Source organism: Neomonachus schauinslandi, chromosome 5, assembly GCF_002201575.2.
Source record: "Neomonachus schauinslandi chromosome 5, ASM220157v2, whole genome shotgun sequence".
In the NCBI taxonomy this organism is placed as follows: Eukaryota; Metazoa; Chordata; class Mammalia; order Carnivora; family Phocidae; genus Neomonachus; species Neomonachus schauinslandi.
The window spans coordinates 116893009-117002444 of NC_058407.1; the positions used below are offsets into that span (position 1 = coordinate 116893009).

A 109436-nucleotide genomic window follows, 5' to 3' on the forward strand; every position below is an offset into this window, starting at 1 on the left:
CTAGTCTAGGCACACAAACTCATCCTCTGGACCCCCCGCCTTCCTCCCCTCTAGCAACCTTTGCCTCCTTCTCTGTTTTTATTTTATTTTGACACATTGTGACCATTTCCACCTTTTGTCATGCTGATCCCTCTCATATGATGCTCTCATCTCTCCCCTCTCTGACTGGCCAACTTCTACTTATCCTTTAAGGCCAGCTCAGGGGCCACTGCCCCTCGTCCTTATGGAGGCTTCCACTGTGTCCAGGCTGGAAGAACTGCTCCCATCTCAGTGCTCACGCAGCACATGCATAGATCCTGTTCCTCTGTATTTTGACCATCTGCTTAGAACCTCCATTTCTGTTCCATTTGCCTCTTTCCGTATAGGGACCGTGTTCATTCACCTGTTAGTCACCATGCCTAGTCTAGGCACACAAAGATATTCAGTAAACATTTGCTATGTGACTAATTGAAAGTATTAACTAGAAAGGTGTGGCCTGCATCCTTTGCCTCACTCTATCTTTTTTTCTCCCAGTTATCAGAGGGTATTACAGAGAGTGATCTAGAAATAATGTCCTGACTTTACTATTGTGGCATAAGGTTTAAAAGTAAGGCCCAATCTTATTCATGTCTTGACATCTAGGGAAAACTGGGAAATTGTGAATGGCCTAAATGCAAGTTCCCTTCCCTACTCTGCTCCAGAGGATAAGGTCCTTTGGCCAAACAACCCTCCCTATCAAACAGATCAGGTGCCACTCCTGTTTATTCCTGAGTAGTGGGTTTCAGTTCCCTCCCAGCCCTCGAAATTCAGACAAGCCAAAAACCTCCTCCCATGGGAACCAGGGGCATCCCACCCTCTTGATACTACAAATAACTTTGCCCCCAGCAGCTCCTGGTTGTTAATTCTGTTCCCCAGCGCAGACTGGCCCTGTATGTGATGCCCTCCTCCCCGCTGGCTGTCAGTATAGATCATGAATAAATTGCTGTCAGTCTCACCTCTCCAATGTCAGATGTGTGTTTGGCGTTCCCCAAAACTCTAGGGTGGTAATCCCTCCCTCACCAATGGTATGAATAGGAGGCAATTAAAACAACCATCAATTCCAGAAGGACAGCAGTGGTGGTGGGAAGTGAGAGTCAGGTTGGCAGGGATGTAGACCTAAAAGTCCTGGTTCATCCTTCTTGTGAGTTCCATGTCATGTTGGGTTTCTGAGTTCCTGAGGTAGTACCGGAAGTCTGTTCGGGCTTCCCAACACTACTGATAAAAACTTAAGAAAATGGGTGCCACATATCTGAGTAAAGGCTACAAAGGTTATGAATGATAAATACTACATGTTGTGTAGTCCAGATATTTCAAAACATGGCAGCCATGGAATGGAAATGTAACTTTTTTTTTTAAGACTTTATTTATTTATTTGAGCAAGAGACAGAGAGAGCACAAGCAGGGGAGAGGGGCAGAGGGAGAGAGAGAAGCAGGTTCCCTGCAGCAGGGAGCCCAACGCAGGCCTGGATCACAGGATCACGGGATCATGACCTGAGCGGAAGGCAGACATTTAACCAACTAAGCCACCCTGGCGCCCCTGGAAATGTAACTTTTAAAAAGGTTTTTGGTTAAGAATATCTGGCTTAGGTCAAGGTAAGTTTCATAGGATTGCTGAAGGTTAAACTCTAAGAGACCCTGGGCTAATTTCCTTATATCCCATTGCTTTGCCCTCTTTAACCCAACTTAATCCAAGGGGAATCAATTCAGAACCAAAGCACTGCCCAGCTGAGGTAATCCAAACAAGAGTAGATTTCTTTGGTTTGAATTGTTTGCATAAATGCCTCTCTTTCCACCTGGCATTAGTGTTGGGCCAGGAGAGTTATTCTGAAACTGCATTTCAAGTTTGTGAAAGAACAGGCTCCTTCCAATCAGCAGCTTTGAGACAGAAACCGCAATTTCAAGACACAAAGCAGTGTCCCTTTATTTAATAAAATGCTTACTATATAGTAATTTTTAAGACATAGGTATTAAAAAACATTGATGAAAGAAATTGAAGAAGACACAAAGAAATGGAAAGGCATTCCATGCTCATGGAATGTGTGTGTGTGTGTGTGTGTGTGTGTGTATGTATATATATGATGGAATATTATTCAGTCATAAAAAAAGAATGAAATCTTGCCATTTGCAACAACATGGATGGAGCTAGAGATGGATGGAGCTAGAGAATATAATGCTAAGCAAAATACACCAGTCAGAGAAAGACAAATACCATATGATTTCACTCATATGTGGAATTTAAGAAACAAAACAGAGGACAAAGGTGGGAAAAAAGGGAGACAAACGAAAAAACAGATTCTTAACTATAAAGAACAAACAGATGGTTACCAGAGGGGAGGTGGGTGGGGGGATGGGTGAAATAGGTGAAGGGGATTAAAAGTAAACTTATCTTGATGAGCACGGGGTGATGTATGATGATGAATCACTATATTGTACACTTGAAACTAATATAACACTGTATGCAAACTACACTGGAATTAAAATAAAATAAAAAAATAAAACACCTAAAAAAAGATACAGGTATTAGAAAATTGGGGAAATAACAACCATCCAAAACTAAAATGAAGAAAAACCCAAGCTTCAGAAATCTATCAGAGTGATGTTTTGAAAAAAACTTTTGTTGTTGAATCATTCATTTTTTTAGTATTTTGGTAACTAATTTCAAAAGTGACTTTATGTTAGCGAAAAGTCCAGACCCCATCCATAGTTGAAGTCCATAGTTCTCTGCGTAATTGCCCGAAATCAGCAGGTTATTACTTAATAATGTAGGGCATTATCAGATGAACACATCTGATAAATGTCTGGGACACTTTGGACAAGGTTCAAATTCATTTTTTTCTCGGTAAAGACAGTATACTAAAGATAGAGAATGGACTATATTCACTTTTCAAATTTTCTAAATATATTTTGATGTTTGCATATTACTATAGGTTGCAATACTATGTATTATTATTTCAACTCTATCTTCCTCTATGGAGCACTTTATGAAAGCTAGCAATAATTATTACTTCAGCCTGAAAGGTGAGCTTGTTAATTTAGAAAAACCTAAGTAAATAATAATGTTTCAATAGTTCCATAGCTCTCCTTGTCCTTTCCCACCAATATCCTCTTAGATAACCCAAAGACAGCACCGCAGACAACAGGTGCCGTGACATAGTCTCCCCCCCTCCACCCCACAGTGTTCAGTTCTATTTATAAATGTTGCTCCATCCACCTTTATTTTATTTTTTTTAACACATTTTTTTTTAAGATTTTATTTATTTATTTGAGAGAGAGAGAGAGAGAGCACATGAGAGGGGGGAGGGTCAGAGGGAGAAGCAGACTCCCTGCCAAGCAGGGAGCCCGATGTGGGACTCGATCCCAGGACTCCAGGATCATGACCTGAGCCGAAGGCAGTCGCTTAACCAACTGAGCCACCCAGGCGCCCCATCCACCTTTATTTTAGACAGTGACTTATGGAATAGCTACAGGAACTAGTCTCTCAGAACTAGAAACAGAGCCCAGAACCCTTGCTCTGGACGTTTCACGGTGACTACTGGACCCTAGAAACTTCTAGAGCACTAAGGGATACTGACAGCTCTCGTGGTCCAGCCCTCATTTCCAGATATACCCACATGTAAGTGAATCTCAGGAAAACACAGGCCCAAGGCATCCTTTTCCCCAACCTTCTAAGAGGCTGTGGGGGAGGTGACAGGAAGCCTGTGGTCAGAGTCTGGGTTCCAATCCTGGCTTTGTCACTAACTAGGAGTTAGAGTATCCTTCGGCAAGTTCCTCTTTCTGGGCCTCACTTTCCTTTATCTGTAAAATGAAGACACTGGACCAGATGATCTTCAAAGGTTCTTTCAGATCTAAGTTTTTGTGTACAGTAGGTTATTTCTGAGGATAATCACAACAGTCCCTTCTACTTCCTATTTTCTGCCCTTTAAAAAAATAATTTACCTAATAATTATAATAAAATGCACACGTTTTGACAAATGTATACACCTATGTGTACACCACCACAATCAAGTTACGGAACAGATCTATCACCCCAACAGGTTCCCTCATGCCCTTTTGCTGTCAATCTCCACCCTCCAGCCCCAGGCAACCAGTGATGTGCTGTTTTCTGTCACTCCAGATTACCTTTTCTAGAATTTTATATAAAAAGAATCACACAGGATGTACTCTTTTGTGTCAGCCTTCTTTAACTCAGCATAACCACATCTATTTTGCGATATGCCTGTACCATTCTCCCTCAAGAATGGGATCTCTTTCTCAATCTCTTGAATTCATGCTGGTCCTCTGACTTGCTTTGACCAACAGAATATAGGGAGAGTAATGTTTGTATGATCCCTTTCAGCCCCTTGGAAGACAGCCACCATGTAAAAATGCTTGAGTTAGGCTACTGAATTATGTGAGACCACAAGGAGGGGGAGAGAGAGAAAGAGAAAGAGGCATGTGGAGGGGAACCAGACATGAGATTGAGGCCACTTTGGATCTCCAGCACCAGTTGAGGTACCCCAGTCAAGAATGGAGCAGAGAAGAGCCATCCTCACTGAGCCCAGACTGAATTCCCAACCCAAAGAACTGTGAGCAAATAAAATGGTCATTGTTTAAGCCACTAAATTTGGGGGTGGCTTGTAACTTCAGTAACTTAGTTAACTGAAACAATGAGTCTTCTGCCCTATCTTCTTTAAAGGTCCATCAGATTTCTTTCAGACCCCAGGACTATTTGCTAACTATACAAATGTTTTACCTTAAATTGCTTCTACTTCTCCTACTCCCTTTTCGTCTTATTTTAAATTGAGATATAATTGACATACATTACATTAGTTTCAGGTGTAGAACATAATGATTCAATATTGATATACTGTAAAATAAAATGATCGCCATAATAAGTCTAGTTAACATCCATCACCACACACAGTCACAGATTTGTGTGTGTGATGAAAACTTCTAAGATTTACTCTCTTAGCAAGTTTCAAATATGCAATATAGTATGATTAACTATAGTTGTCATGCTGTATATTACATCCCCAGGACTTATCTATTTTATAGCTGGAAGTTTATACTCTCTGACCCCCTTCATCTATTTTGGCCCCTAACCCCAACCTCTGGCAACTACCACTTTGTTCTCTATTTATGAGCTTGGTTATTTGTTTCTCTTTTTGTTTTTAGATTCCATATGTAGGTGAGATCTCACAATATTTGTCTTTCTCTGCATGAACTATTTCACTAAGCATAATGCCCTTGAGGTCTGTCCATGTTGTCTTGCTATCTTTTGATATTATTCTTCCCTCAAGTTTCATAAATTGCACTAAATGCTAACTACATGATAACCCTGTTACTTACACAGGCTTGAAAATTGTAAGGTGTTTTGGTTTTGTCGTTGTTGTTTTGGGTTTTTTTTAGATTTCACTTCTGCAGGGTTAAAAAAAAAAACCTCAAATTCCTTCCCTCTTCCCTTCAGATCCACTGTCTGGCATTTGATTTACAGCATGTTCTAGAGAAAAGAATGCCGAGTTTGGGAGCCAAGAGCACTCACTTCACACCTAATGAGCTGTATGGTTCGGGGCTAGTTTGAAAGCTTCCTGCACCTGACTTTCTCCATGTACGCTATCTTATGGGCTGGTAGAGGGAAGATAAACTGCCAGAACAGATGGGAAAGTTATTTGAAAGCAAAAGTATTTTTCATTTCCATAACTCTGACTGTCCCTCTGCAATGATATTTGTATGCCCTCCATGTGTCAAGTTCTCTGTCATAGGATTAAACATGCAAGATACATTCACCTACCACCTGGAAAACAAGATAAACACTATTTCTGCCTTACAGCTTGTTGTTGGGAGAAATGAGAGATGTGCATGTGTATGTATGGGTGTGTGTGTGTTTTACGTTACTTTTCTCTATATAATGTTTTGTTGTGGGCCATTATGACATGTGATGATCGGGCAAAATCTGGTAAAGGAAATGTTCTCATGGAAGGATGAAAGCTGAGGTTTACAAGAAGAGATGCATTGGTTTGTGGGGGACTTAACTATAAGGCTTAAGATTTTTAGAAGCTACCCCTAGCAATGAAAAAACAATGGGAGTCCCATCTCTCTCCCCAAATACAATTCTAAATAAAAAATCTTATAAATCATAAAATAAAGGTAAAGAAGCCCAAGAGTTTCTGATTTACACCATGCTAGTTAACTTTGAAGCTTTGTTTGAAATAAAAAATACAATCTTTCTGATTTTTTTTCTCTCTTTTTTTTATGGTGCCCTTGTTTTGGGGGCTATATCATGATAGCAGCAGTAGCATCATCTGTGAACTTGTTAGAAGTGTTAATTCTTGGGCCCTAATCTACTGAATCAAAAACTCAGGATATAGGACCTAGCAATCTGGTTTTTTGTTTTTTTAAGATTTTATTTATTTATTGAGAGAGAGAGAATGAGAGACAGAGAGCATGAGAGGGAGGAGGGTCAGAGGGAGAAGCAGACTCCCTGCCGAGCAGGGAGCCCGTTGCGGGACTAGATGCGGGACTCGATCCTGGGACTCCAGGATCATGACCTGAGCCGAAGGCAGTCGCTTAACCAACTGAGCCACCCAGGCGCCCCAGCAATCTGTGTTTTAACAAGCCCTTTCATGTGATTCAGAAGTACTGAAGTTTGAGAAACACTGACTTAGATATTTGAGCTGCCCGCTGCACTGTTTCTCAGACTGGCTTTCAATCAAGTTTCCTGAGAGCTTTATAAAAATGCAAGTGTTGGGACTCTACCTCCACTGATTATAATTCATTGATCAGGGGCAGGCCCAAGAAGCCAGTATTTTTTAAAGTCTTCCAGGTGATCTAACATGCTAACCAGGGTTGAGAAAAACGAGCATGTTGGGGAATACAACTCTACCTCCTAGGCTTGAGCAACTGGTGGGGAGGAATATGAGGAAAGATGGGGAGGACAGAGAGGAGGTCTGCTTCCTCGGTTTAGGCTGAAGAGAATGAGCAGGAATATAAGATAGTTCAGAAGAGGGACACCTGGGTGGCTCAGGCGTTAGGTGTCTGCCTTCAGCTCAGGTCATGATCCCCAGGGTGCTGGGATCGAGCCCCACATCGGGCTCCCTGCTCCACGGGAAGCCTGCTTCTCCCTCTCTCACTCCCCCTTTCTCTCTGTCAAATAAATAAATAAATAAAATCTTAAAAAAAAAAGGTAGTTCAGAAGAACATTTAAGCAAATTTGAACTAGAACATATTTAAACGTGAAATGGGGAAGGCCATAGTTAGTAGTTAAGCCATAGTTTTATGTGAGCATTTTAGACTGAATGAAAGGAAGAAATTTTAGAGAAAATTGGTGAAAAAGAGCAGAGTTAGTACAACTATGATAACATAGGCTTGAAATTCCTCCTGGTACTATGTTTGCACTAGAACCTAGTTCTTCATTTATTTTCTGAGTCTCTACAACAGCATTTAGTTTACTCCTTAAAAAAATAAAAATTTGAGAAAGGAACACCTCTGTTTTTAAAATTTTGCTTAATATTGCTATTCTCCAGATTACATTTTATTGCATGCTACTATAAGATTGGTATGGTCAAGTAAAGTCTAAACGAAGGAAACATTCTCATGGAAGGGTGAAAGCTGATTGGATAGTAATTATCTTCACTTATATCATAGCCAACTGAAGGAATCCAGGAAAGTCATTTTTAAACTTTTAAAAATTACAGCCATAAAAAGAAAATTTGAAAGATAGATTTTTTTTTTGGCCAAAAGTTAGGTTTTTAAAAGGACTTGATTTTTAAAAGATGTAGTGAAAGGATGAAAGGAAGGGGTCTGGAAGTAGAACAATATAAAACAAGGGAGACATTTTCATTGGGTTTTTTGTTTTGTTTTGTTTTTCTGCTATCTCTACAGCATCTGGAAAAATGCCTGACACATAATATTCAATAAATATGGTATATTTGTTGAATGAATGAATGATCTCCCAGGATACCTCCAGTTTTGCATGCCAGGATGCCATGATTCCTGGATGATTGAAGCATTAATATAAGATCTTAAACTTATAGTTTATAAAGAACTTTCCAACCTGTCAGGTATACTCTGACAGGTATTCTAAACTATCCTAGCCAAGGTGAGGTTATGGTCCTTTCTTAACCAAAGTTCCAAAGAAAAGGAGGTTGAGACAGGGATAATTCCTCAAGGGAGCTGGCTGATTCTCTTCACTCTCAAACACTCCATTTTCACTTCCTTCAAAACTAATCCAGGGCGCCTGGATGGCTCAGTCGGTTAAATGTGGGACTCTTGGTTTTGGCTCAGGTCATGATCTCAGGGTGGTGAGATCCAGCCTTGCACTGGCTCCCCATCAGCACTGAGTCTGTCCCTCTCACTGTTCCCCTACCCTCCCCCGTCACGTGAGCGCATGCACGCTCTCACTCTCAAAATCTAAAATAAATAAAATCTTTTTTAAAAAAGCTAATCCATCATTTATTAATCATCATCCTTTGGGGCCATTTTTGAAAGGGTATTCAGGTAGTAAAAAGGATTTAGCCAGCTAACTTTCCTGTGAAACACACTCCCCAGATGTGTACTGTACCTGACAAAGAGACTGCAGAACAGAAAAATATTTATGGAACATTGACAAAAGTCTTGTATTCTGAATGTCTGGAAGTGCCATGTCTTGCTCATCAGACAGACCACCTAAACTCCCAGAGGTGAACATGTGCCGAGAGTTACATAGGAATAGTAAGAAAGGACCTCATTTTCCTCATGGATTTTTGGTAGGCTCACCTCAGAAAATCAATCCCTAGAACGAAGGGAAAGCAACCTAGAAGTGTGAGCTCATTTATTTTCTTATTCTTCTTTGGAAAATGGAATGGTGGTATGACTATCTTTTGTCTATTCCTTATCAATTATTGCTCCACAATGAAAAGAGCAGGTTTGAAAAGATCAGTTTTCCTTGTGTCATGTGGCTTTTGGTTTTGTGTTTCTCTCACAATGCCTTTAAATCACATGCCATGTCTGTTTGGTAATCACTTATTTCAGTAAATATTTACAAAGCCCCAAGTACTTTGCCAGGTACTGTACTAGGCTCCAGGGAACAACAGTAAACAAACAACTCCCAGCTCTCAATAGGTTTATATCAAGTGGGGAGAAATGCATAAAATACACATTATCAGGTGGTTATAAATGCTATGAAGAGAAATAAAAGAGGAGTATGGGAGATAAGCAGGAACGAGTTGTAAATCCAAACTTTACTTTGGTGCTATCAAAAAATATTCTGCTTCCCTCTTTTGTCATTGCAGGTTGTTGTGTGATCACACAATAGATGGCTTCTCAGCTGACTGCAAGCCCCTTTCTTAGCTCCAGTTGCCTCTCACCTTCTCCCACCAGGCACTTTCATTGGATATTCATAAAAGTCACACAATTATGGGATTCCCCAAATAACTTTAACCTCCAACAGCCCTGTCGTCGACCGCCCCCCCCGCCCCCGCCCCTCCCGCGTCCCCTCTGTCCTCACCCTCACCCCCAGCCCAGCTGTTTCTGTCAGGGCCTGCGTCTGAGGCACCAGGGTAGATTTAAAAACAACAACAACAACAAATGCAGGCTATCCCTGTGTGTGAGCATCGTCCACCCCCACAGTTTTCTAATTATTTCTGAGAGAGCAAAGGATGTGTTAAGGGTCCAAAAAGCACTCGGCTACGTGAAAAAAATTAGAGTAGCTGAAGACTAAAATATTAAAGGAGATGAAGTAAGTCAAGGCGGATGGTAGCTCTTTACGGCGGCAGACACTAGGGCTCAAATCTGAATGAAAACGTGGCGAAGAAAATGCAGATTTTTCCTTTCTTTAATTGATATGGAAAAAATTGCCAGGGTCCCCCGCGCGGCCCCCGCTGAAGGCGGCCCGGCGGCCATTCAGGAGAGGCCGTTTCGCAACAGCTCTTTTACTGCAGACAAAGCCTCCTTGTAAGTCCCTCTGCTGCCCCCAAATCACCACGTTCGGAGTAAGAAAAATAGCGCTGCTGCTCCCGTCAGGCAGCCAGACAATAGGGGCGGGCAGGCCCCTCCACGCCACAGGGCAAAACACCATCATCTGTTTCCACTGCATCCCTAAAATGAAGTCTCCAGATACTATCGTAGCGAGGAGGACGTGGAGGAGCCGAAAACGACTCCGGACCACCGTCCTCATTCGCTCCTTTCTGGGAACAGGGACGTGGCGGCCAGCCCTGGAAGTGGCGGACGCTGCGTGCCGCCCGCGAGCTTCGCCGGCTCCCCCCGGGCGCAGGAGGCAGCGCGGCGGCGACGGTTGACGCCGCGCCCACGCCGACGACTCGGCGCCCCTGCGCCCCGCCATCCCCCGAGCCCCGTGGCCGTGGCGGGAAGTAGCGCCGTCCGCGCGCGGAGGGAAACGCCCGGGCGGCGCGGGGTGAAACGCCCAGGCACGCGGCATGATCGGGAGCCCGTGCCGTGACGCGTCCGCAGAAACGCGGCGGTGCCGGCCCTCGGCTCACGGAGTCCAGGCCGCCGTGGCTCCGGAACTCCGCGGCCGCCCCGCCTCCGCTCCTGGAAGTGGCCGCTCCGCGGGAGCAGGCAGCCGGGGAGGCCGGCGGCTGGGCCCGGGGCGGCCGAGGGGGCGGTGGCTCCGACACCGGGAGTCTCCGCGGGGCCTACGTCCCGAGCTGTCTGGCGTGAGCCTGGGCAAGGTCAGGCCCCATCTGCTCCGTCGAACTGGACAGCAGGTGCCACAGGTCGGGCTGCGGAGCACGGTGTGCGGAGCCGCCAGGCTGCCTGACTGGCGGGAGTCGGCCTGGGGCCCCTCCCCAAACTCCACTGCTGGGCCCCCTGAGCCTTGGGTCCTTCCACTGTGAAGTAGGATGGTTGTGAGGATTGCAGGTGAGATAATGCAGGTAAAGATGCCCCACGTTTAGCATACATAGTAAGTTCTCCAAAATAGGAATAAAAAGGGACACACTCTTCATACGTGGATGGACCTGAAAAACTTTGTGCTATGGGGGAAAAGGTAAACACAAAAGGCCTTAGTCTGTATGATTCCATGTATATGAAATTCTAGAAGAGGCAAAACTATGGTGACGGAAAGCACTTGGCCTGGGATGGGATGCAAAGGAGCAGGAGAGAACTTTTTGAGGGTGATGGAACAATTCCATATCTTGATAAGAATGGTGGCTATAAGACATGTAGTTGACAAAACTTATCTCACCGTCGTCTCCACATGGGTGAATTGTAGTATATCCAGATTACACCTCAAAAAAGGGGGGGAGAAAAGAGTTAAAGTAGTTGCTAGGGATAGTTGAGGAATAAGGGACGTGATGGTTTACAACATCTGAGACCTAAATGTGTGCTCTGAATTGAGGGGCTCCTCCTCCCCTAAGAATCAGTGAACACCACCACTAGGAATAGCTCAAGTCCTAGAGGGATACACTCTACCAGACCCAGTTTATGTGCCTCCCCAGATTTGCTCAGTCCCACCCCCAGGCCCCCTCTTAACTTCGTGCTCAGGGCAGAGGCCTGGCCCCTGCTTCCATGGCTTCCTCTTGGGACAGCCTACCCGCCCTGTTGAGGGTCAGGCTTCAGCACTGCCTCTCATACCATGGTTCTGAGGTAGAAGCCTCTGGCTCCTTCCATCAGTCCCAGACTCGGGTGAAAAACCTTGAGGTTCAACATGCTCTTGCTTCCCAGGCAATAGCGTGGACAGGTCATGTGGCAAACCCAGAAGAGCGGAGCATTAGAGTCCCAAGATGCATATTTGCACCAAAAAGGACAGGAAGTAAGAAGTAGCCAGCATATAAATTCCTCTCCTTTTTCTCCATAGACAGGTCTCAAGACAAGATGGTTTTGTATGGTTTGTCTGGAAGCGTTCCTTTGGGACTGAGCAATCAGCTCTACTTTCTAGTGAAGTTGTTTTCAGCTCAGTGATGTATTGCTTTGTATTTGCTTCCTTTGCATTTCCCTTTACCCTGCCCTGGGATTTTACCTCCTAATAAAGTTTTAGCACTTAAACTTGGCCTCAGGCTCTGCTTTCTAAGGTAATCCTTTAGCAGCATTTGGACTTTAGGTCTGTGCTTTACTGAAAATTTCACAGCCACGATAACAAACAATTAAGGTTATTTTTGGCTCTGGCTTACTGTCTTGTTAACCCTAAACTACTTTAAAAGGCAACCAGTTAAGATCAATACTGAATACATAAATTTATATATACATGCCTCTGTTTAAAGCTGGTAGAGATAAAAGTTTGCTTTTCTGTTTATTGGTTCCTAATGTCTCAAAGAAAATTCCTAGAGCACAGAAACTTATATGTTTTAAACATTTGGAAGCTTAAAAAACTTGAAATGCATGTAGGTGCAAAAGAAATATATGTATATTTCAAATATATTCACAAAATGTTTTCCATCATGATCATGAAGTTACTAGTTGGGGGTGTCTAGTTATGTTTTTGGTTTATTCATAAAGCCATGTTCTGTCTTCCCTAAAATTTTATGTAAAAGCCTTTTGAAACAACTTTTTCTGGAATGCTTTGCAAAACAATTTTTCTTTGCATTATTTTAATTATTGAAGATTTAAGTAAGTTTGTATTTTTAATGATAACAGCCACTTGCTTTGTGGCCTGTGTTTTGCAACTTTGTCAGATGTTTCTCTTCCCTCCCACCTGGCTTGCCAGCCATCTGTAACTTGATCAACAGTTACTTGAGATGGGACTGGTCAGGGTCATATGTTAAAAAGGACATTTCCACTTTCTTGACCACAAAATCCTTCCTTTCCTGGCCACTTAAATACTGTTACATAGTCTACAAACACGTGGATTTGATGATCTTCTGCTACATTAGTTGGCAAAGGTCACACTTGCAAATCTGCCTTTCTCTTGGCACAGTATTTATTCTTTTTATTGCTTATAATGTGGCCTATCAGAGTGTTAAAAATCATTTATTTTTTTAAGAAAGATTTTATTTATTTGACACAGAGTGAGAGAGGGAACACAAGCAGGGGGAGTGGGAGAGGGAGAAGCAGGCTGCCCGCTGAGCAGGGATCCCGATGTGGGGCTCGATCCCAGAACCCTGAGATCATGGCCTGAGCCGAAGGCAGACGTTTCGCTGACTGAGCCACCCAGGTGCCCTAAAATATTATTTTAGAAAAAATGTTCTGCCTTCATCTACATCATCATAGTGAATTGATTTTTGCAGAGAAAACTTTGTCATCCTATCATATGAACAATTTTTAATCTTTGCCTTTGAAAAATCTGCATTTCTATTTGGGATTAATTTCAATTACAAGCAAATATGAAGCCAGGCTGTACACAGAAGTTATGTAAACACATTTTCACAAAACAAAAAATTATTTAAACATATCTTCACGTTACAGTATTCAGTATCAGAGGACATCCCATTAAGCAAATGTGAGCTACTCTTTAAGTCCTAGCACTTGATTCTTTTCAAATATGTAAAGGCAGATGATGTTCTAGCAAATGCACAGATTTGATATATACAAATGGATGTTGCCCCCTTCAGAATAGGTCATAAGCTTGCTGCAATTGTATTTCCATTACTCAAACATTTAAAAATTTCTTTAGAAATTTGCCACAAGAGACGAGTAACATTTCTTTAAATGACATCATCCCATCAGTGATAGAAAATCTTCCTCCTCTGAGATTAGATTTAATTTTTAGAAATACCCAAAAGTCATTTGAAACCAGACCAACCTTAGTAACATTGTTTAGCAGGAGAAAATTCAACAAGAAAGAATAAAAATAAGTGAACTGAGTAATGCTTAAATTAACTTTGAGAAAAGAAGAATTAAAGATTGAAGCAGAAATCAGTGAATTAGAAAACAAACCAAAAACACAATTATTGATCAATTCCAGAAGTAATTTTTTTTGGAAAAAATAGGAAGAAAGTAGAGAAATATCTGGCAAACCTATTTAATAAAAAAGAGAAAGTATAAATTAAAAAGGAAAAAGACATAATAGCTATGGAAAAGTTTTGGGTTTTTTTTTTTATTATTATATGAGAATACTATGTGTAGTTAACTACATGCTGTTAGATTTTTTTTTTTTCCTGGGAAAACATAAATCACCCACATTGAATCAAGAAATAGAAAAAAATAAGTAAATCAAAACCAGAGAAGAAATCAAAAAAGGCTCAGCCCTGTAGGCAAATCTTTGCAAATTTTTAAGGACATATAATTCTCTTTCTAAATACATAAAGATATAACAATTTAACCCATTTTAGGAAGCAAATAAATTATTATAAAGCCTGTCAAAAATATTACAAAAGTACACTCAGAAAATACAAACTCATAAGAAATTCAATGTCAAAATTCCCCTTGAAAATATGACAAAATCAGGGGCATCTGACTGGCTCCATTGATGGAGCGTGTGACTCTTGATCTCGGGGTTGGGAGCTCGAGCCCCACATTGAGTGCAGAGATTAGTTAAAAAAATAAAATCTTGGGGGCGCCTGGGTGGCTCAGTTGGTTAAGTGTCCAACTCTTGGTTTCAGCTCAGGTCATGATCTCAAGGTCATGGAATCGAGCCTGTGTCGGGCTCCACACTCAGCAGAGTGTCTGCTTGAAGATTCTCTCTTCCTCTCCGTCTGCCCCTCCCCACCATGCTCTCTCTGTCTAGAATCTTTAAAAATAAATAAATAAAATCTTTTTTAAAAAAAGAAAATAGCAAATTATTTTCAATGAAGCTAAGTAATTTTTAACATGATCAGGTAGATTTTGTCCTAGAAATGCCAGGAATTTTAATAATACAATAATTGAAGTAACAAATCATACACTTAGGTCACATATGAAAACCCCTATCATGTTAATAGGTGATAAAAATCTAACATTCCTGATGAAAACAACAAAATTTTTGAAAACTTCTTGGTAAATACTAAACCAATAGCTAACATCTTATCCTTTAAGAAAGTTTTGTAAAAATAATAATGCTGAGGGTTTGGAAGAATCATTTATCCCATTTTTAGAATGCTAGGTTTTTGTTGTTTTTATGTTTTGTTTGTTTCCACGTCATTTCATGTGATGATAGTTGGATTACAAATGCTTTTTGCCCACTTTCTTTTTCAAAAGCACCCCTAGAATATTGTGCTTCCTATCTCCTCTGAAGGAGGTTCACTTGATTTATCTCATTACAAACCCAGGAGCAGATACTTATTCTCCCCATTTTCCAGATTAGGAAGGGTTTATCTTTGTGACTGTATGTTCAAATAGGCAGCAAACTAAAATATCAAGATAAACATCATTCAAAACAAAGTCACTGGAGAAGAAGCCAAGGCAAGTGGACAAGACTTAAGAAAGAGGCAGGTGTTAAAGGTACCTGCCAGTTTATACGTGTGCTCAGCCAGGATTCTTAGATCCTGCTCCAACGTTAGCTGTCACAGACCATGCCCAAGGGATATAGCCTAGCATTCCATAGTTACTAAATGAGGACAGGTCCCCGAAGGCCCAGACCTGGGGGGAGATGAAGTTGTGGACGTGAACTGATGCCTACACTTGTGCTAACACTCACTGGGGCTTAAAACGGGGACTGTTCCAGGCATGTTCTGACCTCGTAATATGCATGAATTGTCTCATGTAACCACCACCAAACAACCCCATGATTTAGGTACTTTTATAATGTCCATTTTCCACATTAGGAAACTGGAGTCCAGAAAAGTTAAGTAGCTTGCTCAAGTTGTCACAGCTAGAAAACAATATTTGAACCGGGCAGTCGGAGCTGGAGCCCAAGCTCTGTGGCCACATGTAACCATGTATAAAGTCCTTTCATCCACAGGAGCTCATTTGACCCTCACAATTTTGTGACGTCAGGAAAAATTCTCCCCAGTTTACACTAAGGCAGTGGGAAGCCAGAAATACATGGGTTATTGGAATTAGTGATCTTTTTTTTAATGATCTGAAAGAAGCTGACAGAGCATGGATGAGCATGTGATAAGAAATGACTGCAGGGAAAACAAGCCTTCGAAGGCTTGGATCAGAGAAAGAAGTGCCCTAAACTTCAAGTAGATTAAGCATAAGCTGCATGGACGGGAAAGGAGCTGGGAACAGCTCTCCTTTTTATCAAGGGGAGGTTATCCTGAGCACAGCTAGCTCCAGACCCATCAGCTTTATAAAGATATAGATATAACGATGCTAGATGAGAAACAGCGAAAGAAATCCCATCCATCATGTTGAACTCGTCTACTTTCCTGAAATACTAGCTGCTACTCCATGTCACTGTTGGTCTAAGAAGCCTGTTGTTAATTTATGTCTCTGTTTATGTACCTGGCCTTTGCTAGTTCAGATAACAAGGCTAGCAGTTGTGTAAACCACCAAAACAAAGCTCCCATTGCACAATAGGATTTTCACCTAGTTTTTAAATACAATCATGATAATAAAGTTTAGACGAATACTTTTAGAATTTCCTTACCTATAACCAAAATAGTATTAGTTAACTTCTGAACTCGTTGCTTGCTTTTTGATTACATTATTTTTTATTCTGCAATGTTGCAAATACAAAGGAACTTCACAAGAAGCATACATGTTCTGAGAAACTTTTTTTTTTAAAGATTTATTTATTTATTTGAGAGAGCGAGAATGAGAGAGAGTACATGAGAGGGGGGAGGGTCAGAGGGAGAAGCAGGCTCCTCGCTGAGCAGGGAGCCCGATGCGGGACTCGATCCCGGGACTCCAGGATCATGACCTGAGCCAAAGGCAGTTGCTTAACCAAACCAACTGAGCCACCCAGGCGCCCCCTGAGAAACTTTTATAAAATAATCCATGTTAAATGCACTGCAACTGTATTTAAAAGTAGAAAAATAAAGAATTCTTTTGCTATATGACTCTCACCTTATCTGATTTTGTTCAAGTTTAAATTGATAGGTATCAAAAAAGATCAATATATCCTAAACTCATTTCCAAATATTCTTAAAGTCAATATGCGCCATCAATTACAAGGGAAATTTTTTACCTACTATAAATTACAGTATTAACCTCAAGTTTTATGTAATGTTATATCAGTATCATAAGATTTGTCTTAACATTATCTCTTTATATGTTTTCATAAATAAATTTCCATCTAAATCATCTCTCAAAAGTGAGTAAATTCAGGGGTGCCTGGGTGGTTCAGTCGTTTAAGCATCTGCCTTCAGCTCAGGTCATGATCCCAGGGTCTTGGGATCGAGCCCCGCGTCGGGCTCCCTGCTCTGTGGGAAGTCTGCTTCTCCCTCTCCCTCTCCCCTTGCTTGTGTTCCCTCTCTTGTTGTCTCTCTCTGTCAAAAAATAAATAAAAAATCTTTTTTAAAAAAAGTGAGTAAATTCCATGTAATAAGTCCTTCCTAACTTCCCTTTCCTGCTCCAAACACACATTCTTCTATAATTTTGGGCCATCAAAATCTTTCAGTGACCTGTAGCAACCAAACAGGTTTCCAGTATTTGATCTCAAATAGTTAAAAAAAAAAAATGGGGGGATTGTTCAGACTAAAATATTTGGCTATGCCTCAGGGGGAAAAAATAAAAGGCACCCTTAATCCATGGTTCTAACAACATTGTTCTGATTTTTTTTCTTTTTTTTATTGCTGGTGCTGGCATGAATGAAATGTAGGATGATTCATCTCATGAGAATTTGAACGCTGGTGGAAAACTGTACAGAAAATCCAGGTGAGCTGAAGGAGAAAGAGATCAGGGATTTGTGAGAAAATTCAGTCAGAACTGAAGAGAGGCTCTGTGAATGCAGGAAAACAAACATAGCCGGCTGGAACTCTAATATTTGAAGCCTGCTAAAGGCCAGTGACATAGGACACCAGGATGGCAGAAAAGCCGAGGGTGAAAAGTTTCTGAGCTGGCTATTAAATAGATGTAACTCACGGACGAGTGTGCCCATGTGGGATTTTAATTACTCAGACATCTGTTTAGCGAAGTGCACTACTAAATAGGGATCAAATTCAGAGATCAAATTACGTGGGGAGGAGAGTGGAGATGACATTCATGACTCAGAAAGGAGAGCTATCGGCCAGGGGAAAATCAATCCCGGCTTTACATCTCACCAACAGAGAAGCAATTATTTTAGATGTGGGGCTGGTTAGCATCCTAGGTCATGAATTTAATTAAATAACCCTCGAGTGGCAGAAAACAGAACAAACCACTGTATTTAACTGTCAGTAAGACATGCTGCAAATAAATGGTCCAAATTCCTCCTCTCTTCCTTCCCTCCTCCCACACAGATTTGGTGTAGTTTTCTCTTAAATTCACAGCTCTCTTCCCTTTCCTAATTTAGCCCGCCCTTCCAGCGGAGCCAGTAAACTCATCTAAGTAGATGGCTTGAGCCAGAGGCAGGATTTGACTTCCACATTTTCACAATGAGATGCTTGGGAAGATGGAGAGAAGGGGCAGGGATTCGGTCACTGTCCGAGTTCCCTCCTCTGGCTCAGTGAACATGGCTGATAATTCAGAGAAACAGTCCTGGAATCAAAAGAACTCTGTGGCCCTCTTGTTAGCAGTTAGCCCCTTGGAAAGAAAAGGAGCTGAGGGAGGGAGACTCAAAACAAGTAGTTGGAGCAAGAACTGTCGGAGAGATTCTTAAGCAGACAGGAGAGGAAGAGAAGACATTCAGCTTTTGAGATGAATATTTAAAACCCACCCTTCCTGGCAGGCCTCTGCTGAGCTCCAGTCAGCCGTCCACGTGCAGCCCCTTGCCTGTAGCTGAAGAAAGGTGATTCTTTTTTTTTTTTCAAATATTTTATTTATTTATTTGAGAGAGCGAGAATGAGAGAGAGCACATGAGAGGGGTTAGGGTCAGAGGACGAAGCAGACTCCTCGCCGAGCAGGGAGCCCGATGCGGGACTCGATCCCGGGACTCCAGGATCATGACCGGAGCCGAAGGCAGTCGCTTAACCAACTGAGCCACCCAGGCGCCCCAAGAAAGGTGATCCTTAGAGCCTTCACCCCAACTCCACTCACTTTCCTTCCTGCATCCCACCTCTTCCTTCGGTGACACCATCATTCTGGACACTGGTTTCCTCTACAGTGCTTTGCTTCCATTTGCAAGTGACAGAAACCAACTGGAGAGAACCTAAGTAAAAGTGCAAATTTCCTGGGAGGATACTCAGGACCTCGTGGAATGCAGGGAAGAGGGGAACAGCCAAGCCTTCCTCTGGGAGACTTGGCCCAGGAAGTCCACTGGTTCCTCCAAAGCCCAGCACCAGCGACTCAGCCACCAGCCCCTGCTCAGTGTTTCTCTGTGTCAAACCCGAAAATCCCCGTAGAGTGTGATTCACACGCATGGAGTACGCATTCAAGCTCACACAGTTTACTAAACTCAGAATTATTCTACGTGGGGGTTCATTCCTTTGAAACTGGGCCTTTTTGCTATCATCTTAAAGTCCTAAGAAGAACTACGTGAGGCAGCACTAACTTGAGTTGAGGGGCTGTGGCTGACAATACAGCCAGATTCCGATGCCCAGTATAAACAGAATGGCAGCAGTCTGGACAGAGTGCAGCTTGGAAAGAGCCTCTTCTTGCTCGGGCAGGCTACTTTCCCAGTGTCCTGGCCAAGGTCCCTGCTGCCAACAACCAGCATGGCTCAAGGAACTCTGCAGTGACTCTGTTGATCTACTGAGTGCCAGGCAGCCATGCTAAGTGATATGTTGGATACAGAGATGAATGGTTCCTGACCTTGTGTTGCTGAAACCCAGACCTGTATCTCTCGTGTGAGCAGCAATCTAAAGACTTCTAAGAATAATTTTCCACATGAATACTGTTTACTCCCTCCCTACTCCCACCCCCACCCCTGCCCCTGCCCTTGGATGAGAAGCCCAAAGATTTTGCCTGAGCTGTGAGGCAACCTCATCGTAAATGAGGTTAAGTTTTCACCCTTTATATTCAGAGCCTTCGTTAGGCTAAATCAAGGAGAACCGAGATGACTTTACAATTAACCAGCCAGGTGTCACTTGCTTGTATGATGTGACTTGGGGGGTATGATGTTGCGTGGGTGTGGAATTACTTTTGGAAATACGACTGATGTTTTCTTCCCCATCTGAGTAAGTTAGAAGCTTCTGATTAGCAAGAGCTACTAAGGCCAAAAAGAGGCTAGCCAGGGTTAAATGTGCAAAGTGTCTGAAACTGTGGTTTGGGTTTAGATCTGAGAAAATGTGATGTTCTGGTTTGGTTTGGTTCCAATTTAAACTAGTTGCCTAAGTGTTCTTAAGCTTTGGGGGGAGGGTTCAACTTAAGGTGTTAATTTTAAGAGTTAGCAAATTATTAAGGCTCATTCAGGTTGTGGGTTGAGTATTTAATTCAGTTTATATTTGTGGTAAGGATAGAAAAGCTTTGCCTAGGAAAGAGCTGCAGCTGGAGAATGGATGGGTGCATTGGCCCTTGGCTTTGAAGAGGAGCGTCCATTACAGTTCATCCCTGCTCAGACCCATCTGCTGCTTCTTTCCTTGTTTTACTGAAGTGTAGTTGACACTCAGTGTTACATTAGTTTCAGGTGTACAATATAGTGATTCGACACCTCTATACATTACGCTGTGCTCGCCGCAGGTGTAGCTGCCGTCTGTCCCCATACCACACAATTACAATACCATTGGCTATATTCCCTATGCTGTATCTTTTATTCCTGTGACTTATTCATTCCATAACTGGAAGCCTGGACCTCCCACTCCCCTTCCCCCATTTTGCCCAGCCCCTCGCCCTTCTCCCTTCTGGCAACCGTCAGTTTGTTCTCTGTATTTGTGGGTCTGTTTCTGCTTTTTATGTGTTTCTTCGTTCATTTGTTTTGTTTTTTAGATTCTCTGTATAAGAGAAATCATATGGTATTTGTCTTTCTCTGTCTTATTTCACTTAGCATGATACTTTCTAGATCCATCCATGTTGTCACAATTGGCAAGATTTCATTCTTTTTTATAGCTGAGTAATATTCCAGTGGGTGTATATATGTGTATGTATGTGTATATATATATGTACACACATTCCACAACTTTTTTATCCATTCATATATTGATGGACACTTGGGTTACTTCCATATCTTGGCTGTTATAAACAATGTTGCAGTAAACATAGGGGTACATATATCTTTTCAAATTAGTGTTTTCATTTTCTTTGGGTAAATACCCAGTAGTGGAATTACTGGATCATATGGTATTTCTATTTTTAATTTTTTGAAAACCTCCATACTGTTTTCCACAGTAGCTGCACCAGTTTACATTCCCACCAACAGTGCACAAGAGTTACTTTTTCTCCACATCCTCACCAACACCTGTTATTTCTTGTCCTTTTGTTTCTAGTCATTCTGACAGGTGTAAGGTGATAGCTCATTGTGGTTTTGATTTGCATTTCCCTAATGATGAGTGATATTGAGCATCTTTTCACGTGCCACCAACTGTTTCTTATAATAAATTCATCCACCTAATAACCAGCAACTCTAGGATTCTGGTTGGCCTTTATTGCTGGGGAAACTTACAAGACGGTTTGTGGGAAAACTATAGTTGCTACAGATGCAATGGATCTCAAGCCTTCAGTAACTGGTACTTTATTTCCTTCTCCACCACCCATTCTAGATTTGCCTCAGCTAGCACCCATGTTGGTTGAAGCATATTGCCTGGTAGGTGACCCAGACCCTCATCTCCAAGAGTCTTAAGACCTGGTCATCATTCCCATCTTAGATCATGGCTTCTGTTCTTATCTGTTTACTGTTAAAACTGGGCATGGGAGCATCAGGAGACTCCATTGGATCATTTGTGTGCCAAACATTGTTCCCTCTCTGCATTCTGTAACAGAGCTCTACCTTTTGATGATCAGGATCAATGATCTTTGCTAGTTTAGTCACTCCTTTCCTTCCTCCTGGTCTCTTGGCATAAGGAGACTGAAGTGACTAGAGCTGCAGCCATCATATAAAGTACAGTGGGACTTTGTGTCCACTGATGAAGCTTTACCCCTCTGAGAACAAGACCTTCTGACCCACAGAGTCTAAAGTTTTGTGGACAGGAAGCACAAACTTTCCAAGTGTACCACTGGGAACTCTCCAAGTATACCACTGGGAATGCCACCTACTTTCCCCCATAGTTCCAGGACCCATATATTCTACCTGTTGGGGACACAGTACCATCTAACGGTTAAAGGTTTAGGGTGGCATCTCAACCTCAAGGCGTATCATCTCCTAGCTGGAGCCTCAACTGTGTCTTTAAGAGGCCATTCTACCCTTCTGTCATGCCAGTGATTTAAGATGCAGTATGGGATTGGACCAGTGTACTAGTGTACTCTTTGGTCCAAAGCAGTGTTGTATGGGATCTTGTGTCAGTAGATCAAACATTCTTACTTCTCAGATGGTGATGTTGGCTGGGTCCTGTAGATAGAAAAGGAAAACTTATTCTTAGACTATATAACAACCCTAGTCAAGATGAATACAGAGGTCCACTGTAGTCAGTTTACCTCCAGATGGTTGGTTGGTTGCCTTGAGGGATGGTGCTGTAACTGGGGGGTCAGCATTCATTTCTCTGATTGACAGATTGGATATTTGGCGGCAGCAGTGGCTGGATCAGCCTTGATGAGTCGAAGCCCTATTCATAGCCACCATCCCCATCACCATGACTACTCCACTTAAGTACCCATTAGTGCCAGCACTACAGTAGCTGATGAGAGCCTGGCTGATGTCCCTGGCTGGGTCATGAACGTTATTTAGTGCCTATCTGATAGTGGCACTTTGATATGCATGAACCTGGGACACAACATTCTTCACACTTTGTGTCCACACCTTATCCATGATATACTAATATTTCTCCTTCCAAGCCTCTGGCCAAATTGCCACTGCATTTACCACTGTCCATGAGCCTGTGTATATTCTTACCTTGAACTATTCTTGTTTCCACACAAAGCAGACAACCAGGTGCATCGCCAGAAACTTTCCCTCACCACTGTTTTCAGGGCCCCCCTAAGTAGGCCTGCAGTGCAGCACCCCTCTTTTTGGCTTACACTCTTGTGCTGGGCCAACCCATCTGTAAATGAAGGTTGGCCTTTCTCCTCTTCTGTCAGCTGGCCATAAGAGACTCCCCCATGTAGCCACGGTCGTGAGCTAGTTATGAACCCATAGTTGTGAATGCCAGCACAGTAGTGGTAGAAGACATGGAGCTGGAACCACTGACTTGTGCCCTCTGGCCCTCCTGCCCATGCCCAATCCTGGATCTTACATTCCCATTTTATGATGGATTGCTGCTGGGCCCACCCAAATTATGACCTGATGGGTCTGATAGAACCTAGTTCATGATTATCTCTGGTTGCAGAGTTAGTTACTTGATGTCCCATGGTCCGTTGCTCTGTCTCAATCAGGGCATCAGTCTATAAGAACTTCTTCTCAAATGGTGTAAAGTTCTTTACTATAGATGGTATGACCTTGCTCCCAAATCCCAGGAGCCTATGCTCTGGTTCCCCTATTGGGATTAGCAGTAACTCTGCACAGCATCCTTTCCCACCACAGATCCCTCTAATACCACAGGGCCTGCTGAGTGATCTGGCAGGGCCCCTTGTCCTGGGGCGTACCCCTGCTGCAGTGCTCTGTCACCCACTAAAAGGATGGGGGCAGTATTTTGAAGTGCATGGGAAATAGCCCCTGAATACACTGGATGAGGCATTTCAGGCTCCATCCTCATTGCAGCCAGTCTGTCCTTCAGTCAGTTGGTTCCAGATCTGAGAATTGACTCAGGTCTGGAAACTGGGCAAGTGACTGTGACTAAGCTGCCCTTAGCCTACTGACCATCCATTTTTCATTTTATTTTTATTTTATAAATGGATACCCTTAATGACTACCTCTAGAAACGCTGAGTCTTCATGGCTGTCTACGGATTGGATCCTTGGTTGCCACTCCAGTTTTGCAACTCATTGCAATAATTGCACACACCTTGCTTCTTCTGACAGTTAAGTATTCACCTGGCCTCTATTATTTTGGGACCCCATCATCCCTACTAAGGAGCTCAGTTTTCTAACACTGTCTCCACCAGTCAACCCTGGCATAGGAAGAGCATTATTACTGAGATTCTCAATGGTTGTTACCCTCTTAACAGTTCATTTCTTACCATCTTGATAAATGGGGTGTTCTCTGGGCTTCTCTTAGAACAGAGTCTGCCAATGGGTTTTCCAGTCCTATCTAGGGTCTGTGCAGCAGCATGCGCAGCCCTCAAGTCACATGATACCTTCTTCCCGTCTGCCATGGCAGATGCAGCATTTCCACTTCATTTCCTATGGGAAGTCACTTCCTCCAAGCTTCCAAGAGCCATCCCAGCTCCTAGGGTCCTTGCCAAGGAGATGAATCCTATATCCTGAGAGAGAGTTCCCATTATCAATAAACTCTCCCTTACCCAACTGTAGTCAACCTTCTTCATGATCGGACTGCTAGGTATGAAAATGAGCCAGATTTTTGCCTTTTGTGTACAAAAAGGTCCTAAAATGACCCCTTCAATGAAGGCTATCTGGCTAGAAGAGTCACCCGTCATATCCCAGCCCAGGTTCTGGGATGAAGAAAGGGTAGCAGAGCCCCAGCAGAGTTGCTTTCCAGAGATCCGCCATCTTGCATTAACGATGGAATATTCTGAAACCAATTTTAAAATCAAGATTAAAATGCTATATAATGCTATATAGATTATTCCAGAACGTACTTTGATTTTGCATATATATGTCCCCTATTTGGTCTTTCGGTTTTTATAAATGCCAGAATAATGGCTTAGTTCGTATCTCTGCTAACTTAAATTGCAGGTTTTACTGTAAAACGTACCTTTCTGTGTGGCAAGTGGGAAGTGAAAGTAGTAAGCTCAAATGTTTCCAGGCTTTGTAACAAAATAGAGATAAACTATTTATAGAGATTAACTTTGACTCCTTGACTTTTTTAAATGAATTGCTTCATACAATAGCATTGTTTATCTGGAATTTTCTTCCAAACCCCATTTACAAAAGTGAAAAGAAGAGTAGCAAATATGATCTACTGAGCACGTATGTGCACAGTTGTGCAGGTTGTATACTGCACAAGGGCACCTGCACATCTAAGGGGATGTGGTTCACATCATAGAAATCATGGATTTGCATATTTACTAAGAGAATTTTCCAGTAGATGGCAGTAAAGTGTCTTAATCTAAAAATCAGAATATTACAACAATTTCTGCTAGATGAAAGTAAAGTGTCTTGAGGAGAGTGCATCTTTTTCTGATACGCAAAGATACCATATAGTTAGTGCTGTCACTGCATACTACATGCCAGGCCCTGTGCTCATTCACCCTGTTTAATCCTCAGGATCCTATAAAATGGGTACTATTGGTAATTTGCTGAAGGCCACTGAGTCAGGGTATAGCAGTTTTGAGATTCTAAAATGGGTCTCTAACTCTAGAACCTGTGCTCTTCTACATTAAATGATGGTCTTTCAAGGGTGCCTGGGTGGCTCAGATGGTTAAGCATCTGCTTTGGCTCAGGTCATGATCCCAGGTCCTGGGATCGAGTCCCACGCCAGGTTCCCTGCTCAGCAGAGAGCCTGCTTCTCCTTCTCTCTCTCCCTCTGCCTGCCACTCCCCCTGCTTTTGCGCGCTCTCTCTCTGTCAAAGAAAGAGAGAGAGAAAGAAAGAAGAAAGAGAAAAAAGAAAAAAGAAAAAAAAAGAAAAGAAAAATCTTTCAGAAAAAGTAAGGTGTAGGGACTTGAAGAGACGTGACCACAGAGGGCTGCGCTGCCCCGATGCTCAGCCCAGCCAGCTACTGGTGCTCCTGCATGCTTACAACAGTGCTAAGTGCCACTGGGGACAGAAAAGCACAGGGTGCTTCATCCAAGAAAAAGGTCATACTTAAGTTTGTGAAGAAAAAAAAAAATGGGAGAATGATGACATTCTCTTTGGAATTTTAATTACACTTGTGTGATTTAAACTATATGTGCTACAGAAATTCAAAAAGCAGAGAAGTCAATAACAGGTTACAGTAGTTCTCAAAGGATTGGACTTCTTTATATCCAAAAATACTTTGAGTAAATACTTACCATCAGTAATGTATACATTCTATATTTTAGTATAAATTTTAGCCAGAATGTATTACCACCAATTCTGTATACATGGGAAAAATTATAAGCTTTATTTTAATATATAAATATCTACACCAACCCACCTTGCAAAATGTTATATTTTTAGTGTAGTATTGATCCAGTGTTGTAAAACTGGTAAGCCATAAGTAGCACTCAATTTAAAATCTCTGTAACATTTAGGGGTGCCTGGGTGGCTCAGTTGGTTAAACATCCACCTCTTGATTTCAGCTGAGGTCATGATCTTAGGGTCGTGAGATCCAGCCTCGTGTTGAGCTCTGCGCTGGGCGTGGAGCCTGCTTAAGATTGTCTCTCTTCCTCTCCTTTTGCCCCCCACCCCCCGCCACATGCACTCTCTCTAAAAAAAAAATAAATAAAAATAAGAATAAAATCTTTGTAGCATTCACAAAGTCATAACTTCAGGTATGAAGAGAAAAGAAAAAGACCTTAAACTTCATGGTCTGTTTTAATAAAATCACTTATGAAATTATGAAATAAAATGTCTGCTAAAAAAAACCAAAAAATATAAAAGATAAAATCTGTATAGCAAATACTAGTCAATCATTAATAAAAGGAGCCCATTTATAAGTATTTTATATTGATCCTTAATTTACCACTGAGACCACCTTTCCCCTATTAGACCCACTGAAATAAAAAAATGAAAAAGCTCCATCTTCTGTGAAACAAGCTATTACAACTTTTGCTTTTTATTTTAAAACAGCACGGATAACATGAATACACTTCTCTAAAAAATTTATCTGTACAAAGGCTCAGGGAGGTATCTAGGATTATGTCAGCTTGTTAATGACAATTATTTTCTGGGTTGTGAGATTTGGAGTGATGTTTTTGCTTTTTTCTTTATCCTCTCCTATATTTCCTAATTTTTTAAAAGATTAATTACAACAAAACTTACCATTCTTTAAAGCAATATCACTGAATATTTAATTTTATGCCCTGTGAAGTCCTCTTAAAAACAAAAGTGGGGCACCTGGGTGGCACATTTGGTTAAGCATCAGACTCTTTGTTTTGGCTCAGGTTGTTATCCTGGGGTGGTGAGATTGAGCCCTGTGTGGGGCTCTGCGCTCAGTGCAGAGTCAGTCTGCTTAAAAAATTCTCTCTCCCTCTTCCTCTGCCTCTCCCCTCCCACTCTTGCTCTTTCTTTCTCTCTAATGGTTCTTTTTTAAAAAAAACCCATAAGGGGACACCTGGGTGGCTCTGTCAGTTAAGCGTCTACCTTCGGCTCACGTCATGATCCCAGGGTCCTGGGATTGAGCCCCGCATCAGGCTCCCTGCTCAGCGGGGAGCCTGCTTCTCCCTCTCCCTCTGCCTGCTGCTCCCCCTGCTTGTGCTCTCTCTTGCACATGTGCTCTCTCGCTGACAAAGAAATAAAACTTTAAAAAAAACCATAAGTATTCATATTACTAGAAAAATAATTGCATAGCCAAATCATATTTTAAAAGTCCAAAGTCCCTTAATGGACTAGTAAATGTAATAGTTACAGTTATGACTGTCATTTAATCCTTTTAATCTCTGAAACAGAATAGCTACAAATCAGTATTCTTTAGATAGTAAATTTTGTGGCAAAATAAGCTACAGTATACACCAGCCTCAACATTCACTAGCACCTAACTTAAAGAGTTGGTGATTTGAAAACAGACAAATCACTCTTTCAAGGTTAGTTTCTGAACTTGACACATTGGAATGGGGATGACCTCACCCAGGAGTTTAAGGTCAGGGTTTATGTTATGCAGGACCTCAAATCAAGATTAGAAATGAGCAAATCTAATCCTTTAAGGGGGTAGTTTGAGAGGAAAAGATTAGAAAAACAGGTCAAAAGCAACTAGAATTAAAAACTTGAAAAGAGAAAGAAAAACAGGACAACCTCCTGTAAATATGAGACTGTCATTTGCTTTTACATGAAATATGCCCGTTTGTGTTCAGTATCTTGTGCCTATTTTATTCCCTGGGTCTGGGCAAATGTGTTTCTATTAGAAAACTCCATGAGGGTAGGCAATGTAGCTTTTCTTTATCATAATCATTTGGTATCAACTCCACTTACCTAAAAGGATGTGCCCAATTGCCGGTCAAAATGTGTGATCTGTTATTGACTGTCAAGATTCCCCTTAGTTCATATGTCAGTTTGCACAGAATGGAACAGTTTACAAAACTGTTACCTGTATCACTGGAGGTTAATTCATAAGCATCTTAAGAGTAAGCTGAACGAATATTATCACTCCTTACTCTGTAACAGATATGTTTAGAACCTAGATTTTCAACATCTCTCTTCAGCACCACTGATATGCACCTGTTTTCATAACAAATGAACTGTATGAATAAGTTTCAACCAATAAGAGTCAAGTATCCTATTCCTGAAGTTGTAAAAATAAAGTGCTGTTTATATAAGCTAAATGAGATATCCAGGGAAGATCATGGTAAGGAATGTCCTTCTAGATCAAAACACAGACAAACACACACACACACACACACACACCAACTAACCAAGACTTAAACCTAATCACGTAATCCCCAAGGTCAGAAGTACACCACAAGAGAAAAAGGCAAAGGAGATTCTAATGTTGTTTTTATTTAAAAATTTTTTTTGAAACTCCCTCTCACCTCCTTTCAGCTGTCTAAGTGAAAATGCATGCAAAGTCTAAGTCTGGTGGTATTTTTTTTAATTTATTTCTTAAATCCCTGAAAATGTGGCTTTTAAAACTTGGGGACGTGAAGTGAGGACAGGGTATACTGAGGACCCATTTTATGTGTCTGCTTCCTTGTTTATTCATGAGCAGGGCTAGACTCAGAAACTTTTCAATGAAATGGGAAGCATGTCTGTAGTGGAGTAATGCTTAATACTGACTTCCTCCCTCTCCAGCCCCATGAAAGGTAAGGAAGAGTCTCAGGGAGGTGAGAAAAGAGCTTAGAAAACTTGGCATGAAGAGGAGAGCTTCCTAAGTTATTAGGAGAACCTGACAGGTTATCAATCGATTCCCTGTGTTTGGATGATGCACTGATGCAAACAGCATCAGCATCTCTTCCGGTGCCCCATACGTCTGTCATTAGTTTCCTCTTCTGGCTGTTTCCCATCCATGTCCTGCTGAGGAATTTGCAAGGCCAGTTTTCTTTGCCTGTGTCTAGGAGGAATTGGCCAAAGTAACTAAAAGTTTTCAACACCATCTTTCATCTATATGTAGTTGGGGGTGTGAGTGTTTGGGGGCTGTGGAGAGGGGTTCAAAAGGACAGTAACAAATGCCTTAAGACCTTTTAGTGTCTTCCAAAAATTTACCCTTAGAACAAATCCTATGCAAATGACCAGTAGTTCCTCATCTATTCAGACCACTAATTTTTCAAAGTATTACATAAATTTAGAAAATATTATCCAAAGGTATTTCCCACTGAATAAATCTAGAATGTACTTAGTTCAAATATTTAGAAAGAGCTTTAACAACTGTCATTCATAAATACTCCATTGTGAATTAGAGTATAAAAACAGAACTTTGCTTAGTGAGTAAGTGGTTGATAGCTGTCCACTCTCTGCAGAAGTGTATCTGAATATCCAGGGGAATAATACCTGAAAAAGAAAATTTTCTGTTAGATACTTATGAAAAGGTTCAGCACAGCAGGCACAAAAGATGCAATCAATATAAGGTATTTATCTAAATTAATTCTATCAGTGAAACCTCAAATATACTCGAAATACTTATGCTCCAGTAATGCTTTGTGCATAGAGTTAGAGACTATCAAGGAAGAGAACACCAACTCACAAGACTGTGCTAGATAAATAGCAAAACATTGAAGGGCTATTAATGCAGTGGCACAGAAGGGGTATTTTCAAAGCAAGATACTTGGATCCAGGGCTAGTATTTTATTACAGAGACTGTTTTTATTATGTTAAATGACTGGTGTTTCTTTAGTGATCATAGCTAATTGGTTTTTTCATAAAGTAGACATTACTAATCAATGACTGCATTCTGATTGCCTTACAGATTATTCTCACTGTATGTCTTAATCAGATCTGGTCACCAATAAAAACAAAAATTTCTGGGAGTATAATTCACATTAAAGAACTATTTAATAAATGGTTTACAAATATCCCATCATACAAACTTAGGAAATTAGTCATTTTCATTGATTTGGGGCATCTGTAGTACGAAAAATTTATATTTATAAACTGAATGTCTTATAAAATAGTATAAAAGTATTAAATATATTGATTAATGCATTATGGAATGCTTCATATCTATGAAAAGAATTTATATGCACATAAAAGTATGTCAAATAAAATTTGGCATGCATCCTAGAATATAATAAACAGATAAAAAGTCAATGTAATTTAAAATTTTCCAAAACACTCAAAATAATTAAACTTCCTAAGGTATTCTCTCCAGATAAAATCTAATGTTTGAGATTTGCTTTGTCCTTGTTAGTTATCTTTACCTATTCTCAGATGCTTGACTTAAAAACTCACAACTTATATTATACTAATTTCTCCCACAATCTGTCAAGTGGAGGTGAACAAAACAGAACAGTATTTTCTGTTAGAGTAGAGTAAATAGAGTATTTATAAATGGAGTATTTATAGGCGGTCATAGTTAAACAGAGACATACAAAATTTACCCTAAAGAATGTTTCTCGTCTAAAGGCATCCTACCCTTCAAAAAACTGTCCTTCAACAGTGGGTCTCTCTGAAGTACTCTTACACTGAGGAAGTCACAACTGTTTCTCTCTGTGAGTTTGCCACAAATTTTAAAACAGGCCTCACATTCCTAGGCCTGATAAATGGGTCAGATACAAGATAGGTACCTTTTATATAAATGGTAAGAAGTAGATTTAGAAAAACCAAAACTTAAAAAATTGTGCTGTTACATGTGACTATTGAGCATTAGAAATATGGCTAGTGTGACTAAAGAACTGAATTTTTTTATTTAATTGTAATAAAAATGTAAAAACTGATATTCAGTTCAGATATTTTAGGTGAAACTTTTTTCAAGAGATTGAGAGCACGTGCGTGAGTGGGGGGAGGGGCAGAGGAAGAAGGAGAGAGAGAATTTTAAGCAGGCCCATGCCCACCCCATGTGGGGCTCGATCTGACGACCTTGAGATTATGACTTGAGCCAAAATCAAGAGTCAGGAGCTTAACCCACTGAGCCACCCAGGTGCCCCTAGGTGAAACTTTTAGGTGTCTTTGAAACAACTTGTGAATCTATCTTTTCAACTGTAAACTTCATATACTCCAAATACAGATAAGTATTTCTAATAAAATTCAGCATCTGAATTGAGATGAACTAGAGGTGATAAAATACCTACCAGATTTCAAAAACTTAGCATAAAAAATGAAATAACTCATTAATAATTTTTATATTGATTACAATGTAGTCTAGTCTAGGCAGAGATCCAGAAGACAGAGGAGTTCCAGAAATATTCCTGGCTGTGGAATGGGTCAAGATTAGAACTCAGGCCTTCTAACATCTAGGCCTAAGCCCCTTTCTGCTCAGCACACCAGCCACCTTTATTAGAGATCTTTAAAGATTACTAAAACTGCAAGGCAATATGAAATAAATGTTTAGGCTAATAACAGCTGAAAGAATGTATCCACTGATAATCTGTCTTATAAAGAATAATTAGTTCTAAAAGTCACCAAGTGATTCTTGAGAATTATATGATTACAAAAATAAAACCATTTTGAGCTTATATTTGTCCATTTTCATAGACAATGTTTCAAAGATTTCTACAAAACACCTCTAAGTTCTATAGAACCTAATGCTTTTAAAAACATAAGAACCATGAAAAGTCAGCTAATCAGAATTCTTCAAGATAATTAGCCAATTTTTAAAATGAAGTCAAACTCTCACTCTTTGCAGATGATATGATACTTTATATGGAAAACCCAAAAGACTCCACCCCAAAACTGCTAGAACTCATACAGGAATTCAGTAAAGTGGCAGGATATAAAATCAATGCACAGAAATCAGTGGCATTCCTATACACCAACAACAAGACAGAAGAAAGAAATTAAAGAGTCGATCCCATTTACAACTGCACCCAAAACCATAAGATACCTAGGAATAAATCTAACCAAAGAGGCAAAGAATCTGTACTCAGAAAACTACAAAATACTCATGAAAGAAATTTTTTTTAAAAGATTTTTTATTTATTTATTTGACAGAGAGAGACATAGCAAGAGCAGGAACACAAGCAGGGGGAGTGGGAGAGGGAGAAGCAGGCTTCCCGCTGAGCAGGGAGCCCGATGTGGGACTCGATCCCAGGACCCTGGGATCATGACCTGAGCCGAAGGCAGACGCTTAACAACTGAGCCACCCAGGCGCCCACTCATGAAAGAAATTGAGGAAGACACAAAGAAATGGAAAAACGTTCCATGCTCATGGATTGGAAGAACAAATATTGTGAAGATGTCAATGCTACCTAGAGCAATCTACACATTTAATGCAATCCCTATCAAAATACCATCCACTTTTTTCAAAGAAATGGAACAAATAATCCTAAAATTTGTATGGAACCAGAAAAGACCCTGAATAGTCAGAGGAATGCTGAAAAAGAAAAGCAAAGCTGGCGGCATCACAATTCCGGACTACAAGCTCTATTACAAAGCTGTCATCATCAAGACAGTATGGTACTGGCACAAAAACAGACACAGCGATCAAAGGAACAGAATAGAGAGCCCAGAAATGGACCCTCAACTCTATGGTCAACTCATCTTTGACAAAGCAGGAAAGAATGTCCAATGGAAAAAAGACAGTCTCTTCAACAAATGGTGTTGGGAAAATTGGACAGCCACATGCAGAAGAATGAAACTGGACCATTTCCTCATACCACACACAAAAATAGACTCAAAATGGTTGAAAGACCTAAATGTGAGACAGGAGTCCATCAACATCCTAAAGGAGAACACAGGCAGCAACCTCTTCGACCTCAGCTGCAGCAACTTCTTCCTAGAAACATCGCCAAAGGCAAGGGAAGCAAGGGCAAAAATGAACTATTGGGACTTCATCAAGATAAAAAGCTTTTGCATAGCAAAAGAAACAGTCAACAAAACCAAAAGACAACGGACAGAATGGGAGAAGATATTTGCAAATGACATATCAGATAAAGGGCTAGTATCCAAAATCTATAAAGAACTTATCAAACTCGACACCCAAAGAACAAAGAATCCAATCAAGAAATGGGCAGAAGACATGAACAGACATTTTTCCAAAGAAGACATCCAAATGGCCAACAGACACATGAAAAAGTGCTCAACATCTCTCGGCATCAGGGAAATCCAAATCAAAACCTCAATGAGATATCACCTCACACCAGTCAGAATGGCTAAAATTAACAAGTCGAGAAATGACAGATGTTGGTGGGGATGCAGAGAAAGGGGAACCCTCCTACACTGTTGGTGGGAATGCAAGCTGGTGCAGCCACTCTGGAAAACAGTATGGAGGTTCCTCAAAAAGTTGAAAATAGAGCTACCATACGATCCAGCAATTGCACTACTGGGTATTTACCCCAAAGATACAAATGTAGGGATCCGAAGGGGTATGTGCACCCCAGTGTTTATAGCAGCAATGTCCATAATAGCCAAACTATGGAAAGAGCCAAGATGTCCGTCGACAGATGAATGGGTAAAGAAGATGTGGTGTATATATATACAATGGAATATTATGCAGCCATCAAAAGGAATGAGATCTTGCCATTTGCAACGACATGGTTGGAACTGGAGGATATTATGCTGAGCGAAATAAGTCAATCAGAGAAAGACATGTATCATATGATCTCACTGATATGAGGAATTCTTAATCTCAGGAAACAAACTGAGGGTTGCTGGAGTGGTGGGGGGTGGGAGGGATGGGGTGGCTGGGTGATAGACACTGGGGAGGGTATGTGCTATGGTGAGCGCTGTGAATTGTGTAAGCCTGTTGAATCACAGACCTGTACCTCTGAAATAAATAATACATTATATGTTAAAAAAACAGAAGAAGATAGTAGGAAGGGAAAAATGAAGGGGGGGGAAATCAGAGGGGGAGACGAACCATGAGAGACTATGGACTCTGAGAAACAAACTGAGGGTTCTAGAGGGGCGGGGGGTGGGGGGATGGGTTAGCCTGGTGATGGGTATTAAAGACGGCACATATTGAATGGACCATTGGGTATTATATGCAAACAATGAATTATGGAAAACTACATCAAAAACTAATGATGTAATGTATGGTGACTAACATAACATAATAAAATAAAAAAAAATGTAATCCCAGATCACAGAATGTGAGGTTAAAATTATACAACAGTATTTTGACAAAGCACCAGATTAAATTATAATATGACAGAGTTTCCATTTTCCCCTAGTACTCTGTAAAATAATTCTAGAAAGGAGTAGAAAGAAGACTTCTGTTCAAGAAAGTACATTATTGCTGGTTAATTCTAATAGGTCATTCCATTTTGAGCCCTTCCGCTTTTTTAGTTTTTTTCCTGTAATTTTGTTTATGTTAGAAAATTACATTGAAAGCTATTTTAAACTTACATAAAAGAGCATTCTCCCTGAAGGGATGAATATATGCAAATTAACTTTATTTTCTTTTCCTGATAAAAGATTTTCATATTTTTTTTCATTTAGTGGTTTCACACCTATTTTACATAAGCTTTTTTGTATATTATTTTTTCTGTATATTATATATAGTAGATATACATTTATGATATACTACCCCTTAGATATATTTTTATATATTAATATTTTTAAAACTAACTTATTGGAACTCTTTTGGTCAAGCAGTACTCATGAACCTCACAAAAGTATATGAACTCTACCTCTAGAAAGAATTTGCTGGAAGAATATATATGAACAGAAAATTAGTTTTGTGCTTTTACAATGAGTGTTACCATATACATTAAAAACCACTGATATTAAATAGGAAGAAGCATTTATATAACATATGTAAATTATAACATAAGGTTTAAACATTGTAATATATATTCTCTAACATTAACTAGGGAAAATAAGAAATGAATGTAGAATTAGACAAATACGGATAAATACGGCCTTTAATTCTGAATGTTTTACTGGTGTTTTTCAAGATTCAGTTGTTTAAATCATTCTATCTTTTCTTGGTAACTTTCCTTTTATTTATTTTGGGTTTAGTGGTGTAGTTCTTCTTTAGCCTTACAAGGACTGAGGCTTAAGCTTAATGCTCTGTAAATCAACCTTATTAAAAAAATTAATCTTGAAAAGAACTTCCTACTACATTACTGAGGCACCTGCATATCACAAACATTTCTTTCAAATATAGATAGTAACTTTCTTTTTGCCTCTCAACATCTCTTTTCTATTTGTAATACTCCTCTTGATATAAATGTGAGCTTAAGGCAGAAAAATAATATGCAGGGAACTATGAAAATCAGAATCTACAGGCCCCTTCTAAATCAGGGTCACATTAAAGATTGCTAATTTAACTTGCACTCTGTATTCAGGTACTCTTTGGTAAAGCATGTGTTGGATTAGTATAGATATGTCTCAGATGACATTCCAGTTTGCGATTTGGAGAGGTGTGTGTCAATCAGAATATTATTAAATTTGAGGGGAAAAAGAGATCCATGAGAGAAGTAAATGTGTACATTGGTCTTATGTAGTATTTCAAGACCACATTTTGACACAATGAATATAAAATCTAGATCTGAAAACAGAAAAACTACATTATTAATTTTGAGCTATTCAAAGTCCATTTTTCCCACCTTACTATTTCCTCTGGGTAACAGTTGTTAATACTGTTGATGTATTCTTGAAGGAGAGAGCCAGGCTCTGCTTTTATCTCTTGAACCTTTTTAAGTCCACCACTTGTTACAAAAAGTCGTCGAGCTTTGCTGTCATGCGGCAGTACCTTGAAAAGTCAAGCACATAAAAATGTCAGCTTTGTTTTTCCAAGTGGGATTATTATTAGTGAAAAGAAATAATCTATCTGAGAAACTGTAAAGGAGAATTTATGTGCAATATATCTGTAGTAGAATGAGCCTAAACTTGCTAATGATTAGAAGTAAAATGTAGTGTTTGTAGATATGTATTAGCTTTTTATGTTGTGGGGATGGAGTAAAGGGCCTTGAACATGAGCAAAGGTAATGGGGATCCACTTGTATATGTAAAATAAAGCAGTGTCCCTCCTTTGCTTACACCCATTCAGGGTCTCTCCACTACCCACAAAATTAAAGGCAAGATCCTTCAGCAGGCACAGAGGGCCTTTTGTGACTCAGGTCCTAAATACCTCTCCAGCTTCCTTCCCTACCAATATCTACCCTTAATTTCATTTCAGTAAGCTCGACAGGTGCATGTTGGGCCATTTCTTGCCTTTGCCGATGCTGTTTCCTCTTCCCAGAATGCCCTTCCACCCTCCACGCTTCTCCCCACATTTGTTCGGCTCTTGCTCATCTCTTAAGATTCAGCTCAGGCATCCCCTCCTTTAAGAAACTTTCTCTGGGACATTCCTATCTACCCTCTTATCCCGGGATGAGGTAGATAACTTTTCTTCTCTCGTAGCATTCTGTTGAACAACTGTCAGTGTACTTGCCACATAATATTTTAACTATCTGCTTCTATGTCTGTCACACATAAATGTCATTGAAGACAGAAATTATATATTCATTCATTCATTTTTTTCATTCATTTCTCTAGTACCCGATGCCTAACAGATGCTCAATAAATGTTTAACAAATGAATGGACATACTAAGGAGTAAGCAGAGAAAGGAAATTGAGGAGATGTTAAAAAGGCAAGACAAATCAGAAAAGTAAGGAATCAACAAATCTAAGAGAAGATTTTAAGAAGCAACCAATGAGAACTTTTAAAAAGTCACTGGATTTGACAGTGGATGTTTGTGTGTTGAGGGGAAAGAGCCAGTGAAGATGAAGAAATAAATTAGGCAAGACAACAATGACTGACCAGACAAGAAAGGTCCTGGAGAGGGGGCGGGTTTGCATTATGGGAATCCCTGCTCCCTTCTTTGGTCATTGCTACTATACTCTCTGACAGAAACACCCTTTCTTTCCCCCTCCATTCCTTCTCTTTCTTCAAAGACCAGCTTTATTCCCTTGTACTTTCTGCATTGAAGGCCTCTCTGAATACCTCAGACTGCATTCACTTATTCCTTCTTAAGTTAAAAAAAAAAAAGTTTATCATGAAATCTAGCACATTGAAGTGTTTTTGAATTGTTTTGTCTGGTCTCTCAGCTAGATTATAAAGTTCCTTGAAGAACTTTGTCTCGTTTTGTTTTTTTTTTATCTATCCCCCAATGTTTAACAGAGTATTGGGTACGTGTAGGCACTTAGCAAATACTTAAACTTTCAAAAGGATCTTGCTACTAGAATGATTATACACATCCACTGGACAATAAAAGATGACACTAGTGGGGCGCCTGGGTGGCTCAGTCAGTTAAGTGTCCCACTCTTGATTTCAGCTCAGGTCATGATCTCAGGGTTGTGAGATCGAGCCCTCCGTAGGGCTCCATTCTCAGCGTGGAGCCTGGTTAAGATTCTCTCTCTCCCTCTGCCCCTCCTTGCCCCCCTAAGCTCACACACACACTTGTGTTCTCGCTCTAAAAAAAAAAAAAAAAAAGATGACCCTAGTATGTATTTCTAAAAAGTGAAATAAGCCTATAGCTATATCTGTTCTAAATATATAAATACATTGTTTGGCCTGGAGAGTTTTCATTACCTCCTATCTCTGACCCCAGCCACACTAAACTAATGTCTTTTTACCTTCTGCCTTGCTTTCTGGTATCCTTAGATTAAGAAAACACAAAATTCTGCCTGAAGCAAATATTCACAAAGGCACATTTGTAAGAGTATATCATATGTGGTACTGTATTTTATCTTGGCTGCCTAACGTCCACAAATCCCACTGGTTTCCTCTCATGACTTATTTTGAACTCAGTTCAGGTTAGTGTTCATTTTCACAGTAAGTTCAATAAACTAGAATACCTCACTCAGTAGCCTAAAAGATTAGACCATAAATTAAAACTTTCAGAAATAATGTCAGCTACTCATTTTCAAGAGCTGATGACACTTAGATGAGCCACTCATCAACTTACTCCCTCGCGCTTTTAGTTGATCAAATTGACTGCTCAGTTTCTTACCTAGTACCCGAAGGGGGGAAAAAAAAGGTTTGATTATTTTCCTAGAAGGCGAAGACAGAATCTAAGTGTTTGATACCTAGAACTATATCCTGAGGCAGCCTCAGCAATGTAAAACCTTCTGCTATCCAGTGACTATGGTGCTTGAGGGTCAGCCTATTGGAGATCATGGAAGACAGAGAACAGAAGGCTGTTAGTAGATAGTATTATCTTTCAGATGAGTACCTGAAACTAGACCTATTAGCTGTGGGGCCTCGTTTAAAAGTTGTAACAATATGTAGTTTTTGTTCATTGTTTATAGAAATATAGTATACAAATGGTAATACCTCCTTTATATAGCATTATACCTAACTATTCACATGAATTTGCCCTCCCCATTTTTATTAATTTTTAAAAATTAACCTTACCTCTTCTATGTTTTATTTCTTAAAAACAACATTTTGGGTTTTTCAGTGGGGAGGGGGGTTTGAATGCTTAATATGTGCCTGGGATTAAGCTAAACCCTTTACATATAATATCTCATTTAATCTTTACAGTGACCTTATAAAATGGGAACTCTTATTACCCCTATTTTATGGGTAATCATACTAAGGTTTAGAGACATCAAGACTTTGCTAAAGATATTACAGCTGGTAAATAGGAGATCCAGGCATGCTAATTCCAGAGCCTGAGCTCACACTATGGGATGCTACTTCCAAAGACCCCATTTTCTTAAATCAAATCTCCTGAGCACAATGTAACCAGTTCTTTATATTTAGGGTTGCCCCCCTGGCCATCAATGGCTATGGGGATACAGTTGTTCTTTCTCAGCCTTTGCTATCAATAGTGGGTCCCGCTGGCTAAGTGCACATCCAGCAGCTTGACCTTTCTACCTTACTACTTTTAATCTGCAATGATCTAAGAAATATGATGGCTATATTTGTTAAAACTGTTCATAAAATAAGTCAATAAACTCCAAATGAGTGTCTGAAAGCATCTCCAAAAGTACATGGACTGTGTCATAAATGGCTCAGAGACCTTTTTATTTTTCTTTATCAGATCTTTGCAGTGTTCCCAGGTGAGTGAGACTAACAGACACCAGGATAATTACTAAATTACTTATCAATATAAATTATCTGTATTATGAGGTGTTTATATGTTGGCATACTATTTACTCCCCAAGAACACTGAAAAAGACAGTACAGAGGCTGTAAAGAAAATGTGAAGAAGAAGGAAGTGTGAATCATTTATATGTGAATTTTATTAATTTATGTTAATTTTATTAACCTATGTTACCCTTCCTGTCACTATAGGCAGTGAGAGCTAAGAAGTAAATGCCTGCACCCATCTTTCAGAAGACATTGACCCAACAGAAAAAAGTTAACAAATCATTTAAATTTTCTTCCCCTACTTCCAGAAAAGAGAGCATTTCTTACCTTACTGAACTGTCCAACAACATGCTTCAGAATATTGGGAGGTGCATCATACAGAAATGGCTCAAGGGCTGGTAAATAGGTGCATTTTTGTAGGATATTCTTTATAGCTTTTTTACTCTATTGAAAGAGAAAGCAAAATATAGACCAAAGTAGTAATCAAAGCTTGACCAAAATTCATGCCTCATGTTCCTAGGATTTGAAAATGAAATGAATGTCCAGGTCTAACCTGCAGTTATTTCATTGTTGGAGATAGTTGTCAGAAAAACTTCTTATCTGGCATTGGTTTTATCATAGAATACCCTGCCAGTTGTCTTCATGTTAAATTTTAGAACATACAGTGTATTACTGACGTCTTAAAATCACCCATGAGGAAAGTAAAATTAAAAAGCATAAAGCTATAGACTGTAAATTAATATGTATTATATTTTATTAGTATAAATTTTATAAACTGTGAGATAACCAACATGTCCTACTCCTTCCAGTCAACAAACAGAAAATAGTTTGTAGTACAAAGTCATTATCAAACATTCTGTGTTCTCTAAAAAGTTTTGTGGCTTATAGTATATAGTCAGGAAGATTCTACTGTGTGCATTATTCAGTGAACATTTGCAGATACACTCCTGTAGCTCGTGGGGAGAAACTGCCCCATTCACAGGTAAAGCAAAACAGAGAGGATCTACTTGACTGTATAGGAAAGCTCCCCTCAGCAACAGGGAGCCTATCACCCACAAGCAAAACGACAGACACCTTCCCCATTCTCCCCAGCACTCTGTACTTCACAGTGACACCGGGTGTGACCAAAGAAGGGTCCTGATGTGACTGTAGCGCATCACTGCAGCCAGCTCTCAGGACACAGCTCGTTGTGACTCTGTTTCCTTGTCTTCAAGCCTGCCCTCTTCACTTTGGAAGGCTCCGCAGTTGGGTTTGTCTACAGCTGTTTTCCACTGGAATTCCACACTTGCTTGTATGTAGTTTTATGCGTCGGTGCATCCTTTCCTCTGATCTCTCAGATTCTTTGATTCTCTCTCAGGCCTTAGCCAACCTGGTCTAGTGCTTTTAAAATGTCAAGGAGCATTTTGATGTTTTGTTTTGTTTTTCCCAAGGAGCATTTTGATTTTCACATCATGAATTTTACAATTGCCAAATGGATTCAGGAAAAACTTTCATCACATTTATGCTATTAGTAAAGGCTCTGTTAATTTCATGGTTTTCCAGAGGCCCAGACTAAGCAGTCCTGTATGACCTGTCATCTCTTGACACATTTGTCCTCAAACATTGTTTCATAAACTAAATGAAACAAAATAAGGAATGTAAGAAATGCAGCCCAACTTTCTTCCACAATAGTATAACCTAAATTAGAATTAAACTCTCAAACCCCAACATACCTAGTTATATCTTTGTGAGCCATCTTAGGATCATGGTGACCTTAGCAGGTCAGCAAATTTAACTTAACTGCTATTGGTGATAAGGTCTACTAATTATATAGCACAGATCACATCCACTGTGCCATGGTGATGTACTGTCAAGTTATTAATTAAGAACTCTAAAAAGGGTCTAATGATCCTACAAATTCACTGAGTTTTACTATCCTTTGTCAAGAAATACACTTGATTTATGACTACATGTACTGCTAGATAGGAATGTATGTCATGATTAATAATCAGCTATATTTCCCAACATGAAAGAAATATTAGTATATTAGTTAAGATTTTATTTACTTGTCAATTTCTGGGCTTAAGATTTTTTAACAGCCTTATTGAGATATAATTTACATACCATAAAGTCACACATTTTAAGTGCACAATTCAATGGATTTTTAGTAAATTTACAGAGTTATGCAACCATCACCACAACCTAATTCTAGAACATCTTCATCATTCCAGCAAGGAACCTCATTCCATTTGTAGTCACTCCCCCACCAGCACTGGGCAACTGCCAACCTATTTTCTGTCTCTATAAATTTTACTTTTCTGGACAATTCATGTAGGTGGAATCATATAATATGTGAACTTTTGAGTCTGGCTTCTTTCACTAAGTATAATGTTTTGGGGGTTCATCCATATTATAGCATGTATCAGTGCTTCATACCTTTCATTGTCAAATAGTATTATACAGATTTATCACATATTGTTTATCCATTCACCAGTTGATAGACATTTGGGTTGTTTCCACTTTGGGTAATTATGAATAATGCTGCTATGGAGATTCATATACAAGTCTTTATATAGACAAATGGTTTCATTTTTTTTTTTAAGATTTTATTTATTTATTTGACAGAGAGAGACACAGAGAGAGAGGGAACACAAGCACGGGGAGTGGGAGAGGGAGAAGCAGACTCCCCACTGAGCAGGGAGCCTGATGCGGGGCTCTATCCCAGGACCCTGGGATCATGACCTGAGCTGAAGGCAGCCGCTTAACGACTGAGCCACCCAGGCGCCTCTATTTTCATTTCTCTTGGGAAGATATCTCAGAGTGAAGCTGTTGGGTGATGATGGTAAATTTATGTTTACTATTTTGAGAAACTGCCAAACTGTTTTTCAACATGACTGCAACATTTTACATATCGACCAGTAATGTAAGAAGGTTCATGATTCTCCATATGATAATCAACACTTGTTATTATCTGTCTTATTAATTGTAGCCATTCTTGTGGTGTGATGTAGTAGTATCTCATTATGGTTTTGATTTGCATTTCTCTAGTGACTAATGATGTTGAACATTTTTTCATGTACTGATGGATCATTTGTTGGTGAAATGCTTATTCAAATCTTTTACCCATTGTTTAATTGGGTTATTTGTCTTCATATTATTGAGTTGTAGGAGCTCTTTATATATTTTGAATATAAACCTTTTTTTTTTAAAGATTTTATTTATTTATTCATGACAGAGAGAGAGAGAGAGAGGCAGAGGGAGAAGCAGGCTCCCAAGGAGCAGGGAGCCCGATGCGGGACTCGATCCCAGGACCCTGAGATCATGACCTGAGCCGAAGGCAGATGCTTAACCATCTGAGCCACCCAGGCGCCCGAATATAAGCCTTTCTTGAATATATTATTTGCAAATAATTTTTTCAAATCTGTGGCTTGTCTTTTGGTTTTCTTAATGGTATCTTTTAAAGCATACCAGGTTTTAAATTTGATGAAACCCAACTTATGAATGTTTTCATTTATCACTTGAGCTTTAGGTGTCATTTCTAAGAAATTAATGCCTAATCCAAAGTTTCAAAGAGTTCTCTATTTTCTTCTAGGAGTTTTATAGTCTTAACCCTTATATTTAGATCTATGATCCACTTTTAGCTACTACTTCTGGTACATTGTATAAGACAAGGGTCCAAATTAATATTTTTGTTTGAGAATATAGTAATTGTCTCAGTGCCATTTGCTGAAAAGACTATCCTTTTCACATTAAGTTGCCTTGGAACCTTTGTGAAAAATCAGAAAAGGGTCTATTTCAGATTTTCAAAATTCAATTACATTGATATATATGTCTTTATGTAAGCAAGTACCACACTATCTTGATAGCTGTAGCTTTGTAGTAAGTTTTAAAATTGGGCAGCATAAGTCCTTTTACAAGATTGTTTTGGCTAGTCTGGGTCCTTGGCATTTCTATATGAATTTTAGGATCAGCTTCTCAAGTTTGGGGTGGGAGAGGGAAGCCAGTTGGGATTATGATAGAGATTGTATTGAATATATAGATCAATTTGGGAAGAAGCATTGCCATCTTAATAATATTGAATCTTCCAGTCCATGAACATGGAGTGTCCCTCCAATTATTCAGACCTTCTTTAACTTTTTTCAGGAATGTTTTGTAGTTTTCAGTGTACAAATCTATACTTCTCTTATTAAATTTATTCCTAAGTATTCTTTTTGATGCTATTGTGAACGAAACTCTTGTCTTAATTTCATATTTGTTTTTTTAAAGTTTACTTATTTATGGGGTGCCTGGGTGGCTCAGTCGTTAAGCGTCTGCCTTCAGCTCAGGTCATGATCCCAGGGTTCTGGGATTGAGCCCCGCATCGGGCTCCCTGCTCGGCAGGAAGCCTGCTTCTCCCTCTCCCACTCCCTCTGCTTGTGTTCCCTCTCTCACTGTCTCTCTCTCTGTCAAATAAATAAAATCTTTAAAATAAATAAATAAATAAATAAATAAAGTTTACTTATTTATAACCTCTACACCCAACATGGGGCTGGAACTCACAACCCTGAGATCAAGAGTCGCATGCTCCACCAACTAAGCCAGCCAGGTGCCCCACATGTTTGAATTGTTCATTACCAGCCTATGAAAATATGATAGATTTTTATATATTGGTCATATATCTAGTGACCTTGAACTCTTAGTAGTTCTAGTATTTTTGTATGTGTATGTGTCTGTATTCCTTAGGATTTTCACAAACAAGATCATGTCGTATGTTGGGTTTAAAATTTATTAGCCTTTAGAAAATGTGCCTTGTGTTTGGTTATTTATGGCACTGAGCAAAATAAAATCATTCTTACAACTTCATACTGTGAATTATACAGAATTTATATGGAGTAAACACACCCTCTTATTCTCCTATTTCAGTAAATCAAGTAATATTTTCCTTCGAAATAATAACAGATTATGAATTTTTCTAATTGTCACAGCATTTAGTAGTTTGTGTTCATCCTTAGACATGTATAATAGATGATGATGTTGGAGAAGGAGTCATGAGCTATTTTTTTTTTTAAGATTTTATTTATTTATTGAGAGAGAAAGAATGAGAGACAGAGAGCACGAGAGGGAGGAGGGTCAGAGGGAGAAGCAGACTCCCTGCCGAGCAGGGAGCCCGATGCGGGACTCGATCCAGGGACTCCAGGATCACGACCTGAGCCGAAGGCAGTCGCTTAACCAACTGAGCCACCCAGGCGCCCCAGGAGTCATGAGCTATTGAGGGCAACTTGGGTTTGAACCTGGTTTTCCTATAAAGTAGCATAGCATGTACAGTTCTACATTCATTCATTTTTCTGTCATTTCTAAAAACTGACTGTCCACAATGATAAAATCTATTGTAAAAACCACAGTAACTAGCAACGCTACTTTTTAATTTCTTAACAACACACATAAGAATAGTAATTAACAAACTAAAATTGTCAATACTATGCAAATATTTGATACCATTTCAATTGTTTTTCACAGAAAATGAAAGAAATAACAAAAATTATTCATTGTTGCTTTCCTTAATGGATGATCTTTAATGAAAATTGCCTAAAATAAATAATGTTTCTTATTCAAAAGTTAATTTTGTTCTGAAAGCATTCTGGCCCAAAGAGTTATACTTATTAAAAGGAAGGGGGGCAGCGCCTGGGTAGCTCAATCGGTTAAGTGTCTGACTATTGATTTTGGCTCAAGTCATGATCTCAGGGTTGTGAGATTGAGCCCTGCCTGGGGCTCTGTGATGGGCATGGAGCCTGCTTAAGATTATCTCTCTCTTCCTCTCCCTCTGCCCCTCCCCCCAAAAAATTAAAATAAAAAATAAATAAAAGGAAGGGGGAACATAAGAATAAATCTTCATGACCTTGGGTTAGGCAAAGTCTTTTTAGATAAGGCTCCAAAAGTATAAGCAACAAAAGAAAAAATAAATAAATTGAACCTTCAAAATTTTAAAGACTTTTGCTGCAAATAATACCATTAATAAAGTGATGATAACCCATAGAATGGAAGAAAATACTTGTAAATCATACATCTGATGAGGATTTGTATTCAAAATATATAAAGAACACTTACAACTCAATGATAAAAATATAATAGCCCAAATTAAAAATGGGCAAAGGGTCTGATTAGACATTTCTCCAAAGAAGATATACAAATGGCCAATAAGCACATGAAAAGATTTTTCAACATCATTAACCATCAGGGAAATGCAAATCAAAACCACATTGAGATGCCAATTCACACCTACTAGAATGGCTACAATAAAAAAAAAATAAAGGTAGTAACAAATGTCGACAAGAATGTGGAAAAATTGGAACCCTCATACATTGCTAATGGGAATATAAAATGGTATAGCCACACTGGAAAACAGTTTGGTGGTTCCTCAAAATACTAAAAAGAGTTATTGTTTGATCTAGCAATTCTCCTAGATTTGTACCCAAGAGAAATGAAAACATACATCCACACAAAAACCTGTACAAATATGTTCATAGCAGCATTATTTATCATAATAAAAAGAGTAGAAACAGCCCAAATGTCCATCAACTGGCGAATGAGGAAACAAAATGTAGTATAGTGATGCAATGGAATATTATTTGGCAATAAAAAGGAACAAAATATTGATACATGCTACAACATGGATGAACCTTGAAACTTACGCTAAATGAAAAGAAGCCAGGCACAAAAGACCACTTATAATGTACGATTCCATTTAAATAAAATGTCCAGAGGAGGCAAATCTCCAAAGACAGAAAGTAAATTAATGGCTGCCTGGGGCTAGGCAGGGAGGGTATGGAGTGACTGCTCACAGGGGAATGAAAAGGTTCTAAAATTAGATTGTGGTGATGGTTGCATCTGTGAATATACTAAAACCATTGAATTATACACTTTAAATGGGCGAGCTGTATGGCATATGAACTATATTTCAATAAAGCTGTTAAAAAATGAAGGGAAACAACCATGATGACAAGAACACAATAATTAAATAACCTCAGAAATACTTTCATAACTAAGGTAATAGAATGAACTTACTCAAATGCCAAACTAAGATGGACCATTTCAATATGATGCCTCTAACTCAAAACATATGAAAATGCAATTGTGCGAATATTTTCAAAATATATGTAGGTGAGCTTATTAGATAAAAGATGGATTTTTTTTCCATTTTTAATAAGGTGCAGCAGATATAAAGCTATGTGAAAACATGTGAGCAATTCCAAGGGACTGCTCATTGGTTCTCCTGGATCAGAACCAATTAGAGAGTGCTTACAGAAGCTGACATGCCTTTGGGACAAAATGAACTTCAACATGGCCTTTAATTTGAAAGCTGCCACAGAGTAACAAATGAGAAATACCATTAGACAGTTCCTAAAGCTCTTGGATACATTTTTCCCTACTGAGATAATGTCAAATCAAACAGACTTGGACTTTCATTCTAAAGCCTTTAAAACAACCAATGTTAGAATCCAAGAAAGCTTGCAGAAGCAAAAATAATAAGTCGCTACAATATGAAAATATTTGGATGGACTTAGAGCCTTGGAAGGATTGCTGACAGGATAATGATTAATAAGGATCCCACTTTTTAATTTAATACCCATTGTATTTCCTGAAAGTAAATATTCTATCAAATACAGGCAGAAGGAACCTTAACTTCTATTAGTAAACCTGAGTGTTTTAATAAAACTACTTTTGTTAAACTTACACACAATAAAAATGATCTTACTTCAAAAGGTGAAGTTTTCAAACTTATTTTACTCTAATGATATTTATACGACAAAACGGCATAATAATTCATTAAAAACCAAGTTACGTAAACTTAGTAGTATATAAAAAGTATTTAGTGCTACCTAAGACACTATTTGCAAGGGTTTCTCAAACTACGATTACTATTGGTTCCACTATTAATTATTCATGCTGTAGCTGATATATTCCTTTATTTCCAAAACTTAAAGGAAAATAAAAGTTGTTACATGCAGGAATCTGAAAGTGATAAAGACTATTAATAATTTACCTCATGATAACCTAGAAGTTGAACATGATTACTATTATATTTTGGGCACAGCTTATACCTGCAGAGACCCTGCAGAGGAGACCATAGTCATTGGACCACTAGAAAGAGGAGGGAGGAGGAGTGAGGAGGAGGAGGTCGGGGGTGGGAATGAGAGGGAAGAGGGAGGACAAAAAGGCAAGCATGATAATGGGTTAAAGAAATATGAGGCAAAAAGTGAACTGCATGTACAAGCTAAAATTATACACATGTAAATCAGCTGTACTTGGACAACTCAAAACCAGAAATGTAATTGTGGTTTCTCACCAGAAAGCCAAAGAATCACAGAATTGTTAAACAGGGAAAGGCCTTAGCATATTGTCAATCGTACTCTCTACCAAGCATTGCAAAGGAATATACTCAACACTGTGGAGAAATGTAAGGAAGCCCCAAATCTACTAAGTCATTTCTTTGATCCAGAAAGTCTTATAAAAATTGAAAAAATGTTAATGTTAGAAATTCCCTCAATGAATGTGTGGAAAAATAACACATAAACATAACCAAATAAACATAAATTCACCTTTATAAGATTTATAAATCCAATAAATGACTCACTATATACTTTCAGAGTCCCTCAGCTATATAGTTCGAGTAAACTTCCTGCCTTACTATACCATCTAAAGTCGCTTCAGGAAATGTGCTTTCCTATTTGTTAATTTATTGTTTTAACTAAATTTAAATGTCATTTAACTTACTCTTGTTAATTTTATTTTGAATTACTATTATCTTTTCTGTGTACTTTCCTCAGTCTAAGTCAATTCTGAAAACTGCTTTCAAAAAAGGTACATGTTTTCTTAAGGGAGTTATGCTGGGAAACATTTTTTTCTTTCTTTGAAATTCTAAAATTATTAAACAACCCATCCTAATTAAATGTATGTTTTGTGAATCATTCTAGTAGTTAATATTTTTTTAAGAAACCTTGCTTTTTAAAAAACACATGATTTAAAAATGTTTAACTTAGTGAATTTATGGACATTTTTCTTTTAAGGAACAAACACAAAACATATAATTAAAAGATCGAGCAGAGTTAGGAGAGGTAAATCATAGCTTCAGGAATACCCTCTGACCAGTTGCATCATGTCTTTCGAAAGCACCTTAAATTCTTTTGGACTCAATTTTTTAATATTAACTGGACTAAAGTTCTAATTCCACCTTCAAAATCCTATTATTCAATTCCTATTCCATAAGAAAAGTCAACATGAATGTAGAATGCAAAAACCAGACGTTCATTTTACAACCCACTTTGCACCTATAGAGAACTTCCTTTAAACTATAGATAGCACTGTTAGAGATAAGGGTAACCTATTTTCAAAGAAAAGCCACCTCAGTTCTTCTGATAAATTTCTATTTCTCAAATAATAAAATCAATATTATCCATAATGATAATTAAAACATTTAAAATTACATATTTTTAAGAATGAGTCAAATCTAACAAATCTTCATACAACTGTTAAAGAGTAAGCACTTACTTTTACTTGAAGATCCTCGGAACTTTCTGTTGACATGTACAATGAAAGCAGAACCGGCAAGGTGTTTGTGACTGCAACAGCCCGGGCGTGCTCTGGAGTGTGTCTCCCAATCTGTCCTAAGGCCCAAGCAGCGGCAGCCTTAATATGATCTTCTGGTTCTTCTGACAAGCAGACTGACAACTGGGGCACACCCTGCAGCATTGATCAAAAGCGCAAGTGTTATGAATCTAGAGCAGGATTAAAGAGTCTTCCATGTCTCTCAAACATTAGAAGAAATCATTTTGGCCTTGATCCTTTTTTTCCTAAACAGTTCAATAAATGAGCACATCACAGGGGCTGTCATTTTTCAAGTCAATAAAATGACTAGAACTAATTTACCTTAATTATCTGTAACAATCCAACTAAACTAAGAATATCTCTGCTAGCATTTACTCCCCAAATAGAGAGGCATTTAACCAAACAACAGATGCCCCAGACTAGTATATTATAGGCAAAACCAGATTCCAATGTGACAAAATAAAAGTGTTCAGGATTTTAAAACCTTTTATTGTCCTTTATTTTTTAATTTTTTTTTTAAAGATTTTATTTATCTATTCATGAGAGACAGAGAGAGAGAGAGGCAGAGGGAGAAGCAGGCTCCCCAGGAGCAGGAAGCCCGATGCAGGACTCGATCCCAGGACCCTGAGATCCTGACCTGAGCCGAAGGCAGACGCTTAACCATCTGAGCCACCCAGGCGCCCTTTTATTGTCCTTTATTTAAAAAGTTAGAATCCTTTAAAAAAAAATGCCTTTCACCAAGTATAATAGATCTGAGAACAAAATAACCACTATAGATCCAAAATCAAATGAATGAGCAAGAATCCTATTTAAGTAACTTTTAGATGAAATAGATTCACTAAAAACTTTCCTGAAATAGTAAATAATTTTCATGTATTTTGGCCAAGTTTTAAATGATAGTTTTGCCCATTTTAACATGATTAAATGTCAAAATAGAATGATTACTTTTGTTACATAGATATCATGTACTTATATTTTACACAGGGGCTTCAATTTTATCTCAGTAATCAAAACAGAATTAACTATAGGGTTATATTCCCAAGGAAGACTCAAATAACCAAATCAAATTATAATTCCAGATTCTATATAGGCATAATTTTCTAATGAATTTGAGACTATAATAATTATCACCTTAAATTTAGTATCACAAAAGCCATTACCACAAGGTCAGGCTCCATAGCAAAGGCCAAGTGATGATGTATATTTTCTTTTTGTCCACCTTAAAATTCAGTTATTAGTAAGACCGATTTCCTGAAGAAACCTGCCATATCTCTTCATTGGCTTCTTTCTTACAACTAAAAATGTGTGTCTGCCAATACAAAAAAGGTCAGATCTGTCTTCAGAATGAGGCAACTTCCAGAAACCCCATACTTCTGGGATATATCACGAATGAAGCAGAGGAAGAGAAGACACCTTTATCCCCATCCCCCAAATTCTGACTTATGGGCCTCCAATGTTATGACTATCAAATGATATAAGGAACATGAATATGCTTTGAGAATTATAAAGTGTGATGTAAATGGGAGTTCTGGTCCTTACAGTGCCCCATAGGACAAGGAAAGAGTCATGCAGCCCATTCGCATGCCTCGGACTGCTGCCGCCACCACCCCAATCTTCACTAACTGAAAGGCAAACTAGGTGGGAGAGGCCAGCGGCAACCCTAGGACCAAAGGAGGGGAGCGCCTCCTGGTTAGTTGGGGGAAGAAATACAGGAAGCAAAAGTAATTGCTTCTTTCATCCTTCTTCCTATGTGTAAGCTTTCTGACTATGCACAAAAGAACTGCAAATCAAAAATCCCAATAATATCCCCATGGCGACCCTTCAGAAAGCCCTACTGCTCTGGTCACTGTCATAGTCTTTGGTAATAGAAGAACAAAAGGAAAAGCGCAGGATAAATGGGAGTGAAGCACAGAATTATCAAGGAATTGGTAGAAAATAAAGATCTGAGGTTCCTCTTTATTCTGAGGATTAGCAAGAGATAAAAAAAAGAAAAAAACAACACCCCCCCTCCACTTCTGTTTAGCACACAGCAGCAGGTTTTCCATGCTGATAAGAAACCCACACCCGAAAGGGTTGCCAGAGACACTGTAAGCATACAGCCTTTGAAGTATTCTTCGGGAGATCAATATTTATTCATTCAACAAATATTTTTTGAGCACCTACTACATGCCAAGGCTACACTCCATGCTGGGTTAATACCTACTTGAGATAAGGCCAAATCCCTAGAGCAAGGAAACAAAAACATTACTATCTGATGTGTGCTCTGAATTGCCTCCATCTAAGAAGAGAAATCAGTTCATGAAAGCTGACAGAGAGAAGGTAGATAAAGAAGGGATGTCCTAGCCTTGTCATCTCTTACCCAAATGACAGGAAAGGGGGTAATGTATAGACCTCAGAGAATAATGAAAACGAATATCAGGCATGTCATTTATAACAGCTGTATTTTTTTAAATTATTTATTTATTTATTTTAGAGAGAGCTTGTGCAAGCAGGGGTTGGGGGGTGGGTAGTGGCAGAGGGCGAGGGAGAGCATCCCCAAGCAGACTGACTACCCACTGAGCATAGAGCCCGACGTGGGGCTCGATCCCAGGACCCCGAGATCATGACCTAAGCCAAAACCAAGAGACAGACGCTCAACGAACTAAGCCACCCAGGCGCCCCTAAAACAGTTGTTTTTAATCAAAGTTTGCTTTATATGTCTGTAAATATGTTGTCAATCCTTTGAGATAGATACTTAATATTTAAGTACAGATAATACTAAAACTCGGAAGTGTTGATAGTTTGTCGATACTGAACACTGGCTAAAACTTTAAACTTCTGCAAAGTAAACCTTACTTCAAGCATTGCTTTGGGAAACTTACTAATAAGCCTTGGAAAAAAGCTGAAGATTTTCTGAGGTAATTCTTTGACCCCGGTCAGTTCTATTTTATACTCTGTGGGAGGGCATTCACGTGTGGTTCTGTGTTAGCACATCTCACTGCAATAACTAGAGGAAACGAAACAAACACAGACCTTGGAAATGATCACTGCCATTGCCAGGTTCTCAGAATGAGCCGCTACATAACCAAGCATCATGATGCCAGGCAGTCTTATGTTTCCTTTGCAGGACCCGATACAATCAATCACGGCAGCCACTCCTCCGGCGTTAACGATCAACTGCGAAAGCTAGGAGGAGAGGAGAGTCAGAGCATCGTGACCATGAAGCATGAGATTATCTTTAAATCTTAACTTTAGCCTTGCCCAATTTTTTTTATTTAGGACCTAAAAACCAGCTGGTGAAATCTGAAATACCATTTAGTGAGATTGTTGTATTCATTAAGGAATATATAAGTAGAATAATCCTGCTATTTCAAATGTGCAGACATACTCATCGTGAGGAGCCAATCTGTGGTTCAGTTTTTCATGCATCAATAGCACAACTTTTATCCTTATTGCAATAGATGTCAAAATGCCTCACCTAGACACTAAGCCTAGGGCTAGTTCATAACTAGCTAACTACTGAAACCCCCAATCACAACGTGTGAGCATGAAGCACATTAATCACTGAATGCTAAAAGACAGTGTCAGACTTGAACTATTCTAGCCTAATTATCCCCCCTTTGCTAGCAGTGACTACTAGCTGATTGCACTTCAATCTTGAAAAATCTCAACCAAATGAAGATGTTAGATGACATAAAGAATGAGGACTTTAAAGTTTCGTGAAATGAAATTGATTAGTCAAAATATACACAGAAAAAGATACAACTTCAGAATCCACCCAGATTTGCTTCATCTCTACTCCTTCAGCATCTGAGAACTCAAGTAGTACAGAAGTTATACTAGGCTGTGGGCCTGGTGGTCTCCTCAGACCTGGAGGCATGCTGTCTCTCACTACTCCCAGCTGACCTAGAATGACAAGGATGACAAAAGTCCACGCCCCCCACCATCTAGAAATGGAAAGCAGGACATTGTTAAAAACTGAGATTTTAGACTCAAATTCCATTGATATAATCCAGTGGTTCTCAGCTAGGGGCACTTGTACCCCCTGGGAAACCTCTGGCCATATATGGAGACATTTTTATCAGGATGGGGTTGGGGTGCTACTGGGATCTAGTGGGCAGAGGCCAGGGATGCTGCTGAACATCCACCCTACCATGTACAGGACAGCCCCCCACGACAAACAATTACCTATTCCAAAATGTCCATAGTGCTGAGGATGAGAAGCCCTGAGCTAATCAGATCATGTGGCACAGCATTTGCGCCCTGTAAACAAGTTGATGTTTTGTTTAAATCCTAAAACTAACTATATATTACTGTATTTTAAAACCTTAATTTTTTTTTTTTTTTTACCTCAGGCGTATGTTTTGCAATCTCTCTAATTAAAGTAGAAGCATTTTTCTTCACGTATTCGTCTTTGTCCTTCAAGCAGGTAAGTACGACTGGAAAAATCTCTGCTTCCACCACCATTTCTGCCAGATCCACAGAATGTTTTGCAATCTGACTAAGAGCTGAAAGAACCTGATTCTGTTAAGCAAAAACCAAAATAAAACCAAACATGACATAGAGCTTGCTGCAGAGTTCTGATTTAAACAGCTTTATACACACTCAAATTCCTTTATAAAAAGGAAAAAACAATTACTTTTCTAACAGAACCTTAGATTTAGGACTCTTGAGACTGTCAATTCCTAGTCTTATACCTAGACACTCAATTTCTTAAATTCCCTAATTCCCAAATTAAATGCCTTCATTCTTCTGTGGACTCTTTAAATCTCTTATCTATGCAGATGATCGAAGAATATGACCTTTGGATGAATAGTATTTCTTAATTAATACTTACATTGTTAATTTATAATACATGTAGTACAAAAATGATCAAGCGGAAGTAACATCTTATTTTTGGCATCATGCTGATAACATTTCAAAGAACTTTCCATTCTTAGTTAACATTAACAATTTTAGAATCTTATAAAATGTAACTACTAGAATGGGAAAGTATAACTATTAACTGAAAATCAAATTTTAGAAAGCTATAAAAAGACTAAGATAAATATGGCAATTTTCATAAGAAACTTACATAAAATAGTGGTGGGCTAGAAGACCTTTAGATCCTTTCCAACCCTGAGATTCAGTATTATGTAATTCCTTATTTTGATGAGTAATGTTAATACCGATGCTACTCCTAGTTTTCAGCATTGGACATCTTTTAACCAGATAGGTCCATCCACTGTCTGATCTTTATAGCATAAGATTCACATATGAAAAGACCAAATACATAACATACCCTATCTGTTTTCAACGATAAATTTTCTAATTATTTTTAAATGTGTAATATTAATCTACCCACATTTCTATTTTCTTAGGTAATCAGAAGCCTGATTTGTTTGTTTTTTTAACTTTATTTTTAAATACCTTTAATTTAGAATCAGGGTTCAGGATCATCTGGGCTAAGTGAGCAATAGCTCCTGCGTCCACTACCGTCTGTGCTAACTCCGGAGAATGCTTTGAAATATCACTGAGGGCCGAAGCAGCAATCCTTTTCAAAGCAATTTCTGGCTCCTGGATACAGAGTACTAAAAGAGGAACAGCTCCCGCATCCACCACAGCTTGTGACAGTTCTGTGGGTCCAAGAAAAGTAATTAAGTGAGTATGGGTGACTGACCCTTGTGCAAGCCATTTTTCACCCTGACAGATACAGCAAAGAAAAAAGGGGAGGGTGTACTTCACTGTCTCGACATCTGCATTTCAAATCAGCCTTTCTGGTTTCATAAACCATGTGGACCAATCCTGAGCTGAAAAGAATACAGGTCAATAGATGGACCTCCATTTACATGAACACATTTGAGGTAGATTAGGCTGAAATGGCTTGTTATTCTTTTTTTTTTTTTAAGAGAGTAAGCAGATGTCAGCTGTTTAAGCTCTGACAATTCTGCACTTCTCAATAGGCAAGCATTTTATGCATGGTTTACAATAGCAGAGAAAATTAAAGTACCAAAAATTTACCAACCACACTAATTAGGCAGTATTTTGTGCTATTTACATGAGTAAACATTAACATGAATCTTGTGCCAATAATGTCAATTTTTAAATTCCTTTCATCTTATAGTACTTTTAAAAGATTTTTTTAACTTATTCAGAAATTAAAAGGTGCATTTTCATTGTACATATAAAATGAGATCTACAACAGATCAACATATTTTATATGTAAATGTTAATGTTTAGATAAAGGAATAAATTTATCATAACCATTTCACATCAGAAATAAAATATTTTGAATATACATGTTGATTTGCTTGTGTGTCCAAGACAAACAGCTATAAAAATAACACATTTTAAATTATAGAGAATGGGAAACGAGCAGGCAGACCCATAAAAATATATGTAAAAAATGTCTTTTGAGAAGCATAAAACACCATACATAGTTATGGATTCTCCCCTCATTGTATTCATGGCCTCTCTTACTAAATCACATATACTCATTTCTAGAACCTCTTCCTTTCAAATTATGTTCTCATTTTCCCAGATTTGTAGTGCCTTGGCAATTTATGTCTTAATAGTCAAGCTAAGATATCTATTTAGCATATCACTTAAAGTCTTTAATTAAAAAAAATACAGTGTTAATTTTTCAAAAGATTGGTGATATCACATTTTCTAGAAGGAAATAATGTTAGAAAATACAGGTTATAGTGTCCAATATTTGTTTTCCTTCAATTATTATAATTATCTTAGAAGTTCTAGTATTATATAAATGGTTCACTCATCCTTTCATTAAACATGTATCAATCAAAGGTTATTATGTGCCAGACTCACTCAACTCTGGTACAGATGACACACTTCTACAAATTAACACTACGTTGATTAGCAAATATATTGCAATTAAAAAAATCTAACGTGAAATACGAACTACAAAGGGAAGTTAACATGTAATCTCAAGAACAAGAGGCAGGTAAGAGGATGAGCTCCTGCGTCTTTTTTTTTTTAACCTTTTTTTTAAAAAAAAAAAAAGACAACAGCCATAGACTGGAATATCAACGTCACAATATAACAGATTCCTCAGATGCTTCTCTGGGATTCTGCTGCAATTGCCTTAAGACCAATAAGCCAGCAGGTGAAACAGGTTATTACTGTATCTCTCCTACCACCCCCACCCAAGGGAAATGGAAAGAAAGCATAAAGTGTGATATTATATGTAATTTATAGATATAATTTTCATATTTTATGTTAATTAACATAATATAGTAACATAATATAATAGTAACTTAATTCAGTTCAGTCCAAATTATACAGGTGTTGTATTATTAATATCAACTTTATGTGTACATATTTAAGGGCACCGGGAATATATACATAGACAGTCCCCAACTTAGGATGGTTTGGCTTAAGATTTTTCAACTTTATGATCGTGCAAAAGCAATATACATTCAGCAGAAACTGCAATTTGAATTTTGAATTTGGATCCTTTCCCAGGCTAGTGATACATACACAGTACAATACTCTTGTGATGCTGGGCAGTGGTGAGCCTCAGCTCTGCCAGCCACAGGATCACAAGGCTAAACAACCAATACGCTTACAACCATGCTGCACCCACACAGCCATTCCATTTTTCACTTTCAGTGCAGTATTCAATAAATTCCATGACACATTCAGCACTTTATTATAAAATGGGCTCTGTGTTAGATGGCTTTGCCCAACTGTAGGCTAATGTGTTTTGAGCATGTTTCAGGTAGGCTAGGCTAAGCTGTGATGTGCGGTAGGTTAGGTGTAGCAAATGCCTTTTCAACTTGGGATATTTTCAGTTTACAAAGGATTTACCAGGATATAACCCTATTGTAAGTTGAGTGAGATCTGAAACAGGCTGCATTTACTTTGGGAGAGGATAAAGAGTAGTTTATTTATGTTTGCTCACTTTTATTTCTATTTACTAGGAGTAAGAATGTGCAGTAAACTACAACTGTTTAAAAGTACTATTAATAGGGGAGCCTGGGTGGTTCAGGTCATGATCCTAGGGTCCTGGGATTGAGCCCAGCATCAGGCTCCCTGCTCAACAGGGAGCCTACTTCTCCATCTCCCTCTGCTGCTCCCCTTGCTTGTGCTCTCTTTCTCCATCATATAAAATATTTTAAAAAAATAAAAAATAAAAGTACTATTAATAAAAACTAAGGTTCTTTAAAAAAATCAACTATCTTTGTAATTCCCATGCATTTTATCCTTTCCTTGAATAACTGTTAGAGTGCCATATCCTCCTTTTCCTGAAATCTATAATGTTAATAAGAAAGCAAACTCTGTTCTTCTGACTTGTTGCCTAGTCCCATCCTCAGCTGTTTTCTATTCTCTCCAGAGTAGTGATGGTAAATGTGGGGAAGGCTGGGGATGGCACTGGAGAAATATTTACTGTGAAGGTAATGAAGCTTCCAAGAACATGGGTTGGGCCTACCAATTCTGTACTTGAGATTTCATATACATCACATCTCCAGATTTATATGGTCCTATAAAAACTGGGATCAGAAACACACTGCTATTTATAAATGATGGTATTCTATTACCTTCATACACATATAAGGCATAAAGCAGTGTATATACAGGTAAAAATACAGTAGGCCTAAAGAATGCACACCATACTATATTACACCTACTACAGACTTTCATCCTGCCTCCGTTGCTACTCTTTTTCCTATGGTATATCTTTCTCCTCTTCCCTATGGTTGCTTCCTCTGGCATTTCTGTGCCAGTCACTGTTGGTGTCTACCCAGTAGCCCTTGTCAGTCAAGGCATGAGTAGAAGTCAACTAGAAGCATCTGTGAAAGGGTTTTTTCTCTGTCATCAATAGATACACACAGAAGGAAACTCTGACTCTTTGCTGGACATGGTCAAGTGTATGAATGACATCTACAACTCCTACATCCATCTTGCAATGATAACGGAAGAAATCACCAATATTCTGAGGATGATTTGAGTATAAAAATGAAAAACATCTGGGTCCTCCATGACACTGTTCAGCTGCATAACCAACCTTGGAACTGCCCTGACTCTGAACTTGTGTGTCATGTAAAATAAAAAATGTCCTTATTTTTAAGCCATTTGTACTTGATATTCTGTAACTTACAGCCCAAAACATCCTGGTGTAATCCTGTCCTCTCTCATGCTCGGTATGTTTACATATTTTCCTCTCTTCCTCCGGTCATTGGGTGTTCATTAAGGGCTTACCACGTGCTAGAAACCCGGCTAGATCTTGGGGAAGCAGAATAGAGTAAAACATTGTTCTGTTCTAGCAGAGTTGGCTCAGGGTGAAGGTACAAAGAGACCACACCAAGTAAGAGCAAGGAGTCAAGTCTGTGGAGTGGGCGGGAAAACCGCATATGTAGGGGTGTCACAGGCAGTGTTTCCCGTATTACCTCCTTCTCCCCTTTCCTGTGTCCTACGCTTCTCTATGCAGAGAAAAGCAATGGTAACCAAAGCACATGCCAGTTCTGGTACATCTAAAAATTACTTCCCATAACAGAAATCTCATGGAGTTCATTTCTAGCTCTAATTTGAAAATGAGTTTTGGTTGTTAATTACTTATCATACTTACAAAATCAAAGATCGATTCAGACTCAGATGCTGATTACAGGTTTGACCAAAGCAAAGCAGTGAATCAAGAAATTTATCTTAGGGCCTGAAAATAGCTTCATTTTCAATTTTAAATAAATCTTCAAAAATTAGTTTTTAAAAAATAAATCTCTTATGCAATAACATTCAACATAATCATTACTGTTAGATAACAAGCAAGATTAGTAGTAGCTATACAAAGAAAAATGCACAGAAAGAAGGTTATATATTATACCAACATACTAAGAAGTTATAGTGGATTGATGGTACCATTGCTGATATGTTTTTCTTCTCAATTTGCCAAATTTTCTTTTATGTGATTATAAATTTTTTAAAAATAAAAGAAATGTGAACATGTCTTTTGTCCATACATACAGCTACTGCTGCACTAACTATACCAGTATTACTATTATAAAGGAAAAATAAATATAAACATTTTAGCTTATTTCTCAAGATGGCAGGAATTTTCTTATTTTAAAAAATGGTGGGAATCTATGTCTCCTTTAAGCATTCTGAAAATTAAAAATCTTTTGAAAATGTCTAATACATAGTAGAAATATTATCCATTTACTTTTTCACACTTGCCCTCTTGCCTTAATTTACGCCCTTATTACATTTAAGTTAAAATTACATTCTTAAAATGTGAAGCATTATTCATTTGTAACAATTTTTTAGACTTTAAATTGTCAGAGGGAATAAACCTATCCAATAGCACTTCCTTTTTCATAAATAGTAATGAAGGCCATTTGTTGCAGACATGTAGACAACTGAATATACAGTCCTCAGACTTAATGGTCAGCTGTTTTCAGTAAAGGAACAACTGGTTCTATTGGGCCTCATGAACAGCTCACTGTTGAGTGAAGGAAGGAAGGCAGCCTCCTCTAGGGGACTGTGACATGGGTGGTCATCCGTCACACTTCTCTCTGCCGCTCTCAATTTTTCCATGATCCTTTCTACTAGCATTTGTAAAGGCTTATGTGCATACAATTCTTTGAATACCCTTAATGTGAAATTTTTGGGTGAGAACTCCTTGCTTCTCACACAGTTGCTTTTTCTTAAGAATTTTCGTCTGTGCTGTTCTTGGGACCTGGGTTTGTGTTTGTGTTTTTGTTTTTGTTTTCCTAACAAAATAAAGGCTGAACTTGTAGTACTCTCTCACTAAGAGGTGTGAAGGATTACAACTTCAATGGATCAAAGTCTTTAATACAGAAAAATAAAAAATGCTCAGGACACTTTAATTTTAAAACAAAAAGACACAGCATAAAGGGAAGACTTTTAAGAACAACAACACTCATAAAATTAGTACTATCTAGATAGAGCTGGATGAATGGAATGTTAGAAATGACTTCATGTTGACTAGAAGAGGATAGGAATGCCCAGCAGTGTATAACAGCCATGGCTATAACAGGAAAAACAGGGATTTTGCTTTAATGGTGCTCACAGTGGCTTCGACCCCTCCTCTTAATTGCTGTGGCTGGTTGTTTGTTTAGATCTGGAGGGGTGAACTCAAATGTCCACAGGGCCCAGGCAAGGAACTCAAATAAGTGAAGCCAGAGGGTATAAGAAAAATACCGAGAGGGGGAGCAGTCGAAACCTGGAAAAGTACACACACCAGCTACAAGCAGCAGAATTACTTAGCTTGAGCCGGGTATTGCCACATAGGAACATAGGCCTACTGTCGTCAGATCCTATGATGTTTCAAGAGAAGCCAGAAATCTGGTTTTTAATGTGAAATCACCTGGTTTTTTAAGTGTGGGCAACTTTGTTTTTTTTTTTTTTAAGAACACTCTGTGAGACAATATAGTGTAGGCCAAATAAAACACATCCATCTGTGGGCCAGCTACAGCCTGCAACCATCATTTCACAACCCTGGGCTTAAACTTTATACCTTCTAAAATGACCTGTGGGAGTCTCTGGATGTGGAAAGGTAATGTGCTTTCTACCTTTGATTCTTTAAGTCATGTTTTGGAGTCATAAAAGAATCACTATAAATAAAATAAAAATAAAAATTTCAGCGTCAAATTTCAAGAAACGGATGAAAACCTAAAAGTTGGCCTGCAAAAAAAAATTAACCTAAATATATATTATGATACTTAACTAATTTTTCTGCTCATGGCGGAGATGTAGAAGACTATGCAAAATTAAGTGATCTAGCAGGAGAATTCATAAAAAGGACTCAAAACGAAGATTCTCCAATAAGAAAAAAAGGAAGAAAAAAATATTATGAATTTCGCACACTAATTCAGAAATAATTAGGCAAATCGAACACCTCAGGAACTATAATTTCTTTTAACTTTATTGCTTTTTAGATTATTTTTTCAAACACCATTTTTAATCACTGTCTCTAAGCCCTACAAGTTATATTAAAAACTAAAAGAAAGTCATGAATCACCATTTCTCTGTTTATCCTTTTAAAGATAGGATGGTTTTGGCATCTGGCTATAAAAGATATCACTATCATTTCAGAAATAAAGCAGGTAAAAGATACATTTAAAATTTGGCTACACACTTATGATGTTAATCTTATGTTATAAAAGTCACCCCATTCAACCAAACTTCTCATGATTTGGTAAAATTATAGTAAAAGCCAAATATGGTGTTGCAATTGCCAAAGCTGGTTATATACTGACCATACTCCAGTGTGAGTATAGGAATGTCACTTCCAAAGTGGAAGAAATTTGTCCTATTTTTGGTCTAACCCAGCGAATCTACTGCTTAGTTATCTACTGCTATGTAACAAATCACACCAACTTAGCTGCTTCAAACAGGAAATACTTACTATGTCGTGGTTTCTGTAGGTCAGGAATGTGGGAGCGGCTTAGCTGGGTGGTTCAGGCTGGGGCCTTTTACTAGGCTGCCGTCAGGATGTCCGCTAGGGCTGCATTATCCGGGGCTCCACTGGGTCTAGTGGATCTGCTTCTAAGCACACTCACAGGAATGTGGGAAGAAGCCTTCATCAGGTCCTCCCCATTTCTGGGGCCTTTCCATAGGCTCCTTATGATGAGACCTCTCCCAGAGTGAGTGATCCAAAAGAGAGAACCCAAGACAATGCCTGCAGTCTTTCATAATCTAACCTCAGAAGTCACATAACATCACTTCTGCTATATTTCACTGGTTAAATGTGAGAGGAGGCTACACGAGGATGTGACTAGGAAGAGGTGGGCATCATTGGGGGTTGGGAGGCCATCACAGAGGCTGGCTTTATTCTTCACCAACACATCTGCGAGAGGCAACATCCCTCTGTAGGTAACAAATCTTCTATAATTCTGAGCTGAGACACAGACCTCTCCAGTTGCAGGGTGAGAAAAAGGTGGAGAGAGAACTTGCATATTATTGTGAAAAAATCTAATATATGATTTTTATTTATTTCCCCCACCCCTCAGATGTCATTTTTCCTACTCTCATTATTTCCACACCACGTCTCTCCAGTCCTCAGAGCCATTGGTCTAACTCGTACACATGGGTTGAGTGTTTGAGAGATTAAGGGTTAACATACACACATATGCTTTGAAGGTTAAATAATTCTGGCTCCTTTAAAAAGTCAAGTGAGTCAAGTAAGCCATTGATCTGGAGTTAATGGTGCCGTAGTAAGAAATTACAATCAGCTGGGATGGACGGTGCACTTACAGGGCTCAAATATAAAAAGCAGCTTCAAAATATGCTAAGGAAAAGAAGTGGAGACAAGAGAAAGAGAATGTGGGAAATGAGAAAGACTTGGGCATGGCCTGGAAGTTAATAGGTAACATAAGATTCAGAGCAATTTTTAAACTCCCCAAATTTGGCAATTTTTTTGTTTTTGACTTATAATGACTTCACAGCTAAGACTAAGCTGAAGAGAAGGAGGCAAAAGCTAATTGTGGTGCTCTATCCATGAAGAAACCGATGATAAATTACCGGGAATCAGATCCTTTACAAAATGCAGTTTTTGTATCTAGAAATGTTTTCATTTTGTTTTCCAATTGCTAGATGAGTAGATAATATTGCAGCCATGGCTGTAGCTTTCCCCTGCCTGCAATTTTGCATGCTGCTTCAAACAAAGTAAACTGAAGTGGAAAGGGTGCATTTTATGATTGCGACATCCCTGGCACACTTTCTTTGCTCCAGCCCAGTTTTAAGTCCCTGCCTTCAAGTTGCTCAGGCAAGGGCGGCTGGAGGAGGCTGGACAGTCAAGGGCGGCTGGGGCTCTGCTGGACTCTCTACAAGAGTACACAAAGAGAGGAAACAGAAAAGGGAAACAAATGAAACACTGGATTTTTTTGCCAGGTGCTTTTATAAAAATGGCCCCTGGTCCAAGGTTCTTGGTGTGACTCCCTCTGAGTGGTTCCTAGGAGCTGCCCATGGGCTTCCACTGCCCACATTTATTCCTGAGGATGGATTCAGCTCAACATTTTAATAATTGCATAATAACCCACTGAGTAAGTATATGCCATAATTTACTTAACTGTCCCCCCGCTTTAGAACATTTAATTGTTTTGCTTGATTGTGGTTTGGGTTTGGGCCATTATAAAGTACAGTGCAGTGAACCTCTTTGTGCATTAAGATTATGTATTAGTTATCTATTGCTGGGTAAGAAACAACCCAAACTCAGGAGCTTCAAACATCATCTATTATCTCACATTTTCTGTGGGTCAGGAATCCTGAAGCAGCCTAGCTGGGTGGTTGTGGCTCTGAGTTATTCATGAAGTTGCTATCACACAAATGGTTGTATTCATTCGAGGGCACAACTTGGGGAGGATCCGTTTCCAAGCTCACTCAGCTGAGTGGAGTTGTTGGGAAGCTTCAGTTTCTTGCTGGTTGTTGAAGACCTCAGCTCCTCACCATGTGGGCCTTTCCCTAGGTTGTCTGACTGTCCTTGTGTCAAAGCAGCCCACTCTCCCCAAAACAAGTAAAGGGAGACAAGTAAAGGGAGAACAACGCCAGGACAGAAGCCTCAGTCTTTTGTAACTGGTCACCTCTGCTCAGAAGTAACCTGCCATCCCCACTGCCATATTCTAGTGGCCACACAGACCAGTCCCGGTATGACGGGGGAGGGGCCTATACAAGGGTGTGAATACAAGGACACCGGAGTTCTGTGGGGTATCATGGAGGCTGGTTTCCACTGGTCATACATACATACATCTAGAACTCCACAGGTTACACAAACACACGTGCATGTGTGTATTTACTTATGATTAGCAGCTCAGAGCTACAATTACTAAGGGGGACAGTGTTGACACTTTTTGAGGTTCTTGATATTTTTAGATTAAATCACATTAAACTGCTATTTTTGTTAAATCAAAACCAATTGAATATAGGTAATTTCATGTAGGTCAACCTAATATACATCAACCTAATACGGACTGTAGAATTGTTTATTTTATATGTCTCCACCATCATGTGTCACCATGTGTGAGTTTGGCAGTCTAGGCATTTCACATATAAAGTACATTTTAGTCCTTACATTGAGTAAGAGATTGCTCAAAGTTGAATCATCATTTACTTCTACCCAAATGGTATTTTCAGTTCCAAATTCCTTAACTTACTGCATACTGCAGTTTAGTTACACTGATTAATAAACGTGAATATTAAGTATGACTTAAGACCATAGCATTACCACTATATTGCCTTTTAACAAATAAACACAAAACATAGGCATGCTAATTCTAAGTCAGTACTGTCCAATAAGAATGTGAGCCATACATATAATTTAAAATTTTCTAGTAGCTACATTTAAAAAGCAAAAAGAAATAGGTGAAATTAATTTTAATAAAATACATTATTTAACACAATACACCCAAATTATAATTTCAACATGTAATCAATATTCAAAAAATTTTAATGAGATATTTCACATTCTGTTTATCGTATTAAGTGTTGGAAATCTGGTGCGTATTTTGCACTTACGGTACATCTCAGTTTGGCTGCTAAATTTTCATTGGAAATAATCTGTATTTAGATTTCAAAAAGTTTACAGCTGAAAAAGCAGATTCACATACCCATGTTGTTTCGATCATACCTAAAAAATCTCCAGTAACTGAACTGGTTTATCAATTTTTAAAATTTATATTAGGCGTAGATAACAATTTAGTTCCTCAGATGCTCTAGCCACCATTCAAGTATGTGACAGTAACATGTGACTAGTGCATGACCATATTGGTAAAGCTGTAGTTTAAAATCAAAGGAGATACAGAGAAATGGCTAGTAATAGAATTATCACACAAATAGCTACATAACTGCAGTCAATACCTTTTCAAGGCCAGAGGTCCTATCTTGAGCAAAATGCTTTGATGCAATTAACTTAACACTACATTTTTATAGCAAGCTGGTTCATTCATCTACAGCCACAGATGAGAGCAAAGTAGGCCAAAAAGTTAACTGCAAAATCAGCCAGATAACATGGTAATTATACAATAATTATTTTCCCTGTAGACAATGGATTTTAATATTTATGGTAAGATAAGGATGAACATGACTTATTTCAAAATACAATCCTTTTTTTTTTTTTTTTTTTAGGTGGAGGGGAGAGGCAGAGAGAGAGTCTCAAGCCGACTCCCTGCTGAGCGCAGAGCCTGAGGTGGGGCTCCATCTCACCACCCCTCACAACCTGAGCGGAAACCAAGAAACCAAGCGTTGGAGGCTCAACCAACTGGCCACCCAGGCACCCTCAAAGCACAATTCTTATGCTAACAAAGTCCTAAGCTTTTAAGAAGTAAATTCTCTTGTAGATGTTTGTGAATGAAGTACTTTCAAATTTCAGTCAAATACACTATGACTAATGTACTTCTAGAAATTCAAACGTAAATAAAAAAGTTTTCTTCCCTCAATATCTAAAAGGTGTTGGAAGGTTTTATACACTAGTGATTGGAAAATAAACCAAGTCTGAAAAACACTTTTGTTCAAACCCCAAAAATATGTTATGATGCACTGTTCAAACTTGATTTATTTCTAGACTAGTAGGATACAAATACCCTTCTCTTTATCTACTCAGTACACAATTTCGTGACATTTCTCGTGCAGATATTTGCACCCAACAGAAAACAAAGCCTCAGACTAAAAGAATATTAGGTGGCATCAGGTAGAGGAAGTATTTTGGTGGGTAGAGGGCTTTCCTTTCTCCTATAACTGCACGATCAATGTCACTTCTTTTTATTTCTATGCCCAAAGTCTGTCCAGCGGATATCTGGAGGTAACAGGTTCTTAAGAATAATAAAAAGATTGCCCTTTCTGCAATGGTACAAAAAGCATAACTCTTAATTCATTTTTCACTTGATCCAATTTAGAATCACCCAGTGTATTATATATGTACTCTTAAGACAGTATAGTACATTTCTGTCTAATGTGCCCAGCTGTCTAGATGACTTTTATGCTCATCTCTATCAATTTTTCTATCTTAGATTGTAAAGTCCTAGAGAGAAGATACTAGCCAACTTATTTTACTTTGAAGACATGGTAACATACACATAAGGCACATAGTGCCTCAGATACTTTTTGATGATTACAATGATGACAATGGCGATAAAGAAATTGTCAGCTGGCCTCATATATAAAGTTAAAGCTCTCAGTGACTTAGGAATCTGAGATTACAGAATGATATGGTATTGTTCTATATTCTGAATCATAAAAAAAATGCACAAAAATACCTCAGATTTTATCAACCAAGAGTTTATAACTTTAAAAATCACAATAAATAAAATACAGAAGAATTCACAACATATCTTTTTTTCTACTAGCACACAAACTGCCCTAAAAATGACTAACAAATGAGGTTAACTACTGAGTAGTTATAATTAGTTACTTTGTTTAACACATTTGGTCTCCATGCCAAAAGAACATAGACGAGACATTTATTTTCACTTCATCTTTTTTTTCACCAACACTTAAATAAGTAGAAAACTTATTTGTGGAAATCAGTGTTAGGATCAAAATAGGTGTAACATGTAATACATATAATCCCATATGCATCATTTGCCTCTATGTTTATGTGTTCCTCAACCCCTCCAAGATAAAAGAAGTTGTAAAAACAAAAAGGTAGTACAGAAATCAACATTATTATCTACAAGCATCAGTAAAGACAGTTATCTGTAGGGCTTTTAAACTAATTTTTAATTACCAGGCTGTAGTCCCCTTCACCCCTTCATCCCTACCACACAAAGTCCCTTGTTATCCTGAGATAACACGAATTGTCATGAATATGTGGATTTTTCAAAAGTTAATTACTGCTTCCTAAGCCTGTTCTACATGATTTGGCCTATTGGTATTTATAGATGGGTGACATGAGAAGAATATTTGCAAAAATTCTGAATTTTAAAATTCTTTCTTTTTATCACATCATCATTCTATACAAGATAGAAAAGAATCAGGCTGGCCAGCTTGGTCTGGATTCCTCGTTTATATTATCTGTTTAGCAAATAGAATATAATCTACTTAGTGTTTCTGTAGTGTCCAAACTGGCCAATTCCTGTCAGCACTGCTCATCTTGGCCATCTCTTCTCCTAACTGCCACTGAGCTGGGATGGAAATCTCTCATTTGATTTAGTCCTGTAGACATCAATCAAGTCTATAGGAGAAAGGATAGTTACACATGTGGAAACCAGCCATCAGGGATTAAAAACAGAGGTATCTGGCAAGACTTTCAGATACAACAAGGAGTTTAAAATGAAGAATGATGAGCTCTCATACACTTTACTTTCTCACACTATAAAGAAGAAAATCTCTGAAAGATTTTGAGTAATTGCCAAGCAGTTCCACCATAAATTGCTGTCTGGTCAGAATAAATCCTTCCCCTCTCTACATCAGTTTCCTCATCTATATAATATGACAATTATATTAATGATTAAAATGTTTTAGAACACCTAACCAAATGTACTGTATTCCTCTTTGCCAGATTTGAGAACAAAGTTTATTCTGAGACAGCAAAAGTTTATAAGAGACGGCGTATTTAGCTAAAGCTCCCAAAAGAAACACTTAAAACTTATTTTTGAGCCCGAATGTGGAAAATCATTCCTACAAAACCCTTGTATGGCTCCTCCTTCCTCACCCCTCCAGCCAGGCTATTGCTCTCACCTTAGTCCCAAGTGCCGCCCTCACTGCGGCCACACCCTTGCTACAAGGTCATTGGAAGCTCTCCTCGGTGAAGCTACTGTGCTCCACACAGTAAGGAAGCCAGAGAGAGGCTGCCAGTGGGGAGCAGGGAAGCAGGGCCTGGAGAGGGCGAAGCGCTCCTCTGGGCCCCTCCGGGTGGAAGCCCCGCACCTGCAGAGTTTCTTCAGGTTCCTTCAGGTTCCTTTCTCACCCGTCACACTTCCGGTCCACACAGGCCCCTCGCCTCATCCCTTGTATCTCCAAAAGCAAGACTAATCCTCGGAAACAATGAGAGGGTGACACTGATGAAGTAAATATGTTAATAGAATAATGTCACTAGAATAATGCTGCAGAGTGGGAGAATCCAGCAAGAAGGAGGAAGAACCAGCCTGAGAAGACTTTACCTCAACTTTTATTTTAAACGCCAGAGAAAATATAAAGAAATAGCTTATTTATCTTCAAATTAAGAGGTACATACATCAAGAATATTCAATAACTGGTGATTCAACCACAGAAATTTAAGGACACGATTTATACAGAGTTAAAAAGAAAAGAAACCCCACACCATTTTGGGCTGTTAGTTCCCAGTTCCCTTTGATTATCTAAAATACTTTAAAATCTACACATAGAAGTAACTTTCAGAAATTGTATTTTTCAAATAAGAACAAGTCAGATGGTGCCTATTGATTTTTCTCTTCTACCAATTGCACACTTAACTTAATTTTTGTTTCCTAGACACAAAATGTTTTCCTTCCTTAGTCCGTAAAGGTACACTTTATTTCTTTTGCATCTCCATTTAAGGCTTCTATTTCTTGAACTGTCTAATAAAACATTCTTCTAATACTAAGAAGAAAACACTGAATGAATGTCCTCCCATTAATCTAACATATTCTATTTTTAGGAAATCATTGAAAAAGAAATCAGGTTATTTAGAGGTAAACCCTCTATTTTCACTGATTCAGGATGTGAATGATGACTTCCTTTATTGCCTACTGGGTAACAATTCCCTTTCCTTCTGAGAAATCTATGCAGTAATCTCTTCAGGGAGCTTCTGGGTCCCAGACCCCTAACTACTGTGAAATATTGAAATTACAGTGGGAATTCCATTTGGGAGCCAGATTATAGCAAGAAATTGGAATGGAATCCCTAAGACAGATCCTATTTATGAACTATAATCATTTAGCCTCAGACTCAACAAAAGGGAGATATAGAAAGGTTATCTATAGGCACCTGCCTGAGAGTATATCTGTATGGCAGTCCCTCAAAGCTCCTTTGCTGCACCTTTTGAAATACTCATGTTACAATCTGTTTGCCATAAAGTTCTCTGACCAAAAGCAACAATAACAACCACCACAAAAACGCAAAACTAAATATGATAACGAGCTTCCCATGATAACCAGCTTCTGATTTAAAACACTGCCTTAGGGGCGCCTGGGTGGATCAGTTCGTTAAGCATCCAACTCTTGATTTGGGCTCAAGTCACAATCTCGGGGTCGTGGGAGCAAGCCGCCTGTCAGCTCCGTGCTCATCGGGGAGTCTGCTCGAGATTCTCTCTCTCCCTCTGTCCCTTCCCCCCACCCACTCTCTCTTTCAAACAAATAAATAAATCTTAAAAATAAAAAAAACTGCCTCAGTTTCTTCTATCAACATATATTTTTTTTTTTTAAATATTTTTGTTTTTATTTATTTGACAGAGAGAGACACAGCGAGAGAGGGAACACAAGCAGGGGGAGTGGGAGAGGGAGAAGCAGGCTGCCCGCCGAGCAGGGAGCCCGATGCGGGGCTCGATCCCAGGACCCCGGGATCATGACCTGAGCCGAAGGCAGGCGCCCAACGACTGAGCCACCCAGGCGCCCCTCTTCTATCAACATATATTAAACAATAGTCCTAAGGTGACCCTATTTGGAAACCCAAAATCCAGATATTAAGGAAATCATTTTAATATACTAACTCAGAATCATTCTAGGCATGACAATAGTTTTCTTTCTCCATTTATTTTTCTATCATTTTCTTTCCTTTTTGTCTCTAATAGTGTCGCCATTTTAAGAACCAAATTAAACATAACCATGGGAGAGCCTCTTCCTATTTCCATTTTGAATTTCTTCTTCAGTGCTCTTTTAAGAAATATTTAGTGACGCTGTTATGGTCAGTGGTGAACATGGGCTTTGAAGTCAGATTTAGACTCAAATTCTGGTTCCACCATTAACATAACTTTGGGTATCCTCTCTAAGTTACATTTTCTTCCTCTGTTTAACAGGGAAAGTAATACCTACCCTATGGGTAGCTGTAATCAAAATGAGATAATGTATCTGAAGCATACTGCACCAAGCCAGGCACACAGTAAGTACTCAGTAAGTGGTAGCTATTGTTTTATACATACACACACATTGAAAAATCTGGAAAGCAAAGAAAATATATCCTTAATTCTATCACCCTAGTAACACAAACATGTATTTCTTTGTAATTTATGTCCACATAAAAACTTATTTTATATTATTATAATTGCAATATATAATTTTATCTCTTTTTACATTACAATCATGTTTCCATATTACCATGTAAGAGTCATAATTACCTTTTTAATTTGCCAAGTGAAATTCCATTAAGTAAAAACTACCATAATTTAACCACTACATTCCTGCCAAATATTTGAGGGTTTTTGATATTACTAATATTACTACAATAACATTTGCATGAATATAACTTTTTCATTCTGTGGAATTCTTCCCTTAGGATGAATTCCCAAAGCAGGTTTTTTAGAGTAACCATGAATTCTTTCATGACTTAGATTAGTTTTGCCAAACTGCTTACCACAAGTTTAAACAATTTGTAGTGCCCCCACCAACGGCCAAAAACATCATGTCCTCTCCAACCTTCAGTATTAATACTAATATCTTGTATTTATTGAATATTCACCATATGCCAAGTACTTGTCTACGTGCTTTGCATATATTATCTCATTGTGCTCACAATAAATCTCTGAAACACCTACTTTTAGGTACCATCTTTTGCAGATGAGGAAGTTAAGGTTCAGGAAGTTTAAAAGCCATGTCCAAGGTTATACAGAAACTAAATGGTAGAACTTGGACTCAAACTCAGATCCTGTCTAATGTCACAGTGCTCTTAACCATTTGGCTATATTTCCGCTTTACTCTTTTTTCCCCCTAAATAATAATAAGTGGGGAAAGACATTTTCACTGATGTTTTAATATGCAGTTCTTTGATTACTAGCAAAGTTGATCATTTTTACATAGTTTGTTTTAAAACTGTATTTTCTTGTTGTATTATTTGTTCGGATTATTTAGCAACTTCTGTAAAGTGGTGGGGGCAATTTTGTTCCCTCTATATTCTTTACCAATCAGGTGTGTCAGCACAAACTTCACACAAGAGGTCCATGTCCTTCTTGATGAATTCATTGAGCTGTCAGTTTATAAGAGGAGGTGCTACTCTTTCCCCTCCCTCTTGCCCAATATGGGCTCAATACAAATATATTCTAGAAAGTTATCATGTCCATATCTCTTCAACATTATTCATTCATGCGTTATGTCTCCTGCTTGGTTTAGAATACCCCTATCATGAGAGAAAGTAAAGATCCAATATCCCCTGAAGCGTGAAAAACTAAAATTTTTTCACTGAACCAATTTACCAACATCTTTGAGAATCCATCAGTATCTCACTTTCCTCATTCCCCACTACCATCTCTTTCTATCTTCAAATTTCTCTTCTACTAACTAGAAAAAGGACTGAAATGTACAGGTTTTTTTTTTTTCTTTTCAAATTTTTATTTAAATTTTAGTTAACGTATAGTGTAATACTGGTTTCAGGAGTAGAATTTAGTGATTCATCATTTACATGTAACACCCAGTGCTAATCACAAAGAGTACCCTCCTTAATACCCATCATCCATTTAGTCCATCCCCCGTCCACCTCCCCTCCAGCAACCCTCTGTTCTCTATAGTTAAGAGTCTCTTATAGTTTGCTTCCTTCCCTCTTTTTTTTTCCCCTTCCTCTATATTTATGTTTTGTTCCTTAAATTCTACATATAAGTGAAATCATATGGTATTTGTTTTTCTCTGAATGACTTATTTTGCTTAGCATAATACTCTCTAGCTCCATCCACATCATTACAAATGGCAAAATTTCTTCATTCTTTTTGATGGCTGAGTAATATTCCATTATATATGTATGTATTATATATGTATATAATATATATTAATAGATTTGTATTTTATTTTATTTATTTATAGATTTTATTTAAATTCAAGTTAGTTAACATATAGTGTATTATTAGTTTCAGGGGTAAAATTTAGTGATTCATCAGTTGTATATAATACCTAGTGCTCATTACATTAAGTGCCCTCCTTAATGCCCATTGCCCAGTTACCCCTTGCCCCCACCCACCTCTCCTCCAGCAATATACCAAATCTTCTTTATCCATTCATCAGTTGATGGATATTTGGGCTCTTTCCATAATTTGGCTATTGTTAATAATGCTGCTATAAACACTGGGGTACATGTGCCCCTTCAAATCAGTATTTTTGTATCCTTTGGGTAAATACTTAGTAGTGAAATTGCTGGGTTATAGGGTAGCTCTATTTTTAACTTCTTGAGGACCCTCCATACTGTTTTCCACAGTGGCTGCACCAGCTTGCATTCCCACCAACACTGTAAGAGGGTTCCCCTTTCTCCACATCCTCACCAACATCTGTTGTTTCCTGTGTTGTTAATTTTAGCCATTCTGATATTAAGATATCTGAGATATCTGATCTCTCATCGTGGTTTTGATTTGTATTTCCCTGATGATGAGTGATGTTGAGTATCTTTTCATGTGTCTGTTAGTCATCTGGATATCTTCTTTGGAAAAATGTCTATTCATGTCTTCTGCCCATTTCTTAACTGGATTGTTTTTTGGGGTGGTAAGTTTGATAAGTTCCTTATAGATTTGGGATACTAACCCTTTATTAGATATGTCATTTGCAAATATCTTCTCCCAAGACTGAAATGTGTAGGTTTTTGTGAATTTGTGATCCAAATAACTTGGCCATCATTCAAAACCTATCTCCCATAATGTATGGAAACATCATTAAAACTGCATCTATAGTTCACTAAGCAAAACCAGATTTACCTAATAAATCTAAATTTTAATAATCCTGTTTTCAGATATGCTCCATTACCTGCATTATGTCTTGCAATATACCCAAGTGCCCAAGCTGCAGCCTCCTTGACTCCAGGGTCAAAATCTTCCAAGCATATCACCAGTGTATCCAGTGCTCCACAGTCAACTATTGCCTGAGCTAGTTGAGGAGAATGTTTACCAACTGCTCGTAACACAAAGGCAGCTGCTTTCTTGTAAAAACGCTACAATGATAAAATAGATAAAACTCAAAGTGAATTAAGCACTTATAAAACCAAAAGTTAAAACAGACCAAAACCAACATAAAAATGACGTTAATATAAAGCTCAACAGCTTTCAAATCCAAAGATGAAAAACATCCTGCAAAATCATTTTTTGATGTTCCCCTATTGCTTTTGTTCAGTAACCAAACTGAAATAATGTAAGTCTTAATTACATTTCAAATGTTTTATTCTGAAATATTCATTTGGAAACTCTATAAAAAATATAAACATTGTATTTCCTACCAATTCATAAAATAATGAGATTTTCTGTATCTGCATCACACTGAAAAGTATTTGTTTCACCCATGGGAACTCTTAGATTGTTAGCATGTGCAACAACACTGTCCACTGACAAATTCATTTCCTTTACTTGCCCTCAGTTTCTAAGCATGGTAGGCTTTTCATGACCTCAACTAATCTTTTGGTGTCCCAAGTTATCCTGAAATAACAACCATGTTTCAAGATGCACTACCAATTGTTGGATAAGCATAAAGGCGAAACACTCATGATACATTTTAAAACCTTTCCTGGTAAATAAACTAACCAAACAAGGAGATGTATTATTTATCCCCTCTTAGAAATGCTTTTTAAAACAATAAATACAAATGACTTACTGTTAGGTGAATTTTAAGTAATGCTTCATATTTATAAAAATTTCTATATAAAATTTTATCAGATTGAGAAATAATAAAACTGAAACACAAGACTAACATGTTTTTCTTCATATACCTAAAAAAAATTAAATGTATAGAAAGTATTTGGCTATAACATTCACTGTTGTTTCAAGGTTAGTATAATGACACCAGTAATGGTCTCTGTCTTTTATTAATAGAATCCAATTAACCCCCTATTGTAGATTCCAAGTTTTTATTTCTTTACACTGATGACTAAAAGTGACTAGGTGACTACAGCACCTGTTTTGAAAGCATGTTATTTACTTTGGCCAAAAGATAAAGATACAACAAAAATTATAGGAGAGGGGAAAAATACATCAAGTATATTTTAACATATTATATCTCAAAAATTGGTATATGTTGATGATATAAGAAATATGCTGTGTTAATAATGATGTTTTGATTTGATGTATTTCTTTAGTTTCTTAAATGTTAACATATATAGATATTAAAATATTTGTTATAAAGGTTAATTTTATGTCAGTAACCAAATATCTACTAACTTACTATAAAATTTAGAGTTTTAAAGTAGCTTTCCATTATTTTCTTATAATCATGGAAAAATAATGGTGATACATTTCCTGTTATCACCTTAAGCTAAGGTAACTTTTTATATGGCAGAATTTTCAAATTCACAATTTACTGGCCATTGATAGTCACTGCTAACTACAGTGCCTATAATTCACACCTTCTGATCTCATTTCCCTTTTCTCCTAATTTCCGCTTTTCCAAATTCCTCTCTCTTCTCTCCCATTCTTCACCAAAAGAATTGCCTTAAAAAAAAAAAAAAAAAGTCCATGCCAGGGACTTTGTACCTCATAAAGAAGACATTAAATCCTGTGAGAAATGAGTTAAAGGACTGTTGGTGAAGGACACAGAAGCCTGGGAATCCTGCCTCACATTCTCACTTTCTCCTCACTTCTGCCCTAGCACTTTTTTGTCTCTTTACAACTAATGGACACTCATTCACATTTAGATCTATTGAGAACCTTCTTTGTGGGATACCAGAACACAGACCCTGCCCTTGAAAAAAGGAGTTAAGAGTCCAGGAAGAACAAAGTCTAACAGTATTTGACTATAGAAGGAACACCTGCAAGAAAAATAAAATTTCTGAGATTCCTCATAGAGATAAGACAGTCAGTAAATGACTCTCCAATCTATAAAAATAAAGCAAAATTTTAAACAATTAGGATTTATTTTTTTTATTCTGGTAAAATACACATATTTACTATTTTACCCATTTTAAAGTATACAACTCAGTGGCATTTAGCACATTCATGGTGTTGTACAAACATCACCATCCAGTTCCAGAATATTCTCAGCAGCCCAACAAGAAACCTCATACATGTTAAGGAGTCACTCTTCGTTCCCCTCTGCCTCCAGCCCCTGGCAACCACTAATCTGCTTCTGTCTCTATGGATTTGCATATTCTGGACATTTCCTGTAAGTGGAATCATATAACATGTTGCCTTTTGTATCTGGCTTCTTTTTTTAGCGTAACGTTTTCAAGGTTTATCCATGTTGTAGCATGTGTCAGCACTTCATCCCTTTTTATGACTGATAATATTCCATTATATGGATGTCCAACATATTGTTTATCCAGTCATTATTTTGTTATAGTGAATAATGCTGCTATAAACATTTGTGTACAAGTTTTGTTTGAACACTTGTTTTCAATTTTTTTTGGAAATCTAACTAGGAGTAGAATTGCTGGGTCATGTGGTAATTATATTTAACTTGACTGCCAGACTGTTTTCTATAGCAGCTGCACCATTTTACACTCCTATCAGCAATGTATGAGGGCTCCAATTTCTCCAAATCTTCACTAACACTTGTTATTTTTTTCTTTTCCTTTCTTTTTTTTTTTTTTTATCATGGCATCCTAGTAGGTTAAGTGATATCTTGCTGTGGTTCTGATTTGCATTTCCTAATGGCTTATGCTGTTGAACATCTTTTCATCTTCATTGGCCATGTGTATATCTTCTTAGTATGTGTATAGATGTCTATTCAAGTCTTTTGCCCATTTTTAAATTGGATCGTTTGTCATTTGGTTACACAAGTAGGAATTTAATCTTAAAAATATGTCAAGAAACATATATCCTTAGGTTATGATAAACTAACAGAATGGAATAAACAGACCAAGACCCTATCTACAGGGAGGTCCTTAACTATTGTTAGGTGATACTGTACAGAAACAGAGAGTAGAACCAGACAGGAGGGGGAAACAATTGGGGCACTCTTAGATGACCCTTAAAAGGACTGACATGTTTACATACTTGGTATAAAATGCTTTATCAAACCTTCTATTACATGTATTCTCCTTCCTTTTGTATGCTTCTCTCCCACTTGCTTCCAAGCTGTCTCTTACAGTTTCCACTAACCAGATTTCACCTGCATATAAGGATTGCGGAAAACAACTTTTTATTTGCCTAAGTCTCCATACAGCTCTCAAAGACTGATCCCACAGGTTTAAGACTCTCATATACAGAAATACTGCTTTATATATAATCCCATTAAAAATTGTGTCATCTTTTTTCTTATATTAACAGTAATGGAAAAAAGCTGCCTATCACTCCCAAAGTAAAATATCCTAAAGGTATTATTATGTGAAGTTTAAAGAATTAAAGGTTGTATTAACATCCTAAAATTCTAAAGCCTATAAGCTTACAACTGTACCCAAACTAAGCAGATTTTTAAAAATCTAAAACAAGACAAAAAAAACATAACTAATTTTTTAAAAATCTTACATTCTGTTCTGCCAATGAATAAACAAGCTGTGGAAGAATGTCACCCTTCACCACTGCTTCTGCTAGTTCATCATTATAATTAGCCAGTCTCCCAAGAGCCAATGCAGCAGTCTGTTGAATTGTTGGGACCACATCCAGAAGAAGAGGCCTCAGCAAAGACATTACACCTGAGTTTAGTTATGAAAGAACAGAAGTCAGCAAAATTTAAATGAAAAAGCAAATATACAATTCAGCATATATGTAGATAAGAAAATTGTAGGAAAAAATCGGTAAAAACAAAAAAAAATTATCCACTAAAAACTAGTGGTATATTTAGAAGCATCTAACTGGCCAAGACAAAGAATGATACAACCTGTAATTATCAAAGCAGGAGCAAAGCATGACAAGAAAGGCTTTGGACTTAGGTTAAGAGTTTAAATCCCTGATTTGGCAAATAGTAGTTATGTGACCTGATAGGGCTGTCATGAGGAATGCAGAGAAAGATTGTGGAGCATGTAGTTTAATGCCTACCTAGCACATGGTAAGGGGTAGAGGGGGGCTGTGGGGAATAGGTTTCCCCCAGCCTTTGCAACTCCTATCTTTCAGGGCTCAGTTCAGGTCCTTTCATCTCTATGGATCTTCCATTTGTTTTGTTTGGGTTTTTTTTTTTTTTTTCCCTCTGATTCCAACTGTTGGATCTTTACTGTGATTTCAACTGGCTAGGGCCTCACATTCATGAAGGGATGCAAATTCAGATTTCTGATAGTATTCCAAAGAAACAAATTCTTTGAGATAAGTATTTTGTATTACTAGCTCTCATAATATTCACTCTAGGGTTGAATACATAGTAGGGGTATATCATCATCACAGCAACAATAGTAAAAGTTAGCTTATATTTATCCAGCACTTATTATATGCACATGTTTTTTTAAGGACTTGTTTTCCATATTAATTCACTGAGCTGTCATAACAAACCTATGAAGTTGGCCCTATTATTACGTATATTTTACAGATGAGGAAATGGAGGCTGAGAAAGGTTAAGAAATCATCACAAAACTAATAAATGATGGAGCATGGTTAGAAATTCAGACTTTCCTCATTAAAATTGCTAAATAAATAATACATATTGAAAGTTGAGGAGGTGGGGAAAGGGAGATAAAAAATAATTACATTTTAGTCATTTGGCTATTCCAACTCTTTATAGTACCTTTGCCTTATTATAAAATACCCAAAATAGTCAACTGCTATTTGGGCTTTAATGATGCTGTTTTAGTCTAAGGTTACAAGAAAGGTAATGACAGAGTTCAAACTGGAACAAAACGCCCCTTGACTTTCTAAACTTTACTTAATTTGCAGCAGGCTATTCAACTAGATGTTATTACATCTCTTCTTTAAAAACATACCACAGTGATCTAGAAAAGCAAATATTATCAATATTCTTTTATAATGTTATATCCAGAAACATTTGATATAGAATAAAAGGAAAATATTTATAATAATACTTAGGATTAGAACAAATTAAGATAAACAGTACTACCAATAACATAAGCAGAGAATAATGATGCTTATCACAGATACATGTAATGATGTGACCCGTGGCTTTTCACCGTTTCCAGTTTTATTTAGTGATCATTTTTATGGCTAGGGTGGTTTGATGAGATCATCTTACATAAGACCACAGTTGCAAGTTTGAATCCCACTCAGGCTGGTTAAATTTGCAGGCACACGGCACTTCTACTCACACCTAGGTCATAGCTCACATTCAGCAAATCAACATCTCTATACTCATAAGTGTTGCTAATATTACTATCTATACTTTTTATAGTGTGATAATTTCTGAAATACCTCACAACAAAAAGTTTAAAGTGCAGAATAAGGTATTAGAATGACTACCAAATGTTAACATGGGTTCTTCCTAGAAAGTTGGATTTAGAACAATTTGTTGATCTCTTCTTTGTAGTTGCTTTATTACCTGATTTCTTTTTTTAGTTTTTCAATTGTGGTAAAATACACGTAACATAAAAATTACCATTTTAACCATTTTTTAGTGTACAATTTAGTGTAATTATCACCACTATCTAGGAACTGCGGAATTGTTTTCCACAAAAGCTGCGCCATTTTACATTCCTACCAGCAAAGTACAAGGATTCAAATTTCTCCACATCCTAACCAACACTTGTTATTTTTTGTTTTTTGTTTTTTAATTTTAATAATGGCCACCCTAATAGGTGTGAAGTAGTATCTCATTGTGGTTTTGATTTTCATTTCCCTAGCGCTTATGTCAGTGAATGTCTTTTTATGTGCCTATATTGGCCATTTGTACATGTTCTTTGTTGAAATGTCTATTCAAGTCCTCCGCCTACTTTTAAATTGGGTTGGTTTTGGCTATTGTTGAATATAACTTGATTTTTTATAACAAATATGCATGATTTTAAGTAAAATAAGTCAATACTCTAAAAAACAAGAGCTAAATTTGTTAACATATATTTGAAGTTTCATAATAAATACATTAACAAGGTCAAAAAATATAAAGTATAATAAGTATGCTTCAAATAGTTTTAAAAGAATTACAATTATGTTTCATGTTACTTTTTCCTGATGATTCTGGTATTTCCTTTTTTTCCCCTCATTTGATATATTTATATATGTGTGTGTGAAGGCAGTGGCTTATTGTCTTTTGAAATATAATTGGAAAATCAATCTATTCTGGGTTATTCATCCTGGTATTTTGAATTCAATCTCAAAAACTTTGAACTTCTGTGTTAAGAAGTTGAAGAATGAATTCATCTATCTGAGTCTATAATGTTTAATTTAGTTATAAGTGTTTATTATTAGTTACAGTATTTAGCTAATATACCATAAGTCTCCCAATTTTGGAAAATTTCAATTTGCAGTTTTAGCAGTAAAATATTTTACCCCCCTACAGGTATTTCACCTGTCCATATATTCAAAGGAATTTTTTGCTTTATATATTTTCTCCTCCATTTTTCTACACATCTGGCCTAGGAAAAATAAGATCAATGACACACCATTCCTTTCCCTCTATCCCTGTATTTAATATCAAAGTTAGGCCTCTATGCAGATGCCCCTCCTCTATCATTCTTTTCCTACATTCGTTAGTTCAGACAGTAGCACAATAAGACTTTTGAAAAATTTAACACCTCTGAACCTATAAAAGTAAAAGCTAAAGTTTCAGTTCAATATATCTTTGTTTGGGGGCACCTGGGTGGCTCACTCAGTTAAGCCTCTGACTCTGATGTGTCAGGCTCCATGCTCAGCAGGGAGTCGGCTTCTTCCCCCACCCCTCTGACCCTCCCCCTGCTCAAGCTCTCTCTCTCTCTCTCTCAAATAAATAAATCTTTTAAAAAATATATCTTTGTTTGAATAAGGTCATCTTTATTAGAGAAAATATTGCCCAAATGTCTAGTCCTTGAATTGCCTCTAAGTGCTTCATAATTATCAGTCCCCAGGGACATGTTTTTTTATCTCTTACACAGATTAAGCATGGAGACCTTGTTATTCTAATTACAAGTCTGTCCTAAAAATACAGATAACGATACAAGAGGAATGAAGGAAGGAAGGAAGGAAGATAACACACAAGGGAGCAAGGGTGGGAGAAAGGAGAAAAGAAGCATATATAACATAAAAAGAAATTTTTCCTTACCTGCCTGTCCATTAGGTATCCATGGTGTCTGATCCTTGGTGAATGAATGCATGAAAATTTAGAGTCCATAAATTACAGCACTTTAAATAGTGGCTACTACAATAGCGGATAAGCAAGGTCTCTAGTGACAGCTAATGACCTCAGTAAGGTCTCTACTGAAGGAGCCCACAGGTACTAATATTTAAAATAATAATTCACATATTATACTCTAATATCTATAACACAATTGTTTCCTCTATAAAAACTGATCAAATGGTGTGAAAGTCTTTCTGAAACTTCTAGATAAATCTTTACAATCTCTCCCCTCCCAACTTTATAGCTCTGAGTTTCTTTTCTGTTTTTCTTGTTCTAGTTCCATAGTAATACCACAGTAGGTATTTCTTGGCTGATCTTACACTTACATAGCATTTATCATGTGCCAGGGACTCCCTTAAGAAATTTACAAATATTAACCCATCAATCCTCATTACAATCCTATGAGGTAGAAAGAATTTTATAACTCTAGCATCTATGCTCTCCTGTTTCTCCCTCCCCAATATCAATCATAGCCCATTTGCCAATGAAAACTAGCCTATATGTGCCAGGTTTCAAATGCATAATAAAGGGTATAATCTGTTGAATTCACTTAATTCTACCATTAACATTACTGTAGCTCTCTTCCATGATTACTGCATTAAACTGAAATTTCATTCATTCTTCCAGTGCAACTGTCTGACTCTTGGCTTAGGTCATAGCCACCACCGTCTATATGTGAGATTTGAATTAAGTACACAGATCACAAAAGTTATGGCAAGTTCAGTTTACATGATATTTTAGATAAAATGATTGGAACTTACGTGTTTATAATTACATGAAGAAATATAAGATGGGCCTTTAATACAGTTTTCAAATGAACATGTTAATTCCACACATCCAAACCTCTCTTTCCAAGCCAATATCACTCTCGTGAGCTCCAGAGCCCTACATATCCAAACTGTTCACTTTAGTCACTGGCACATAGATATCCCAGACACTACAACTTCAACACTATTAGTGAATGAAGTCACCATTTTCCTCTGCTGGCAACCAGAAGACTGTGAGTCACCCTGAACTCCCCTCTCTCCTCACCTGCCCCTCCCCTTCTACTAAGTCACAAATCCTACAGATCTGTTATGCAGCATGACAGCTATAACAAAAATGGCCACATGGTCTTCCTGATCCTGTTTTAGTTCCCTCCAATCAGTTCTCCACACTGCTGTGAAAATCATCTCTCAAAAACACAAAATGGATCCCTTCATTTCTCTGATGAAAGCTTTTCAGTGGCTTTCCATCAATTCCAGGATAAATCCAAACTTCAGATGAGGTCCTTCAGAGGTAGGCCTGTTTTCCTCTCCAGCCACTGCCTTGCCTCTCTGTAGCTCTATTACCTCAAGAGGCTCCTGCCATATCTAAACATTCGCCTTTTCTATCAAGCACTACCTTTCCTCTTGCTTCTGTGCCTTTGCACATAATATTCACATTATTACAGTTTTCCTCTCCCCCTTCTTCATTTGGCTAACTCCTAAGAAATTCAGCCAGATAATACCTCCTTCTAGAAGTCTTCCATGAAAGTACCCCTCCAAAGCTTGAGTTAGGTACCCTTCATGTGTGCTCCATATGTCTATGTAATGGACACGTATCAAACAATATTCATATATCTCTCCTTTAGCAAATAAGCTCCTTAAGGGCATCGTCTATGCCTTCTATTTTTGCATGATCAGCATCTAAGCATGAATCTGGCCCTTGGACACTCAATAAATTTTGAATGATGAATGAACAAACTGTGAAATTTAATGTGCAATTTTCTCTTTTTAGGCAAATTTTAGTTAAAAAAAACAAAATGAGCTTCTGTTTGGGGTGACTTTTAAAAAGTTTTGGAAATAGTGGTGATGGTTGCATAACATTAGGAATGTCATTAATACCACTGAATTACACACTTACAAATGGCTAAAATGGCAAATTTTGTTATATTTTACCACAATTTTATGAAATTAACAATGTATTGGGGTGCCTGGTGGGCTCAACCAAAAGAGCCTGCGACTCTTAATCTCAGGGTCATGAGTTCAAGCCCCATGGTGGGTGTAGAAATTACTTAAATCAAAAAATTTTCAATGTACCAAAAACCACTGAATTTTACACTTAAATGAGTGAAAGATATGGTATGTGAGTTATATCTCAATAAAGTGATTTTTAGAAACTTTTTAAAAATAAAAAATAACAAAATGGGTATGTTCATAGTTTTTTTAGGTATATGAGTCATTTAAACTGACTTAAACACATTTAAAAATGTGTTTTCTCTTTTACGATTTGTACCTATAATACTCACCTGCCTGCAGAAAATTGGAATGTTCATGAATGGGGTAAGTAGAGAATAAATAGGACAATTATAAAAGGATTGTCTGCTCCAAGAGGTTTCATGGGTAATATTTGAAGAGGTCACTTTTGGAAGGTAATCAGTTCAAATTCTTTCTTCAAATAAAATGTTTTATTTTATTTATACTCTACTTACTCTAAAATTTTTGAGAAAGTCTTCTCTAAAAGATATATATACAAAGATAACCATGTAGTAGGAGCGCCTGGGTGGCTCAGTCTGTTAAGTGTCTGCCTTTGGCTTGGGTCAGGTCATGATCCCAGGGTCCTGGGATTGAGCCCCGCATCAGGCTCCCTGCTTCTCCCTCTCCCACTCCCCCTGCTTGTGTTCCTGCTCTCGCTATCTGCTATCTCTCTCTCTCTGTCAAATAAATAAATAAAATCTTAAAAAAAAAAAAGAGCCATGTAGTAGAGAGATGAGAACTGATAATTTTATAAAAATATAGGTTAAGAATAGCTGCTGCAACTCTGAACTCTAAACATATCACTGAGTGTCCTGGAACCAAAGTAAAAAGGGAACCACTTTGTGAAATAAAGCAGGAACAAATTTTTTTCCTGAAATTTCATATGTAGGCCTAGCTTGACACATAATAATAAAAATTGGTTGAATAAAAGAGTGTATCTTTACATGAAAAATATTTAACATCAAAATGGACAATGTCTTCAATGATAGATTTAAAGAAACTATGAGGAAATTTATTTTTTAATAAGCCCTCAAAAAAAGGCATATTATTAGACTAATTCCACAAAGATATTTCAATGGAAAACTAATGTAAGCTAGTCTATGTATTTAACTTAATAGTGATTCTAATGACACAGAAATAGAATATACAGAAAAAGTGGATAGAAATCATTTCCTCTGAAGACACATGCACACATACACACAGCACAAGTATCACTTGTTTTCACCTGGATTTATAATAGAACTTGAATAAAAAATAAATTTAAAATTGAGCCACCCTATGACAAAAAGCATGGGGCATGTGGCAAAACCATTATGTCACTTTGAAATTAGGGAAGTCTGACATGTTCAGAGGGGCCATCCCACCCACTACAAGGCAAGACCAAATTTTTTTCTCAAGGGTGGCCCTGGATTTCCCCTAGGGCCAGTACATCTACTCAATAGAAATCCCAAAGTTCTGACCCCAATGAATGTGGAGTAAAAATCCTTCACACAAAGCATGATTAAGTAAAAAACAAAGGGAAGTATTAAATATAATCAACCAACAAATATCAAGTGCCTGCCTCTTCATTGTGCTCTACCCCCCATGTTCTCAAAAAGAGAGCGGACACAGGGTAGCTGACTACCTTGGGCTCTGACGAAGTCTCCGAAATCTCCACTGCACTCTCCCTGATCCCAGCAGGGACTCAGTCCAACAACTCTGAAGTATTATCTCGGTTTGCAACTTCCAGTGGATTACACACTTTTCCCGGGGTGCTTTTAAAGAGTTCCTGGCTTGATAAGGCTTTCCTTAGAAGTCAGAGGAAGCTGAAGGTCCTCTAGAGTTCTAAGTCCAGTGTAAGCCCTAAATACAACTCCCACTCCCTCAAACCTCTAGATACTTATCAATTAAAGTTTGTTCTCTGCATCTGGCCTCCACTCAAGCTCCCATAATGGTCCTCAAGGAGATCTCAAAAGCTAATTACACACAATTACTGGATAGCCTTTGGTACCCAAAGGCCTAAACAGATGACTTGTTTTAATAGTTAACATTAAGGTTTATTAGGAATTCCTAGAACCATCTAGAAATAGCTTACTAATACCTACAAGGTAACACAGAAAGAGTGCAATGTCAGGCAGCAATTAAACATCTTCTAGTCCCAGTTTGTCCGGGACTAACTCTGTGATAAGGGCATTTATCCAACCTTTTTGGGGCTTAATTAAGAAGATACCTATTCCACCTATCTGAGCTGTTATAATAACCTAATTTTTTAAGAGATGATGTGAAAACACTTAGAAAAACAATTACTCCTGGGGCACCTGGCTGGCTCATTCAGTTGAGCATGTGACTTTTGATCTCAGGGTTGTGAGTTTGAGCCCCATGTTGGGGACAGAGATTACTTTTAAAAATTAAATCTTAAAAATAATAATAATAATTACTCCTTTCATTCTATTTAAATACGTTGAACATCTGCTCTATACTAAGCATTATGCTAGGCATGGAATTTACAGTTTGTGGAGAAAACAGAAACTAAATCATTGCAATTGTAATGAGTATCATGAAAGAGAAATATCAGGAGCAAGGAAAGCATAAATCAAGAGACTTAACTTACTGACAGGGTTCAAGGAAGGTTTCCCTGAGGAATCAACATCTAAACAGAACCATAAAGAATGAGTAGAAATTAATTAGACAAAGAAGTACAAGAAAAGGTTCTAGTCAGAGGAGCAAAAGCCATGAGAAAACATTGAAATGTGAAGAGGAGTTATGAAATACTTAAATAACTTTTCAAAAACATTAAATTGTCACATTTTCTCCCTCTCTCACTCCCCTTGCTTGTGTTCCTTCTCTTGCTGTGTCTCTTTCTGTCAAATAAATAAATAAAATCTTAAAAAAAAATAACCCACACAAACTTGCCATTTCTAAGCCCCACTCTTACAGGGTCATCCGTAGCTTAGATTTTTCTTTTTTAATCATCCAGTTTTTCCTAAGAAAACAAGGACATCCTAGCCCTGGCCATATTATTTTCTACTTATGTACCAATGCTTAGGTAACAAAACAGATAAATGTCCATGTAGGAACAAGGGTTTGGAACACAGAATAAAATTTTGAATGATCTTGTTTTTAGGACATATTATTAGGTGCATACAAGTTCAGAATTTTTATAGTTCCCTCAAATGTTTTCCACTTAAGCATATGTAAAACAAGCAAAACACAAAAACTACTATCCCTATCTTTTAAGAAAAGATCAGTGCTTTAATTATCAGGCATTCAAAAGTCCAAGACTCCTTTTATATTCATGAAATTTAAATAGCATGATTGGTTAAGTTTTTTTGAAGTTGCTCTACTAATTATCTTTTCAGTTTCAATATCCTTTGGAACAGTGGGTTTTGTAAGAAAATCATGGTACTTGTACCTACCAGGCTATGTTTTAAACATAAATGCTTATCACAGACTTTTCCTTCTCAGCAAACTGAGGTGCTAAATCATTAATCTGAACACTTTCACCCTGCCCCAAACATGTGTAACTTAAGATCATTATTATTTTCTTGAAATGTAAACTCATTAAATTGCCTAAATTTGCAAATTAGCTTCACAGAGATGCATATTTAAAGTGTTAGCAATTTTCTCTATTCTTACTCTTCTGAAAATGTGTATAACTAGTGATTAGCCATGTTTATTGTTTTGCTATAGGTTATATGTTAAATATTATAAAGTATTAATTTAAACTCTATCCCAATTTTTCTCACATAGCTGTTTCAGAAAGTTCATTTTATGAAACTGAGCAATTTAAAAATAAGTTTTTATATTAGCTTAGTATAAAAGACTTTCTAAACAACCCAAGTAAGAGAGCCTGATAGTCCAATATGCCACAAAACATATTACTTACATTTTATAACTAAACAATCACCGCCATTTGCTGAAATTCTACAACTGGTAGAAGTAATAATGTATTATCTCTACTATTTACAATGTGTTACATGTGTTACTGATTATTCAAAGAGGGGAAGTATCAAAATTCATTTTTAAATAGCTGCAAGATGTAATGGTTCAAACGTACAGGGTTGGAAGGTGCATAAAGAGATTTTATAACAAACATCAAACTTTTTAATGTTTTCCTGTATGTATTTGATTTAGAAGGAATAAAATCTCAGTAAGAAAAAAACAACTCTAGGTTATAGACACATTGTACACCGTTCTTTCTAGTAAGAGTTTTGGCTAGAAATCAAACTTATTTTTGTCCAAATACTCTGAAGAAGATATCTTGCAACACTTTGTTTGCTTTAGTAATTACTTTGGGCATATGTAACAAAGAAAATATTCTTATTAGCACATCAAAAATACAATGAAAAAGATCAGAGATATAAAATGAAATAAAACTCCATTGATAATTTTCACCTTTAAGGTTCCTTTCACAGTGAATGACTTAAAAAAATTCTTAACAAGTGAATTACTGATTTATCATGATGCCTATATAGAAAATGTTTTTACCTTATCTTGGATCCATGATACATATTTATTTAAGCAGTTCATTAGGGGAGAAAAGTGAGAAAACAAAACAAAACCTTCCCAGGTATGCAGAGGTATGCAGGAATAAAATGCAGTGGTATTTTATGCTATCAAAATGAAGTCACCTGGCTGAAAAAAAAACTTGATCATAATACATAAGTGATGCATACGTATTGTGGCTCATTCAAAAGTATTTTTAAATCCATGTTGATTTTTTTTAAAAGAACAAACCATTTCAATAGTTTATAGGCTATTAAGGTTTCATAACAAAGCTTACAGATTATTTTAATTAAAAGAATAAATATACTGGAATATTCATTAGCTGTATCTATTTAAAATTATTAAAGGAGTGCTTAAACTGAATCTAGATAACATGAATTATGTTAAAATAAGTTCCTCAAGAAAAGAAAAATTTAGCATTCCATCAACATTGGTCAAGTGCAGACAACTTCAAAACATTGTTATATTCCTTTTGTGTTCCATTCCTTCATAAGCCAGACCGTAAGTGGAAATAGGTGGCTATTTAAGATGTCATATGTAGGTCCCTTATATTTTGGTGATCACTTAGCCTAATGGTTTGGATTGATTAAATTCCATAGTACATTCTATATTGTACACTTATAGGAAGAGATAAACTGCCACTACTATATTAAAATGTGATATTCTGTATCTTGTTACTAATACCCCTATATTACAGTATCAAATTTTTTAAATAATTTCATTTTCCCTTTTAAAAAAATGTTTGTTTAGCTGTTTACCTATAGTTCAGAAATTAGATATTTGTAAATAGTAAGTGTCCATTCACAAAAGCCATTGACAAGTAGGACTGAGAGTGGGGAAGAACTAAAAATTAAGTGCATTTTTAAAATGTACTATGCTCTAATAAATTTATATTTGTCAGTATATATGAAACACTGTGTCCAACACTGTTCTGGGTACTTTGGGGAGTATACATCCATGCACATAAGCACACACACACATGCAGAAGAAAGAAAATTAATCCATATGAAACAACTACAGAACAAAAGATGATCAACTTGAGATTTCCAAAAGGAGAATATATTAGTTGTTGTCCAGGGCTAGGGACAAGAGGAAGGTAGGTGTAGTTATAAAAGGACAATAAAAGTGATCCCTGCAGTAATGAAAGTGTTGTGTATCTTGACTATAGTGATGATGGATACACACAGGATAAAACTGTATAGAACTAAACACACACACACACACACACACACAAGTAAGTACAAGCAAAACTGGGAAATCCTGAATAAAATGGATGGATTTTTATCAGTTTCAATATCCTGGTTGTGATATCATGCCACAGTTTTGAGGTACAGGGGATCTCTGTATTATTTCTTACAACTCATGTAAATTTACAATTATCTCAAAATAAAAAGTTTTAAAACATGATTATCAAATACACTTTCTATAAATACACCCCCTCCAAAGAAATATACAAGGAATAAACACCAAAATCTCTCTCAGTGGCAGAAAAAAATTGTCATTTAGGTGCAATAGTAATTCTCCTCAAAGAAACCAGAGTAAACATTATTTCTAAACATTCTTGCCCTGTCAACATGTCCTTAAATTTCTTTTAATTCTGTGTTAATTTGAATGAGTTTTAAAGATTACAAACTATAAATTGAACATTTCTTATGACACAGTAGTGATAAAATGCTACGTTACTTTGAGTTCAGATGGCAGTGGAATCATCCTTAATCCACCATTATCTTCTCCATCTGTTTATGTTAATTGATAAGCAAATCACACACTCTCTCTTCCTCTTTCTAGAGTATGCATGATTTCGGACTGAGGAGGGGGTGGAATGACAGCGCCGTAAGGACTTCTCAAAGCTAGCACTTTACCTACTTTGAATGTCTTAGAAATTATTCAAGCAAATCTTTGCCCTTTCACTAATGCAAGGCAAGAAATAATGTGTCAACCGCTCTGGAATTCCTTTGGTGTGAGGAAGTCGAAGGTGATCAAAGGCAGGGTGACAAGCAACGGCACCCGGATAAAATGGGTCTGATTAAGGTAGATTCCCATTCACGTAAAATGACTTCCAGGCAATTCTTCTGGCCTTCACTTTCAACTTAACACTTGGCCTGGTTGCGATAAAGATGGAAATAGGGACGTAGGGCCCCTCTCACACCAATCTGGAAGCTTCACGCTCTTGGCCTCACACCCAAAAAGACCAGCTAAAGAGAACGAATGCTTCTACTGTCTCCGCAGTGGATTGGAAGAACTTAGGGACGCCGTCCTGTCTCCACCCTGCCCTTCTCCAAAAGCTCAGCTGGCAGGGGAGCGGGGAGACAGGGAGCCGGGGTAAGGCCGAGGCTGAGGCAGGGGACCGGGGACGTGGGACTAGGCAAGGCCAGGGACCCTGGCCGACGAGGGGCCAGGGATCACGGGGTGAGGGGGAAGGAGGTAAGGGGCGACAGAGGGCTGAGCACCGGGGTGACTAGAAACTCGAGGTGCAAGACGAGGCAGGGGCCCCAAGTGACACAGGGCCGGGGGTGCGGAGCGACCCGCCAAGCGGGGTGAGAGGCGCTGAGCGACGCGGGGTCTGTGCGGGCTCACCTGCGTTCTGCAGCGTCTCGATGTTTTGGGGTCTGGTCGCCAGCTCCGCCACCATCTGCACGAACTGGGTCCGGGCTTTCTGGTACTGCTCGAACACTGCGGAGGAGAAACACGGTGGAGCAGGCCGCCCCGGTGCCCCCGCGGCTCCCGTCGCCAGCCCGTCGGGGCGCCGCCGGCCCCGGGCCTTACCTTGCAACACCTGCCTCTGACTCATGGCGCCGGCAGCTCTCGGCCCGCGACCAGCTCGGCGCCTACGCGGCCCGGCCGCTCCCGGCCTGCGAGAACGCCGAGGGGGCGACCGCGGCGACGACTCGGCCACCGACGGGAGCCGTTTCTCTCTGTGTACCCGCGTCTCCCGGGCAACCGACCGGAACCGGAACGCGACCGTCTCGCGGCAACGGCCAGTCCCGGGCGTGACGTCACGGCCGCGGCACCGGGCGCGGGGCGAAGGCAGCCAGCCCCGGGGGAGCTCCGCCTGCAGGGGCTCCCGAGACGTGCCACACTCGCCAAGCCGCCGCGGGAATCGTGCGCCGTCGATGTCACGATCCTGCCGCGCGTACAGGGCGTCCGCCCAGGAGCCTAGGGTTCTTTGCAAACCGAACCGCACCTGCGAAGTTTCCTGACTGCGCCGCGGACTCGGTCCCGACGAGGGGGAGCCAGTTAAAGCGCGGCGAGGCTAGTGAACTACGTCAGTGGCGCCGTCTTTGGCTTAGACGGTCAAGAGACATCTCACATATGACATTGTGTAATCTGATACATACGTTGTCAATGCAACCTTAACGCCGAATGGTTTTCCCCTTTAATCCAGCTTTCATGTGCCTGACATTTCTGGTTTCAGGATTCCTGGAGGGTCAAGACAACGATGTTCATAACTTAAGCATACTGCTTTAAAAGTATTTAATAAACACTCCTAGAGATTCAATGAGAAAAGTGGACGGGGAACAATATGATAAATGTCCTGTCTTCCGTGACTTTCTCCTACCTAACTACCAACTTTGCTGTTTCCTCACTTTTGTGATTTTTAAACAGTTGTCTTTGTCTTTTAAACTTAAGCTTCATTTTGTTGCTAAATGACATTTCCAAAAGAAAGGGAGAGAGAATCTTTACCTGGAAAGTTTTGATTCACATTATCTTAACCAGACTTCCCTAGCTTGTATAAGTTTAAATTTTTACCCAGAGTCTTTTAACAGAAATTAAGTACTTAGTCTATCACTGGTTTCTAGCTTGCCTGAAAACTGTATACGAAATGTTTCAATGACAGGTGTCAACTTTAAATGTTTCTCCATCAGAAACTACAATTTCACCAGGTGTCAAGTGAATAGATAGCCACAGCCGCTGCTGAGTAGTGCCAAGACAGGAAAGAAACCTCTTGATAGCTCTTCAATAGAAGGGAGTATGCAAACTTAGCTGGTTCTCATATTTGGGGTGAGTCCTATATAATAATCTTTTAGCTCTCCCTCTGACTTGAGCCCTCTGATGAAGTCCTGATATTTTGTGGAGCCCCAGATAGTTGGGGAATGGACCAGCAATAAAAGAGAGGAGTAAGTGTGTTCAGTCAGGTTCCCTGTTACCCCCGGAACAGGTGCATGTCTTTTGCTCTGCAGTTCAGAAGCCAGTAATACTCACAATTCCTTTACCTAACTCCAAAGTCATAAGTTTCACAATGATCTCCACATTTCTCTAAGGAAACAGGTCTTTTAAAATTGAAGTTTTTTATGTTCCCATTTAGAGGCACCGGGGAAAACAGATTGGGCAAATAATTAAAGTGGCAAATAAAACCTTCATTGTAATTTTGTTTTCAGTTCCTTGTTGCATTATGAAAAAAAATCCCCTTAAAACTAAGAGGTTCCATATTTGGTTTCAGTCCTTAAACAATTCAAACTCCTAAGCTACCAGAGCTGTCATTTTTAGTAATTGCTTTACTATGATTTTCTACTTTAAAAGTGTTGAGATAGGAGCTTGATAGTGAAAAAGATGTCTAAACCTATAAACATACTACTTATACAAGTCTACTTATGGAATGCTACAAAGTTTAAAAACTTAAGTTCAAATGGTATAGAAACTATTTTAAACTATAGACTCTGAATATGTATCATTAACAAGGTCTGAGGGTTAAATTGTATTTGTTCCTTATAAAACATAATATAGGAGTCCTTTATATCTGAAATTGGACACATTAAAGAAGCTAGATCTTTGCTCTTTATTCTAGCTTTTTTGGGAAAAAAAAGTCTTTAAAATTAAATAGAGAAATGCAACAGAATGATTATAATATACATATAAGTGAATTATCTTATCAGCAATTCAAATATAAAATATGGCAGATTACTTTTACTGACAAGAAAGCCAATCTATATTTTCTGACCCACTTTTCAACTTACTAACTTCAAAATAAAATTCCATTCTGTTTTACAAAGCTAATTGAATGCCCCATGATCACATATACAACTGTAACAGTTAAGTAGTGAGAAAGAAAACTGTTCAAAGGGATATTTCAGGGTTTTTTTTAAAAGTGCCATTTAAGATTACTGTTCTTAAAGTACCAGCTAACTTTAAATACAGATATGCAATGTACTTGACCTATTAAACTATACATTTGATTGAGGATAAAACATTATCTGAACAAATTGCAAATGTGTTTCTATGAAAGATTTGTTTGGAAGGCTTTGGCTCTTTTTGTAAAAAGGTAATCATGTGTAACTTCAAAATCACTTTTGCATTTGATTTTTTACTTATGAAAATTAGACTTTTAAAAGACACCATTATAAAGCCAGTTTAAATATCCTGTTCTACTTCTCTAAAAATCTGGTTTGGGAATTCAGAAAAATCTTATTATCATGGGAATATATTTTACATATGCCAAAAAGAAATTTTGCTAATTTTACCATACATGTATTTTTTTTCTTCAGCTCCTAGCTGAATTTTAGAAGTTAAGGCTTTATATGTGCTGATTAGATATTAACATCCACATTTTAAAAATTGTTGAGGTGAATCAAGTGTATATATATTCCTCTATCAAGCCAAACACATATTAAGTATCAAAGTATGCCAGACACTTTGCTAATAACAGAATGTGCCTGTCTTCTAGCACATGAAATCTAGTGGGAGAAAGACATGTAAACAAAGTACTAATTCATTCAACAAGTATACACTGCAGCCTGCCCGTGTTTTAAGAGCTATCATTGCTCTAAGCCATATAAGTGCTTTGGAAGCAAAGACAAGGGACTTAGGGTAACCAAGGTGAAGAAAATGAGAATATCTACATCACTTAAATAATAAAAGGCTTCTTGTTTTTGAGAGAAATTAGCTGGGTTTTATCTAGATATGAAATCTCCTTCCTTCCTCCCCCAAAGAATTAAAACATAGTATTAGCATTTAAATAGGCATTCATTTGGCAATTGCATGTAATTATTATTTAAGTTATAGAATACAATAATCACTTTGCCAAAAACAAATCTAAAATTATTGAAACAACTCCATATTTGCATGCTTTAATTTAAAAAAAAAACACTACACACTCCATAACCAAATTAGTGGACTCAAAATATTATCTATAATGATGAAAGCAAACATATGACTCTTAAATGTTGCTTTGGCACTCTTTTGGGGAGAAGCATCAGGATTTTGCATTTAGGTCTCAGCAGACCATCCATTTGTGCCACCAGGTTTGTCAGCTGCAGAAGAGACTCGGACACTCCTATCCAGGAGAGGAAGATTAACATTTCTATGCTTGGGTTGTATTTGTCTTATGTCCTATTCTTTGCTTTTCAAGCCTTTTAAAGTCAATTCTTTACATTTTAAACTTTAAAGTGTTTACGTTTTAGTGTTAAGGTCAGTAAAATGTTAAGATGACAGTGATTGAACTGGCCCAAAGTTCTAAGGATACACCTGTACATGTCTTTCTTTTCCAGTAATTCAATGGATGCAGAGATTGAACTCATCTTTTCCACTCTCAAAGTAAACCATGATTAGGAGGATTCCATACACGAATAATTTCGCTTCCAAAAGCACCGTATAGCACAAAGTGATTGATACTAAAAATGGATGCTTTTAACGTAGAAGTCTGAAATAGGCACTGGGACATGCATAAAAAACCAAATTATTGCTGCTTGGTGTGTGTGAGTGTGTGTGTGTGCGTGCGCGCGCGTGTGTGATGTGAATATCTTTTTAAGGAAGTGAGTTTTCCTTAAAAATTGTACCCAAACCCCGCATCACCAGATAGAAAACTCCAACCGCCCTGACATAGATGTCTGTCAGCCACTCCCTCTCAACACTACCCATTCCCCCCACCTCTTTAAAATCTTGGTGTTGCTGGACTTGTCTCAGGGAAGGCAGATACTGTCCTATCCCCACCTTTTTATTAGTGCAGGATACAGGAGACAAAAATGGAAAGTGTCACATAGGAAACGAAGCCCACCTGGAGCCCACCCCGCCTGCATCAGGTCCGAGACCTGGGAGGTCGGCCCCTGCACCCCTCAGGTGCGGGTCCAGCCACAGCTACGCCGCGGCTCCGACAGTCAGGAGCTGAAGGTTCTTGGCCCGCAACGCAAAACTGGACACAGGCGGGTCTCCGCGCGGTGTGGACGCGGGGTTCCCCGCTCGACGGCGCTGGCCCCGAAAGGCAACTGTGTTCAGTGTTGATGGGGGTGTTTGGGGCCCCAGGGGAAGAGAAGAATGCAGTACTCCGGGACGTTCTCGGCTTTTCCTTTAGTCTAAAATTTCTCTAACTCCAAAGAGCACCTCTGTTCGGTTTCTAACGAGGGAGGGGGCGCCGGGAATCGGTTGGGGCTGGGGTCAGGCTGTGGTTTGGATCAGAAGCCCTCGAGTGCCCCGCCGTCAATCTCTGAGCTAGGCAGAAAAGGGGGCGCAGGGAAATCAGGGTCGGGGGTGCAAGCAGGAGGAAGAGGCGGGGGCGCCCCTTCCGAGGGCGCGAGTGCGGAAGCGCAGAGCAGGCTCGGCCCGGCTGCTTCCCTCCCGCGGGGCCTCCCGGGACCCGCTACGCTCTCGGCCGCTGCGATGCCCAGGGGTGCGAGCGAGATGGGGAGGGGCGGTCCCACTCTGCGTGCATCCTCACAGCTCCGCGGGCCGCGGGCCTGGGTATCTTGAGGGAAGGGGCCGCGGGTCCCGCAGAGCCAGCGTCTGCTCGGGGGCGGGTTGCAGGAAAAAGAAGGCCTCTATCCTTTCGTTTTGCTTCCCCGGGCCAGGCTTCCAGCAAAAACCGCACCGCCACGCGGGCTCTCACGGAGAGGGCCCGGCCGACCTCCCGGCGGCGCGGCTGACCCGTGGGCCCAGGAATGGTGTGGCCAACTCTCAGGGGCCAGCCCGGAGCGGGCGGAGACCGGAACCCCAGGGCCGAGGCCCCGCAGCGCTGGCGCAGCCGGAGAAACTCGCCGCGGCCGCTCCAGTCGGCCCTGCTTCTCCCTGACTTTCTCCTACCAGGAGTTCTAAAGAGAGCCCCCACCCGCTTCGCCCTCGTTGGTGGGGGGAGCGAGGAGGTTCCGACTCTTTTTGCCAGGGGTGGGGTGTGGGAAACCTGCACCACCTTACTTCAGCCAGCTCCCTAGACCCGGTGGCGCAGGCCAGATCCCAGAGGCGGGTTGAAGAGCCAAAAGCTTATTTGAAAAAAAAAAAAAAAAGCCATACCTCACTGCGCATGTGCGAGCCTCAATTTTTTTTTTTAATTTTTGACATCATGTTGTTATATCAAATCCTACACCAAAACTTCTTGCTCATTGATTACTCTGAAGAATAACTGACTGTATGCTCTGACCTTTCGAAAATACTGCAAAAGTAATGAGAGAAAAATTTCAAGGTTTCTGCTTTTACAAAAAACGGCATAGGCTGTTTATCCACTCTGCATGTCGGTTTCCCCCATAGAGATTATCAGGGCTCCGCTAAAACGTAGACTAGGTTGTAAAACGCGGTGGCACAGCATCTCATTCTTTAAGAGGAGATACCTGCACTACAATTTGCATTCTCGTTAGCCCGAGTAAGCCATAAAACACAACTGCTGTCATCTTATTTTTTGATATTCCAGAGGAGACATCTGAATATTGCTAAACCTGGGTTATTTTAATTTGCCTCCTACTCCAACGTTACCCCATATTTATTTTTTTAAGTGAAGAATAAAGATTTTCATATGGATAACATAAAAGATTAATGACTACCTATATGAAGAAAATACTAATACCTTTCCCATTAGCAAGACAGGAGATGAATTATAAAGAAATGCTTTTTATTCTAGGAGTGAATAGACCCTCTGGTGAAAGAATATGCAGTTGATTATCATTTTAATTATAAGTCAAGAGTAAAGTTCTTGAAAGTTTACAAATAAACTTAGAAGTATACAAATAATGCCAGAATGTTTATAGCCAAATCCCAAATAGAAACAAACTTACTAACAAACTCTTGGCTTAAAGAGTGCCTTGCAATACTATGAACACCAAATGGGGACAGTGAAGATAGAGACTTCTTATAGCACAATTAGATTAAAAAACATTGATTTTTTTAAAAAATGTGATGCTTATGCATAATGCTTTAAATGTATGGCAAGAATTTAAGAGTGATACCAAGAAACTGGTATCAGTTATCTTTGTGGGAAAGGATATTCCCAGAACCCATTGCAGACCATGGTAATATAATAGACTTGCATTGCACTAGAGTCTCTTTTTCAGTTTAGAGAGCCTATATGAATTGAGTATATTAAAGTTCATGAAATGCATTTTCTTAAGTCTATTTTAAAGAATGTTTATATTATTCTGTTGTAAACTTACTTTATTGTAATGAATTTCCTTAGGGGTATTCTCCAAAGTGATAAGAATTTTAACAGGTGAATAATTTGAGTAGAATGAGCATTTGGTAAAAGTGAGTGGAGTCCTTAGCATCTTATAACCTTTTTCTCCTTAGAAAATGATGGGATAGTCTGAAAAGAACCCAAGTGAAAATATTTTAAGAAAATTGTCACGAGGCATATTTAGAAAGAAACAGCTGGTAAACACATTTTCCCAAGCTTACTCTGACCAAGTTCTACAGTTACATTAGAAAACAAACTGTAATGAATCATTTTCAAAGAAAAACACTGTCCTGAGTTAATTACTGATAACATTAATTTTCTGATTCATGAACAACTAAATGCTTTCTAAACATCATTTTATCTTCCCAGTAAGATTTACACTTAAGTATTTTGGTAGTGTGTTTATTAAACTTAGGGTTTTGTGTTTTTTTTTTCCCCCATAAGGTTTGAAGGGAGTCAAAATTGTGTGGTAAGATTCTATAGAAATGTAACTGATTCCAATAAATAGTCCTCTGTACGGAAGTACATTATGGAAATGACGTGGTTGTCAGACCTAATTGCTTGGCTTTTGAGTCCTCATAGAAGAAATTCTACAGCCTTAGGGGTATAGACTCAAAAGCAGCATTTCTGGTTTCAGTTTAAATAAAACAATGAAATCCATCATTATTCAAGTCAATAGCGATAATTCACATGAATATGAATGCACTTTGATCTTATCCTTCAATTCATTGAAAGACACAGTCGTAATGAAAAAGGGAGATAATCTCTTTAACTTGGTCCAAAGCAAGTTGTTGGAGCTTTTCTTTCTTGAAAGACCATAGAAGGGAACTTTTCACTAAAGCCTTGCTTTCCTATTTTTAAAGTGGTGGTGGGGTGTTTGGGCAAGCTACAGGTCATTATGTTGCCTCCAGGAACCAAGTAGTGCTAACTTTCTTCTTTGAAGTAAACTGTCTTATTTAATGAACTTGACATTTTGTGAAGCTTAAAAGTGAACCCCTTTTAAAACATCATACCTAAGAGTCATTTTAGGATGCATGTTGATTTAAGTTTACCATCAGATATGATTAAGACATATTAACTACTTTCAGTATGTTTTAAAGCTGATTTAAATTAAAAAGGATATTTCAAGATGCATTGCCTTGGTAGATGTGCAACATCCAACACTAGCCTCTTAAGTGTTCCTGTTGAACTGTGAAGAAAATTAATGTCATGCTTGTGCCATATGAAAGTATGAAAGTCACTTTAAAATCTCATCTTACATATGGCTATTTAACCAATTTTCAGACCCTTTAGTGGGAAAATAGCAAAGTTACTAGTTCTTATATACAATTTATCATTGTCCTTAGAATTCTGGAAACATTTGTCAGATAATTTCAGTACAATCTACCACATTTGAAATATAGGCAAAAATGTGCATGAATGAGAATATCTGATTAATGGCACTAGCTTGGAAAATGTTTAGCTTTTCACCGAGTTCATTAAAGGTACCCAAGCTTTATAGTATTTATTAGTAAATTGTTTTTTAAAATAAGGTTTGTTGAACTTCTGGAATCCTCTAGAAATTCAAATATGTGTTGAGTTATGTTAAAAGGACTCTGGAGCACACAAAGATTTATAAGACAGGTGCTTGTCCTCTAGGCGCTTTAAACTTAGAAATTTCAGCACATCTGTGATTTACATGAAATTTTAATCCTTGAAGAACACTTAGCTAAGTTAATGGCTATTTAAAGAAGGGCCAGTTATCAAGAGTGAAGAAATTTGGAAATGCACATATTTCCCAAGTTATCCTACTAGCTAAATAAAATACTGTGCTGGATACCTGGATACTTTGAAGATTTTTCTTCAATAAAAACCTGTTTAAAACACTAACAAGTTTCTGTTAAAAAAATTAAATCAGTGTCCTAAAACCACAGATATTAGGAAAGGCAGAAAGATTCCTGAGGGTTAAGGTCAATCATTTTTTTAATGCATCACACCACTCAGTCTACACTGCCAAGAGCTGATGTGGTTCATCAGATGAAATGAAGGGGGGGAAATGCTCCATCCACTTATGCATAACAAGAGCAAGTATCTGGACGTGATGTTGCAGCAAACGCAAAATACTCGCGATAGACAAAATAGAAGATTGTAGCGTTTTCCTGTGGTTCTAACCCAGAGGAAAGCCACTGTTACCAAGAGCAGATACAGCCATAAGCTCTTCTTTGTGTCCATGTTAGTAGAAAGGGAGTGGGCGTCTTGTCTCGACTTCTTTCTTTACCACCATCCTTATTTCTGATATCAAGAAAAGCTTTCTACTGGACTGGCCATTGACGAAGCATTTCAGCTCAAGTTGGAGACCAGGGCACCTGGGGCTGGGACTAAGCAAAGAGCCCCTTTCAGGCTCAGGTGCCTGTTCAGCGAGGCGCACGCTGCAGCGTGCTCTCCAAGCCGCCCCTATTGTCTGCGGTGGGGGCAGGGCCAAGCCAGGGGAGCTGGCTTTTGAGCCGAGCTGAAGGTACCGAAGGATGAGGACCCGGGGCGGGGGCGAGAGATGTCAACGAAGGCAACCCCCAGAGTTTCAAATGCTCGACCCCGAGGTGTACGAGGATGCAGCGGTACCAGCGGCTGCGGCGGCGGCCCTGGCTGCAAATCGCCGTCGTGTGGTTGCTACTGGCAACCGAGCCTCTGCCTAGCGCGCAGCCCCGCAGCCCCGCAGCCCCTGGAAGGAAGGTGGCGAGGGGAAGCCGCCGCGGCGCCGCCGCCACGCCGGCTCGGCAGCCCACAAGGCTCTCGCTCCCGCCCGCGCCCTGCGGGCCCTTCGGGCTTTGACCGCAGCTGTGAAGCACGAAGGGCTGAAGGGCTCATCGGTTGGGGTTGTCGCTGCCTCGGAAGCGTCAAATTACTGGCGCCCTCTGTGAATGCAACATGGCAGCTCAGGCTCGAAAAATGGGTTCATTCAGTTCGCCGGGGGTGACGGGGGGGGGGGAGCGCCCACCCGCTCCTTTCCAGGTCCGGAGTCAGTCCTGCCCGCAACCCCGATTCCGAGCCCAGCCGAGCAAAGGGCTGCGGCACGCGAGGACTCGCCTCGCGTTCACCCCCTCGGCCCTTTGTTCTCCTCTCGGTAGGCACCTCACGCTTCGGGGGCTTTTAATGGAAACCCTCGAAAACCCGGCAACCCTGGGTGGGACACCAGGCCTCCTGGCACTCTACGGATTTGTCTAGCTTTCCTGGCCCCCGAAGGGCTCCGGGCAGAGCTGGAAGCGCGAGTGCGGGATCCTAACCCGACATTCCCAGAGGAGCCGCCTCTCGACGGGTGCGTTCCTTCCCGCTAGGCCGGGGCTCGTCACGCCCGAGAGGTGTGAGGCGGGAGACCAGGGCAGGGATACCGGCCAGCGAGAAGACAATGCCCGTCACGACCTCAGGAAAAGGAGATTCTCCGCACTGGGGAGAGGAAAGCTGCGGGCTCGCGATCGCCCCCGTCTCTGAAAAACCGGGAGGAAAACACCCCTTTAGGTGTGCGCTGGGCTCCGTCACGCTTCACTCCAGCCTTTGGGCACGGGTGGAGGCCGCCGTCGCCCCTAGGAAATGTCCCCCGCCCCGGGTCGAGGGGCGAGCGGAGCGGTCCAGCGGGAGTGGGGGAGGGGGTTCAATGCCCCCGACGGGGAAGGTTAGGGGAAATTTTGAATTTTTAAAAACCGCGGTTTAAAAATGACCCTGCCACGTATAGAAGCCAGTTGTGACGTTCAGCACAACGTGCTACTGAAATACCAAAATCCGCCACCAAATGGCGGCTCCTGCAGTCTGCTGCACTGATAAAGAGGACTCGCCCGGCGTCGCCCATTTTAGGCCGCTTTCACTTCTCTGCCGTTAGCCAGACTCCCCTTCGCAAGTCGTTCCTTTCCCTCCCGGCTTTCGGGTGCCAGTGGGAGGCCCAGGTCAGATAAGCGTTTATACCCTGGGGATCCGGCAGGCGCACGCTCTGTAGGAAACCGGCTGCATCCCCGCGTCTTTCGGAGGCGACATCCCAGCCTCGGACCGCCAGCCACTCTGCCCGGCCGGGGGCGCGAGGGTGCCAAACCTCCCAGGTTCGCCTGGCCCCGAGACCTGTTTAGGCATCGCCTTTGGGTCTTCAAGGTGTGGTCCTTTGCCCAGATCTTGAGATTCCTGCCGAGAAGCCACCCCCTCCTTGACACTGTCACCCGGCTAAGTCCCAGGGGATTGGAGCCATCGGCCCTTCCAGTCACCGCCTTCGAAGCGCGGCCTTCGGGAACCTTCAAGATGGCAGCTTTATGTTTTGTTAATAGTCTGCAGTCTATCCAATAAAAACTCAAACTGCAAGGACACCTCGTTTTTGAAGGAGAAAGGGCATAGGATTTGAAGCGGGAGGAGGTGGAGGGGCAAAGCAAGGATGCGCGTCTGTGCGCTTTACGAGCGAAGCCTCGGCCTCCCCGGACGTGGGTCCGTTGCCTACCCGCGCTGAGCTCGAGGCCCAGGGGAGCCGGTCGCCGAGCCTCGGCGGCCCGACCGACCTGCCGATGTCTCGCCCAGTGGACCAGCCTTCGGCAGGAAGGTGGCCACCTTCTGAGGCCACGCGTACCCCCGCTGTCGCCGCCCCTTGCCACAGTTTCCGACTTTGGAGAAAGGACTTATTTTCGCCGCTTCCCAAGCCGATAGGGCCTGAGAATCTTGCTTTCAAATTTGGCGGGATCCGAATCCTCTGAACCCAGGGCGGCGCGAGGCGAGCGGCGCACGCGCAAAATGGCCTCCCGGCGCCCCGCCGCCTCGGCTCGAGCGTAGGGCCTGGCGGAGCCCCCGCGGCGCCGTGGTAACCGAGGTCTGAGCTGTAGCTCTTTACACTCCTCCGAGAGCGGCTAGTTAAAAAATAAGGACAGGGAGAATGGCGGTTTCCTCCTTAACGTGTCCTTTTGGTGAAGGCTCCCTGACCGAGAAGACAGCGCGGCCGGGAAAGGGAAGTCATTTTCTCCAGGCGGTCGTTCTGTGCCCTTTCCACGCGGCACCAGAATATAAGAGGACTTCCCTTTCTTTCTTTTTTTAAGCCGTTGCTCTTTCCACCCCAATCACCCTCGCCCCCCGGTTTTTCTTCCAAGCCGCGCAGTGCGCTCCTGTCTTCGGCTTTGTGTGTGTATCTTCCACCCTTGGGGGCATTTAGACCAAACACTGTAGTTTCTGGACAGATTTCTCAGTCTCCAGGAACATCTTTGTCCATCTCGGTAACGTTCTCATTCCTTCCATCTCAATTTTCCACGCGTTTCCCGAGTACCCTGGTCCGCAGTCTTCCAAAGTCTGTTCTCTCAGTTTGAGTTCTAGCTAACTTAGGGGGACAGAATTGTGAGCACCAAATCGGCACCGAACTTGAAATCATGTTCTCTGTGAAGTTTGGATTTTATGATGACCCAGCAATCAGAGCAAGAAGTAATATTTTTATTGAAATGTAGGTGACTCTGAGGGAACGACACCTGCTATTTTTTAAAGTTCTTTCTGATTAGTCTCTGGAAGGTATATTTTAAGAGTCTGGAAGAATGGGAGTAATTTAACTCATTGGAAATTTTATTGACTGCTTACTGTTTACTTGGAGGGTTAAATGAAATTTCGGGATGAGTTTTCACATGAGGTTGAACTTCAGAAAACTCACAAGGATCCTAGAATAGGTTTGTAGTGATAAATGACTTTTGATGTCGTCGACTTGATGAAGAAAAGGTTGACAGTGAAGTCTTCATGTGAGAACTCTAGAAATTGCACACTAAGAAAAAGAAACTGGTGCAAATAAAGGAAATCCGTTTCAAGAACCAAAAGAAGAAAAAAACGTTAAAAAAATTAACTGCGGAAACAGGAAACACTCGACTGTGTAAACATTTTCGGAGACTTTCATAATCAAAACTGGGCGATCTTGAGATTGGCAAGGAGATCCACAGGCTCAAGGTATTCGCGGGGGTATTACCCAAATCTGACTTACTAGGCTGTTCTAATATGTGTTACTTTCTCTTTCTTGTAAAGGACCTATCTGAACTCTGTGGTCCCAGTTTAATACAAGGTTTTATTTGGGAGGAGTCAATTTTTTTAGAGCGATCTTAGAAATAACCACCTGCTGTGCTATTCATTTTATACTTGAAGAAACATCCTCAAGTGAAATGGCGCTATCTAACCCAAAAGCCTTATGCAGGAGCTGCCTTCTGTGCTCTTTGCACATCAGATGTCTTTAAAATACATACTGTTGTTAAATAGGATCATCTTAAATGTAATTTCATCAAGACCTTAGCTTTGGCTAAAATGCGAGGAAGAATGCATGAGGGAAACAAGCACCGTATTTCGGAATATGATCTAGCCTCCATTTCATAGAAGCACTAGACTAAATCAGAATTCCCAACTTTCATTCCAGGGGCAATGAGAACAAAAAAGATATATTTACCAAACCTTTAAAATATAAAAGAAATGGGGGGGAACCCCACTTTCATCATCCCAAGATTCTAAGACTGGGTCCCATGTGCAGATTGTTTCTAAAATTAAAATTCCATCCCCTGAAAAGATGACTGTAAGCTATTTTTAAAAAACCAAACATCTACATTTCTTGTTGGCCAGTGGAAAGCAGTATTTCACATGGGTTCCTATTGAGATTTCACAATAAAACTTGATCTTGATAGGCCTATGCCATGTGTCTACTGAAACTCCAAATATTGGGAAAAGAATGAGGAAAGGATGTAGGAAAGCCCCTGCGAGCTTACTCTGCAAGTCGCATTGTACCTCCAGAAATCCTAACATTTGCACCTTATGAATATGGAAACAAAGCAATATGGTTGGTAGGTTAAGTCAACTGACGGGGCAGCTTCTTTTTTCCCCCTCAGTGCAATTAACGGCCGGCAATTTTAAAAGCAAAAAGTACTTGTAAAGTGGTATGCATGTGTAAAGTAAGATAGATCGCTATTTACACAGCAGTAACCAGCCTCATTCTCTTTTTGCATTTAAGCTAAAATCTGCGAAATCAATTTAGGCATTTTCTGTGGAATATTTTGTTAGCACTAACTTTATGATACAGAATCCTCAAATACTTTACAGAAGCAAAAGCCGAACTTAAAGCCTACTTTTCATGTACCCTGCTTTTACTGCTAAGAATTACAAAGTTAACAGCTTTGATATGGGTTATTATAAGATTGAAACTTTTTAAAGTGGTAGCTTAGCAAAAGTTTTAAATCTTAATTGTCAAAACTGTGAAAGCTGGTTATGGGAGAATGCAAAACATTATAATCTTTCTTCTGTTTTATTAAAAGACAAAGACATTTTAGATGAAATATCCTTTAACGCTTAAGAAATTTTCAAATGGAGTAGGGGAAAAAATCCTTTCGAACAAAATAAATGCATGTTTTCAAGTATGGTAAAACAGTGTTAAGTGAGCCATAAATGCAAGATCTGATTTTTAATAAGCAATTTCAAAAATAAGTCCATCATAAAAAGGTTGAGATGTTAAGTCTTTTAGTTCCATGTTGATCTCACAAATTGATTTTGTGCAAGTCAAGTGACAGGTCCACTAGCATTTGAAGTTTTTAGTCTTTGAAAAATATTTTTTCATTCTTTATATACATACATGATCATCCAAAGTAAAACTATCATTTGAAACTTCCATCAACTAACTTTTCTTTCTTAGATAACATCATGAAAAACTTGAGAAGCCTAGAAAAATGAGTTAAATTCACCAAAATTGGCAAACATGGGTAACTTTTACTTCAAAGATTGTAGAGTAAATAAACAGATACATCTTTCAGTTGGGCTTTCAAGCAATTATACAACAAAGCACGGACTTCTTAGCAACATCACTATTTAAGACAGCAATGGATTCTCTTTAGTTTACCTGTTGTAATCCACAGTAGGGTTTCCAAAACTTCTGCACATTGTGCTTTTCATATCAAATTTTTATTAAAGTCTTAGCTATTTTCTAAATGAATATCCTTTTTATTGGATTTTCCCAATTACAAATGAGATTTAATTTTACATCTATAATTAGAAACACTTACAATGGTACTGTACAAATTTAGGTCAAAATAAAAATATATGTATTTTGTGGTTTCATAAAACTTCATTTACTGTATCTTTAAAGAAAGCAGAAATAACAGCAATATATGTAAAAGTAATGATTTAATGACTATAAGCAAGACAAAGCAATAGAATTGTGCTTCTTTTGCAGACTGGGGACAATGAAATGTTTAGCTACAATTTTCCCATACAAACATGAAACGATATTCATATAGAATAAACACCCTCACAAATAACTGATGGGTGATGAACACACACCAAGTTCGACCAAAGCAAAACACAAACTGAAAACGATTGTGGTTATTCATATTTTAAATTCAACATGTTCACTCTATTTAAAAATTAATTATCTGGAGAAGCTAAAAATAAATTGCTTCTATTTCAAGATTTTAGAGAGAGGGCATATGTCATTGTTTATAACTGTAAAACCAACTCCTTAAATTTGAAGTAACTGCTAAACCACGTTAAAATAATTTTAGATAAAATGCCTTCTTCCAGCAATTTGCTGGTTTACTTAAAAATTTGTTTCAGAATTATAGTGATCAATATGCACTTTAAAAACACATTCATTCCATCAAAAGCAATAGGAAATGAAGACACTGTTTCCAAAGTCTTTAAAGTTTTTCTTTACTGCAACAATTAATTTTCAAAGTAAACATGAATTACTAGAGAAAATCAGTATTATGATTTGCCAATTGCTTCCAATGGAATAGAATTTAGAATTAGAGATCCACATTAAAAATGTTCTATGCTGATAAGGCTCAAACATAGGGTATCTGCAAAGGTCGAACCAGTTGGGAGAATTTTAACAACCATTTCTGAATGCATGAAACACAATATTTTCTTTAGAGTATTTATAAATATATCATACAATACTGTTTCCTGTTATGTCATATACCAATATGGCATTGTACAACAAGCATAATGCCATCTGATTCTTACAAAAGTGAATCATTTAAACAAGTCAGTAAAATAAACGGTAGTACCCGCTTTTAGGCATACAGATTGTAAAACTGAAGTTTACTATCCTTTGATCGGTTTTGTGTAGCAACAGAGAAGTAAAAATCAAACAGGAATCAAAATGGCTAAATATGCAGTAAGTCGTTATTCACAGTGACATGGCTACATAGAATGCATTATTCTATGCATATTCTTTCTGTTTGTTGAATTTCAAGATAAAAAGCACTTGTTTTCTACAGGTTCACAAAACAGCATAATAACAAGAACAATCAAGGAGAATGTAATGTAGGCGTTAGTTGAGATTAACAAACTATGGCCCAATGTTTTATATCCACTGCAGAATTTTTCAAATCTGAACAATGGTTACAGAAACCATTTCACATCTTGCCTAACACACAGAAAAACATCTTGCCTGCTTTCTCAGAAACCAATTCTTTAGAGGAACAATCTTTTCCATTAACGTCCATATGAATATCACATCTAGTCCATCTTTTATAGCCAAATTTAATGTCACTACAAAAGAAAGCAAATTGGACGACAGTCACATGTATTAGCATCTCTAAAGCTGTAATGGCATGAAGATATCTATATAAATCGGGGATTTAAAATTTTTTTTCCTTAAGAGTCTCAGGTATCAACCAGATGAAGTTGCTGATGACCCATTTACTGACGATTTTCGAGGTCTATTGGCAAAGGAAGGTTGGTGGTTACCGCTGGGGCTGCTGCTGGTTCCATTCATAGTGCTGGAGATGTGAGGGAACTGAGGATGAGGAGACTGAACGGGAGTGCTGGGGCTAGGCAGACAGGAAGAGGTGGAGGGAGCACCTCCTGCGGGGCTATTGGCCTTGTCACTCCCAGAGTCACTTTCCAGTTCTCCAGCATTTGTCAGTCCATCTCTCTGGTGACTCATCTTCATTCTTTTACAAGTAGGTCGAACTCTGTATTTCAAAGGAAGTGGACCATTCTACAAAGTGAAAAGGAAAAAAAAAATGAGTCCTCTTTAAATACAGTTTACCACAATACTCTCGGAGTGTTAGTTAGGCTACTTACCCTTCTCCAGGTATAAATGTAGGCAATATCCATTAGTGTGTAGTAATCCTTTAAAGGTTCCTCTTCATACATGACATCAATCTATTGGAAAATAATATTTCACTTACTAAGTACCATGAAGAACAAAGATAAATCGAGATTTTTTTTTTGTCATCTAAATGCAATCCAAAAAAGCTTTAACAAACATTCTCTTCAAACATCTGGACAAGAAAAGACTCCCTCTTGACACTTCAAATGAGGAAAAATATTCCCTGAAATTACTAAGGAATTTGTTTTCATAGCATAAAACAAAATTCATACTAAACATTTTAAGAGATAGTTCCAACTAAGTTCTAAATTTAAAAAAATCTGTTGCTTTTTTGGGGTTCAGAATCCAAAAAGAAAAAAGTCATTGAATTAAAAAAAAAAATCCACATTAAATGCACAAAAACCATAAAGTAGATACCTGGAAAGTATTAGGTATGTCCATTTTACTTCTGAGAAACTTTCTTAGGTGCATCACAGTCATTGCTGCTGGGCAACGTAAATATCTTTTATCATTCACCTAAGAATACATTTAAAAAAGTTATTTTTTAAAATTCCTAACTTTTGGGTAAGAAAAAAATTTCCATTAGATTGCCTCAATATGATAAAAAGTATGAATACCAAAACTGAGATTGACTAAATTCTCAACTATACTTTGAGTTTACTATTATAAATACAAAATAAGGCGATTGCTAATATAATAAGAAAACTTTAAATACATCAAAGCATTAAACATTAATTATTTAAAGCATTTTGTAAGAATAATCATATATAAAGTAAATTCTATCTACTTACTATCGCATATAAATCACTCTTAAACATCAAATATGATCATTTTCTCCCATTTGACAGCATCATCTGGCCTTAGAATATTCTAAAGGGCAAAATACACCTTCATAAAATCTAGAATCCAAACAATGTTTCTTCTGTTTTTGCGACATGGAACATACCTCCTCCTTAGGTTTCTCCTTGTCTTTGTTTACTTTCCGATCCAATCTAAGAAACATAACTTTATTAGTGGAACAATGCATCTATGAACAGATTAGCATAAAACACATTTCCAAAAGAATTTACCTGTTCTGGTCAAAGAATTCAATGGATAAGCTTATTATCTCATCATCAGTTATAATTCTCTTATCTTCATCTGCAACTTCTCCTCTATCTTCATTAGAGCCATTGGCAGCTATAAAGACATTTTGAAATTCGATTTTAAAATTAAATATTTAATTAAAATATTACAGATGTAGGAAAATGGAAATGGTACTTTAAGTTAAATTCAATTTTAATATATTATTGAATAATAAATTCTCCCTCCAAATAAAATGTCTTTTCCCTCTCTAAAGAGTTTACCATCAGCTGAAGGATGAGCTGCATAAAAATCCCTTCTTCTCTTCATTTCATCTAAAGGGGGGGGGGGGGAAAAAGACTTAAACATTTGTTATAGCAGGTAAACCTGATGAAATACTTTGTAAAAATTCATTTGTAAGCAAGTTACTCACTTTTGAAAAGCCCTGGAACTAATTTGTATACAATATCTTGGAGAGTTTTATCTGACCTGAAAAAGAATTAGAAAAGTAAATCATTAATTATAATGGCAAAATTTTAAATGCTCATAAATTATTATAGATTCTTTGTTTTTTTTGTAGTATTTTACTTGATTGTGAGAGTCTACATCAGTAAGATAACAATTATGAGAATAAAAATTCTTTAGCAGTATCTTTTAAATCAGTGGAAAAATACTTTTACATTCATTAAAAAATTCTTCACATTTCACTGAATCAAGAGAAGTATGCCTTTCAAGTTACTAAATTAGCTAATATGAAAGAGAACAGAGAGAAGAAAATGGAAACACTTTAAAACACACTCATTGCTGCCTGTCATAAACTCAGTAAAGCAATGCAGAAATGGAGAACTAATTCAGGTTTTAAAAAAAAAGTTTTTTAAAAACCTTTAAAATCCACTTAAATAATACCGAACTTTGCTTAAAATTAGTCATCATTAAAATGTCGAGAAATGAAGAGCAACCTTCACAAAACACACACATTAGGTGGAGATTCAACGGTAAATTTTGTGTGAAGAAATAAAACAGGGTAACCTTCACTAAATTATGCAATTCCAATAACAATTAGAGACAATAATTTTAAACCTTTTCTTACCTTATATTCAGTAGTGGTCTGGTTTTGTGAACTTGGACATCACAGATAGGACAATATTTGCTGGTCTCCAAGTAACGCACAATACATGTTTTACAGACTAGTAGTAGAAAAACAAAGTTTTTAAGTTTAGAAATTAGATGCTAAGCAATGAAATTAGGGTCAAAAATGGAGAACTAGTGGTAGCAAAATGCTAAATGTCAAAAGATATTTCCAGTGAACTCAATTAACATTCTTGGAACACTTATACATTCCATAGTTACACCTTTAAACTATGCATTAACAAAAATTAACCAAATGCAAGAGTAGAAAATGACTCCATCACTTTGTACAAACATTCTCAAGGATTGCTGGAATTGTCAATAGTTTTCAAACGTCAGAAAGAAATGTGAAATATACATGACACACACAAAAAGGTCTAAAACTTTGTACTTACAGGAATGTAGACATTCTATTATGGTTGTGGCATCAATGAAGTACCCTCCACAAAGCACACACATTAGGTGGGGATTTAGCTCAGTGATCTTGATTCTAGTCGTTCGATGCATTTCTGCTTGATAAAGTATCCTGCAAGACACAGAAATATTGGCCATAATCCACAGAAACAGAAACGAGATTATCTCCCAACTTCTAGTAACCGAATGCTCTGAAATGCTGAGTTCATAAAACTCGTTTTAACACTGTACAGCTGGACTGTCCCAACGTTTTCTACAGAAGGAATTTACTAATCAGACCTGAATCAATTATAGTGAAATGATGAAAAAGGATTCAACTAAAGTAACTTCTGGTCCCTCAGGTCATTCCAGGAGGGAGAAGAAAAGGTCTGGGGTGGGGGCTGGGAGCTGAGAATATTCGGGTCTCTTTCTTCCATTCCTCCTCTAGCCTAGCAGCCCCCCGGCTGCTGCACACGCCACGCAGTCCCAGCAGATATTTACCAACCGCCAGAGCTTGTTCCAGATCTCCTAATTTATTGTAAAACTTCCTTATGGATCTTCAATCGAAAATCCGGGAGCATGCCCTGGCTTCCCAGGGGTTCTTGTTGTTTTAGGCGGTTCCAGCAACCAGAACCTGGCACGTTTTCACGCGATACAAAGGGAAAACAAATTCTGCCCTATCTGCATCCCTGGCATTTCCGGAGCTGGGTGCTGGGGCCGCAGGAGCACCTCCAGTCGGCCTCGAGCTGGGGCCTGAGCGCGCGGACGCCCGGGGGCCGGGATGCGAGGGGCGGATCCGGCGGCGCCCGGGGCTCCGTCTCGCTCCGGATTCGGAACTCGCCTCTGTCGGGGTTTCCATAGCAACTTACACTTACACTTGGCATCCGGCCACCGCTGCAACTCCGCGCGAAGCCGGGCCGAGCCCGGAGCTCCCGCGGGCGTGCGGGGCGGCGGGGCGGAGGCGGCAGCGGGCGAGCTGCAGGGGCCGGCGCGGCGTTGCTATGGAAACCCCGACAGAGGCGAGTTCCGAATCCGG

General features: G+C 38.7%; 2 protein-coding genes across 6 annotated transcripts in view; both read right to left on the reverse strand.

The window, feature by feature from the left end:
- Nucleotides 1-29366: 29366 nt before the first annotated feature.
- Nucleotides 29367-89181, reverse strand: SPAG6 (sperm associated antigen 6). Of its 2 annotated transcripts, XM_021696756.2 has the most exons (11): nt 89157-89181; nt 88968-89063; nt 76191-76357; nt 72547-72730; nt 54137-54342; nt 53078-53251; nt 51761-51913; nt 48692-48883; nt 39515-39631; nt 35714-35859; nt 29367-29558 (listed from the first exon to the last, which is right to left on the reverse strand). In XM_021696756.2, exons 1-11 carry the CDS (start codon nt 89179-89181, stop codon nt 29489-29491), a joined length of 1530 nt encoding a protein of 509 aa, XP_021552431.1. In that variant the 3' UTR covers nt 29367-29488. The 2 variants fall into 2 exon arrangements, with proteins under 2 accessions (XP_021552431.1, XP_021552432.1); XM_021696757.1 differs by lacking the exons at nt 88968-89063; nt 89157-89181 and adding an exon at nt 79834-79885.
- A 14266-nt stretch (nt 89182-103447) lies between these two features.
- The window catches only part of BMI1 (BMI1 proto-oncogene, polycomb ring finger), an 11353-nt gene continuing 5364 nt past the window's right edge, over nt 103448-109436 (reverse strand). Inside the window, exons 1-10 of one of the 4 annotated variants that reach the window (XM_021696807.2) lie at nt 109276-109339; nt 108403-108533; nt 107970-108066; nt 107313-107368; nt 107164-107214; nt 106888-106996; nt 106764-106809; nt 106235-106333; nt 105790-105870; nt 103448-105703 (exon numbers count right to left, since the gene is read on the reverse strand). In XM_021696807.2, coding sequence (XP_021552482.1) covers nt 105374-105703; nt 105790-105870; nt 106235-106333; nt 106764-106809; nt 106888-106996; nt 107164-107214; nt 107313-107368; nt 107970-108066; nt 108403-108514 — 981 coding nt within the window. In that variant the 5' untranslated portion in view covers nt 108515-108533; nt 109276-109339 and the 3' untranslated portion in view covers nt 103448-105373. Of the gene's footprint in view, nt 105704-105789; nt 105871-106234; nt 106334-106763; nt 106810-106887; nt 106997-107163; nt 107215-107312; nt 107369-107969; nt 108067-108402; nt 108534-108905; nt 109128-109275; nt 109340-109436 lie in introns of those variants that run through there. The other 3 variants (XM_044915532.1, XM_021696809.2, XM_021696808.2) reach the window with 3 other exon arrangements.

Coding starts and splice junctions, on each gene's coding strand:
- SPAG6 (XM_021696756.2), bottom strand. CDS start 89,181: ATGAGTCAGAGGCAGGTGTTGCAAG. Junction 51,914..53,077: donor TTGCAAAACATACGCCTGAG/GTAAAAAAAAAA, acceptor CTCTCCTCCTAG/CTTTCGCAGTTGATCGTTAA. Junction 29,559..35,713: donor TACCCAGAGGAAATAGTAAG/GTGGGAAAAATG, acceptor TTTCTTTTTCAG/GTATTATTCCCCTGGATATT.